We start from the raw sequence: 121,896 nt of genomic DNA, 5'->3' as shown, positions 1-121,896 counted from the left end.
TACTGGATACTCTGACATACACACCACTTTTTAAAACAGCTGTTTTACATTTGGGGGTAGGGCTTTCCAACCTGCACCAGCTTACACTTCATTTTAGATTAAGGTCCTTCTGCAGGCAGCAAAGTTTATATCCCTGCCTCAGGTAGGATATATCTTAAACTAGGCAAAACATGCTTAGAGCGTAATGAAATTGAAGCACTTTCAGTGTCTGTTTTCCCCTTCACAAATTCATTTCCTTATGTGTATCTGACAGCATTCTGTTAGAAGTCCTTACAGGGTGCTTCGACAGTGCCCAAGCATTGTGCATTTTCACTTTTCCAAACATCCCCAAGAGCTTTTAACACTTTATTTAATAAAAGTTAAACATACAAAACTGAAATTAACACACTTCGTAGTCATAAAAATCACTTTCTCCCATTAATAGGAAGAATCTTTTTCTATGCATGGATTCTACACTATCAGTTGCAGAGTTTAGCTTGAGTTGTGACTCAGGTAACTGATGGACATTTCCACCAGTCAGTGCATTATCAATTGCTGACATGACCTGATCTAATTAACAAATTACAAAATGAGCTACATTAACATAATATACAAGGGAAACATGGTCAGGATTAATGAACAAGAAACACACTTGAATTATTTACTGGAGGAAATAGCCAAAGTACTCCTGTTCATTAACTCAGGCCTAGATTTTACAAAAATAATATCTACATTGTATACAGGGCTATACATTAACTTTTTTTTTTTTTTAAACACTTTACGGATTCAGAGGTGGTACCAGTACCGTAAGTGGGAGACAAGTAACAGAGGGAAGCAATCACGTACAAAGGCAAGAACTTTTACAGGTGGTTTCTTGAATAAAACTGAAAGGGCTCATTGAGTGTAGGGCTGAAATTACAATGAACACTAGGGCCACACCAGGATTATAGCAAGGCAGAAACTTCAGACTAGCCTTTACTCATTTCCAACTAACTAAATAGGATCCAGGCATTCTTATCTAATGTGCTTCAGTTCTGTTTAAATGGATGGAAAAAAAAAACCCCCACACAGGCTGCTCAACAAGTTGGGGATTTACTGTACAGTTGTCAAGTCCCACAACCAGCCCATAGAACCCAGCAGTGCATGGTGCAGAAGCACTGAGAACATACTTTTCAGATCATGTTATTTAAATTTTCCCAACACTTAAACTGCACTTTAAAAGTGCAGTTTGACTCTGAAATCTGACTCTAAAAATGTCATCTTCGAGTTCCCTGGTTGTGTCTCAGTGACTTCCAGTTTAAATGTGCTCAGTATACATGTAAGGAGATTCCTCCCCCTAATTTCCAGCCCTGCAAATTCAGTCTGGAATCTCAAAGTGAAGTTGTATTGTTTCTAGCACATGAATCATCACACTAATTGTGTGGGCCACATTCTGCCCTCAGTTACAGCTGTACAGGCTGACTGTCTTCAGTGAGATTGCAAGAGAGTAACTTATTAACAATTCCATTTTATATACAAGCTAGGATGGAATCCAGCTAACTTTCCCAGAGCTGTACTGGCTCTGTAGTGCTAGTGTAGTTTGTCACTAAAGCAAGAAGATAGAACTGTGAATACAGAGGGAATGAGAAGCTTTTAAAGGTGCCATTTTTACACAGTCATTTTTCTGACCTTACCCCTGGCTAAAAGTATGAATGGAAGATTCTGGAGACCAGCATTTCAGCGTAACTGCAAACAGCTCACAAAAACATCTGGCTGCAGAATTTTGCTATAAGATGACTATATAAAAAGTTTAGTAATGATGAAGGGAATCAACTGAATAGCTGTAGATTTCTTTAAGGCTCACATCAGCTGAAGCCAAGTGATGGTGACAAAATGAACTATTCACTACATGCCAACAAATAATTTACTTTTAGAAAAATATAATGATAAAAAGATAAGTGTAAAGCCCTGCAGAGATGAAGTTTAGCCTTTCCCCCCTCTTACTGAGGCATCAAATGCCTGACATTATATTTAGAGGTATCTTGATATTGTGTCATGGGTTTATCTGCAATTCCACATGTTCCAACCCCGACTTTGCCAGTCACGCTCTCAGGGGAAGCAAAAATACTCCTCTTTACCTGAGAAGGAAACACAAACACCATTCCTGATTAGTCAGTTCAATACAGTTTGCTAACTGTGAATAAATGAGCATTGATTAGTCAGGTCTCTAATCCTACAAACAATCCTCAACACTCTGTTTTATAGATCGGGGTCAGCAATCTTTCAGAACTGGTGTGCCGAGTCTTCATTTATTCACTCTGATTTAAGGTTTTGAATGTCAATAATACACATTAATGTTTTTAGAAGGTCTCCTTCTACAAGTCTATAATATATAACTAAACTATTGTGGTATGGAAAGTAAACAAGGTTTTTAAAAGGTTTAAGAAGCTTCATTTAAAATTAAATTAAAATGCAGAGCGCCCCGTACCAGTGGCCAGGACACGGGCAGTGTGAGTGCCACTGAAAATCAGCTCGCATGCCGCCTTCGGCACACATGCCACAGGTTGCCTACCCCTGTTACAGATGGCAAACTGACACAATAATGTACTTACCCAAGGGCACCGGGGTCACTGACAGAGGCAACGTTAGAAATGAAATTCCTGGCACCCAGTCCCATGTTCTAATCATGCCTCTCTGTGAGCACTTATAGCCAAAGTTCAGGAATAAAGGCCACATTACTTATCATAAGACTGTTTTGTGCTAAGTGCTCAAAAGGACTGACGTTTTAGCACTCCGCCAGCAGTTCCACACTGCCCCTGGGTGAGTGGAAGGAAACCAGAGTGGGCAGCAATACAGCAACACTTCAGCCTCCCCACCACCTCCTCTGAAATATGGCTACTCTACAAAACATGTGAAATGGCTTCCAAGTTGGCCACACACCAGACTTTCAGGCTCTCCACTCCAGTGGACCCCAATCCTCACAGTCTATGCTACCACCAACAGTGGACCCAATGCTCCAGCCTGGGCAAGTGCAAATTTGTTTTCAATAGGGAAAACACCTCACCATGCTAAACCAAGGCAAATCAGGAGGATTTATTATGGGCTTGTATTGTATTGTTTTACATTTCTTGTTTTTTCATAATAATGACTAGCAACAACTTCAAATTCCTAAAGTTACAGACATGCGTACCTCACATATAAATAAATCCCAGCACACACCCAGGCATAGGTCTTCTTACAGATCTAGGTTGTGGCAAGAATTCTTTTCCCTGAATAACTTTGACAGAATGTGTATCACTGTATTTCTATACAATGGCTACCATTACTATTAGCTTTGTCAATGGTAGTGAGCTCTCTGAACAGTGGCATGAATGTATATTAGCGAAAACCAAACTACGCACGATTTGAGGAATAGTGCTACCACCTATCACTGGTATTTGTTCTAGGCTTTTCCTTATCTTCTGCACAGTTATAACAGCCACGAAAAGCTATGTATACTGGGTGTATAAGAGAGCCAATCACACACTTGCCAGCATCAAGGTCTCACAACAGTTTCCCCCGTATATGGCATGACGTGGAGCAGTTTGGCTGCACCTCCAAATGCCTTTTAAATTGTTGTTAGTATAAATTAACTAAAAGTTTGCAACCCCAATTCTTGCATAAAAGTGACCAAGTTTCCCAACCTACACAAGCAAAGGCCTAAGACTTACTTTTCATATTTAGGCATGATTACTCAGCCTATCTACAGCATCAAGCTACCTATTTACACTTACTCTGTTTTGCAGCTGGGCTGCCTCAGACCGTGAAGCTGAGCCATTTGCCCCCAAAGCATGGTCTGGGCATGGTATTTTTCCTGTAACTAGTAGGTTGGACTATTCCTCTGCTAACTGTTCACACACTGGTAGCATATACAAACCTGGCCTTTTTTGTTTTTAGAATAGGCTCTGTTGTTGAACTGTTGCCACTTGACTTTCTGGTCCTCTCGCTCCTGTTCAAGTTCTTTGATTCTCTGGGCTTTTTTCAAAGCTTTCTTCTTTTTATATTCTCGTTGCTGCGCAATCATCTCTTTTCTGTAGGAAGGAAGGGTAGCCCATGATTATGTTTGTGCCTCCACTTCCTCTTCATAAAGCGCTCTGAGGCACACTAAGTACCAAGTAAGAAACTAAATGTAACTATTGTAAGCCATTAGATGTATAAAACAGGACTCTCAAACGAGCGACTACCCAACCAAGTCAGGACTATGTAAGCTTATGAAGAATACCGATAAACCTCCCCAAACAAGCTGTACTCCACAGATGCAAGAGCAAAGCTGTGAAGTAAGTTATGTGGAACACATGGGTACCATGGTGTGATAGGATCATCTTAAGCCTAGTTTCATCTGCTGCCTGTACAGAACAGACTCATTCTCTGATTCTAGAAAGAACATTAAGTCATTTCTTCTGCAAGGCAGTCTATCAATTGAGAGTATCATTACAGCATTACACTCCTGTAATATTTATCATATAGAATCAGGAGCAATAAAAATGCCCCAAGCAGGTCATTTCAGATAGAGCAATCCTCAGAGCTGGCACAGATGACAAATTCTCAGTTTCACAAATTCTCAAACGGCCCTTTCAAATATAATCAAATAACATTTCTGAATGTACATGGCTCTTTTCCAACATGGGCCAAATCTCACCATGGTGATCTCCCTGAGAAGAATGCCCTTGATCCAGTACTCCTGCACTGATCAGGTAAAAATCAGCAACTGTGGTGGGGATTAGGCACAGGGAAAGGGGAATCTGCAAATAACTTGATAAAACCCAAATTTGTATTGCCTTTTCTGCAGCAGCTCTCTTTAATGCTGTGGAACCCCTTTTGGCATGGAAGAGGTGTTGCAAGAACAGTAGACTGAGGAGAGGCGGGCAATGTGGCTCTAACAAAGCCATAATGCCAGGAACCAAGGGAAGGGACATGAGTGCTGGGGAGCTAGGACAGAGGCACAAGTCCTTCATACTAATGTGGCTCACAGGGGATCTGTATGGGACAGGAACCACATGCCAGGCTTCTTCCAAAAGGGTAGGGATTAAACGCACACACACCCGCCACTCCCGCCCTCAAGGATCATATTAGTGTCCCCAGTTCGGTAATGGAGAGTCAGTACATCCTAGGAGTTTCTCCTACAACCTACCGTAGGCTGGAGGAAGGACGCAAGAGCTGCTCCAGTACTTGGGTCTCCAAATAGACTGGTTCCCAAGATGTAACCCCTCTACATTTTGGTTTCTTATCAGGAAGCTGTGAATCAGGAACCTCTTGGTGCTAGCTGGCAGAGGGCACAGAGAGTGCCTAGAGTTTTACAGGGATCTCCTGGGTCAGATACATGCACAATAATTCACTATAAGGTGGCATGCAAAGTCTCTACCAAGAGCCAGTAGCCCACTGGCCATCATAAACACTGTGAAACATGTGTATATATAATATTTGAAGTGTTGTGTGTCTGTGCTGAGAATTATGTTCTTAAAGCAGGTAATCAGAAGGTGACCGTGCCCTGGACAGGTTCCTTTCAAGCAGGAGGTAACAGACCTCTCTGTCTGGCCATATGAGTATAAGACATGTCTCACAATGGATGTCTGTTTCAACATTGAGCCAAGTTTATCAAGAGCCTGCAAAATCTTGGAGAGAGGAAATTTACAGGAAGGAATAAACAGCAGGTGTGAATCCTGTTTATGAGTAAAGACAATGGATTCCTGGGGTATTCTGGGGGTGCAGAGGTACAGCCTGGATCCTTCACTGAGAAAGCAAGTTAGCCGCTTATGAACAAAGGGCCAGAGCCAAGCCTGCTGTAAAGTGCTGGAAGGACTTTGGGTGAGCACTGATCTATAAGACAGGAAAGTATCTAGTTAAGCCTAGGTTCTAGAATGCTTGTATGGTACATGTAACCATTTGTTTCCAATACTTTACTTGCTACTTTGTTAAATAAACCGTTACATATATTTATAATCAAAACAAGTAAGTGCTGTGTGTTAAACAGAATAACCTGAGGTGTAGTAAATTGAGGTGTGCTGCTTCTTTGGCAGTAGCAAATCTGTGAATACTGTCAGCATCCACTAGAACAGGGAAAGGACACTCCAGGGAGATGCTCGGGGGCAGGAATATGCCTAGCACTAACCTGAAGCAAGAGAGCGGGACCTGCCGAGGCTAAGAGGGTAGTGTTTGTGCTGCCCATGAACAGTGAAGTCAGGGATCTGACCTATGGCAGGCACAGACCAGGCTTCCTCATGCTAAGGGCAGTGAGTAATGAGGTGCTTCACAACTCTGGGTAATCCCACAAAGAATCAAAGAAGCTTCACTTGTTGAAGCTATTTTTTCATTCCTCCAAATGAAAACTTGTCTATGCAACACTTACAATTTCAAGCAGGAGCTATGAAAAGCTTCTGCTAGATTACAGGCATCTACCACTTCTTTAATCAGTAATTCATAATATATACTCACTATTTCACCACACACACAAGTCTCTATTTTCTCCTGAAACACAAATTGTAAGCATCATCTCCATATTGCATTCCTCTTTACCTAATCATGATTTGGAACCTACATTGTTTAGAACTGGCCTCTTTGCTGGCAATGAAGTAAGTCTACTTTTGTCTCTTACATTAATATCCTTGATAAATATGACAGCAGAATTGGTCTAATAGTGAGATGCTAACAGGTTCTTTTACCAGAGTATGTTTCCTTAAGCAAATTCCATCCATCCATCCACCACACAAACGTAACATGCTTGGTTGGCCTAAGTTCTTTGTTAAAGTACACATCTAAGGTTATATAAGTCACTTACTTGGACATGGGTTTGTTGCCACTGTCCTCTTTTGCCTTTCTTCCCTCTTCCACAGGTTTGAGGTTGAGCAGAGGCGTGACTTCAGCATTGCCATATCCAGCAAATGTGATTGCAGCAGTACCATTCTCCTCATCTATCTCTTCAATCTCAGCTTCGTAACACCTGTAAAGATATCATGGCTGTAAGCATGTGAGTAATGGTTTAATACTCAGCCCTACAACACCTACACTGTTATTCAGCTACTAACATTAAGTTAAGTACTTACTACCAATCTGCTTCATTTTTTGGGACAAAATACAAATTAAGCTGAGAAGTTAATGTTCTTTAAGGACCTAAGTACATCAGTCCTGCACAAGAGCTTAACCTCACTAGCTGATCTAGAAACCAGTGACAATTTTAAGGCCTAACAGCTATTCAGGCTAGAAACAAATGACTTGTGCAACTACAAAGTTAAGAATCTTGCTTTTTTTTCCCTAGTTGATAGGTCATGTAATATCAGATTGTAAAACTATGGTATTCTGGATAACACAGATTACAGCTAATCAGGAATTTTCTGACTGAATGCTTTTTCCATCAGAAAATGCTGATTTGTTGAAACTAAAACTGTTCACAGGAAGGACGGGTTTTGAGTTTCACAAATCTTCTGATTCAAATTTTAAAAAAGAAAAAGTTTCCAAATCGTTTAATCGTCCTGTTTTGTCATTTTCTAGTTCAAAACAACTTTTTATTTTGAACCTCTAGTTAATTTATACTAAAAACTTTTTTAAATGCCATATTAATTCTTTTCGGATCATCTGTTTACAAAGGTTTTGAGACTGACTTTTTGTTTCAATTTGGGACAAGGAAAAAATTTGAAGTCTCAATCTCCCGCCCAGCTCTGCTACAGAGACTAGAGACTACTTACAGATAGAATTCCAATTAACACCTGCCTACTTTGTTTTGATATAGCCACCATCTTGAGAGACACTTGAATTGAGTTAAAAACTAATGCTTTACACTGTATGAAAACTGAGGGGAGCCCCATCTTTTGTGTGGTAGGAAGCATTAATCTCTAGCGAGCACTTCTTGAGACGCTGGCTGCTTAAATCATGTTGCAGCTTTAGTGGAAAGAAACAAGATACTAATCAAAGTGAGTAAGGTCCAATACCACTTGACCTGATAGAACTAGAAACATCTAAGTGGACCAATACAAATGCTTTCAGATCCAACAAACTTTTCATTCTGATCACTGGTTTAGGCCAGACCTTGGGACGCAGTAGTGACCCAAGAATTTAAAAAATGTAACATTTATGATCTTAGGTGAGAAAATATTTCAGCCACCAATGCCTAGCAACAGAAGTGTTTTTATTTTTGAACAGTTTGTTTTCTACATGAAAGTATCAATAATTCTGCATCAATGCCTGTATTTGGTTTTCATTACATTAGCAGCTCCATTGTACAAAGATTTAACTCTTTTCTAAGAGAAGGAAATGGGATGTTTACTCAATCTGAACAGTTTGATTAGAAAAAATTCAGAAATGCTTCTATGTTACAAAATAAAGGATAAACTATCATTTTGAAAATATATGTCTTTGTATTTCAAAGACTACAAGATCAGACTAAATTGAAGCAACCTCAGAAACTCTCAATAACATTAGCCAAGGGAGCCAAAACCAACTATTTTGGTACAGCATCTCCAGAGCATGGTACAGCCAAGTATCAAGCCCCTAAAGACACAGCAATATTGCAATCGCAATAGAACTACAGTCAAATGATGGTGTTCCAAGTTAAATGCACAGACTTAAATCTCTCAATCATTTTTCATGACAGTGAGTAAATGTAAAAATATATAAACAGAATGGCAATTACATACACTGGTACAGGCACGACACTAAATGATTATAATTAGTTTATGGAAGTGTAGGGTTTTTTTAAAGTTGTATATGCTATATTTCTTTTAAGGGTGGTGACAAGAAAAGGTGTTTTCAGAATCACCGAATATCAAATTCACTTTGTCTATAATATTGAACTTCACTAAAAGGAAATACAATGGTTACGTAATTTCTCTTAGCTATTCTTTTTTAGAATTACTCAAATGGGGCAGTTCAAGCTGAATGAAAATCTCTTACCATTGTACTGTATTATTTCATGTAACTGTTAGAGAAGTTTGTTTTCTACACTTACTGTCCATCTTCACTCCATATTGCCATACATTTATCCCCAACCTTCCAGGAGTGACTGGGTAGGGCAGAAGCAGAACTATCAGAACTTGCAAGGGCTTCCGAAGGTTGTGTTGAAAGGAGATCTTTGGTTAATTCTATAACTTCCTGGAAAAGGAAGAGGCAAAAAATACACTTTCAAATACCATTACTGTGCTTTATTTTTTCCCCAAGTTGACAGATCTTTTTCTAGTAATGATTGTATTAAACATATATCTGATGTAAAGCAGACTGCGGACTATTTACCACTAATTACAGTGTATTAGCCTTAGACATCACATATGTAGAAGAAAGCAATGTATGACTGTATGCTATATTGAAATGAGGCCACCTCTCCACCCTTGGTCAACTTTCAAAATGCCCCAATGTTTCCTTTTTTCAGCAATTATTTCTAGCTGAACTGCTTTTGCATAGGCTCAGAGACATAGCCAGCTATTCATGTGGAAACAATCCTTGATGTGACTCTCTTTGCACATGTGTGCTGCACATGATCCTCAGTTTTTGACTGAAGAGCACACTGCAGCAATGAGGAGTGAGCAGCCAGTGTTACATTCACTGCTCACAGGGAAGGCACGGGCTAAACTGATTCAAATAAACTTTAAGATAGATAATTGTGAATGTTTTGCTTTTCCGCCTCAACTGCAGTTTATTTTTCATTATTTTAAAAATGGTTAGCCCAGAAATTACACATTGCTTGGTTTTAGAATACTTGCATATAAAATAAGCGTACTAATGATAAGCACCTCTGAATGAGAGGTGCCATTTATTCAGTTCCTTTGAAAAAGTGGGGATTGGCTGAGCTGAAGTATTCACAGAGATATTATGGACAGAGGAGTGTCTCCTTTTTAAGATCACAGTTTAGGAAAGTATCCCATTTCAGGAAGGCATTTAGGAACATGTTTAATTGCCTTCCTGAATAAAGATGGACTTAATTATGTACTTAAGTGCTTTCCTGAATCAGGGCCTCAAAGTGTGGGGGCAGAACCTCCTCGTTAACCTGACAGAATGACTTGAACAAGAAAAATGGCAGAGGAAAATATATATTTTTTCTATTAAATTGACTTTTAGTGCCTTTAGACACTACAGATTGAAGTCTTACATATTCACAGAGCAGATACAGCACAGTACACAGCAATGCAAGTTTCCACCCCCTGCCCTGCCACTGTGATTGGACCTAGAGGGACCACTTCTATGGGTAAGTGTTTAGTTCAGTCTCAGTGTTACCTATTTTAAAACAAACTAACTTCCCCAATTAGGTAGCCACCATCTTTGACGACTCAGGAGCCAAAGTAGGTAGGCAAATTTCTAGGTTTTCTATAAACTTCATAAACCAGGGGAAGAAAATACTTAGATGATTTAGAGGGTAAGAATTTGAATGCCTATTTTTCACCTTAATGAGAAAGATATTCAGTGTCTACTCCTTTTATTGCAATGTAGCAAATGCCAACTGAATCAGTGCTATACTCTTATTTGCCACCGTGAAGACTCTTGATCACGGCTACTGAAAAAATACGTAGTTCAACAACTACCAGATAAAAGCAAAACACAAGCACTTTCCTACACGAGGAAAGGCAACGCCACAATTTATAAACAAGAAATGGTGTTAGGCCTTACAATATCCCAATATTTTTATCTGATGCAAGTCACAAAATTAAGGGCAAATATTTCAATTAAAGAGATTGAAGACATCCTGCGTTCCCCCTTGCACTACCTCCAAATAACTCTGTCCTCTCCACAGATTCGCCCCACAACACATTATGTCTATGCTGCTGCTCCCACAAATAATACTGCCCAGAGGCAAGGCCAGCAGCAGGATGATTTGGAAGCAATTTTAAACAGTTTTGCCAGAGCAGAAACGGCACATGTTGGCCCAGCACAGGCACAAGCATTCTTTGCAACTACTGGCTGTGGGGTGATTTAAATAAAGAAACTGTACTTGTGATGAGGAACAGACTTTTTCAAAATGGATTTCCACGTTAGCCCATGAAACAATACAAAATATGAAGATTCAATGTTCCTGACTCCAATGTAATGTTCCTTAGTCAAGATCCAAGATGAGAAGTACTTTTGGTAAGTGGTACACCCTAAAGAAGATTTGAAAGGCCCCAAAAGGAACTCTCTATAGTCTTGATAGACTCCCCCATGGCACTTTTCTTAATAAATGGAATCAACAACTATCTGGAGAGTGGGACAGGAAGGCTGCAGGACCCAGCAGGGTTCCTCTCTCAGCTCAGCAGAGATGAAAGAGAACAGCTGAAGCCTGATTCACTAAACCTCATCAATAAGGGCCTATAAAGAGAAGGAAAGCTCAAGGCAGAGAGGAGGCTGCTCTTCATTTCTCCAGAAGTTTGAGGATTCTGTTCCCAGAGACCAACCCCATAAAGTGTTTAGTTTTCTTATATGTTTGTCTGAGTAGCTCGCACACCGGCACAAAGAGCCTGACAACTGGATTGTCTTTTTTTTGTCAATATCTGACCAATCAGACCTCCCTAACAAGGAGGTTTGTTTTTGCTTTAGAAGACCCTCTGGTGATTTTGTGGCAGGGACTGGAACAGAGGATATGGCCACAGTCAACCTTTACTATAATCTTTATTTTGCAGAATATTGCATATAGGCCAACACTGATTTTGATATTTAGAATATTTCATTTGAGGGAGCTCCTTGGAGTACATACCATTAATTACTTTTCCTTCCCCAGGTCTGAGCTCTAACACTGCTCCTTCACTCACAGAGCGGGTGGTAGCAGCAGTAATCTGCAAATCCAGGAAGCATCATGGCTTGTGATATGTGTATCAGCAGGTCAAATAGATTACAGCTGTGCACTGATTACCTGAAGGTAAGCGTTTCAGATATACAGAAACCACTGTAATTTGAGACAGTTGACTTACTCCTGCCTCCTTCATAAGTCGTTTATCTATTAAGATAGCTTATTGTAGAACTAGAGTGAATATGCACACAGATTACTCATCAACAATTCCTTGACTTTACCAGTTGTGTAAAGGGTAGGCTATAAACAAACTTGTGGTAAAATCTTATTTTGCCTACGTATCTTAATACTGAACACAGATAGTGGATAGAAACTTGAACCATATACAGCATGTGTTGAATTGGTTAGAGTTCCAATACATCTGTTTTGTTGTTCTAACATATAGCGTACTATAGTGTTAGTGAGAACACAACCGGAGTATTGCACACAGTGGGGGGCATCACATTACAGTAACAGCTGAGGAACTGGAAGGTGCAGAAAAGCGCCATTAGGGTTTATGCAGAGTTTCAAGGGCTAGAGCAGGGGTCGGCAACCTTTCGGAAGTGGTGTGCCGAGTCTTCATTTATTCACTCTAATTTAAGGTTTTGCGTGACAGTAATACATTTTAACATTTTTAGAAGGTCTCTTTTTATAAGTCTATAATATATAACTAAACTATTATTGTATGTAAAGTAAATAAGGTTTTAAAAATGTTTAAGAAGCTTCATTTAAAATTAAATTAAAATGCGGAGCCCACCAGACCAGTGGCCAGGACCCGGGCAGCGTGAGTGCCACTGAAAATCAGCTCGTGTGCCGCCTTCGGCACCCGTGCCATAGGTTGCCTACCCTTGGGCTAGAGAAACTAGATTTGTAGAAATAAGGGTATGGGAGGAAAAAAGAATTCTATCCCATAAAATTCTTAAAGAAAGTAGCAAGTTGAAAAAACATGAGGGCACCAACTGAAACTAAGAACAGGCATTGAAGGAAGTTGAAAACAAGAAGTTTATTTAAGCAGAAAATAATGTGGTACCCACTACCAAAGCAGGAAGAGAAGCTGCAACTGTCATGTATTCAGATGTCAGACCGCATTTATGGGGACGGGGTCTCTGGACTCTAGATAGACTAGCTCATGAATTACAGTAAAATAACACTATAGAAAGGCTGAATGGCTCATTTTTAAAGCAAGATTTGTGGGGAAGAGTTAGAATGTGCTGTTACTGCCTACTATAGCAAAACTTCTAATTAGGGTAGCCACATGCAGCCAAATAAGCTGTACAATGTGACTTGCTGCCACTTTCCTGTTACATGGTGATGCAACCTGTGGAGACTACAAGTCCCAGCATGCAAAGATCCATCCTTAGGAGAGTGGCCTTTCCCACAAGTCAAGATGGAGCTCTGTATTTTGGAGTGCATTGTTTCCACAGCTTGTAACATCATATCAAAGAGGAGGCTGGTTGCAAGCCACTCTAGTTCATGCAAGTTAGATTTGATCCTTGGTTACATAGGTACCTTGCTAGAAGTCCCTCAGTAAAGTAAAAGACGGGGAGCCCATTATTTACATGAATATATCTTGGTCAAACCTGAGCATGCTGTGTATGGTAATGACAGATGCAATACTGAGATAAAGGATTGTTTCAGATACATAACTGATAATCTTTAGAATAAACAGGAAACAATAATTTAATTGAGACACTAAAAAATATGAAGTTAGATTTATTTTCCATTTTTAAGATGGAATGTACGGGTAGCAAACCTTTTGGAGATGGGAATTCAAACATCCTCCCTATTCTGTGCAGAGCTTTTATTTAAAAATGTTTTCCAAGTTGTCTGTTCACATCAATGATTTCCACACATCAAAGCAGACCTGATATTGGTATTAGAAATATGAGTTTTGCTCTGGATTTTAAAAATATACACATGCTTTTAAGAATGTGGAATATAGTACATTCTCATTATACTACAAAATTTCCTGTGGACTCAAGACCTTTACATTTAAAAGGAAATCTAAAGCTTATTGATAGGAGACATTGATTTAGCTTGTTTTTGAGTTGTATTTTTATTGTTACCATTTTTTCAAGCAGCAGCAGCTACTGAATGCTGCAGTGGGTAGTTTTATCTACTTAAGTTTTGTGAATAATAACTTTGCTGCTATAGTGCTTTCTCTCTCTAGCAATAACAAAGTAGTATTTTGCACCCATATACTAACGTTTAAGAAAACGTTAAATACAGGCATATTTATGTGCCAATTTTGTTGCCTGAAGTGATAAAAAAGGCCTTTGTAATCAAGTTGAAGGTGTTCATACCATTGCCCAAAATGGGTCTAATGAAGACTTTAAGTAGCTTTTATCTATCAACAAAAAATAACTTTGAGCTTAAGTCTAAACATATTCCAGATGGTGGCACATTTGACATTTCATAACAAATCTGGCATTCCTTACATACCCAGAACTTCTATTAAAAAGTCAGCGGGAGGCTAAGGTGTGCCAGGATTTCAGACTTAGCTGTAAAGATATTTCAGCTATCCTTCTAGATGTGAAAACAATGAGGAGTCTGGTGGTACCTTAAAGACTAACAGATTTATTTGGACATAAGGATCTGAAAAAGTGGGTTTTTTACCCATGAAAACTTATGTCCAAATAAATCTGTTAGTCTTTAAGGTGCCACCGGACTCCTCGTTGTTTTTGTGGACACAGACTAACACGGCTATCCCTCTGATATTTGCTTTACAGATGTGATTGAAAGTGTGCATAATGACTAATTTGATGCTGATTTGATTTATTCAACACAAATGTATGTGGAGAGATTCAGTGCTCAGGATAGTCCAAATGCTGTGACAAATGGAAATAGCTACATAGTTTAAATGGCTTTATTTAAAAAATGCAGACTTGAGTGGAGATTAGATTCAATTACAAGGTGATAAAATTTGATGCCTACAATTTACTGGTGTATTATTCTAACACCGCAAAAAGGCCACTGATGAAGATTGGGAAAGGTGGGCTTTGCACAAAGTTTATAAAAGGTACAAAAATGTGTACAGTAAAAAAAACACTATTTGCATATTTTTTCATAGTTCTCTCTCCAATCCTTTGGAAGCTAAAAGGGTTCTTTCCGCAAATTTTGTTCTTCTTTCAGCCTGCATGTGCAATGCAACAGTGTGGTCACTATCAACTTAAGCTAAGACATGAATTTTTTTTCACCTTCTCTTTTTTAAAGGGAGGCATTATTATTTAAGTGTTTCAGCCAATGCCTTGCACATCTCAAATAAGAACGCTTTTTTCTTCTTTATGGTGAGGTACTAACATTTTTTTTTAAAACAAATCAAATAGCAGTGACTTTTTTTTTAAAAGCACATAAAACAACATGACTATTAATAATCTTAAAAAGACAGGCCAAATGTTGGGACTGCCAGCTATAACACTGTCCCTTCACGCAATCTGAGATCTTAAAACAACAAACCTTTAACTTACATTTTGTAAGACCGGACAAGTATTTATTATTTTTGTTGAAGTGCAAATACCCAGCAACAAGCTATGTCTCTGCTTGAGAGAAAGTGATGGCATTTTTGCTGACATTACTTATGACAGAAAGATTTCAGTTTCTAATTCCCTCAATCCTCACCTGTAAGTCTTTTTTTAATTTTAGTAAGTCTTCATTTTCTCCATTCCCAGAAAGAGCAGCCTCAACTTGCTGGAGCTGAGCTTTATAGCTAGCTAGCTGTTTTGCAAGATCTTCTGACATCTGTAAAAAGAAGTAAACCTTAGAACAGAAAGGAGCAAAACTGCTTTGATAAACTCTTTTGTAGTGAAAATAAAATAGAACTTGTAACTGGTTAAAAAGATGTTACAGCTATCATAGATGGACACCTAACACTCTAATTTTTAGTATTACGCTATTTCAGTGGATAACCACTCACCCAATGTCATACGAATTCTGAGGAAAACCAACAACAAAATCCTTGAAATAAGTAATTTACAAGTTGTGTGTATACAATAGTGGACACTATACAAATGAGTAACACTATCTTTAACATATAGCACATAATGATTCATATCTTCAAAATAGAATAGGTCCCAGGCATTATAATTTTGCCCTTCCACTTATAAACAGCATCATCTTCACATTCTGTCAGTCAGTCTCTTTAGATGTGTATACACAACTCTTACATGAGTCAATGAAATCCACGTCAATGTTCTATCATCTTGTTTTAAGCCACTTTATATTAAAAAAACACACACTTCTTTTAAAGTTAATGTAATTTCAGCCTTTCCTTCTAATGTCTTCTGCATAGAGCATCACATGATGGAGACAAAACTAGCCTTTTGTCACAGATGGATTGGTGAAGACTCTTTGGGCCAGGGACAGTCTATTTGTTGTGTGCTTGAACTGACAGGTGACAGAATACGAAGAAAATGGAAAGCTGACATACTAATTCATAAATTCAGATCAGTGCAATTTTAATGGAATGTGCCTTCCTCTACTTTCACAAGTAATATTCCTGCATGATAGTTTGTAGCATGCACCTCCTTCCCAACCCAGGGATTGGGGCTAGGAGCTGAGGGAAGAAGAGGTAAATGGGAACTCTGAGCACAGGCAGTGGAAGGGGGGTGGAGGGGGAAACGTCAACGCTAGACGCTGAAGAAAGGGGAGAAAGATAGGGGAGGGAGGGCTGGTGGGGCACAAGATGGTTGGCTTAGAATCTATGGAAGAAGAACAGGAGTACTTGTAGCACCTTACAGACTAAGGAATTTATTTAAGCATAAGCTTTCGTGGGCTACAGCTCACTTCATCGGATGTATAGAATGGAACATATAGTAAGAAATATATACATACAGAGAACATGAAAAGATGGAAGTAGCCATACCAACTGTAAGAGGCTAATTAATTAAGATAAGCATCAGAGGGGTAGCCGTGTTAGTCTGGATCTGTAAAAGCAGCAAAGAATCCTGTGGCACCTTACAGACTAACAGACGTTTTGGAGCATGAGCTTTCGTGGGTGAATACCCACTTCCTCAGATGCTCATGCTCCAAAACGTCTGTTAGTCTATAAGGTGCCACAGGATTCTTTGCTGCTTTTAATTAAGATAAGGTATTATCAGCAGCAGAAAAAAAAACCTTTTGTAGTGATAATCAAGATGGCCCATTTTATACAGCTGACAAGGTATGAAGATACTTAACATGAGGAAATAGATTCAATGTGTGCAATAACCCAGCCACTCCCAGTCTCTATTCAAACCCAAGTTAAAGGTATCTAGTTTGTATATTAATTCAAGCTCAGCAGTTTCTTGTTGGAGTCTGTTTCTGAAGCTTTTCTGCTGCAAAACTGCCACCTTTAAGTCTGTTACTGAGTGACCAGACAGCCTCTTAATTAGCCTCTTACAGTTGGTATGGCTACTTCCACCTTTTCATGCTCGCTGTATGTCTATATATTTCTTACTATATGTTCCACTCTATGCACCGGGTGAAGTGGGCTGTAGCCCACAAAAGCTTCCGTTCAAATACATTTGTTAGTCTCCAAGGTGCCACAAGGACTCCTGCTCCTTCTGCAGATACAGGCTAACAGGGCTGCTACTCCGAAACCTGCCTATGGAAGGTGAATGGAGCAGACGGGGAAGGGGAGGGGCTAGGGCCTCTGGAGGTGGGCAGAGCAGGCGGGGTGGGTCTAAGGCCCGTGGGGGCGGCCGGGGCCTGTGGAGGTGAGTGAGGCGGGGCTGAGGGAGGAGGATGTGGTGGGCCTCGGCCAGAGGAATCCCGGGCCGGGAGGGGAGGGGTCCCACGACGCAGCCTGCCAGGCGGGGGCTGAAACCGGAGGAGAAGGGATCGGGCAGGGCCGGGGAGCCTCGGAGCAGCCTCCGGTGGGAGGCGGGGCGGTGCCGGGTCCGGGCGCGGCCTCCTCCCGGCTGCGCGGGAAGGGTTAATAGCCGCTTCCTCTCACCTTGGCGGCGGGAAGGGCGGGGGGTCCGCGCCGCGCTCGGTCCCGTCAGGCCTGGGCCGCTTCCTCCTCCTCCCCGCGACGCACGGAGCCAGGAGCCGCGGGCACCAACAATCGCGAGACTTCCGGTGGGGGGGGAGGACGAGTCAGTCACGTGCCCGCCGCTGGTCAAAGGGCACGAGGCCGGGAGGGATCCGCTCTGGGTGGCCACGTGACGGCAGCGAAGAGCGCGCGCGAGAGCTGGTTCATCCGGGTACCTTCGTGGCGGCGGCGGAGGAGGTAGAACGCCAAGCCCCGCCCCTCCTGTGTAGCCTCGTGCGGGGGGATCCCTCAGGCGCGTGGCCCCTCCGCGCTGCTGGGACTGCGGTAGCGACACGACGCCTGCGGGGGTCTGTGCACGCCGGGCGGAGAACATGAACGGGTGCCCCGCCCCTCTGCAAGGCGAGGGGAACTGTTCGCTTCTCTGCTTCCCAGCTGGGGAAACCGAGGCACGGCGAGGGGGCGGCTAAGGGGGCCACTCCTCTCTTGCCACCATCGTGCACGTGCCGGGGCTTTCGGGAACGGCGCGACCTGGCCTGGCCCCTAATCTCCCCCCATTTTAAGGGGTTTTAGGTACCCCCGTTTGGGGAAAAAAAAGTTGCACGAGGCTAGCCTGAAAAACAACTCTGTAAGCTTGTCTCTTTCCCCAGCAGAAGTTGGCCCAATAAAAGATATTACCCAGGCAGCTTTTTTCAAACATTTAAAACTTTCTCCTCAGTTGCCCCTGGGGCTGATGTTTATCATACAAGTTTCATAACATTCAATTCAGCTGTTACTGAGAACGCCAAACCTGCGGAAACTTTGCTAGATATTTTTTCATAGAACTCTTTGCACTCATAGCTCCGACTTGATTTTGTAAATTATGTTGTCAAGTTTGAAGCATGTTGCCAGAGTGAAATGCATAGAGGAATTAGTTATTTAAACTGTAACAGCATTAACTTTCAGAAGGAGAAAGCTAATCATATGTGGCTGCTTTTAAAAACATCCCGGGTATAGTCCTCAGTAATATGTGCCTATATGTTTGCCTGCACACACCCGCACAGACTGTCTAATAGCTGCATAATGTGCATGTGTATACATGTTCAAAACTATATTTCTGGTGCTCTCACAACAAAATATAATTATCCCTGCTACGTATAGGGAAACTGAGGCACAATTGTGCTTATTATTCCTGGGCATCTATATATGTGGCAAGAGTCTCAATAAACAACTAAAGACAATCACTTTATCAACAAGTTTACACTCTGAGCTTCTAACCATGCAATTTGATCTGTGCAGATTGACGTTTACGCTGGCGTAAAGTTCTGTTAAAGACATTGGCTCCATATGGGCAGATTAGGGGAACTTCATTTGTGATAACTTGTACAAGACCACACAACAAATCAGTGTTAGAGCCAGGATTTAAATGTTTCATAAACACTGGCTCCCAACCAACCCTCTGCCCATTTCTCTACCAGGCTACTTCTCTGAATATTGAGTCCCTTGTACTTAACAATTCTTCCCCACTCAGTCCCTAACCAAATGGAAGAAAAAGTCAAAACAGCCCCTCTATGTAGTAAGGTGCCGCAACAACCCCTCAATGTAGTAAGGTGCCACTTATTACTTTGTACAAGTTAGTTCAATCAAAACAACCCCATCCATCATATTACCTTTTTGCCCTGTCTTTAGGATGGGTCGGCATGTTCCTTGTTATCTGTGTGGAATGTGCTAGTATCGGAGTGTTCTGGTACCATCCTGGCATATGTTATATTTCTAGTGTCCAGTACCTTTTAGGTATGTGTGTTTTTGCAACATCAGCACTCTCCTTGCCAGACTCTGAGCTGGGTCTGCCTCTTGCTCACAGCTTAACTTTGCTTTATGTTAACAAAGTCTTGACCATTACCTTAGTTCAGGCCTTAGGCATCATATCAGGCCTCTGATACAAGGGTTTATGTTTCAGGGCCTGATCTAATTACAGTGACCGCACAGGGAATCTTAAAGGATTAACGTCAATTGAAAAGGATTAGCTTCAGCAGAATGTGCCTGCTTAGAGTAAGGCTCAGCTGTTTCTTTGTGGAGGAGTGATTTGAAATTCCAGGTGTCTGATTATTATAAGAGACAGCAGGGGTACCTGGACATGGTGTGCACATAAACTATAGCTCTACTAATTTGTTTCTTCATACTCAGATATATAGTATTAAAAACATGTAACTTCACAATACTTTATCAATCAATAATTATACAGTCTTTCATACCAGTGTGCTATGGTGCCTTTCAGTCATGCAGGAATGCAGGTTGATTTAAAAACATTATATCAGAATCAAGCCACCACTCCCCCTCCACCCCGAACCCTCACACACCCACCCACCAAAATTCAGCATCAAACAGCAATTTAGAACAGGAAGTGTGTGGGGTGGGGGAGATGTGTGTGTCATATTTGTTTTTGTGAATCTAGCCCTTCATTTCCTTTGGTTTTATTTAAAAATGTCCCAAATCGAAACATTTTATTCAACCCAAAATAAAATTTTCTAGCTTTTTCTGATTCACCAAAAATACCAAAAAGTTTTGGTTCAAACTAAACTAATTTTCTTTTCTGTAACTTTATTTTTTGGAACTAAAAAGTCACTTATCCGTGCAGCTCTACTCCTTAATCACTAAGATGACTTTCTGCTGCTTGTTGATTATTTATACAAACACACATACCTCTCAACTGTTCCACATGTCAAGAGGCATTGCTCTCATTTTGGTCCCAAAGTTACATCCATTTCACACAAATGTAGTGTTCCCTCATTTTTATTCTTTAAAATTGTTTCCATAAGAGAGAATCTTAAAGATAGGCTCATGCAAAGTTATTTTTAATTACATTAATGGAATGAAGCCCACGGCATTTTTAGTTTCCTGCTTGAATCATTTTTCTGTCTCTCTCTGCGTCCCCGATTTAGACCTTGGTAGATTCAAATATATGGAAAACACCTAAATGATTCTCACTAAATCAACTGATTGAACTTGCAGGTTGTAAGGGTGCGAAACAGTCTGCCAAACCTGGGCATTTTCTAAAGATCATTCACTTCTTTAGTCTATTTCTGTTGCTGCTGACCTTTTGAGGTCTGTTAGTATAGGCTTTGGCCTCATGGATAGTATTAACCCCTACTCTCATTTAAAATGGGAAGGCTGACCATCAGAAGTTGCAAATTATCACCGGGGACAATGAACAGAGAATTTCTTATCCTCTATCACTATCCACAGGAAAGTACAGAGACAGCAGACGCCTCCCAGTGGAACTCTGCCCACAGAAATATGTTAGTGCCCCCAAAACATAACTCGCGTCAGAGACCTATGCTCACTATACTCTTCTTCCACTGCCAGTAGCAGATTTACACGTAGGCCCAGAAACTTAGTGGAGCCACTTACAAGTTGCCCCAAAATAATAGGGTGATGGGAGAAACTTAACTAGAACAGCTACAGCAGGGGGTTTGCAGGAGACAGGAACAACCACTCTAGTCTGGTGCACAAAAGATGGGCATGTTCCACTGAAAGACAGGCATCTTTGAAGCACTGTAGGTGTTTACTTGTGTTTGGGATTCTGTTGTAGAATATTAAATTCACATCCTTGGTTGGTCTCTACGTGAGGCGGATACACACAGGCTTACCCCACTGAGGACTGTCACCCTGGAACATAACATAAAGTGGTCAAACCAAAGGTCTGTCTAGCACAGTATCCTGTCTTCCGACTGGCCAATGCCAGGTGCCCCAGAGGGAATGAACAGAACAGGTAACCATCAAGTGATCCATCCCCTGTTGCCAATTCCCAGCTTCTGGCAAACAGAGGCTAGGGACATCATTCCTGCCCATCCTGGCTAATAGCCATTGATGGACCTATCTTCCATGAATCTGTCTAGCTCTCTTTTGAGCCCTGATGCACAATCATCTTAGCCTTAAATACTTGTATCTTCAGACATATAGTTTTTTAAATAAATCCTTCAAAAGAACACCCTTGTCTAAAATATACATTTTAATTTTAAATAGTAAAAGAACTTGCTTCCAAAGTCTTCCTGTCCTTTCTGTCCATCCCTTTCTCCCTTCACCCCTCCCGCACCTTGAAGAGAGCCCTTAAAGCAGAGGTCTTATACATGCGGCCTGCGAGGTTATTTTCTGTAACCCGTGAGCTCCTCACGGCCCCCACCCCACCCCAGCATTTACCTAGAGTGGCTCCGGCCCAAGGTGTGCTGGGGGCAGGGCAGGCTGTGCCCCCGTGCCACTCCGGGAAGCGGCTGGAACATGGGAGAGGAGAGGTGCAGGGGTGTGTGTTGCTGTTGCTTCATGCACCGCCCCCAGCAGCTCCCATCGGCCGTGGTTCCCTGTTCCCAGTTAATGGGAGATCCTGGGGGCAGTGCCTGAGGCAACAGCAACACACACCCCTGCGACTCTCCTCCCCCATGTTCCAGCCGCTTCCCAGAGTGGCGCGGGGGCAGAGAGAGCAGGCAGGCAGGGAGCCTGCCCTGACCCTGGTGCGTGCTGTGCTAGAGCCTGCCCCCTGAACCCCTCCTGCAGTCGACCCCCTGCCCTGAGCCCCTTGCCACACCCTGCACCCCTACCCACTGCTGCACCCCTCCTGCACCCCAACCCACTGCCCTGAGCCCCCTTCCGCACCCCGGCCCTCTGCCGTACCCTGCACCCTGACCCCCTGCCCTGAGCCCCCTGCTGTACCCCGCACCCTGACTGCACCCCACCCCCCTTCCTGGAGCTGCTTGCTGCACCCTGCACCTGACTCCCTGCCCTGACCCCCTTCCACACCCCTCACCCCTCCTGCACTCCACACCCCAACTCCCTGCTCTGAGTCCCTTGCTGCACCCCTCATCCTTCCTGCACTCCACACCCCAACTCCCTGCCCTGAGCCCCTGCCACACCCCACACTCCTCCTGCACCCCCTGGGGACAGGGAGGGGGTGGAGTTGGGGTGGGGATTTCAGGGAAGGGGTTGGAATGGAGGCTGGGAAGAGATGGGGCAGGAGTGGAGCCTCCTGGAAGGAGTGGAGTGGGGGCAGGGCTGAAGGCGTCGGGGGGAGGTGTCAGTAATGTGGCCCTCAGGCCAATGTACTAGTCCTCATGTGGCCCTTGTGGTCTTTTGAGTTTGAGACCCCTGGACTAAATCAAGAATTGGCTTTCCTCTTGTGGGTTCCGGGACTAGCTACTCCAAGAAGCAGTCATTTAAGGTGTCAAGAAAATTATCTCTGCATCCCTTCCTGAGGTGATGTGTACCCAGTCAATATGGGGATAATTGAAATTCCCTATATTATTGAGTTCTTTTAGTCGCAGGAAATTGTCTGATAAATGGCAGAAAAGTTGGTGGGAACTGCTAGAAAAAAGATCAAGGAAAATAGAGATTTGATCAATACTAAAAGCTCTTTTCATGAAATTCCTGTATTGTACGTTAGGGGGCAGGGCCGCTGCACAAAACTTCCTTATTTTCCGATGCTGTGAGAGTTTTTCCTGCAAGCTTGTTGTAACACAAAGCAGCCTTTTGTAAGATGTTTGATCTTTGTGTTTACAAATTATTGTGATTTTTTTATATGTCTAAAGGTGATGAGAATAATTTCTTGCAGTTGCCCTAGGAAACAGCTGAAATTCGGCAAATCTTTTAAAAGCTGCTATCTGCTTTGCTTAGGTGCAGGCGAACAAGCAGTTTTCTCTATCCCTCAATGTTAACTATTGAGGCTGGTTAGGAATTGCCGTGAGAGACAAGATAGGTGAGGTAATATCTCTCTCACATATTCTGTGTCCAACATGGCTACAACAACACCCCAAGCTAGGAGTTGCTGTGTCACATGACAGAGGACTGAAATCTCTATGACAGTACATCAGTTTAGTAGTAAATACTGCCCTTGAGGTTACTGTATCTGAATAGGTTTTAGAGTAAGAGCCATGTTAGTCTGTATCCACAAAAAGAACAGGAGTACTTGTGGCACCTTAGAGACTAACAAATTTATATCTGTATCTGAATATCCTTAAGCCCCAATTCTGCAACATATTGCACATGGTAGGACTGCTGTGGCAGCACTGAGCCCCCGTCACTGAAGACAATGAGTCGCTACACAGGCACGGTAGTCTTGTCACCATGCCAGAAGTTGCATGAGTGAGGCCTTTGTCGTCAAAGTGTGATGCAGGGATTTTTGGGCTTTATTGGTAGGACTTGCTCCTTGCTTAGACTGGTCTGGCTCTGTGGCAGCATATCAAGCTTGAAGACTGTTGATAGATTTGGTTGGCTTGGACTGTCAATTAAATCATTTTAAGATCAGGGCTGGCAACCTATGGCATGCATGCCTAAGGCGGCACACGAGCTGATTTTCAGTGGCATTCACAGTGCTCAGGTCCTGGCCACTGGTCCAGGGGGCTCTGCATTTTAATTTAATTTTAAATGAAGTTTCTTAAACATTTTAAAAACCTTATTTATTTTACATACAATAGTTTAGTTATATATTATAGACTTATAGAAAGAGATCTTCTAAAAAAAGTTAAAATGTATGACTGGCACGTGAAACCTTAAATTAGAGTGAATAAATGAAGATTTGGCACACCACTTCTGAAAGGTTGCCGACCCGTGTTTTAGATTATCACAAACTTCACTTTCTGATGTTGCAGGTTTTCTTGAGGCTAGGTTTTCTTTCTTTCCTCCTGCAGGTGGTGCTGTCTCAGACAAAGTCAAACAGTTGTTTCTATCATTTGTTTATTCATATTGTAGGCAGAGCTGGCAGTGCTGCCTACAGTTAAGATTGCCAAGCCGTTATCTTGTTTTCAAGTTGCTTATAACTTGGCCAAATTTTAATGGTTTGGACTGATATTTTCCATGCTGAGTGTCTGCCCCAGGCTGAATGGTTTTGGAAAGCTTCAGCAAAAATGGTTTGGCTATTATCAAGGACAAGGTTAGAGAAAAATGTGTTTTCTCCATGATAAAATAATTCTTACAACTACTTCACCAGGAAGCTGTAATGTCTCCATGTTTTGGAGCAGAGACATAACGTGTGGTATGGAGTTGTCCTGCTGTCAAAGATATATATTTTGCTATTCCTAGGGGGGAGACACCTTAATTTGGCCAAGTTATAAGCCTTTGAATATCTCTATTTACACATGCTCAGTAGAGGTTAGTTAGTTTGGCAGCTAAATTTCCCAAAGATTCCAGCCTGCTCTACACTTATGAAAAATCCACACTCCCGAATCCTGTAGCTATGCTGCGCAAATCCCCCAGTGTAGATGCAGCTAGGTTGATGGAAGGATACTTTCACCTTGCTTGGTGAGCTGGTGTTGCTACAGTGATGGAAAAAAACCCCTTCCATTGCTGCAGTTTGCATCTATACTACAAGTTGCAGCGTCATAGCTATGGTGCCGTAGTTGTGCTGCTGTAGCACCTGTAGTATAGACATGGCCTCCATCTGCAGTGGGCATACTCCAGCCTAGGGATATGGGGGCTGAGCAGGTCTGTCCCAGTAGCCAGGTGCAACTGTGGTGTTGGGCAAGGAAACCAAGAGTGATCAGACTCTGTGCTCTGCAGTCTCCCCCTGCTGGTGCCTAGGCAGTGTGGAGAAGGAGGAACAGCCTGCCTAGAATGACAAAAGCTGGATAAGAAGTCTAGAAATGCAAGAGATTGCATGCAAGTTTTGTGAGTTTCACCATTCCTCTGCTATCAGCAAATATCCGTGAAGCCCTCTTGCGAGTGTGTCTACTCCCTTCTAATGCTGGTCCGCATACAAAATGTCAATTTACGACTGCTATTGGTTACTCTGTTAGCTCAAATAGAAGAGGTCTGTGTGGTGAATCTAAAGGTTCAAACCCTGTGGATGCTAATATGCTCCACACGATGGAAATTGTCTCTTTCAGTTTCAGAAGAATATTAAGGTTGCTAGGTCAAGCACTCAAATTAGGAAATGCTAGAATTAAGGTTGCCTGGACAGCCTTAATTTGGGCCCCTTCTGTAAATGCATATGACAGTCTTTAATCACATAACCACTTCACTTTTTTTCCACAGGACTCCTGCCTTATTCAGTGCAAAGAATGACTGAGGTTTATCTAGTGAAAGGCTGTTGTTGGTGGGTCTCATGCCCCATTTATTGGAGGAGAAGTTGAAAGGTGTGTATTGAATGAGGCAGAGAGAGGACTGTAAGAAGGGTCTCATGGTTAAGGCAGTTGAATACCGTCCCGAGGAATTAGATTCTATCCCTTCCTCTGCCACAGTTGCTGTGTTATGTTAGGTGAGTCACTTCCATCACTGGCTGTGTTCTTGATTTTCTGGGTGCCCAATTTGAGATTATGGCATCTGATTTGCAGATGTGCAGAGTACTTACATCTGCACTTGAAGACAACGGGAGTTGTACTTTAAAAATATGGAGTGCGATATACTACTAAGTACTCCTGAAAAATGGGCCCTAAATGGTGGAAACTTTTTACTTTAATCTGTCTGTGCCCCAATTTCCTGTCTGTAAAATGAGGATAATCCTGCACCAGCTCAGAGAGGACTTATGAAAATAAATGAATGTTTGTGATACTAAAGTGATGAGTGCCATAGAAAAGCCCAGAAGGAAACTATAAAATTCTGTTTTCATTGCAGGGTTTGAATGGTGGACTGCAAATGAGGTATGGCGGGCGGGGGAGTTGTCACACATTGAACAATGAGGATAAAGCAAAATATTGAATAGTTGCTCAATAGTGAGCATCGTCAATACTGTGCACTGAAGGAGGCCTGGGTCCTATGGAAAAAAATAGTATGTGATCATTGTAATTAAAGACTGTAATATAATGCATTGGTGCAAAGGGGCTGAATTAAGGTTGCCCAGGCAACCTTAATTCCAGTATTTCCAAACTCTTGAGTGATGGACTTTGGAACTTTAACGTTCTTTTAATATAGTTTTTTTATATCTAATATAAAATCAAGATTTTTTTGCGTGTCCTGGTGAGTCGTGTTGTCACCAAATCTGTAGATTGAGTGTCTAATGCCAGAGCAATATCCAAAGGCTAATTAAGTTTGGCTTTGTCATGCACAGTTTTCCTTTCATCCTGTATAGAAATTACACAACAGAATTACTTTAATACTGTATGATGAATATTGTGGGTTTTGTTTATTAGTTAACTAATCACAGTTAAATTAGCTTTTAAGAATTGAGTCAATTGTTAACTGCAGAATCTACATATGATAGTAATACTTTCTTTGCAAACATGTATGTAAGAAGCACATGCACAGCCTACATAAATATCCACAACATGAGTGTACCTGTGTCAAACCTTTAGATCCTTTATTTCTGTAAGAAGCTTTGAGGCAGAATTCCTCTGAAATGAGAGAATTCCTACAGTGTGTAAGAAGTGGGGAGATACAGCAACCACACATCCTGTTACATGAATAAACCTGTTAAATCATCTTCCCTGGATCATATTAGTCACCACTCTTTGTGGGGTGAGACTGGCTTCATGTGGTTTAGCATCCTGATGCTGGTAACCAGCATACTATCTCTTATTTCTTTCAGCTGATGGTCTCTTAAGGAAACAGTCTAAAGAAGGAACTCCAGTATTTTTTGTACAAACAATATGGAGTTCTCCTACACTGATACATTCTTAAATGCCTTTGCAGGTGTTTCCAAACGAAGATGTTTTGGTGGCTTTGCAGCTGCTGATGTCAACTGAGATGTTTACATAGAGGGCATTTATAATTTTTTGCCATGTCTCCTTATATTTCAGGTCAGATGGAAGAAAAAAATTACATGCAGCTACAGGAACATGTTGATATGCTTTTTTTCTTTTTTTAACATTGTAAGTGGGAGCTAGAGGTACTGCAATATCCACATTACTAGGATGAGAGAGAAAAAGATGGATAGCTAAGTGGCTACTATGGGTGTCCTGAGTTCTCAAGAAGAATTAAGGCATGTCTACGCAGCCCGTGGCAGGAGCCTCCAACCCTGGGCCAACAGACTTAGGTTTGCTGTACTGATGCTAAAAATAACGTCTTCTTCCTAGACTTGAGAGCCTGATCCACAACATCTACACAATTATTTTTAGTGTGGTAGTGCAAGCGAGAGTCTGTCAACCTGGGCTCCGATGTTTTCTGCCACAGGCTGTGTAGACATACACCATGATGCTTAGTTACATGCTTGCACAAGGTGGAATCAACATTCAGGCTACAGTGTATTGGCTAAGAACTCTGAATGTCTTTCAGAGCATTCAGTGGTGATCTGCTCTTAGTCTCTAAGTGCACGTCTGTGTCCGCATCTGGGAGCGAGTCTCCCAGCCCAGATCCACAGATTTGTGCTGGCAAGGCTTGTGCTCTAGATATAGCTGTGTAGATGTTGTGGCTCAGGCAGGAATTCGGGCTCCGAGGCCTGGGGGAAGTTGAGTGGGCTTGAGTGCCAGAGCTCCAGCCTGAGCCGCAATGTCAAAGCTGCATCTTCACAGCTATTTTTGGAGCACCGGCAGAAGCCCCGCAAGCACCGAGCTGTGGACCTGGGCTTAGAGACTTGCTCCCTGATGCAGTGTAGAGATGCCCTAAGGCATATTGCAGATGATCAACTTCCTCTGCTTTCAGGGATGATTGATAGACTGTACTACTGTGCTCCACCCTGTACTGGAATTCTGAGAACCTTGATGCCACAATCTCAACCCCATCGTTTGCATTATTGTGAGCAGGTCTCAGTTCTTCATTAGATGGGCCTGAGCTGGAAAGTTTGGCTCCAGTTCCAAACTTTTCCCCAAAGTTTTAGAGGTCTGATAGGAGTCAAGTTTTGCTTTGTCCAATTAGATGTAGGATTGGGCACCGATGATGTGGTCAGAATTAGATCCAGACTTCTCAAGTTTGGGTATGGCTGGATGTGAGACCATTTCTACCACTGGTCTCCTCCTGTGCAAGAGGAGAGAGAGGAAGTTGTTGATAACATTGAACCTTTGGCTGCTATGTATAGGCCAGAGATCAACATAAAAAACACCCATTGTTTGAGAATGAAATTGTGGCATTCCACCAATAAATGGTGTAAATAACCGTTAGAATAGCTCATATTAAAGCTAATATGTCATGTTAAGGTCTATCGGTTTGATTTACCAAGAAAAATATAATAGAAATGGCTCTGTTGACAAGGTAGAGCTTACTGGTTTCAGTAGTAAGTTGAGTAAAGCCCCAACCCTGTGTAAGTTACCAGTGAACAGCCTCAGCCTCTCAACTGTTGTTCTTCCTTTCTACCATCACCTACACGTCAGCTACTGCCCCAAACCCCCCTACTAAAAGAAGTTAAAATTCTGTTTGCGATGACCTGTTGAACCGATGTGGTCTTCAAATCTTTTTGGATGAGGCAGAAGGGCATACGGTGTAATACTGATTATTCAGACGCAGGCTGCATCTGTGCAGGCTTCTAGTTTTGTACTAGGCAAGTAACATGCTATACCTATAAAGGACAAGGCTGAGCAGCAGTGTATCTGCCTGGCTACTCTTGCTGTCTGTTGTAGACAGTATAATGTGATCTATTGCTTTTAATTATATAATGTGCCAGATCATGTTGTGAAGGGCACATAATGAATTGCTGGATAAATAATGATGATGGATAAATAATGAGATATGACACAGCTGAAAGTTGGGCCTCCCTGAAGTCAAGGATTTTTCTTTCAGCATCATTCCTTGTATCCCCTTGGGATTTGCACATTGTGTAAATCTCTAGACTGCTAGAAAGGTTTTGTGGGGTGCTCAGGTTGAGGGATTTGTTTAGAGACTGTCATGCAGATGTCTCATGTATTTGAAACTCTGATTCCCGTGAAACTACTCTGAAATGTGGGATGGCCACATACCAGAAGCTGGTGTGTTAACTAACCCACTGCTGCCTCAGGTATTAATTTTGTATATCTAGATATGACTAATAAGGGAGTTGCTTCTTTCAGTGTTAACGAATGACCAATTTGTACTGTTAGGAGGAACAAAGCTAGAGGAGGTCGTGTTACCCAGAAAGCAAGCACAATCCCCAGAGTGAGTCATGAAGCTTATACATTAAGCCACAAGGTGATAACCTGGTAGCATAATTCTAACATAGCTGTTCCAGCTTTATTTCTTCTGCCTTTTGTTAGAGATGGTTCCAGGAAGCCAAGTTTTGTTGTGAGTTTCCAACAGCCATAAAGTTAAGGGGGTGTTTGGAATTAGCATCTGAAGTATGAAAACCTAAGGGAAATGAGGAAAGTGACTGCCTTGTGCAAATCATAAAGGATATCAGGCAGAAGAAGGGATTTTGCATTTTCCCCAGCTCAGATTTCATAGTATCATTTTTTTATTTCTATAGGTGCCCTGTGAATCACAGTGCTGCTTAGGACTGGGTGAGCCACATATTAAAATATCAGCATTCCGGGAGTGGAGGGGGGAGGGCCATGAAGAGAAGGGCATGAAAAAAAATCTGAATTTATGAATAAAATTAGTGATACCTAATGCTGGTGAAAGTCATCTAACAGACCCCCTTCCCCTGCTAAATTGACTTTAATCTATGCTACCACTGTGGCTTTAAAAAGCCATATGGGTGTTATTTTAACCATTTTCTCAGTTTTCAACCTCTCTTTGTCCCTCCCCTGCTGACAATTCCCTTACAAACAGATGGTGTCTCTTCTCAAATCATTAAACATTCTTCAAAATGCTTAACCTGGGTAAAATATAAAACCAGGGATTGGGAATCCAGTTCCAATAAAATATAAATGAGCCTCCAAATCCAGGTGAGATTTAAGCTAAGGTTCAGATTCAAGGCCAAATTAAGGTTTGGGATCCTATTAACAGGCATAAACCTAGTGAGCCATTGTTATGAAATGCTGGCCTCAAATGGCTGAAATCTCATTAGATCGGCTGTTTTTAAATGAGAATTTTTGACATGTTGGAATTAAATCTCTCAGACTTCAGCAGCATCAGAAAAGGGTAGCTCTGAACAGGGAACCAGAACTATATTGAGTGGGTTTAGATCTGAGTATTAATATGTGGCAGCTGTGTCTGGCTGTCTGAATATCTATCTGCTGTATGAACAATGGTGATCTGTAGCTTTTCTTCAGAAGAGATGTATATCTAGTAACACCTTTACAGGTCCCTATTTGCATTAACATGGTAATGAAGCGAGTTCAAAAAGTACTGAAGACAATAAGTGTGCTTAATGAGATTATATGCAAACCTCCTAAAACAACTTGCCTAAGTAATCACTGAAAGTGAGGGGGAAAACCTTTTTATTAATTGCAAAGCAGTATCTCTCTTAACACTGAAATAGCAACAGAGGAGAGATTTAACATAAGCCAATAAAAGGCAGGAAATTAGCTTTTGTTTCAATGCATCTCCCTTCTGCCTCTAACCCTCAATGTAATCAAGTTGAGTTGCCTGTGGAAGAAGGAAGGAAGAAGTGAATTGTATTATATATTGACTCAAGTATGCACCCCACATTGATGTATTGAGCTGAGTAAACGCCTCACATCCGTTTCACAAGAATCAGAACTTTGGTCTTAAGCTCTCTGGTATGCTCTTAGTAAAGAAATATGCACCACATCTGGGCAGTTCAAACGACTGCAAACATCTAGTGAAGATGTGCTGCACCAACATAGAGATCTGGTTTGGACCTTCCACGTCATCTTTGCATAAAGCTCAATCGCTTCCAATTTGGAGTAGTCAGATTCCTTGCTAAGGATTGTAAGTGGGGCCTTTGTGACTCCCATACTTCGCTGCTGTTGCCAGTTAGAGGTAGTTTACATACTTGCAGGGTGTACCCTGGGCAAGGGCTGCCTGGTTCCCTCATGGACTTGCACAATGCTTCCCTTAGTTATTGAATGGTTAAAATGCTTAGATTGACATGCTTTACTTGACTAGTATCAGAGGGGTAGCCATGTTAGTCTGGATCTGTAAGAGCAACAAAGAGTCCTGTGGAACTTTATAGACTAACAGACGTTTTGGAGCATGAGCTTTCATGGGTGAATACCCACTTCATGGGATGCTGAGAAGCATTGGGGCTGGAGTATATAACGGAAAGGAGGGGGAGAACTGCAATTCCCACAATGCACTGCTCCATCCTATGCATGGGAACCAGATGGCTGTATCCTGTTTGGCATCTTGATGGTGAAGCCCCTCCTGGTTGGGCTTGGATGTAGGTGGAGAGTGAAGCAACAAAGGGCAGGGAAGAATCCTCTGAATGAAATTTATGGAGCAAAAGACTACTGTAAATAACTCTTTGGGTTTTCTTGTCAAATAAAAGTGTCTTTACCAGTGCTTCTCAGCCCAGTTCCAGGAAGTACTCCACTTAGGAAGGAACAGTCAGTTGCACACATACAAAATGGGAAATGACTGCCTAGGAAGGAGTACTTTGGAAAGGGATCTTGTGGTCATAGTGGATCACAAGCTAAATATGAGTCAACAGTGTAACACTGTTGCAAAAAAAAAAAAGCAAACATCATTCTGGGATGTATTAGCAGGAGTATTGTAAGCAATACACGAGAAGTAATTCTTCCGCTCTACTACGCACTGATTAGGTCTCAACTGGAGTATTGTGTTCTGTTCTGTGTGCCACATTTCAGGAAAGATGTGAACAAATTGGAGAAAGTCCAGAGAAGAGCAAATGATTAAAGGTCTGGAAAACATGACCTATAAGGGAAGATTGAAAAAATTGGGTTTGTTTAGTCTGGAGAAGAGAAGACTGAGAGGGAACACGATAACAGTTTTCAAGTACATAAAAGGTTGTTACAAGGAGGAGGGAGAAATCTTCTTCTTCTTCTTAACCTCTGAGGATAGGACAAGAAGCAATGGACTTAAATTGCAGCAAGGGCAGTTTAGGTTGGACATTAGGAAAAGCTTCCTAACTGTCAGGGTGGTTAAGCACTGGAATAAATTGCCTAGGGAGATTTTGGAATCCCCATCATTGGGGATTTTTAAGAGCAGATTGGACAAACACCTGTCAGGGATGGTCTAGATAATACTTACTCTTGCCTTGAGTACAGGGGACTGGATTAGATGATCTCTCGAGGTCCCTTCCAGTTCTGTGATTCTGTGAGGTCGAGGTTCTATTCGTGGCTCTGTCAGTGATTTGCTATGTGATATTGAACAAATCACTTAGCTTCTCTGTTTCCCTAGCTATAAAATGCAGATATTTACCTATTTCACAGGGTGGGGGTTAAGGCTTCATTCATGGAAGTTCATAACATGTGAACTTCTCAGCCAGAAAATGTTATTTAATGAAAAAGTATGATTGTTTATCCAATTCTAACTGAAAGATGTGTGGTTTTTCCCATTGCTGCTTAAAACGGTGTGAAACCAGCACCAGGCACACTGTACCCTTTTGTGACATATGTAACATATGCCAAGATACAAGCTGTGATCCCTGTCCTTTTCTGTAACGTGGCCTTCGGATGTTGCCCTTCTTGTACGCCATTGCTGTCTGATCATTGTCTAAAAGCTGCAGGTGAAATGTTTGTCACTGAAATACTATGGTGAGCCATGTGGTGTGGCACTTCTTCTTAGCATATGCACAGCATGCCCCAGGTGGCACATGACCAGGATTTATCCCCAAATGTGGTCTGCAGGGTGGATCATTAGCTTCTCCAGTACAGGCTGGGTACTGATGGGGAGTGTGATGTGAACACTGATCCATGTCCTTCGGTCTGACACTGAAGAAATAACAGACCCAGAAGGCTTTGAAGTACATGACTTCAGATAATTTTAATGACTAAAAAAAATGAGGATGGATCAGGTAAGCCTGTCGGTGCAAATGAAGCTGTGGGATGCATATCCCACAATCATGACTAATTCAGTACACTGTGACTCAGCCAGTGATGCATTATCAAGAATCTCTTAGACCTTCTGGCCTCTTAGTTAACAAAACAATAAATAAAAACATTCTATTTTATATGACTAATTGAATCCTTGAATCTAATTGTATTGCTCCCAAACTACCAAATGACTAAAGCTGTGCAAAACAGCGGGTCTGATCCACAGAGGCTTCTGTGAATGCTTTCTTGGGTTTAAATTCCCATGGGCTTGTGCCTCTTGAGTATTCATCTGAGTTCTGTTCGAATCCAAAGCAAAACTAACACGTTTCACTTGGTTTAATCACAAACCATATGTTCGGCTCAGGTTAGCTAGAAAGGGCAGCAAATCATAGGGATCCTTGATGAATCTGGGTTGAACTTCAAGTTTGTACTAAGACAAATAGGGACATTTTCCATGATTTTGGGCTTGAAGCAAAAGTTTTGCAAAATTCTAGACTTACATCCACATTAGGCTTTGTATTTATTTTTTTTTAAGCATGGGCCTGAGCCATTTGCTTAAGGCCCCTTCTGTGTTTTTTTTTAACTGGATTTTTTTCAACAAAGTATTTAATTTGTTTGTTTTTCAATCGCATCAACTGCAGGACAAAAATGACAGGTTGACAAAGTCTAACCAAAACGTGGGCACGGAAGGGTGGTCAGCGACCAAGGCACTGGATTGGGTCTCTGGAAATCTGGATTCCTCTCGTGGCCTTACCTCTGATTTTTAAGTTTAAAAGATCTGTCTTTTGCTTTTTGAGCTCTCCCTGCCCACCCCTAAAAAGTGTGTGACATTTAGTGTTGTCCAGGCTCCCAAATAAATAGAGCAAGGTGACCCTTGCACCTGCTGCAGGAGCTCTCGCTGGCTGCCTTATGGTGCAGAGCTTCCCCAAACCCAAAAATTCTAATTATGCCCCCCCAACCCTACATCTGCTTATCCCCTAGCCCAGCAATTATTTATGCACCCCCACATCTGTTCTGGCCCCTCAGCCCAACCTGTCTCCTGCAGCTGCAGAGGATCTTCACCTCCTTCCCCCAGGTCTTGGGTGGCTGCAGCAGGGTCCTCCCTCTTCCCAGAGCTGGGGAGGGGGTAGCTTTAAGGATTCATCACATCTCCTCCCTTTCCTGTGCCTAATGTTGCAGGGATGGAGGAGCAGATTGACCCATGGTTCACAGGAAGGATGGAGGGAGGAGGAAGTGGCTGGGCCCTTTCTGCTCCCCTTTCTCCTCTTGTGACAGTGGGGTGTCAGCTGCCTCTTCTTTACCCTCCCCTCTCCAAAACCTCCTCTAAGCTCCTGAGGGGTGGGGGAGAGTTTTTCCTGCCTTCAGCATCCTTGACTGGCTGCTCTTCCCCAAAAGAGAGGACTTTTCCCCTGGGCAGGATTAGAAATTTCAACGGCTGGAACTTCTCATCAGTGTGAGATAGGATTTTGTGCCCTGCTGGAGCCAGTTACTGGGCTTGAAATTGCATGCATCAGCAACTCTGTGCCTCTGTTTGGTACGGAATGGGATAATACTTCCTTCTTCCCACCCTTTGTCTCTCCTGTCTATACAGGTTGTAAAATCTTCAGGGCAGCGATGGTCTTTTACTTTTGTGTTTGTCGAGTGCCTAGCACAATGGGGCTTTGATAGCAGTTGGGGCTCAATGTTCTTCTGATCGTTCCATAACATTCTCTTCTGCCATGATGCCTACAATAAACTTGACAACAGTTACGCACCTGCTGTGCTGAGATTACTGCCTATCATCAGGCTGACCAATATGGTCTCATTGCTTCTTTTGCTTCCTCCCGCCTCTTTGTAACCACCTGTTGTCTTGTAAGTTCCTTGGGGCAGGGACTGTCTTGTCCTGTTTTGTACAGTGTCTAGCATCATGAGGTTCTGGTCCATATGCTATGGTAATATAAATAATAAAACATGCCAGATTTGAAAGTTTCAGCAGACTGAGAAAAATGATCTTCTGGCCAAATTTGAACTCTTGAATTTCAAAATTTGACACTATGGAAATCTTGAGAATTTTGTTTGGAAACAGAATCACTTCTTGAATTCTGAGTTGTTAAACTTGTCAGGTGTTCATTGTCACACCGTCTTTTGCCAGAAGCTGGGAATGGGCAACAGGGGGTGGATCATTTGATTACCTGTTCTGTTCATTCCTTCTGGGGCACCTGGCACTGTCCACTGTCAGAAGACAGGATACTGAGTTAGATGGATCTTTGGTCTGACCCAGTATGGACGTTCTTATGTCTTTGCACATTTGTAATAAAATGCAAACTGATATTACTTTTGAGGCTTTTAGGTTGGCTATAGAGCTAGTCAAAATGTTTTCACTGAAACATTTTTAGGCGGGATTGTTTTTCAATCAAAACAGTGTTTTCAGAGAATGTTCATCTTGCTTGAACATTTGGTTTCTGGTGGAAAACTAGAAATTAGAAAAAAATTGCTTTTTGGGTTTTTTATTGAATCATTTGAGACATTTTTTTGGGGGGGAAACAAAAAAAAATTCAACATTTTCCATGAAAAATTATTAGTATTTTTCAACCACCTGTACTTGATTGTGATCACTTTCCGCAGGTCTACCACCTATTAACACATTTCCTTGGTAGACACAATTCTTAAATTTAAATATATAGAGAGTTTTAATAAATCAAGGGCTGTCAGTTGATATTGTAGCCCATTTTTTATCTTCTGAATCCCTTATATAAAAAGGGATGACATGAATGACTGTTCTCTGCTAGTTTCACCTAGAAGTACCTGTTTCCTTGTTTGTTGACATGAATTAAATGTCCCTTTCACTCACTGTTTTGAGTCCATTCCAAGCACTAGTGTTGCCCATAGGTTGAGTTTTCTCATTGATCACTGCTTCATATACAGCATTTTGTAGGTTCTGTATTTATCTCCCCTGGTTCTTTCCTACAAAAGGGCCTATGGGTGGAAATAGAAATTTTGCACTGGCATGAGACCTGCTCAGGAGTTGAAGTGCATGTTTTACTCTGAGGGGTCTTCAGTGGCGTACATGAAAGAAGTAAATGGGTCTCAGTCTGCATCACAAGAAATCCATCATCATAAGAAACAGTCTCATTGGCAATCTCAGTAGAGAGGCCAAGGAATTGTCATGTAGACTGAATAACTCACGCTATGTGTCACCGTATTCCATATGAACATTGTTGGTGTGTCTCCTTCTAGTGACTGGCCCCAGAAATTAATAACCTGCTACTACAGCAAAACTATTCACATTCTCCTTTCTCTGAAATGGTATAGTCTTGTGCTTTTTGATGTGCTGATGATCCCATTCCTGAACAAATTCCATTGCTGAACATTCTGTCTACATGTCTGTGATCATGGTTTGTGGGATAGTAATGTACTAGAAACCCCAAAATGTAGCTGCAAGTCCGTTTTTAAGGAAGCTAAAGCACCTTGCTGTTATAGCTGACAAACTTTCATTGATTTCCACACACATGAAAGCCAATGAAATATGACTGCTGCTATACAAACATTTCAGACCTCAAAAGGCTCTTGTTGAGATAGATAGGATCCCAGCTAGATGGATTACAGAAGAATGGTGCCATTTCAATACCACTTAATATTGCCCAGAGCCTGAGAGAGAGAGAGAGACAAATCCCCCACAGAACACCAGCTGTTACTTTAATTGCTTGGATTTACAACTCTTCATTTTTCAGGTACACTTCAGTGCCACAAAACTAACCAACAAGACTTGGCACATCATGGAATTCTAATGGGTAGTTAAGGTAGGGGCTATCCACAAATTAACAGCTTTGCTGCCCAGCTGAAAGTGGGGGGAAAATACATGTTTTGCTTGTTTGCTTCTCAGTCCCTGAATATTATTTCATGTGAAAGTGGCATCCACCAAATACTGAGGCAGCATTTTGATTTTACTGAATGTCTGTTTTTCTCTATGGAATAAATTGGAGGTTTTCCCTGCACACTTTCATTTGGAGTCTTAATGCAGTAGCCTGTCACTTTGTAAAGCAGCTGGGAATTTAACGAGTACAAATGAGAAGCTGTGGATAATTAGGCTTCTGGGTGTTTGAGCATTATTATTTTTTTAAATCAATTAGCTAATCAAGAAAGTGCTATTGAGACACATCATTTTTTTTTCTTCAAGCAAAGTTCCAGCTCGGTTGACAGGATAGATCCCGGTAGGAATCCTGTATCTTAATGGACTCCGAAGACAACACCACTGGGCAATGAAGAGAAGAAGATTCTGATGGATGAGGCTGTATAATGAAGCATGATGTTGATCTCTGGTTCATGCTGACCACAAAGCCTAGCTGAAATCATTATTTTGCTCTCTGCCAGCTGCCACATACAATCTTCCTACCTGCTTGGACAACCTTTGAATACAGCAGGAATTTATCTCCAGAGTTAGGGGTGTCAGTCTGGACCCTGGAGATAAGTTAATACACCTTTACCCCGATAGAACGCGACCCAATATAACACGAATTCGGATAAAATGCAGTAAAGCAGCGGGGAGCTCCGGGCCCTTTAAAGCACCATCTGAGCCCTGCTGCTTTACCACATTCTATCCGAATGGTGGACCACAAGCTAAATATGAGTCAACATTGTGATGCTGTTGCAAAAAAAAGCAAACGTGATTCTGGGATTCATTAACAGGTGTGTTGTGAGCAGGACAGGAGAAGTCATTCTTCTACTCTACTCTTCACGGGTTAGGCCTCAACTGGAGTATTGTGTCCAGTTCTGGGCATCGCATTTCAAGAAAGATGTGGAGAAATTGGAGAGAGTCCAGAGAAGAGCAACAAGAATGATTAAAGGTCTTGAGAACATGACCTATGAAGGAAGGCTGAAAGAATGGGGTTTGTTTAGTTTGGAAAAGAGAAGACTGAGAGGGGACATGATAGCAGTTCTTAGGTATCTAAAAGGGTGTCATCAGGAGGAGGGAGAAAACTTGTTCACCTTAGCCTCTAATGATAGAAAAAGAAGCAATGGGCTTAAACTGCAGCAAGGGAGGTTTAGGTTGGACATTAGGAAAAAGTTCCTAACTGTCAGGGTAGTTAAACACTGGAATAAATTGCCTAGAGAGACTGTGGAATCTCCATCTGTGGAGATATTTAAGAGTAGGTTAGATAAATGTCTATTCGAGATGATCTAGGCAGTATTTGGTCCTGCCATGAGGGCAGGGGACTGGACTCTATGACCTCTTGAGGTCCCTTCCAGTCTTAGAATCTATGAATTCATGTGGAGTACCAGGCCTTTTAAATCCCTGCCAGGGCGCTGGCAGCCAGGTTCAGGTGGTGATTTAAAGGGCCAGAGGCTCCAGCCACTGCGGGGAGCCCCGGGCCCTTTAAATCACTGCCGGGGAAGCTGGTCCAGTCCCGATATAACACGGTCTCACCTATAAGGCGGTGAGATTTTTTGGCTCCCGAGGACCACATTATTTCAAGGTAGAAGTGTAGTTCATTCTACGTATGTATCAATAATATCATTTGATAAATACAGCCAAGGATTTACAAGATGACTAGTGATTTTTTTTTGACCAAAACCAAATCCTTTATTCCCACAGCTTTATAATTGTGTTCCAAGTATGTGTCCTCAACACAACACTTAAAAAGAAACATGCCATTAGCAAACTAGATCAGTTCACTGATGGGTATGACTCCTTGATGTTCGGCTTATAGTCACAGTAAAAGACATTTTGAGTGATTTTATGTGCCTTTGTTTTGTGGATAATTAACTGAGATCTCTTAAAGGAACCTGATTTGCAGAATGTGTTGAAAATCCAGCCCTTTTAATGTGTGTCAAGGTGATTACCCCAAAACTGAGCCACTTAAAATCACTAACACTTCTGAATGTCTGTATGATATTTTCAAGTGCCTATGTGGCTTAGGAACATGAACCCCATTGAGGGGGAGGGCTTGTGCTCCCAAGTCGCCTATGTGTTTTTGAGAATCCCAGCCTTGTTCTATATCTCTTGCTGAATACATGGGAAGGTAGATACTAACTGCAACTTTCATGATGACATTGCTTTGGACTATGAGATTGTAACATGCAGTGATGGAAGGCGTATTGGAACCTACTGTTCTCTCACTGTGTGGGCAATTATTCACCTACCACAACTCCTCCATGCATTGAAGAAAAGACTAGACCTCTCCGTGTGAGTCAAGCTGTAATACATATGGTACAAAGCTGAGGTGAGAACTGTAACCCAAGAAGGAGGCTCTGATGTTGACATATGTGACAGTAAAAGAAAATAATTGTTTAAACTTTGCCTTCTTACATTTCACAAATTCATTTATACATTTCATGTATTTAAAATGAGTGAATTTAGTGCTCATGAAAACGTGGCTTGAGGCAGATATAGTAAGTGTGGTATGTTCAAACAATTCCTATTGAGATCTGGTCAATTCCTCTTAATCCTGACTCTCAGGCACTGTGCTATTTTTCTCTCGGACTCTGCCTGAACAAAGTTTACTGGGTCATGCAATGTGTTTGATCTGCCCAAATACAGGATAGCCTATCTAACTTCATTGCAGGGGTGATCTAAATTGGGATTGTAGTCAAGTCTCTAGGGTGACAGGCTATTGCACCAAACCACTGTGCAACCAAACTGATTTCCCCCATTAAGCAATCTCTGCTGATGTGGTTAGGGGTTAGTGCCCACTCCTCAAAAGTACAACGTTCCAAATAGTGCTTTACTTGTCTGAAGCCATCCACCCGAGAATTGTAACTCTTCACAACGCCCCCATTTTAATTGTGGGTGGATGGGCAGGGGCTGGAAGGAATCTTATGTTAGATCTGAACATGCTGGATTAGATCATTTCTGACCTGGTGCCTATATATCCCTCCTGCTCCAAAATGACAGTCATTCCACCGTGGAGGCCATGAAATGCAAAGACAGTGAAGTGCGTTTACTGCCAATGATGGGGGGGGAAGCTAGCGTCTTGCTAGACCAGAAGTTAATGTGTCCTAGGGTGACCACGTTTACCGCTTAATAAAATGAGGCCTTTATGGTTTAGAGACTTTTGTGCACTCTCCTTTTGTGCAGCCCCATAGGCTTGCACTGTGCTTCAAGGGTGATGTCCTCAATACTTGAGGCATTGGTTCCATGGTTTGGAATGCAGCTGTGCCATCTCAAGTGCCAGCTTGGGAACATTCATTATACAACAGTGTCTGATATAAGAACAACATACAAAAATGGACAGTGCTCCTTTGAGTTTTGCCCTGGCTCTGCTGTGCAAGATAGTGTGGGTACACACATCTACCTGTCTGTGGATTTGTCTATCACATTGGCATGTAAGTGTCAAGCTGCATGACAGTTGTGTATGAAACACTATCCAGATGGTGGGTGCTTGTCAGGTTTGGCATTAATCTCTCCTTGGTTTATGTTCTTGGATCATTTGCATCTGTTTGTTTGTTTTATGTGACACATGAGCAGGTGATGGTGAGTGGGAGATGGGAGGTCTCCATGCATTGGAAATGGGAGGCTGTTCCAGGCAAAGGGGTTGGCATGAAGAGAGACACTGAGCCGTGAGTGGATGAAGGGCAGGACAAAGGACAAAAGTGGGCAGAATGTAGAGTAGTGGAAGGAAATAAAAGTTTGAGAGAGATGCAGCAATGGAGCTTTGGAGGAGGAGATGAGACAGTGGCACAAAAGATGGAGGGAAGTACCTCTGGCTACAGCGGGCCAGGAGACTGCAACCCATCCTCTGACGCAAACATTACCTCAGTTATGCCATCATCACCTTTTAACTGGACTGCTGTTCATTACCATACGTGGGGCTATGTTTTGAACGCCAGTTGGAAGCTTCTGCAAGTGCATAATGCTAATAGGCAAGGATGATCTCATAACATCAGTGTTAGGTGCCTTCACCTCCACTTAGGACCAAGATATTCACAGGGTCATATTCCTATGTGGTCTAGGGCCTGTGAAACTGCCTCTCTCTCTGTGTCCCATCTCTGTGCGGAACATCCGAGAACTGGTGGGGAGAGATCTCTAAGCTGTGCCTGTAGCACTTTCTTGTCTTTGTTCTCCCAGATCCTGAGGTGGGAGAAGAATGGTCATGTGGGCAACGCACAGCACTGGGAGTCAGGAGCTCTAAGTCCTACAGTATTCACAGCTCTACCACAACTTTCCTGTGTGACTTTAGACAAGTCTTGTCACCTCTTTTATGCCTTGGTTTCACCAGCTGTACATTGAGCATGACACTGTTGTATTGAAATAGCAATGTTTTCCAACAGTTGTTAGTTACTACCCTAAGTATAGGAGAAAACTGGTGTCTCCGATACCATTCAATGGCAACTTGGCAAATGCTGTCATTTTAATGGCAACAATCATGCCATGTAGAGTTGGTGTGCAGTTTAATTGAGTAAGGTATATAAAGAACTTAGTCCCTTCACTGAAAGTACACAGTGCTGTATTGCTAGTCTGTTACTTGCTTGTTTGTCTTTTAACTAACAATCACCACATCAGAGAAAGGAAAATGCATGGCAGATGAAGGGCTGTAATTTTACTGAGCCATCCCTGCGAGTGACTCGTATTTTTGTATTTGCTTGTTTTCAATTACATTTATTGGACGAGACCAGATGCTATGTTTAGATGCCAAAGAGATAAAAACAGTTACACAAATGCAGCAAAGTCTACACTTGGGTTTATTTAAAACAATTTTTAAACAAAGTGCTCCTGTTAAAGTGCTACTTACATAGTTGGCTTCTTCCCTCTGGCCCTATAACTATCTCCAGCACCTGAGGTGGAAGACCTTAGACTTCTCCATCTCTATAACTTGTTATGCTCAGCGAGTGTCTCCAGTTCAGTATTTCTGTGGTTAAAGTTTACTGCAGAAGGAGCAGGGAGTGGGCTGAGAGCACTGATGAAGAGATGACTAACAAAGTAATCGGCATGTGATTATAGTGTGGGCTGCCAGGCACCGATTAGCCCTTCTTGGACTCTGCTTTTATCTAAGCTCTACATTTTGAATTAATTCTGTGTTAATGATACCTAGGACGTCTAGCCCATCTAGCGCATCGCATTAGAGCAAACTCAACAAAAGGTCCCTGAATTTCAAAAGCCTCTGATTCAACTCAGGTTGCAGCTGCTCAGATGAAATATGGCAGTGGGTGGTTGGTTCCTTTCTGACTCCCTGAACTCCATGCCCGGTGGGAAGGACAATGTGGGAAGTTAAGGTGACACTGCAAAGTCTTGTCACATTCATTATATGCATCATAGAGGGTTGCTCAGAACTCCAGTGGCTGACAGCTCATGTGAAGAGGGGTGGAGAATGGGTTGTGGATAAGTCACCAAAAAAACTTTCCACAAGTAGAGACAATGTCAAAGAATATAGGCCTAGAAAGATTGTTGTTTTTTTCAATTTTTAAAGAACATGGGTTTAAATGAGTTTTTATGGAAGCCCGCTGATGTTTACCTGATGCAAGCTTTCGACATCCTGTGTTAATGCTACTTGTAGATATTTTTATCTGTCTCTGTCCATTTGGTAGTACCAATATATACCCATCATCCTCTTGCGTAGGTACCAGCTTGATGGGTTCCCAGAGCTCAGAAACCAGCTTAGTTGCTCTGCACTAGCAGCAAAGAATCCTGTGGCACCTTATAAACTAACAGGCGTTTTGGAGCATGAGCTTTCGTGGGTGAATACCCACTTCGTCAGATGCACCCACGAAAGCTCATGCTCCAAAACATCTGTTAATCTATAAGGTGCCACAGGACTCTTTGCTGCTTTTACAGATCCAGACTAACATGGCTATCCCTCTGATACTGCACTAGCAGTGAACTGGAAGTACTGGGAACTGACATGTGAGCATCCAATTCTCCTTCAGAACCAGTGTAATGGCCACAGCAGGTCATATTTGGCAATTGGAGCAAAGTTTACACCAGCCAAGTATGTCGCTGAGGACATATATGTCCCATTAAGAGTTGAGCTGAAGGATATATCTATGACTTAAGGGTTTGCCCAGTGCCCAGAGCCATAACATTTAGGGACTGTATATAATGACAGAGCCAGCACCTGGCTTGGTAGTGGTACTGCACAGCAGTACTTGTACCTGAGGCTGGGGAAGAACTTGTGAATTTGGCAAACAGCCTCCGAAGGATTTTGACAGACACAGTGAGGGAGGAAGTACCATAATTCTGCTTGAGCCTAAACCTTCAATAGGTCCTGCTCAATCTAGACTGAATTTTCAGGTGGTCATATTGATTTTAATAGTCCTAGTGGGTTAGAAGGTGGTTAGGGCACTTACAGAACCGCTCCAAGACTATTAAAGGCTTTATATGTGCAACAAAACAATTTGATTTCCCACAACTATCACTCTAAATTGCTACATGGCTTCTTTTCAGCCCTGTTCATGCCCCCCTAGAGCAATGGGATTTTACTGGCAGACATATGCACAGAAAATGAACATAAATTACTTGTGCAAGTTATTAGGGAACCAAGCTTTAGATTTGTTCATGCAAGTATGTGTTCCAGAAGTGCTTATGAGTTCATCCAATCAGAGAACAGAAACAATACTGTCTGAATTGCTTGATCACTCTCAGCAAAGCAACACAGGCTGAATTTTGAACATTGGCAATTAAAACACAGAATAAAAATTAAAAGGATATGAAATTTGAGGAACTCTCAATTTGCCCAGGATACAACAGGTGCAAGAAAAGAGTCTGATGTCACTGAATAAATTATTTGTTGTGAGTTATTTACTTGACTCTTAAAAAAAACAAAAAACAACAACAACTTGATCCTGTTGGGTTAGAGCAGTGCGGTTCCTGGAAGCCCTGTGCTGTTGATTCCCATGCACAGATATTGCGGAGGTGGGCAGCCGTCATTTGCAACAGCTGCAGCTTTCAAATAGTCTTAAAAGAAAGCCCACGCAGGTGCATATTACAATTATCTTACCTGGTAATGGGAGAAACCTGAATAGCTGTAGCAGGAAATGGATGGTCTGTCTTAATAACACAGTGGCAATTAGGGTAATCAGATAACAAGTGTGAAAAATCAGAACCCTTGGGGGTAAGGGGGAAAGAGGTGTAGTTGCATTGCATATATAAGGCAAAGCCCCTAATATTGGGACATCTGGTCACCCTACTGGCAATCGTTAAGCTCACTATAATAATATGGTCCTCTGTGCTGAGCATAGTTTACCTAAATTTATTTCAAATGGATTCTTACTGAATCAATAAAATTTCCCACCAATGTGATAGTTTATCTCAGATTTTAAATGGCTAAAAAATTCATTCCTGGGTAACCCAATCTTGTCAAGTGAATGCTCATTCTATAAGCACTTGTCAGTTGAAATAGTCTCAAAGGCCACGGCTACACTTACAGCTGTACAGCACTGGGAGTTAAAGCTGTCTTCGTACAGCTGTGTAGGGAAAGCGCTGCAGTGTGGCCACACTGACAGCTACCACCACTGCAGTGTGGCCACATTTGCAGCATTTGCAGCGCTCTTGGGAGTGATGCATTATGGGCAGCTATCCCAGCGTTCAAGTGGCTGCAATGTGCTTTTCAAAAGGGGGGGGGTGGGGTGGAGTGTGACAGGGAGCGTGGGGGAGACAGAGAGAGTGGATTTTTGGAGGTGACACTGTGTCAGCTCCCTGCCTCGCAAGTTCTAAGGACTGGAAGATACACAGCACCAACCTTCAATCTTTTAAAAGTTTCCACCCCTTCCCCTACCCCTCTCGTAGGTCTGGTCCACACTACGCTGTTAAACTGATTTTAATAGCGTTAAATCGATTTTACGCTGCACCCGTCCACACTACACTGCTCTTTATATCGATTTAAAGGGCTCTTTAAATCAATTTCTGTACTCCTACAAAACGAGAGGAGTAATGCTAAAATCGATATTACTATATTGATTTAGGGTTAGTGTGGACGCAAATTGACATTATTGGCCTCATTCTTTTACAGTAGCTACCCAGAGTGCACCGCTCCAGCAATCGACATTAGCCTCGGACCACGGACGCACGCCACCAAATTAATGTGCCTAGTGTGGACGCGCACAATCGACTTTATAATATCTGTTTTATAAAATCGGTTTAAGCTAATTCGAATTTATCCTGTAGTGTAGACGTACTCCCATTCACTAAATGCAAATAGCTTTCAGACTAGATAAGCACCTGCTCCAAAACGGACTCCCCCCTCCCCCTGCCGTGTTGCTTCTCTCCTCAAGCAAACACTATCAAGCTGTGAACATTCCAAAGAAATTCCCCTGCCTGCTTCTGTATCAGCAAACGAGCTGTGTTTGTTTTTTAGATAAGCAGCTCCGGGAGCCTGGAGTTCACAACAAAACAGCAGAATGGCTGAACAGGCATTCTGGGATACCTCCGAATGCCTCGGAGGCTAATTACAGTGCTTTTGGTGGCCACGCTTGCAGAGCAGTGCTGCATCACCCGCGCTGCAATCCTTATACCCGAGGCAGAGCAGGAGTACAGCCAGTGCTACAGCCAGGGAGATGCAGGACCGGCGCTAGGGGTTTTAGCGCCCTAGGCACATGGCAATTTTGCCGCCCCGCACGCTGGTCCCACGGCTCCGGTGGAGCTGCCGCAGTCGTGCCTGTGGGAGGTCCACCGGAGCCACGCGAGCAGCTGACCATCCGAAGCCGCCTGCCACCCCCTCTGGCAAAACGCCGCCCACCAAGAATGCTGGCACCCTAGGCGATTGCCTAGGCTGCCTAAATGGAAGCGTCAGCCCTGGGGAGATGCAGCGCTGTATGTGCCTTGCAAGTGTGGACGGTGAGTAAGTTGCAGCGCTGTAAACCCACCACCAGCACTGCAACTCTCCAGTGTAGCCAAGGCCTTAATTATATTCTTCAGCATAGCAAATAGCGGTGTTAAAAGAAACAGATTCATCTTTCCATTTCAAAGCAGAGAAGAGATTAGGTGCTCCATACCTAAATGGTGCGTGGGCAGGCTTGCAGCTGAGCCAAACAAGATATAGATCTTGTCAAACATGCTATTGTCTTTCCAGATCAAGGCAACTTTGTACTTTTAAAAAAGAAAATGAGGGAAGCCACAAAAACACAGGCTTTGAAAGAGCCAGTAATGAGAAGCAAATGACCTACACAATCAGAGACCAGGCATGACTGTTGATAGTGGGAAGGGGCACACTTTTTGAGCTGAGCCTCCCCAGGAGTTACAATTTTTCTTTATGCACCTCTACCCCCTAACCCAGACAAAAAGAGGTGAGTCAGGGTGGAAATGGTACTCCCTCCCCAAGCCCCCTCCCGCCGTGCGGGGCTGTAGCCTGAGCCCCCCTGAATGTTCCTCTGCTTGGTAAGACAACTCTCATCTTTTCATGTACTGTGTATATTTACCTGCCTACTGTTTTTTTCCACTTCATGCTTCTGATGAAGTAGGTTTTAGCCCACGAAAGCTTATGCCCAAATAAATGTGTTAGTCTCTAAGGTACCACAAGTACTCCTTGTTGTTTTTGCTGATACAGACTAACACGGCTGCCATGCTGAAATCTGATTTAAAGGTTCTGGCTGTATGCAGTAGGGTTCAGGGTAGGGCATATAAACTCTGAAAGAAATCTGGAAGGGCACATGACCCCACATGCCCCTCCCACATGTCACCTCTGCCTACAGTCATACTAGGAAGCAAATGGTGAGCTGATGAACAGGCCACTCACAAATCAATGTCATGGGCTTCACACTGAGTTAAAGGTAGCCCGTGTTTTCTCCCTCCTGCCCAACTCTTATGCTTATTTGCCCAAATACAGAACTCCAAAGCAGTGTCCGAGTCAGCTAGATGCTAAATATGCTGACACCTTGCTCTGCTTCACTGTGATAATAAATCATAACCACAATAGGTTTTCCTCCCCTATTCCTTCTCCAGATGCAGGAGAGAGCAACTTTAGGTTTTGGCGCTGGAAGTAGGTATCTCTGGGGATTGCAATGGGCTATCAAGTCTTTCAGTTCTATGGTCCTGTTTTATACTGAAGAAATTTTTATAAATGGTTATAAAATTGGTTTAAGACAGCCAGGCCTGTTCTTGGTTTCAAGACCATCAGCCTCTTCAGCCCATCTTGATCTTGAAGCCAGTGTGCTAAAAACAGGTCAGATCACTAAAGACTGAGTTTGCACTGTAGCTCTAACCATTTTGAAAAACAGTTAAATGTTTTCCCTCTGGCGTAGACAGGCCCAAAGATTTTGGTGTTGTTCAAAGCCATAGTGACTCAAAGAAGTTGCTGTCTGGTAGCTGATCGGCCTACAAGAAACAAAGCATAGCATGCTGTATACAACTCAAGTGGAACCCTGGAGCTGGGCAGGTAAAATGTTGTTACCAGAATTGGAATTTGCCCCTTTCTTTCTTATTCAGGTTCTTACACTACAACTACCACTTTAGTATCCGAGCACCTAATCATTAATAGGAGCTGAAAGGACAGCCTTTGGCATGCCAGCCCAATCACTTACCTATTAGGCTACAGAGTTCGGCAATGTTCTGAAAAGTACAATGGGATCTAGTGTCCCCAGCTGATTGCTACTCTATTTAAACATGGCACCTTCAGCAGAATCCCAACTTAACCCTATGCTACTGTATCCCTTTAGTCCTGATGCTGGAAAGAAAAGATGGCTTTCCTAATTACATTACATGAAATGATCTGCCTCCTCCATTCGCTCCCACCTTTCGATACATTTATTTTAATTACAGTTTTGTTTTTTCTAAAGTAGGTTGAATGGGAAATTTTTAACTCACCTGGCACCTGCATAATATGATTGAAGCTGGAATGAATCTGGAAGGTAGATATTTTTAACTAGCCGCTTCTTTTTTTCATAGCAGAATTTGAGATAATGAGAACAATGGAGAAGCGACACGGCCAAAGCAGAAAACGGGGCTAATGCTTAGGACAAGAAAGACTCCAAATAAAGAAATTTGAAGCTTCACGCTACAGGTTTCAATTTGCCTGGTTTGCAGTAGAGCAGGAACAAAGTAATATTTCTGCAGCTGATAGCATATGACTCACCAGCTAATGGGATCTTAATGCCTAGCAAAAAACGATGTCATTGCCCATCACGAATCTGTAAGATGAACATGCCTTGTCCAGCATCTAACACATTTCTACACGCTCATTCAGCTGATAGCTGAGCTCCTCTCCCCCTCTATGCACACATCAAACATTGCTTCTGATCAGCTCTGATTTATTGTTATGGGCATGTGACATTTGATGGTAAAGTGCTATTATCCTTTTGTGATGAGTAAGAGCTGTTCTTTGCTTATTAATAGTGACTTAAGAGGAAAACTGTTGGTTAATCAACAGGCATTATATGCAAGTATTTTTTTAAAATCCTCTTCATGTAGAATACATCCAAGGTAACATGAGACAAATTGGAGGATTGGGCCAAAGGAAATCTGATGAGGTTCAACAGGGACAAGTGCAGAGTCCTGCAGTTAGGAAGGAAGAATCCCATGCACTGCTACAGGCTGAGGACCAACTGGCTAAGCAGCAGTTCTGCAGAAAAGGACCTGGGGATTACAGTGGATGAGAAGCTGGATATGAGTCAGCAGTGTGCCCTTGTTGCCATGAAGGCCAATGGCGCATTGGGCTGTATTAGTACGAGCATTGCCAGCAGATTGAGGGAAGTGATTATTCCCCTCTATTCGACACTGGTGAGGCCACTTCTGGAGTACTGCGTCCAGTTTTGGTCCCCCCACCACAGAAGGGATGTGGACAAATTGGGGAGAGTCCAGTGGAGGGCAACAAAAATGATTAGGGGGCTGGGGCACATGATTTACGAGGTGAGGCTGCGGGAACTGGGGTTATTTAGTTTGCAGAAGAAAAGAATGAGAGGGGATTTGATAGCAGTCTTCAACTACCTGAAGCGGGGTTCCAAAGGGGATGGAGCTCGGCTGTTCTCAGTGATGGCTGGCAGATGACAGAACAAGGAGTAATGGTCTCAAGTTGCAGTGTGGGAGGTCTAGGTTGGATATTAGGAAACACTATTTCACTAGGTGATGTGATGTTTTTGACTTTTATCATTTTTCTGTGTGAGTTTATTCTAAGGCTAGGCCTACACTTAAAATGCTATAGTTGTCTCATCACTGTAGTTAATCCACCCCCTCGAGATGGAGTAGCTAGGTTGATAGAAGAATTCTTCTGTTGATCTAGTGCAGGCATGGTTGATGCAGATACATATCTCAGGGATTTTTCACACCCCTGAGAGATGTAGCTGTGCTGGTGTTAGTTTTCAGTTAGATCAGGCATTACATGTACTAAAGGAATACTGGGACTCCTAGAAACCATCTTCAAACCAATCACCACACAAAGGACTGATTTCCTGCAAGACACTACCGACTTCCTCCAGAAACTCCACAACATCAATAATGTCCCCCAGAGCACCCTGTCACCTTCCTGTACACCAACATCCCTCACCATGATGGCATCACTACTAGTCATTAACCTGTTCCCAATGCCTCTCAGACATGTTGGACAATCATGTGACATTCTGCAGTTACTCCCCCAGGATGGGGAGACAGTGGTGGAAGGCTGTGGGTATTCCGTAAGAGTGGAGGAAGGGATTAGACTTTGGCACAGTCAGGTAATTTATTTTTTTTTAAGCATTTTTGCAAACCTGCATTTTGCTAGTAGCTGTGTCCTGACAATTCTGCCTCAGGGTTGGATGTCGTGCTGTGTACCAACTTACATAGCTCACTTTTGACTTAGTTTTTTGCAGTTCTTTGTTTTTACTGTACTTTTAACTGTGAGTGGGAGAATGTGGCCAACTGCCCTGAAGTATGAGGGGGCTAGGAGCTATATAAAGCTCAGATCTAGTCTCTCTCTGTCTCTCTCTCTGGCAAGTTTTTCTCCCTTGCCAGTGCATAGACTATAATAAAAGAACTCTATGATTAACAGAGGGAAAAATAATGTAGAACAAGTGGCAATAGGGGTTAAATAACAACAGGTATTGCTTGTAAATTGTGGCTGTGGCATCTCAAGGGTTATTATAGCTGCTGTCTGATTTCCAGCTGTTTTTATTAGTGATGTGTAATCTGGCAACATTATGTTATGTAGCACCTAGGCCAGATTTTCCAGTAAAGCTACCCTGTGGGAAATTCTGAAGTGTAGATGTGCCTGTTACTTAATTTATTTGCTGTTATAATGTTCAATTGAAATGTACAGCAGGGAGCACAGAGGTGGCTGGGAATAAATATTCTGTTTTGTTTTTTTTAAGACAGATACATTTTGAACTGATATAGTGCTGCAGTATGAGACTGCATATGAGAGTAACTAGGACACCATGGAAGTCCAGAGTCACAAGCTGTCTAACACAGATAAGGCTGGAATACTTTGCAGGGCTCCTGTAATGCTAGCATTTGACATTTTGTGGTAAATAATTCTTCAGTATATCCTCTAGAGGATTTGTGCTAATAGGAGAGAAACTCTGCATTAAAAAATACTGCTAATCATCTTCCAGAAAAGCAACATCTTGTCAAGCAGACTACTCAACTAATGAGGATAACATGCAGTAATTATTTAGTCAATCAGCACCTATAATGTTTAAGGATCATGGTACTGTGCCTTTAAAATAGAAAAGTACCAGTGTGTTTCCTTCTCATTGAATATACCAATTAAGTGATGATAAAAGAAGGCTACTGAGCAAATTGGCTTATCTATAATACTGCTGTTTAGTGCTTTGTCTATAAAGTATTTAACAAACTTTATCTAATTCTCCCAACATCCCTGAGAGGTAACCTCCGCATTTCACACAGAGGCTAATAGACAGGTGTTAAGTGACTCGCCCCGGCAAGAGTGTGATTCAGAGGCAGAGCTGGAATTAGAACTGGAAATCATTCCTTCTCCTTTATTCTTATACCAAGCTGCCTCTACCTCTTTGTTTCTGGAAAGTATCTGGAACAACTCTGGGCATGTGAGCCTGGGCTCTTCCTCTCACCATTCCAGCAGAGAACAAGTGAAAGGGGCCAGCAACAAAAAGGCTGGCTCAGAAGGATGGGAGAAGTTAGCACATGCCTTTACTATCACCCAGTCCAAGCTACCCAGGAGAAAGCTACTGTATTGCAGGCACTGAGCCAGTGATGTCAGAAGTGTGTGGGTGGAGGCGATAGAATATCAGGCTGTGACTCTCCTCCCGTTCTGGTCCAAGAGTGAATGGTGAACTGCTAAGTCAGCAGCCTAGTGCCTTTAAGAGCAGATATTCAGTGCTGGGCTGGCGCACACCTTCCATCTGCAGACAGGGACACCCTCTAGTTTTCACGGCACCTTTCAACCACATGGGAATGGGGAGCAGAAAAGGGGAAAATATCAGCTTTTGGTTTAGGGCAGGATATACACACAAAGCCTGGAATCCAAGCAAGGCCTCTCCCCTGTTACCCGAAGCTAGTCACCCAACATGCTGATTATGTGTAATGCACCAGTCATAAAGCAGTGAGTGTATATTAAAAATCAAGGAAGAAATGGAATGGAAGTGCAGGGTGTAGGGGGGGGAAGGCCTTGGAAATGAATAACCATCTCCTACTCAACAAGACAGCTCTCTTATCTGTATTAGTATTTAAAAACAAAAACAAAAACCACCCACCCTAAGAAGTGAACTAAATCTCTCCTTATGTACTAGAAAAATCTGAGAATGTTTGCTTACATTTGACAGAACCCAAAGTATATCTGTATAGGATATGTGAGTAGGTGGTGAAAACTCAGCAGCTGAAGTGATGACTTCTATTTTATTTATTTAATCTGTAACTGTTTTTTTAAACCCAAACAGCAGCCTGCTATGGAAAGCATCTTCCACTCTGGATTCATTAGTTATTATCAGTAGCAACTCTGGCTAATTGCACTTGCACTGTGATTGACAGCCCTTGATTAGACACTGTTGCTTCCCTCTCCTGGGAAAGAAGATCCTTTTCAAGTCAAAGATTAAGTCATTGCTAAATAGGTGATGATTTCATGGTGTGTTATTGAAGCACATAGCTGAACTAAAGATTGCCACGACTTCAATTCCTCCCTCTCCCTCATCCCAAGGGGGGATGGCCCAAATCCTGGATCTGAGCATCTCCTAGCTTTGGGAAGGTTTGGAACAGCACTGAATTAAATTCTCCAGCTCAGGCCCATCTCTGCTAGGAACTGAATACAAACTTCAGTGAGTTTATTCTATGAACTCAGTGTTATCACGGTCATAAGACCTTGACTCGCATACCTGTCCCTGCATCAGATTAAAGATGTGTATGGGTAGGAGCTTCAAGATGTAGGAGTTTAATGATGCGCAGACCTCAAGAGGCTTTGAGACTGGGTTTGGTTCAAATAAGCCTCGAGAAATTGGGCAGACTTTATGAAAAATGGCCATGCACATAGTGGCTTCTCCATATAGTAACTAAAAAGGTCCCTCTGAGTTTTCAAAATTCTGCATGGTATCCAGCCACACTCATCCATCAGATCCCACTCTACCCTTGGATCCACATGTGGGGCTTCCACTGATTTTAATCTGAGGCCCATGCCTGCATTCATTAGCTGTTTAGCTCCCTGACTGTCATAAAAAAGCCTTCACAATGCTTCAAAGTCACTGAGGACCTGTGAGTCTCCTTGCATCTGCAATCACGTGTGTTCACACAGAATTACATTGCTTATGTTATGGAGTACTCACTTATGAAGCAGGTTCTAAGCACTGTCTGCAGTGTTCATGAGTGCCCTCTTAGACTGTTTGCACTGGCATCTTTCATAACTCCCACAGTACACTAGCACCAGTGTGGAACAATAGTGCAGACTTCCCTACCTGGGATGGTTGGTCTGGCTCCCAAGCTGGTTGGACTGTCCCAGCTAGGGCCTGGTCTACACTAGGGTGTGGGGGGGATCAATGTAAGTTATGCAACTTCAGCTATGTGGATAACATAGCTGAAGTCGATGTACTTAGATCTTCTTACCGCGGTATCTTCACTGTGGTAAGTCGTCAGCTGCCGCTCCCCCATCGACTCTGCCTGCGCCTCTCGCTCTGGTGGAGTACCGGAGTCGACAGGAGAGCGCTCGGTCGATTTATCGCATCTAGACTAGATGCGATAAATCGCTGCCCGTTGATCCAGCGAGTAATGTAGACAAGCCCTAAATGTAACACTCAAAATGAAGAAGTCCTTGGAGGAATCCCCGGTGTATTGAACAGCTGCCCTTCTGACCTCAAACTATCACTTCCCTTTTCTTGGGGAAAAACTAGCAATGCCTCAGTAATCAAGCGACGGTCATGTCCCTGCAGTAATAACAGGAAAATCTTCAATTCTTAAGAGAAACTTCCTCAAAATAACTACTTCAAACCACAGCCCACTGTGTGTAATGTTCCGAGTAAATCTCAATAGCACAATGGTGGAAACACCTGTAGGTGGTTTTACTGTAGAACTACCATAAGGGAACTGTGCCAGAATTAGTGCAATGGTAAGGAATTAAGAGTAGTGTCAGTGTATACACAGCAAGCTAGAGATTCCCTTCTTACTATTCCAGGGAAAGCATAGAATTGTAGGACCGGAATGGATCTCAAGAGGTCATCTAGTCCAGTCCTCTGCACTCAAGCAAGACTAAATATTATCTAGACCATCCCTGACAGGTGTTTGTCTAACCCGATCTTAAAAATCTCCACTGCCTCCCTATGCAATTTATTCCAGTGCTTAACCACCCTGACAGTTAGGAAGTTTTTCCTCATGTCCAGCCTAAACCGCCCTTGCTGCAATTTAAGACCATTGCTTCTTGTCCTATCCTCAGAGGTAACGGAGAACAATTTTTCTTCCTCCTCCTTGTAACAACCTTTTATGTACTTGAAACTATTATCATGTCCCGTCTCAATCTTCTTTTCTCCAGACTAAACCAACCCAATTTTTTCATTCTTCCCTCACAGGTAGTTTTCTAGACCTTTAAAAAAATTTGTTATTCTTCTCTGGACTTTCTCTCACTTGTTCACATCTTTCCTGAAATGTGCTGCCCAGAACTGGACACAATACTCCAGTTGAGGCCTAATTAGCATGGAGTAGAATAGAAGAATTACTTCTCGTCTTGCTTACAACACTCTTGCCAATGCAAAAAAGCAAATAGAATTCTGGGATGTAACAGCGTTACACTTTTGTTGACTCATATTTAGCTTGTGATTCACTGTGACCCCCAGATCCGTTCCTGCAGTACTCCTTCCTTTTAATCCTATCCTCCAAAGCACTCGCAACCCCTCCCAGCTTGGTATCATCCTCAAACTTTATAAGTGTACTCTGTAGGCCAATATCTAAATCATTGATGAAGATATTGAACAGAATCGCACCCAGAGCTGATCCCTGTGGGACCCCACTCATTATGCCCTTCCAGCTTGACTGTGAACTAGCGATAACTTCTTTTCTGGGAATGGTTTTCCAACTAGTTATGCACCCACCTTATAGTAGGTCCATCTAGGTTGTATTTCCCTAATTTGCTTATGAGAAAGTCATGCAAGATAATATCAAAACCCTTACTAAATCCTTACTAAAGTCAAGACATCTACTGCTTCCCCCCATCTACAAGGGTTGTTACCCTGTCAAAGAAACTATTAGGTTGGTTTGACACAATTTGTTCTTGACAAATCCATGCTACCTATTACTTATCACCTTATTATCTTTTAGGTGTTTGCAAATGACTCTGACTTCATTACTCAGGAATTGTTACATTTCCCCTACATACGGGAAAGTGATACTTTGAGGTCAGCAGCTACAGTGGCTAGTTTCAGCCGATTGTCCCTAACCCTTCGTCTTTTGGGTATCCATATTTAGCAGAGTCAGCCCAGCTGTTCTATAAAACCAAGTGAGACATCTCTCACTGTCTGGGGAGGAACCAACTGGACTTTTAATTCTTTTTCTTATTTGTTTGAAAGGGAGTTATAGTGCTCACAAAAAGTCCTCTTTAGTTTTGGAGACTGAAGTGCTCTAGCAACTGGACAGGCTCTCATGCAGTGTGAGTAATGTACATTTTCCTCACACTGAGCTTCATCCCTGTTCCATGGGGACCATCTTTAAGGGTGAGAGGTTAGTTAGGTCTCCACCCCCTTCCTCCTTTAGATGGTCTGTCTGCCTGACTCTCCCAGTTCTCTAGTGATCATCTAAATCAGGAGTTGGCAACCTTTCAGAAGTGATGTGCCGAGTCTTCTTTTATTCACTCTAATTTAAGGTGGGAAATGGGAGTGAGTGGAAGGGCAGCGGCGGTGGCGGCTCACACTTCTGGGAGCAGCAGAACCCAAGCATGGTGAAGGGGAAGCTGAGAGGGGGACACGCCTGCCGCTGGCCTGGGGTCCTGGCCAGCAGCCCCACTCAGCCTTTGCCAGCCTGGGGTTCCATTCACTCAGCTGGCCGTACACTGAGCAGGGCTGGCAGCCGGGATCCCGGCTGGCAGCCATGTGCCAGGCAAAATTGGCTCGCGTGCCAAAGGTGGTACAGAGAACGAATGACTGTTTCATCAACCCTAAATGGGGAGCCATAGAATCATAGAATATTAGGGTTGGAAGGGACCTCAGGAGGTCATCTAGTCCAATCCTCTGCTGTGTAGGAGGGAAGTTGACTGCCACTTCCCATGGACAGTTCTGTGGATAAACAGGTTTTCGTTTACTGAGGTGGCACTCAATTTTGCTGCCTTTCACTAGCATAAGACTCACTTCACCTTCCTCATAGGTGTGTGGGAAATACATGTGCTTAAAACAGCATCTGGGAAATCTGCAAAATGCTTTCTGAAGCTATGAACTCTGCTTCCCACACACCTGATGCACCATGTTGCGTTTTGCTATGCAAAAGTATGATTCATCAGCAAGGAACTCTCTAAAGATGTATTCACAAAAATGTGCAACACAGTCAAGAGATTTCTTGGGCAACTCCCACATAGTTCTCGTTTATTTGCAATGATTCATCTGTCTTTACCTGTTGTTGCGGTACCGTCAGATTCCTCCTCCATGACAGGTTCCCTTCCACTTCGTTGATAATGATAATGCTTCTAGATGACTCATGTCACCAGGCACCCAGCTTTTGCAGATACCTAAACAATGTGAACTAGGTGACTTTGTATGAGACCAATATGCCTACAGGCAATATAGGTAAAAATAGTGGTATATGCTTCACCGCTACCTTCTTCGGCTGCCAATCTACATTCAAGATCGTGGTCTGTAGTCAATGATTTTTTTAACAATGCCATGTTAGCCAGGCCCTGATACAATCATTTGGCACTTTCTAATAATTCTTAGATAATTCTATGAGAGAAATAAAACTAGAGATGGGGTCCAAACCAAGACTCTGGGTCTAAGCATCCCAGAATTTTGAGAGTGTTGGAAATCAAAATTCAGATCCCAGTTTGCAAATTGCCCATATCTTTGTAATAAGCAAACACCAAAACCCCAGATCTAACCAACTCTGAACTCTGGTGGTGGTTTACATCTGGGTCCACATTTTGTGACTTGAGCTCATCTTTAAATAAAAAAAAATGAGTGATAGGTGAACTTCAAAATTTTGAGGTTGATTTATTTATTTATAGTGACCTCTATGATGTACATCACATCGTATCTGGATCTGAGCATCCTCACAAGCACCAGTTAAGTCCCACAATACCCCTGTGTGGTCAGTAAGCATTCTTATTCCCATTTTACAGATGTGGTAATTGAGAAATTTAAGTGCCCATGGTCACAGAGGAGCTGGCAGAGCTAGGAATAGAATCTGATTCTCACTCTGCCACCTTAAGTACAAACCATCTTTCCTCTCAAACTGAAATAGAGTTCAGAAAGGCCCATGAAAGTTTGGAAAGTTATCTGAACTGCCTGATTCAGCAAAACCAAGGTGGAAATCTCAACAGAACAGCGGTATTTTGATCCTTTAATTTCCAGTCCTGGCCAAAGTACAGAAGTTCAGAGTTGTGAAAAATATATACATCTATAACCTCAATTTATCAAACTTCTTTAGAAAAAAGTTGTGCATGACTTCTTTACCCAGCCTGCTGGTTTAAACGTCCGTGGGCCAAATGTATCCTTTGTACAAGAGGGTAAAACTCCATGGATTTCAATGGGAGTTGTGCCCAGGTACACTGGAGTTGAATGCAGCCTTCCATGATTAGATGAGAGAATTTTGTTTATAGTCAAATTCCATATCGATAGAACTTGGATTAGACATGGTCAAGCTTTGAGCATCCACAGCTGGTTGCAGCCAGTTCCTTTTGTTTTACAATTGCCCACCAAAGAATGCAATTACAGCAGAAAGATTCTCAGGTTCTCATTTGTTTGTGAAGAGATGAGTGCTGTGCCTTCCTTTGAATATGGCGCTGGTCATTGTTAGAGATAAGGGGTGAAATTCTGGCCCCATTGAAGTCAATGACAGAATTTCCATTGACTTGAATAGGGTCAGGATTTCACCCAGAGTGCCTACATCTGTTGGACCAGACTGCTCTAATCCAGTGTAGCAATTCTTGTGTTCCTACTGGTTTCTCAAGCATACCAGCTGCTGATGTTCAGTGCAATTTTAGATCAATATTGTGGATGGATAGTAAAAGCAAAATTGTGTTAAAACCAGAGATAAGTAATGCCATTGACTTTCAGATGCCTGGGTGAGCTCTGGCCTATGGTATGTTACACAGAATCAAACATACTAAGGGAGATTCAGATCAAGGAGGAGGGAAAGCCAGGTCTTGTGAGAGTGCTACTTTTAAAAAATAATCTCATTAACATTCCGTTAAAATGTCCAGGTGTCACTTGAGGAATCAGTAGCATTTCTCTGGAGAGAATTTTCCAAAAGAAGTACCCTTCCAGGGGGATTGCCAATTTATGAAAGGGATTTTCATAAAATCACATTGTAGTTGAAGTTTGGCATGAGTGCTTTTGTTTGTTCTGTTTGTGTTAGATAACACTACTCTTCTAGGAGGTCGAATCTAGCTTGTCGAAAACTTGAATTCTGGGACAGAAGTGAGCAAATGAACAATAAAGATTTAAATAAATGCCAGTTGCTCATTTTATATCCATATTTCTCACTTAATACATTTTTGTGCCACCTTCTCCTAAATTTATTGTAATCAGAAACAGGACAGGCTAGAATAAACTAAATTGGGAACTCACATGCTTCAGTTGCTCTTGCTTTACATTATTTTGTTTGCATTTGAAAATGGCTTACTTGGGCAAATCAGAAGCCAAATCCAGTGTTTTTCAGTTTCAAGTCAGTGGAAACTTTATTCTCGCTGTTCTTAAAAATGTGATGAAAATGAGATGCAAAGCTTTAGTGGTAGAGGCCTTGGTTTTCCTTTTCCTTCAATGCTCTTTGAAACTAATGTGCTTTTTTTCTTTTCATTTCTTTTTCTCTGTCAAATCTACTTCACAAGAAATCAGGAATACATTTCACATCAAATTCAACAGAACTATAACCACTTTTGAATTCAGAGAAGTCCGTATGCAGCATTATTTCTTCTGGTTCTCTATTGAATATTTTTTACTTCTCACTGGGGGTTGATTCTCTTTCCTATGTATCTGCTTTACCTTGTATAGCACCAGTCCATTGCCCTAGTGTTGAAGCTTCTTTTGGCAAGCAGGGTACTGGCTACAATCTCTTAGGAGTGTAAGAATGGCTGTACTGGGTCAGACTGATGGTCCATCTAACCTAGTATCCTGTCTTGTGACAGTGGCTGGTGTCAGCTGCTTTGGAAGCAATGATCAGAACAAGGCAACTTCAAATGACCCATCCCATGTTGTCCAGTCCCAGATTCTGGCAGTCAGTGGTTTAGGGACACCCAGAGCAAGAGTTGTCCCTGACCATCTTGGCTAATAGCCATTGATGGACCTATCCTTCATGAATTTATCTAATTCTTATTTGAATCCAGTTATATTTTGAACCTCAACATCCCCTGTCAATGAGTTCCACGGATTGATTGTGAATTGTATGAAAATGTACATCCTTATGTTTGTTTTAAACCTGCTTCCTATTAATTTCTTTGGGTGAGTCCTGGTTCTTGTGTTATGTGAAGGAGTAAATAGTTATTTACTTTTTCTACCTGATTCATGATTTTATAGACCTCTATCATGTCCCTTGTTAGTTGTCTCTTTTCTAAGCTGAGCCATCCCAGTCTTTTAATCTCTCCTCATATGGAACCTGTTCCATAGCCCTAATAATTTTTGTTGCCCTTGTCTCTACCTTTTCCAATTCTAATATATCTTTTTTGAGATGGGGCAACCAGAATTGCATGCAGTATTCCATGCATGGGGATACCAGGGATCTATATAGTGGAATTTTGATAATAGGAAAAGGATAGATAATAAAACGGAACATGTTACCTAACATTCCGCTAACATTTTGACTGCTGCTGTTTTGAGAGAACTATCCATGATGACTCCAAGATCTTTCTAGAGTGGTAACTGCTAATTTAGACACATCATTTTGTATATATTTTTGGGATTATGTTTTTCAATGTACATTACTTTGCATTTATCAGTGCTAAATTTCACCTGCCATTTTGATGCCCAGACAACCAGTTTATGGAAATCCTGTTGTAACTCTTTGCAGTAAGTTTTGGACTTAGTTATCTTATGTAATTTTGTATCATCTGCAAATATTGCCACATTACAGTTCACTGCCTTTCCCAGATCACTTATGAATATGCTGAACAGCAAAAGTTTCAGCATAGCTCCTTGGGGAACTCTCTCCATTGTGACAAATTACCATTTATTCCTATTCTGTGTTTCCTATCTTTTAACCTGATTCATTTACTGATTTACTGATTCATGAGAGGACCTTCCCTCTTATCCCATGGCTGCTCAGTTTGCTTAAGAGCCTTCACGGAGGGAGCTTGTCAAAAGCTTTCTGAAAGTCCAACTACATATGCTTGTTGACCCCCTCAGAAATTCTAGTAGATTGATGAGGCATGATTTTCTTTTACAAAAGTCATGCTGACTCTTCCCCAACATATTATGTTCATGTATGTGCAGGGGCAGCTCCAAACACCAGCGCAGCAAGCACGGCCTGCCGGTCGCTGTGAGGGCAGCAGGCAGGTGGTTTCTGGTGGCATGCCTGCAGTAGGTCCACCAGTCATGCAGTTTTGGCGGCAATTTGGCGGTGGGTACGCTGAAGGCGCAGGACCAGCGGACCTCCCGCAGGCGTGATGCTGAAAGCCGCCTGACTGCCATGCTTGGGGCGGCAAAAAACATAGGGCCGCCCCTGCGTATGTGTCTGATAATTGTGTTCTTCACTATAGTTTCAGACAATCTGCCTGGTACTGAAGTTTGGCTTACCAGCCTGTACTTGCCAGGTTTGCCTCTGAAACCTTTTTTAAAAAATCACTGTTTCATTAACTATCTGCCAGTCATCTTGTAGAGAGGCTGATTTAAACTATAGGTTACATACCAGAGTTAGTAGTTCTGTAATTTCATATATGAGTTCCTTCAGAACTCTTTGGGTGAATACCTTCTGGTCCTGGTGATTTATTACTGTTTAATTTAGTGATTTTGTTCTAAAACCTCCTCTATTGACATCTCAATCTGGGACCATTCCTCAAACTTGTCACCTAACAAGAATATCTTAAGTGTGAGTATCTATCCCACATCCTTTGCGGTGAATGCTGTTGCAAAGAATTCATTTAGTTTCCCTGCAATGGCCTTGTTTTCCTTGAGTGCTCTTTAGCACCTTGATTGTCCAGCGGCTCCACTGACCATTTGGCGGATTTCCTGCTTCTGATGTAATTTTTAAAAATTGCTGTTAGTTTTTGTGTCTAGCTAATTGCTTTTCAGATTCTTTATTGGCCTGCCTTATTATGCTTTTACATTTGACTTGCCAGAGTTTTTCCTTCTATTTTGTCAGTCAGTTTGGACTTCCAAATATAAACGGATGCTTTTTTTACCTCTAATGGCCTGCATTAGTTTCCTGTTTAGCCATAATGGCATATTTTTGTCCTCTTTTTTTATAATTATTATGATTATTTTTGTTTGGGGGATACATTCAGTTTGAGCCTCTTATGAAGTATTTAAATAGTCTCCATGCAATTTGTAGGCACTTCGCCCTTTTGACTTGTCCTTTTAATTTCTATTTAACCAGCTTCCTCATTTTTGTGTAGTTCCTCTTTTGAAGTTAAGTGCTACTGTGGCGGGTTTCTTTGGCATTTTTCCTTCCACAAGGATGTTAAATTTAATTTATTTAACATTCAGCAGTTCTCAACTATATTTACCTCTTGGGGAAGATCCTGTGCTCCACTTGGGATTAAATCAAGAAATCTCTCTCCTCTGGTGAGTTCCAAAGCTGCTCCAAGTAGTGGTTTTTTATGGTGTTTAGAAATTTTATCTCTGCTTCCCTTCCTGAGGTGACATACTCGGCAATAAGAGGATAGCTGAAATCCCCAATTGTGTTTTCTATCTTTGTAGTCTCTCTCATATCCTTGAGCATTTCACAATTGCTGTCACCATCCTGGTCAGGTAAGCAGTAATATATTCCTACTGCTATAGTCTTACTGAGTAGAACTGTTAGAGTGTCATGCCTTATCTCAAACTAAAGGAGAATCAATAGGTATTTTGTAAAAGCAGAAAAGAATCCTGTGGCACCTTATAGATTAACAGACGTTTTGGAGCATGAGCTTTCGTGAGTGAATACCCACTTCGTCAGATGCATGTAGTGGAAATTTCCAGGGGCAGGTATATATATGCAAGCAAGCTAGAGATAACGAGGTTAGTTCAATCAGGGAGGATGAGGCCCTATTCTAGCAGTTGAGGTGTGAAAACCAAGAGAGATGGTCTCCTCCCTTGGTTTTCACACTTCAACTGCTAGAACAGGGCCTCATCCTCCCTGATTGAACTAACCTCGTTATCTCTAGCTTGCTTGCATATATATACCTGCCCCTGGAAATTTTCACTACATGCATCTGACGAAGTGGGTGTTCACCCATGAAAGCTCATGCTCCAAAACGTCTGTTAGTCTATAAGGTACCACAGGATTCTCTGCTGCTTTTACAGATCCAGACTAACATGGCTACCCCTCTGATAATAGGTATTTTGTTTGTCTTTTGAAGGAAATGTTTTTTGAGGCTGTGTGTTCTTTTACTTGTGCAAGGAAAGCCTGAAAGATTTGGACTGAAATTGTGTTTTGCCCCATGAGTGTTGTTTATGTTAGGAATAAAGATCCTACCTGCCCCATTTTTCATCTGTTAACCTGTTGTCCCACCCATCAATTTTTAACCTATAAGTATTGGTAACTACTGATATCTTCCTCCATTTAAAAGAAAACACAGTAGGAAAAAGATGGTTTCTGTGAGTGCCAATGGTGCATTTGACACTGTACCATGCACGAAAGTTGAGAGTTCTGCTTCAAAGAGCCACCATAACTGACACTTATAGAGAAAGCAAAGTTATTTTTAATGTCTTTTGTGCTGGGAACTCTAGCAAATACTTCAGTGATTCATGAGGCTTAAAAATGAAATATGATAAATAGTCTCCTTCCTAACTGCTCAGCAAAGAGTCCACGCACCATGTGAAGTCCATACTCAGCCTCTGCATGGGGCTTGGCTTCATTAACCAAGATAACAACAAGGGAATATAAAGATGGAGAGGAGGAAGGAAAGGCAATGTGGTCCAGCAGATAATGCATTGGACTGGGACTTGGGAAGACTTTGAATCCGTTCCTGTCACTACCACAGGCTCATTATGTGACTTTGACTATAGTCGCTTAACCTTTCTGTGCCTCACCTCCCCCAGCTGCACAATGATGACTGTGCCCAAAATTTTCAGAAATAGGTGCAGAGCACCTAAATGGATTAGGAGAGGTGGGATTTAGGAGCAAGTCAACGGGACTTTTGCTTTTAAGCCATTTAGATGTTGTTACATCTAATAAACCTTCTGTTTTACTGGCTGGCTAAAAGTCACGATGAATCACAGGAAGTGGGGGGTTCAGGGCCCTGACTCCCCCACAGTCTGTACAAGCTTGTGAGTGCACTCCTGAGCACATAGCCCCTTCCCCTTTTAAGGACCTGCTTCTCATGGCCTGCGACTAGAGATGACTTGGCTGCATTTGGTTGGTCACACTCCACCTTGGGCAGTGTCCATTGTAGAAGTACAAAAAGAACTGACAGGGATTTGTAGGGGATTTTAATGCATGACAGTTTTTGTTAGCAAGAGTTAGGCTAACTGTAACTCTACTAATGCAAAATTCGTAAAAGCAAGGATTGTGTAAGGCGACTGAAAAAGAACTGTGTAAGAAGTTGTTTTTCGACTTTGTGTAAATAATACAAAACGTAGACTGGAGTCTCTTAAGTTAAAAAAAAACAAGATATCAGGATGACCTATGTATAAACAAAATGCAGCTGTTGCTTATTATTGTCTGTAACAAAAGTATAAATGCTTGCTGTAATTGTTTACCTGTTGAAAGACCTGTCTAGGAAGGGAAGACCCTATATCCTAGTGCACTTTCTCTCTGCTGTAGCTGCTAAACGAAATAAAATATCTAACTCTGCTGCACCCAAACAAAAAGCGAGAACTGAGTTTTTCTCCGACACCATGCATTGAGTGTGTGATCGCTGCCTAATCAGAGTGTCATGGCCTGCAACTAGAGATGACTTGGCCGCGTCTGGCTGATCACACTCCATCTCAGCCAGTGTCCATGCAGTGTCCATGAATTGGGTGTGTGAGTACTGCCTAAGTAGAGTCCCAGACACCTTGTCTACCTGGGAGCTCAGCTGGAAGATCAGAAGTTCAACCAACCCATTCATCCCACAAGCATTCCAGGAGGGAGGGAGAAAGCCAGTTCACAGGTATTCAAAGAGGGAGAGGAGACAAAAGTGGTGGGGGAAAGTCTAACAGACCTTTTGAGCATACAGGTTATACATAGCATAGTCATGCAGAGCATAGAGATCACTGCTTCTATGCTTTGGAAAAATCCCACCTGTAGGCACCTAAATATTGATGTAGGAAATATTACTGGCCACCGTTTTAAAAACGGAAGCCTTTCTCCCACCGTTGGTCAGTCTTGTCCATGTAGAGTGTAAGATGTTTGGGAGAGAGGCCGTCTTTTACTATATCTATACAGTGCCTAGCTCAGTGGAGTCATGATCTCATTTGGGCTACTGTACTGTTAGTAAAAATAAAGATCAGCTGAAATTTTTCTTCCAGTTTGACTGTTCTAACAGTTCCTGCCTCAAGATGGCTCTGCCCATACCCTACAACTTCCACTCCCATCATTGACATCCCAACAGAGTAACCAGATAGGCCTCAATGAGACGGCAAAGTCCATTGAACCCTTTCCCAGCCAGATCAACACCTAACTGGCTGGAGTGTTTCGGGAACACATTGCCAGCTGATTACAGCATCTCTACTTCTATGTCAGTGTATTTTGAATAAATGACTCTTAGTATTGGAGGTTTTTATACATTTTCTGCAGGTGGAAAAATTTACATTGATGCTAACCCTTCCGAATTATTTATTGACATTCATATATGTAAGCAGAGTCAGGATAAGCTCTACCCTGACAACTGGTGGAAAGAATGTCAGAGAGTGTATTTGCATAGGCATGCCTACCCTATCCCAGACTGCTGAGCTGTGGGACTGCATGGTGACAAATGACTCACCCTCAGTTGGGTGGTACTTGCTAGACAAGGGACATGGGTTCCAAAACCCAGTGAATGAAGAGAGGCTGGGGACAGGTATCTGTGCCTGGTGGTGCAGTCTCCTTGTGGAGCCAGAAGCACCAGTTCCACCCCCTCTCTCCACTGTGGAATGTCAGAGTTGATTTTTTTATTCCCTCAAGAATCTAAATACAGGTTACTGAGCTGAACTCACTTTGGGCTAATGGTGTACTAGCACTGGGGCTCCCCTACTAAGAGCTGAGATCACTAATCACTAAAGAGCTGAAATTACTGAGCTGAGAGCACTGAGTACTGTGCTAACTAGTGGGGGAGCCTGAAGATATGCTGTGGAACAGAGCGGCTGGCGGAGTGGAGCAGTCGTGGGGACGGCTGGAGCGGATCACGGGACAGCTGGTGGCAGCGGAGTGGCTGGCAGAGCGGAGTAGCTGTGGGACGGGTGGAGTGGCCCACAGAGCGAGCGGAGCTGAGCAGTTTGCAGAGAGAACTGGAGCAGCTCATGGAGCAGAGCAGCTGGTGGAGCAGAACAGTTTCTGAGGACGGCTGGAGGAGCAGAGTGGAGCAGCTGGTAAAGCGGAGCAGTTCGTGGAGAGGGCGGAAGCAGAACCCATGGAGAGGCAGGGCAGTTGGCCCCGGACCACATAAGGTGCCCCTTTCTACCCAGGCTGGGGGGAGGGACCTCTACAGATAAACTCTCGAACTCTGGGGTGGCATTGACCAGAGACTTTTGGGTTGTTGGACTTTGGGGTGATTGGACTTAAAACCCTAAGGGGAAAAAGGACAGTGCCAAACGTACTTGGAGGTGGGTTTTTGTTTATGGTTTGTGTTATAACCCTGTTTGTGGTGTTTCTCCAGTGGGATGCCGCATTGATTCCTTCCTTTATTAAAGAGATTTTGCTACACTCAGACTCCGTGCTTGCGAGAGGGGAAGTATTGCCTCCTAGAGGCGCCCAGGGGGGTGTGGTATGTGAGTGTCCCAGGTCACTGGGTGGGGGCTCGAGCCGGTTATGCATTGTGTTAGTGAAACGGAACCCCTGGATACTGAACCCGGCCCTTGTTGCTGCCAACTCAGAGGGGCAGAAGGGTTACATTTTTGGGGGCTCGTCCGGGATCCCTGGGTCAGTACCCCTCGCAAGCACCTGTTGAGTGTTCCACTGTATTGGGAAATAATTGTGTTTATATTTTGAGGAAACTACTGTTTGTATAATGGCTAATATGTCGGGTTTGTTGGGCCCCAGTCCTGCAGCCTCTAGCTCAGGGGCGGCAGACTCAGCCTATGATTGGGCAAAAGCACTGGGGCATATATTGGAAAAGATTGTGTTGGCCTATGCTACGTCGAACTCTTGTCGTAAGTTAAGGTTATTTGATGGGGAAGAGGAGTTTGAACTCTGGTCGGAGCATACTACTGAAATGCTGCGGGAGTGGGCCGTACCCGATGTAGAAAAGCGACGATGTCTAATAGAGAGCCTTAGTGGCCCAGCATTAGATGTAATTCGCACCCTGAAGCTCACTGACCCTGAGGTCAGTGTGAAGGACTGCCTAGAGGCCCTTGATAATACCTTTGGGAGCGTAGAGGGCCCTGAGGACAGTTACTGTAAATTCATTAATTCCCGACAGCAAAGGGGTGAGAAAATTTCAGCCTATGTACAGAGGCTGGAGAGACTACTTCAGAGAGCTGTTATGAGGGGAGCAGTGACTGCTGAGCAGATGGATCAGACCAGACTGGATCAAGTTGTAAGAGGGACTCAGTATCGGAACCCAATCCTACTTCATCTCCGACTAAGAGAACGGCAGGAACATCCCCCAAGTTACTCCCAGCTGATAAAGGAGGTCAGGGAAGAAGAAGAAAGGCAGGCAGCCAGCGAGTGTTGGGAAGCCCAAACATTGGAACCAGCCAGAACGACACCACCGCCAATGGCCAGTGTACTGATGGTGAGCACCACAGAGGAACTTGCCCAACAAATGCAGGTCCTGACAGAACGGATAGCTGAGCTGCAAAGCATCATTGACCGAGCTAAGATTTCCAGGAATAAGGAGCCTCAGACTGTGATGATAGAGAAGTCAGTATCTAGAGTCACCGTCCCACCTCGCCGAATGGGGAAAGTACACTTCTTTTGCTACCAGTGTGGTCAGGATGGGCACAGTGCTGCTAACTGCCATAAGGAAGAGAACCCCTCCTTAGTGTATGAAAAGCTGAGGATCAGTTGGGAGAGATCCAGTAGCTGTCAGAAGGTCCGGGGACGGAGACCACCTAGGCCTAGAGGATTTGAAGATTCCCCCAGAAGAGACCATCCAGCTGGGATCCCTGCAGGACTGATAGGGCCTCGAGCAGAGGTCATGGTGAGGATTGAAGGGGCGGAGTGTAAAGCCGTGCTTGACACTGGATCTCAAGTGACTATTATATTTCAGTCATTCTACCAACAGATGCTTAGGCACCTGCCCATACAGCCACTGACTGGCATTGGTCTGTGTGGCCTCAGCATGGATGAATACCTCTATCAAGGGTATGTCATAGTGTACCTGGAATTCCCAGAGGAGGTTGCTGGGGTAAAGCAAGAGGTGGACACCGCTGCCTTAACATGCCCTGACCCGAAAGGGACCTCTGATGTGTCTGTGCTGATAGGGACCAACTCCAGCCTCTTCAAGATGCTCGCGGATTACTGCAGACAACGGGCTGGGGACCAGTACCTGAGTACCCTGATGATCCATACGCTTTGTGCTGAAGCCTATAGGAAGATTGAAAGCGCTAAAAAGGAGACATCTGAGCTACCGATTGGGGCACTGAAGTACATGGGTATGACCCCCTTAGTAGTGCCTGCAAGGACGGAGCAAGAAGTACTTGTCATGAGTACTAGGCTGAAAGGCAGTAAAGGGGCATTAGCAATGATAGAGCAGCCGGCTGAAGGAGAGCTCCCGGAAGGAGTGCTGGTCCCCAGTGGAGTCATAACCCTACCTGCTGAAGCCCAGGAAAAGGTGACTATACTGATTACTAATGAAACAAGTAGAGGTGTTGTTGTGAGGCAAGGACAAAAGATAGAAGACCTCTTTGAGCCTGAATCAATTGTAAAACCCCAGTGTGAGACTCAAGTGCCAACAATAGACCCAGCAAAGTTTGACTTTGGAGATTCACCATTGTCCGAGGAGTGGAAAGATCGCCTAAGAAGGAAACTTTGTGAAAGATCCAAGGTGTTCTCATTGCATGAGTGGGATGTGGGATGCGCAAAAGGAGTAGAGCACAACATCAGACTACATGACTCTCGACCTTTCAGAGAGAGATCTAGGAGGCTTGCTCTCTCTGAGATGGAAGATGTGCGACAACATCTTCAAGAGCTGGCTGCAAATGGCATCGTTACAGAGTCCCGCAGCTCATACGCATCGCCCATTGTGGTGGTCCGTAAAAAGAATGGGAAAATCCGGATGTGTATTGACTACCGCACCCTAAACCGCCGTACTGTGGTTGACCAGTACACAATGCCTCGAGTTCAAGATGCCTTAGACTGTTTGCTGGGAAGCCAGTGGTTCTCTGTGTTGGATCTTCGGAGTGGATACTACCAGATCCCTCTGGGTGAAGAAGATAAGGAGAAGACAGCCTTCATCTGCCCATTAGGGTTTTATCAGTTCGAACGCATGCCCCAAGGGATTTCTGGAGCACCTGCCACATTTCAACGTCTTATGGAGAAAGTTGTGGGAGACATGAATTTACTGCAACTGTTAGTTTATTTGGATGACCTGATTGTGTTTGGAAGAACTTTGGAGGAGCATGAAGAAAGACTTCTTAAAGTGCTTGATAGGCTGGAGGATTATGGTTTGAAGCTTTCAATTGACAAATGCCAGTTCTGCAGGACCTCGGTGAAGTATGTGGGGCACATCGTGTCCCAAGAGGGTGTGAGTACTGATCCTGATAAAATAGAAGCACTCACTACATGGCCACGTCCAAGCAACTACAGAGAACTCAAGACCTTCCTTGGGTTTAGTGGTTATTACCGCAGATTTGTGAAAAACTATGCTTCAATTGTAAAACCCCTCAATGATCTTACCAGGGGATATCAACCCAGCAAGGACAAATCTAAGACCAAGAATAAAAGGCCTTCCGTGCAGAGACTCTATGGCCCCTTCGAACCCTTTGGGCCACGGTGGGATGAGAGATGTGAAAGGGCTTTTCGAGAAATCATTACTTGCCTAACTCATGCCCCAGTCCTAGTATTTGCTGACCCAAGCAAGCCATTTATCCTGCATACTGATGCCAGTTTGGAGGGTCTGGGGGCAGTACTGTACCAGGAGGTGGAAGGCAAGCGTAAACCTGTAGCCTTTGCCAGCCGAGGACTGTCTGATAGTGAAACCCGCTATCCCACCCACAAGCTGGAGTTCTTGGCCTTGAAATGGGCCATCACTGAGAAATTTCGAGACTACTTGTATGGGGCTCAGTTCCAGGTGTGGACAGACAACAACCCACTGACTTATGTGTTAACAAGTGCTAAACTGGATGCTACAGGGCAAAGATGGGTGGCCGCTTTGGCTAGCTATGACTTCAGCATTCAATACCGGTCAGGGAGAAGCAATGTAGATGCAGATGCATTGTCCAGGCGTCCACAGGCACCACGACTTGCTGTGATACCCACGGATGGAGTGAGAGCTATTTGCAATGTAAGTCGCCGAGAGCCAGGGGCCCATGAGAGCCTTCATGGATGTGTTGCTGAAACTTTGGGCCTACCCTCTGAATGCGTGCCTTCTGCTTCAGTAAACTATATTGCTTTGGACCAATCTCCCTTGCCCATGCTCAATACGGCTGACTGGCAAGAGGCCCAACTGCAAGATACTGACATTCGTGATACACTACTTGCCAAAAGAGAGGGGCAAGGCCCAGCTGAAGTTGTCCCATCTACCCCAGAGGGCAAACTACTATTGAGAGAATGGACCAAACTAAAACTGATTCAGGGAGTGCTACACCGCACGACCACAGACCCTCTACAAAAGCAACGGAATCAACTAGTGCTGCCAAAAGATTACAGAGCCCTGGCCATGAGGGCCCTGCATGATGACTTTGGACATTTAGGGATGGAGAGGACCCTGGAACTTATCCGCAGTAGATTCTATTGGCCACGGATGGCTGAAGATGTTCGCAGGAAATGTGAGACCTGCGCGCGATGTGTTCAAAGGAAAACTCTGCCCACGAGGGCTGCATATCTGAAGAACATCACCAGCAACAAACCTCTGGAGCTGGTTTGCATTGATTTCTTGTCTTTAGAAGTGGACAAGAGGAATATTGGGAACATCCTAGTAGTGACCAACCATTACACGCGATATGCGCAGGCATATCCCACACGTGATCAGAGGGCCACCACTGTCGCTCGAGTACTGTGGGAAAAATATTTCTCAGTTTATGGATTCCCAGCCCGGATACACTCGGATCAGGGACGAGATTTTGAGAGTCACCTTCTGAAGGAGGTGCTGAGGATAGCAGGTATTAAAAAGTCGAGGACAACGCCTTACCACCCACAAGGTGACCCTCAGCCAGAGAGGTTCAACCAAATCCTATTGGATATGTTAGGGACTTTGCGGCCAGAGCAGAAGGCAACCTGGAGCCAACATGTTGCATTTCTGGTGCACGCCTACAATGCCACAAAGAACGATGCTACAGGGGTCACCCCATATCTCTTGATGTTTGGGCGAGAACCAAGACTACCCATAGATTTGTGCTTTGGTGTATCAGAGGATGGCAATAGCTATGAAACCCATCAGCAATATGTATCCCGACTACGAGAAAAGCTACGGGATGCTTATCACTTAGCTATGTCTGCAGCTCGGAAGAACGCAGACCGCAACAAACAGCGATATAATGCTAGGGTGCGTCTGCAAGAGCTCCAGCCAGGGGACAGAGTCCTACTGCGAAATTTGGGTATTGCTGGCAAACACAAGATAGCTGACAGATGGAAGGCAATACCTTACTTAGTGATGGAAAAACTAGGAGACCTGCCGGTCTACAAGATCAAATCTGAAGAGGGTCCAGGGCAGACCAAAACCGTGCATAGAAACCTTTTGCTCCCTGTGGGAGAATTGGTAGGCAGCCCTTATGAGATGGGCCACAACAGGGCAACTGGGCAGAACGAAGGTGCTGTACCAAAGCCGCCTTCCAATGTGGACAGCCGGCATCCTGCAGCTAACTTACCGCTACTCAGCACATATGACAGTGAGTCTGAGGAGGAAGACACAACCATGGTGTATCCTGGGATGAAGACAAGATTTCAGTCTCGATTCGCTGAATCAGAAGAGAGCACATCCTCTTCCACCCTAAACCCTATGGCAGAAGTATTTAGGCCCATTCCTGACATCCCTGAGTCACTGGTGGGACCCCCGTGTAATGACTTACACAGGCTATTGGACAGTGGTGACATACAGATGGAGGATGTCCAGAGCACCTGCGATCCTCCACTGTTAGAACTAGAAATGCAGGAGCCTATGCCAGTATCTGAGGGGAACTCACAGGAAACCTCCCCATCCGGCACTCAAGAGGATGTCCCCCCTACCATAGCAACAGAGATTCTCAATAGGCAAGACAGGGTAATAAGACCAGTGAAACGGTTAACTTACGATGCACCTGGGGTGATTATTGAGGAGCCTATACATTTAGCACACAGGTTTGTGAAAGCTAAAGTGGGCTATCTAATGCCTTTTGGAGGGGACCAATAAGTTGGTATAGTAGGGAATGTGATTTGTCGGGACGACAAATTCTTGGCTGGGGGGAGGATGTAAGCAGAGTCAGGATAAGCTCTGACATCTGGTGGAAAGAATGTCAGAGAGTGTATTTGCATAGGCACGCCTACCCTATCCCAGACTGCTGAGCTGTGGGACTGCTTGGTGACAAATGACTCACCCTCAGTTGGGTGGTACTTGCTAGACAAGGGACATGGGTTCCAAAACCCAGTGAATGGAGAGAGGCTGGGGACAGGTATCTGTGCCTGGTGGTGCAGTCTCCTCCTTGTGGAGCCAGAAGCACCAGTTCCACCCCCTCCTCTCTCCACTGTGGAATGTCAGAGTTGATTTTTTATTCCGTCAAGAATCTAAATACAGGTTACTGAGCTGAATTCACTTTGGGCTAATGGTGTACTAGCACTGGGGCTCCCCTACTAAGAGCTGAGATCACTAATCACTAAAGAGCTGAAATTACTGAGCTGAGAGCACTGAGTACTGTGCTAACTAGTGGGGGAGCCTGAAGATATGCTGTGGAACAAAGCGGCTGGCGGAGTGGAGCAGTCGTGGGGACGGCTGGAGCGGATCACGAGACAGCTGGTGGCAGCGGAGTGGCTGGCAGAGCGGAGTAGCTGTGGGACGGGTGGAGTGGCCCACAGAGCGAGCGGAGCTGAGCAGTTTGCAGAGAGAACTGGAGCAGCTCATGGAGCAGAGCAGCTGGTGGAGCGGAGCAGTTTCTGAGCACGGCTGGAGGAGCAGAGTGGAGCAGCTGGTAAAGCGGAGCAGTTCGTGGAGAGGGCGGAAGCAGAACCCATGGAGAGGCAGGGCAGTTGGCCCCGGACCACGTAAGGTGCCCCTTTCTACCCAGGCTGGGGGGAGGGACCTCTACAGATAAACTCTCGAACTCTGGGGTGGCATTGACCAGAGACTTTTGGGTGATTGGACTTAAAACCCTAAGGGGAAAAAGGACAGTGCCAGACGTACTTGGAGGTGGGTTTTTGTTTATGGTTTGTGTTATAACCCTGTTTGTGGTGTTTCTCCAATGGGATGCCGCATTGATTCCTTCCTTTATTAAAAAGATTTTGCTACACTCAGACTCCGTGCTTGCGAGAGGGGAAGTATTGCCTCCTAGAGGCGCCCAGGGGGGTGTGGTATGTGAGTGTCCCAGGTCACTGGGTGGGGGCTCGAGCCGGTTATGCATTGTGTTACTGAAACGGAACCCCTGGATACTGAACCTGGCCCTTGTTGCTGCCAACTCAGAGGGGCAAAAGGGTTACATATATAAAAGAAATCCTTTAAAATCCAGGCCTAGTTACATTTCGTGATAAACTATAGAAATGTGCTGAGCTCAATATGAGATTCAATTTGGAAAAATGTTAAATGTTCATGAATCAGGAATAATCATTGTGCAAATATAATGTACGAGAAACATGAGGCAGTAATACTCCCAGAAAAGGGTCTGGAGATGATGAATTGAATGACTCAACACTATGACACTGTGTTGCAAAGACAGCCACTGTTAACGGGAGACTCATATGTAAAACAAGGTAATTATTTCATTGTACTATGCTGTGGTTAGACATCAGCTGTATACTTACAATTAGTTATAAGTACCAGATTTTTAAAAGCATACACGAAATAGAGAATGTTCAGAGAACTAGGCATGTGTTGTACATTGCTGGAAACTATTAAGCCTCTGTCTTGTGCGTGTTTCTCCTTGAAGTATGTAAGAACTCTGCTAGCCTGCAGAAATGACAGCCATTTTGTACTAAGAAGTGCAACAGCTAGTTACATAGGAGATATGTAATCCCAGTGTGCTCATAAAACTTCTTACTTCTGTTTTTCTTCTAAAAGAGTTTCTAGTAGGGTGTGTGTATGTGTGTTCAGTCTAAGAAAATAATGGCAGGGGAGAACAAACCTCTATATAAATACTTAGAGATGTTAGAGAGAGTCCTGTGATCAATGATTCTTACTAGTTTGCAAAACCAGAGCAAACAGTAATATCCTAAAGTTTCAAAAACCATTAGAGACTGTGGATCCCTGGGGGAGGACGGGTGGGAGGAGGGGAAGTGGGGCAACCTGTAGAACTGGTCAGGAATTTTCCATCAGCATGACTTTTTGCTGGAAAATGCAGTTTCTCATGGACCATTGAAATTTTCTATGGGGAAGCTCCCAATTGTACTGAATTTTTATTTTTTTCCATCAGGAAAATTGAAATGAAATATTTCATTTTGGGTTGGGTCAGGGCCGGCTCCAGGCATCAGCATTCCAAGCTGGTGCTTGGGGCGGCAATCTGCAAGGGGCGGTAGTCCCTGTGTTTTCGCCACCCCAAGCAGCACGCCGAATTGCTGCTGCGGGTGGTGGGGGCAGTCCCTGTGCCCTTAGGGCGGCAGGCACGTTTCCATAGCGGCAATTCGGGCAGCTTCCATGTATTGCTGTCTGCGGCGGCTTCAGCTAAACATAGAAGCTGCTGCAGAATTGTTGCGGCTGCGGAAACGAGCCTGCCGCCCTAAGGGCACAGGGATTGCCCCCGTCCGGCTGCAATTCAGCGTGCTGCTTGGGACGGTGAAAACTGTAGAGCCAGCCTTGGGTTGGGTTGGTCTGAACTGGAACATTTTTAATTTTAACTGAGCAGAAAGTCCTTGTTTTGAATCAGTTTAATAAAACACTAAATTGTATTTCCTGTCTGAGTGCATTGCCTTATGGGAATTGTAGTTTGGCCCCCATTATCTCCTATGGGCTGAGCTCCCTGGAGGACTCGCATTATGGATTTCCTTCTGACCAAACTCTGCAAGGTGCACTGTGGGAGTTGCAGGACTTTGGCCACATCATGAGAGAGATTTACGTTGGCTGTGGAGCCTGGCCCACAAGGGAACATGGGAGCGTAGGCTTCCAAGCGACAACTGGAAAATTGGAAAATACAGTTTAGTGTCGAACTGACTTGAAAAGAGACATTTCGGATCAGCTCAACAAACCAAAATGAAACATTTTGATTTAGTGAGGCTGGAAATGTTTCATTTTGATTGCAAACATTGAAATGAAATGTTTTGACATTTCCAAACAGTTTTTTTATTTTAGTTCAGTGAAAAATTGTAAAATTTCAGCTTCCCAAATTGGGATGAAAACAAATGTTGGCTTTTCCCTTGGGATGGATAGTCTGCATTTTGCTCTGTTCTGCCAAACTGTTTCCTTACAGGGGCCTGATATTACAGCACCCTCCCTCTGAAAACCAAGCCCCTTTGAGATACCTTACGTTGGGCACCCCATAGTGCTTTTTGAAAACTTAGGCCTGTGGTCATGCGCTGCAGAAGGGAAAACTTAGCCTTAATATTTATTTACTTTTAAAAAGCTCTCATGGGGAAAATTCAGTGCTGGTAAACTGTGACTTTCCCTTATACCTGTGGAAGAATTTGACTCTATAGTTGTAAGAACAGGGAAGCAGGTGAAGAAGATGCTAAAGGAGGTTGTAGAGTCGTCATTGCTGGAAATATTCAAGGCTAAGACTTGGGGAAAAGATCAAATAATCCTGCCCTTATGCAAAGGGCAGCGGGTAGATAAATGGTATTTTCCCAACAACAAAGGGTCTGTAATCTGAACTAGTATATCCTGTCCCCCCTTCACCCTTGCCAGTGAGAAGCAACACATCTAACAAGATATAATTTGGTCAACAGTAATAACGTACTTCTAAGGAATTTGGGGGGAAAATCTGTTATCAACACTGCTTTTTCTTTATCTGTGGCAAACAGGAGTACAGTGTCCGTTAGTCATCATGTAACTTCTGAGAAGCTTTCTGATCCTCATCATCTTTCCTGTTTTTAACTGTGTATCAAAATAGCCACACGAAGAGAGACAGTCATACAAAAGCCTTATTGTAATCACTCTAATTTATTACTGTAAACAGATTATCTGAACTTTGCCAGTTAATCTCAAGAAAGCATGCTCTGAAAATGCAGATACACAGGATGGAGGGGCATGGACTTCCATGAGGTGGGGGAAGATATGGCAAAGGGGTTTCTACTATTGCTTGGCTTCATACTCTTGATAGAAATCTAGGAGAATAAATTAGAAGACAAAAGTGCAGTTTGTCATAAGGCTGGATATGGCAAAAGTATCACTTGGGGGGAGTGGATGAATCAGGAGATGGGTTAATGGGCAACCTCCAGATCATCAGTTCAAGTCCAGCCCAGCTCAGTGCCGGTCAAATGTTATTTATTACTTGTATTACTGGAGTACCTTTGGAGCCCTCCAGCTAAGATCTGGGCTCATTGTGTTAAGCACAGCACACACACAGTAAGGCATCTCTGCCCCAGAGAGCTTACAATCGAAATAGACAAGATAGAAAAAAGAGGTTGAGAGATATAAAGCAACTTGTCCTAAGTCACACAACAGGTAAGTGAGAGGGGCAGGACTAGAACTCAAGTCTCTGAGTACGAGACTAGTGTCCTATTCTCTGCCACATGATACTTCCCTGTCCTTTGGTAGCTGTTCAGTGATCTCTGTACATTTATTTTGATCTCATTCCAATTTCCAGTGGGTGGGCATCTGCATGATTAATTGGCACCCTCCTCTGTCTCAGGTGTGGGCCAGGGAGAGTGAATTATGCTCTCCCCTAAACATGATAGTCACAATTCCAGGGCCAGCTGCACCTTTGACCCCTCCTGTTCTCTGACTTACCATCCGCTGATGTTAGTCCTCTTGCCTTCCCCGGTTCTGAGGTGGAATCCTGTAATTTTCACACTCGGAGATCATGTGCCCAGGCACCCTGTGTTCCAACTAGGATTGCTCAGCTGGGTTTGGCTACCTGTGGTTCTTCCCTTCAGGAGCTGTGGACCCTTCCCCATGACATCAGCTCTCTGCTTTGTGTTTAAATGAGGGGGACACCTGAAGCGATTGTCCTCTTTACTGTCTGTATGCAACTGCCCCGTGCTTGAATTAACCCATTGTAAACACATAGCAAACGACACAATAACAATCAAACAGATGAAACAGAGAATAGTCAAAATACTACAAGTAGCCTCATCTCCTTCATTGTGATGGTGCCTCTGGTTCAGGACTGAGGCATATTGACAGGTCAGCCTGGGGAGACTTGTTTTATCACTGCCCTTATTGTATCTAGTTTGTGACTAAAGAGAAGGCTTCTGTGTCCATGACTATCATTTTAGTACCTTTTCATTAGGGCTATGATGTCCCTTTCATTACCTTTGGTTACATTAGATAGGACTAAAAGAGATATAGGCGATCCTTCATGCTTCAGAGTGACAAGCCAACCCGGGGCTGCCAAGAGGATTCAGGGGGCCTGGGACAGGGCTGGGTCTTCAGCAGCAATTCAGCTGCTGGTCCCTCTCAGAGGGAAGGACCCGCCGCCAAAGAATGAAGCAGTGGCAGTAGAGCAGCCTAAGTGCCACGGATCGTGGCTCCCCCGGCCCCCCCCCGCTGCTAGCGGAGCTTGTACTCACCGGGTGGCACTCCGAGGCTTCAGCAGCACTTCGGCGGCTGGTCTTCACTCCCTCCGAGTCTTCTGCTGCATTGAAGGGCCCGCCGCCGAAGGCCCGTAGTGAGAGAAGGGCCAGCCGCTGAAGTGCCGCCAAAAATCCTGAGCGGCTCGCGGGGCCTGGGGCCTGGGGCAAATTGCCCCACTTGTCTATCCTCCCACCCCCCCGGGCGGCCCTGAGCCAACCACTAATTTGCCCCTAAAGGTAAATTGTTCCTAATTGTTGCAAGTTATTCTGTAGTCGGCCAATATGGTGTTTCTTGCACCTTCCTCTGAAGACTGTGATGCTGTCCACTGTCAGAGATAGGATACTGGCCTATGTATTCCCAGACTTTTTAAAAAAAAAAATTGAGATCACTGCCTGTCTTGTGTTGAAAGAAAAGAACATACAATCCAAAGCAGCTTCACTAATGAAAATACATCAATATAAAATCCACACAATATTGTAAAGATCAAAATGAGGCCTCTCCATATGGCATGTTGATGCTGACAGCCAAAAACACAACATGCCATTTTAAAAGCTTGACTAGGTGAACTTTAAAAAATGCACAAAAATAACTGACGACAGCTTTGTTCTCCACAAATTCCTTTTTATTCTCGTTCAGAAAAAACTGTGCTCCTGCAGTTTTTTCACCTCCTCCTCCCCTTCTGCTTCCTTCCTCAGTTCTGCTTGCTCCCACTCACATGAATAACCCCCATGCCCATCTCTAAATTCCCGGGTAAAAGGCAGGAACAGGATGTATTACAGAAGAAAGAAAAAGCTGCAGCAAGCTGTAATGCAGTGTTTCCTGTCCTGGGCTCCTTTGTGCTGAAGTCTGGGCCCCAGCTATGTTCAGGAAGGGGCAAATGGCAACAGTGATGCGGGGGGAAAGCTGCAGAACCACATAGAACCTCTCCCACCACGAATGCTTTGCAAATATACTGCTATTTCTGGAGGTCAAACAGAAGGTGCTTCCTTGAAAGCCACTCACTGTCCCTCCCCTGCTCTTGTGTGGCCTTAAATGTAGCTGTTTGCAGGAACCATTCATAGGTACAGGACTGCAGGCTCAAGAAGCTGCCCACCAGACCAGGCTTCTCACTCTTGCTACTGTCATCTCCTCCTCCACCACCACATCAAAACACAATAAAAAGTTTGCACAAAGCTCTGTGAGGCAAAACCACTTGAGGTTCTCACGCCCACGACCAGATGGGAAGGAGATGCTACTGAATCGCTATGTCATCGTCCTTAAGCCTACTAGAGCTTATAACATGGTAAAGAAAGTTGAAGCCAATTCCTATGGGTAACCTCTTCTCTTTCCTTTAAACAAACCCTTCTCAAAGCTAAGTGAACCGAGGAGGCCAGCTGACCTCTCGGTCCCACGAGTGTGCCACTCTTGTTCCCATGGTAGGCTAGTGGACATGAAGGGTACAGAGAGAGGGTATCCAAGTATAGCACCCTCTTGGAGCATTCCTGGTCCCCAAGAGTGGAAGAGCCCTCTTCATTGACTCTGTGGCTCACTGGGTGTTCTGAGTTCTCTGTGTACTTTCCCTTTGACAAGGGTTGCATCTACTCCTACTGTTGCTGGAAGTAGATTCCTTGCAGTAAAATTCCCTTCACCTAAATCTTGTTTGTCCAGGCTCAGTTCACACGTATGAGCAATCCCAAGCTATCCCCAGCATGTCAGTCAGACCTCTTGCCATGCTTTCAAAGGCTGTTAATATCTCAGGTTCTTCTCTGAAGCTTCCATACTAGCATGGGGTTACAGAAGCCTAGTGTGAGATGTGAGTATGCAGCCACAACCTTAATCTTGCTACGGCTAAGAGGGGTGACTAAGCTCTATGCGTCTGACAAAGTGGGTATTCACTCACAAAAGCTTATGTACCAAAACGTGTGTTAGTCTATAAGGTGCCACAGGACTCTTTGCCACTAAGCTCTGTGTCGCACTCATCAATGCCAAATGACACAGTGGGTCAGCAATTTCTATCCAGCCAGAGGTCTGCCTGCAAAGATCTTTCACTATACCCTAGACTCATCTTGTAGAAAACCTGTAGATTTAACAAACTGTAGGGCTCCAGGATTTTGCTTGTTTTCTTCCAGAAGATACTTAGATTCTCTAGTGCTATTTGTGGTACAAGATCAGAGAGAGAACCAAAAGCTAATGTTGGTGATTTCATCTGAATAAGAAGTTATGCCTTGATCCCAAGTACATGAGATAGTTGTTAGGAAGCAGGATGCTCTGATAGCAGCAGCGTTACTGGTAGATGTACAAATCAGACTGTAATAGAACCACTGGTAATAGCAATATGAGGCCATAAAGACATTGCAGGAATAATAATAGGAACAACACTTTATGCTACCACCTATTGCTATTCCTGCGATGTCTCTATGGCCTCATATTGCTGTTGCCAGTGGTTTGATTAGTCTCTCTTATGCATCTACAAATACTACTTCTATTGTAGCATCCTACTTTCCAACTACCCACTTCACATGCAACAAGTGCTGCATATTATCCACTGATCTCTTTAGGTTAAAGGCACTTGAATCAGGATGTATTATTGTTCCTTCAGATAAAACCTCAGAGTTGTGCCTGTTTTCAGGTAGAAACCAAACAAACACAGATGTTCACACAATGTTCACCTGAAATCATAAAGCCACCAGGGATTCCAACCTAATCATGTGGATATTTTCAAACACCTCTACGTTGATGGTGTCCAATTCCTAGAGAGCCAAAATGTGTTTTCCAGCTCAGCACATCCTTTGACAGGAATGGTATAGGATAAAACGGTGGGATTTTAAAAGTCAGATAGAGAGAAATTCATTCTGTACTATGTCCCTCGGTTCTCTCTGAGGGCTTGTCTACATTACCGGCTGGATTGACCGGCAGCAATCCAACGGGGGTCAATTTATCACATCTAGACTAGATGCGATAAATTGACTGCTGAGCGCTCTCCCATCGACTTGGGTACTCTACCAGAGTGAGAGGAGCAGGCGGACAGGGGAGCGTCAGCTGTCGACTTACCACAGTGAAGACACTGTGGTAAGTACATCTAAGTACATTGACTTCAGCTATGTTATTCACATAGCTGAAGTTGCGTAACTTAGATTGATTTCTCTCCCCTCGCCCCCCGCAGTGTATGCCAGGCCTGAGGAATTGGTAAAGGATACAGAGCTCTTTAGGAAGTACTCTGATTCCAGGACTAGTTAATATGGTAGAGGACAATGCATAGAAAAAAGTATGGGGGGCAAAATCTGTTGACACTGTCACAGATAAGGCAATTTCCTGCAATATTTTTGAGATATCTTACTATTATTAAGTGTATGTATTATTGTGGGCCAGGATTTTATGTAATTCCATAGGAGAGGGTGACCAGGGCCCACCAGGAGCTAAGAACAATGAGAGATGACTAGGCAAATTCCCTCAGGCTGTAGCACCTCCAGAGAGGTACCACAACTTGGAGAGGCTCATATATACTGCTTCAGCTGGATTCTCCAGGGACCAGCAGACAAAGAAATGACTTTTGGATAAATAACCTGAGTTTAAACTGATTCAGGGCCTACCTCCAGCAGATGGACACAACCTTCTCCCACCAGTGTAGCTTCTGCCATTTACAGAGGTGGGGTTTTTTATGCTGATGGGAAAGCTCTCTCCCATCGACATAGCACGTCTTCTTCAGATACGCTGCAGGACTGTATATATAGACATACCCTGAGTTGAAGCAGCACCACCTGTGTAGTATGGATGCAGTCAAATGGGTATGAAGTTTCTTATATCAGTATACCTTATTCCTGTAATATAAGCACCTTTATAGCGGTGTAACTGCAGCCACAGAAGGGGGTTGTACTGCTTTATATCAGTTTTTAGGCAGGTATAGCTATATTGGTACCAAAACTATGTTGAGGACAGCTGAGAATGATAGTGAGAGAGAGTAATTGTTAAATGTGAAAATGTGGTAATTATAGAACCATGAGATTCCCACGCAAAAGAATGTGGATCCTATTCAGCATCAGCGTCCCCTGCGGTTCCGATGGGTGTGGTGTTAGACGTCAGAAAGCAGGTGCCTACCCTACATAAGGGCAAAGGGAAAATCTTTCCATGTCCTCAGCCTCTTTCTCAAACCACATCCCCCAACCTGGGTGGGGAAACCCAGTGCAACACCACAAAGGGTAATGTAACAATTACTGGACAGACATTGCCAATGGATTCCACACTGATTCAATACTGAGAAGGATGGGCAAACAATACAAACAGCAGATGGCACCCAGGCTATTAGTGTCAAAAAGAATAATTGATATGTGAAGGAGGATGAGGAACCAGTGGTAGAAAAGTGGATTAGAACACGATTGTATTGGGTGAAAAACTGAGATGTAAAATGCAATTCAGGAAACCATGAGAGTGCATGGAGGTCTTTTCTTGATCAAGCTAAAATTCAAGAAGGAGAGAGTTCTTGTTCAAACCTCTTGAGTTGATCAGAAAGTGTAAGTTAGATACTAGATGGAAGGGAAGATTGATAGATCCTTGTAGTATTGCTTTGGCATTCGTAACTGGGGCCAAATCCTGTTCTTATTAAAGTCAATGGGATTTTTGCTACTGATTTAAGTGGGAGATGGGTTAGGTGGTCATACCCGAGTCTGTATGTCTAATTTTATGAAAATCTTATACTAGGCAAGACATAAGAATGTGTATGTTCTAGGTGGGGTTTTATTTCCTTCATTTATTAATTGATTAAATAAAAAATGAATATATGTTAAAAGGAGCTGTTGCGTTTCTTACCTGTGATATTTGCAGTGTTGTGTAGGTGCTGGAAACTTGGCTGTGATGTACAGCTTTCAGTAGCTTTCAGCATCATTTGATGGTGCTGTCAATCACTTCAGTTTCACAAAATTTAGCCTTAGTTAATAGTTTGTGAATGTTGTATTAGTTATAGAACACTTGTGTGTGGTTGTGATAGCCAGGAATTATTTACCTTTTTTCTCTGTGTTAAAACTTCCTTAGGTCTTAATGGTTTAGAAAGCATTTCATGGCAGTTTAAAGTTGAAAGAAACAAAGCAGTAAGTCAATGAGAGGACTAGAAAGACAACTGGAGGGGATTTCACAGTAGTAGCTGCGTTAGCCTGTATCCGCAAAAAGAACAGGAGTACTTGTGGCATCTTAGAGGCAAACACATTTAATTGAGCATAAGCTTTCGTGGGCTAAAACCCACTTAATCGGATGCATAGTATGGAACCTATAGTAAGAAGATACACATACACATACAGAGAACATGAAAAGGTGGGAGTTGCCCTACCAACTCTAAGAGGCTAATTAATTAAGAGAAAATTTTTTGTAGTGATAATCAAGATAGCCCATTTCAGACAGTTTGACAACAAGGTGTGAGGATACTCAACATGGGGAAATAGATTCAATGTGTGTAATGGCTCAGCCATTCCCAGTCTCTAGTCTAGCCTAAATTGATGGTATCTAGTTTGCATATTAATTCAAGTTCAGCAGTTTCTCGTTGGAGTCTGTTTTTGAAGCTTTTCTGTTGCAAAATTGCCACCTTTAAGTCTGTTACTGAGTGACCAGAGAGGTTGAAGTGTTCTTCTACTGGTTTTTGAATGTTGTGATTCCTGATGTCAGATTTGTGTCCATTTATTCTTTTGCATAGAGACTTACTTACTTACTTACATAGGGAATTACTTAAAAGCAGATGTAAATTACTTAAAAGCTAATTTACATCACCAACGGAGAGTCCCTTCATTTGCATCAGAGGGTATAAAGCATCCAGGGTTTGGGGCTCAGAGAGAAGTGAAGAATTTTGTAACTATATAATCTTAGATGCAGGCGAACTAAAAGGGTGAGAGCTGGAGCCAAAAAACCACATCCAAACTTTCGTGCAGTTTTGGAAAGCTCAGATTCAGACTTGAACTCTGCAGCTCCAGCCCATCACTCACAGCAATAAGTAGAGGGTGCAGGGATATGTAAGGTGAGAAGTATTGAAAGCAAGGGGCAGGACCAAATGTATCTATGGGATGGGATGAGAAAAATCTTGGACCTATCTGATTCTGATACCCTGTTGCAGGGGAGAGTCGTGCATGCTAGCAGTTTCTTTTCCAATCGGAGCACTGCTAGCAAAACCAGTGGGAGGAGAAGTGAGGGCTTGTTTCTATAGGTCAGAGACAGCCTGAGTCATCAGTGAGGACTCCCCACTGAATTGTGGGCAGATATTTATATAGTAAATCCACTTCCCTGGAAGGTACTGGGGGTGGGAACCGTGGCCCCTGCCCAATCCTGCCCCCCAGCTCTGTTAATCAGATCATGCCAGAAACTGTCCCGAGTAGATGATTAGTGAAAGACTCAGTTTACTGGATTCTCCAATTACTGCACTGTATCATTCAAATGATTTGCTTTTAAAGCCTTCTCCAGTTTCTGAAAATCATGTGTTTAAGAAAAGAAAAGAAAAGAAAAGAAAAGAAATCAGATCAAGTGGCAGGATTTCCAACCCGATGTTATTTGATTAACTATTTCTCAAGCAGCTCTTCAACTGTGTTTTCTTTGCTTCATGCCATATTAGACTATGTCAGTGATGACACAAAAATGTAATGCTGTATGAAAGGATGTAACATACGTTGACAAGATAGGCATTCTAACGGCATTATTGCATACCCATTACCATTGGTTTCCTTAGGCAGAGAGGGAGTATCCAGTCCACAGTGGTTTATTGACGTCCTTTTGGATGGTATTAGTAAAGATACACCGCTGCTTAGTGGCTTCTAGCTAGAGTCCAATCCTGCACCCTGTTGCTTGGCTATGAAATTGCCAAATTGCAGAAGAACCCAAGGATGCAAAGTGGTAGTGTTGGAATTTCTGGAGCTTGCCTTAAGGGATCTGCACTCTTGCTGCATGCCACAGAGCCCAACTTCATGAGGGCTCACCCAGCATCCCTGTCTAGTAGGGTCTGTGAGGGGCAGGCTGTGGAGCAGCTTGGGCAGAGTTTATTGGATCCATTGTAATTGCCCCCATGGGGCAGAGAAGTGGGAGGAATGGTTCCTGTACAACAGAGCCTTCATTCATTAAAGGTATGTCTAACACTGCTGTTGGAGGTGTGACTGCTGCATGTGTAGCTAGCATTGATCTAGCTAGCACAGCTAAAAATAGCAGTGAAGACAAGATGGTGTGGACACACCCTAAGCATAGCTGTTCAGATTTGGTGCATGGGGGGTAGATTTGGGCCACTGAGTTTCAGGCAAGCTAACATCTACCAACTATTTAGAAAGTGTGGCTACTGCAAGCAAACAGTTATAGGGAAGCCCAAATAAAGCAAAGTATCCTGGTGTATTTCTGTGGTTATGTTCTGAACGATCGATTTTAATATCTCATGGTGATGCTTTCATCTCTTCCATTCTTGGCTTTTGTAGAGCTTGTTTAATTTTCAGTCCCCTTCTAGTTCCCAGGGTTCTCTACTGCAGAAGCCACCATCATGGTTGTCATTAACTGGTGCCTTGCTGGCAGTACCAGTAGAGAGGCTAAGAATGGAATGAGTCAAGGGAACGGAAATAGCTTGTTGCCATTAGAAATGTTCTCTCCAGATCAGATTTGTAAGCACATTAGCAAGGGAAGCTGGCAGTGCATGCTGTTCCTTTCTTGTGGCTTTGGGCAAGGAAATCTCTTCCCATTGATTTGTCAAGGATTTAGGCAAGTAATTCCTGTTACATTTGATGACTGCTGTGTACCCAAATCCTTTGTGAATCAGTGTGCAAATAGAGAGTGGTATGTAACGTGCAGTCTTCCACTATGGCTTTTCTGTGTATCTACCACTCGTGATCATTAAGGGGAGTAGAGAAATGCATCTTCTTGCATGTCTGTGGATTTCCTGTAGAACTCTCTCACCTTGCAGGGTGCTGAGTTCTTACACTTTGCTTAGGCAAGTGTGTATGTACAAAAAAAATACCTAAAAACATAACATCAAAAAGATGAATAACATTGCAGCTGGTGATTGTAAAGTAGGAAGGTTTGTGAACATTAGTATGAGCAAAAGTAATACAAAATGACTTAAGAAGATTAAAAACTTGAGCAGAAAATAACAAAATGAGATTCAGCTTGAAAAAGTCTCTGAAACTGTGGGAGAAATAATCCAAACACTAAGTGTGTGTGTGTGTGTGTATGGAATCTGGAAAGTAGTGATTTTTAAAAGAAATCTAGAGGTGATACTGGAGAGCAAATTAGACATGAGATTGCAACAGAATATGACAGAAAAAACAATGCAAACTTTCTGTATAAAAAATGACATCCCATCACAAAGTAGACCCACTTCAAATAACTCTGGGGTGAACTCCGTGCAATAATGTTTTCAATTCTGGACACTGATTCATAGATTCCAGGGCCAGGAGGGACCATTGTGATCATCTAGTTAACCCTGTATAACACGGGTCACAGAACTTCCCCAAATAATTCCTAGAGCAGATCTTGTAGAAAAACATCCAGTCTTGATTTAAAAATGGTCAGTGATGGAGAAAACACCACAACCCTTGGTAAGTTGCTCCAATGGTTAATTACTTTCTCTGTTAAAAATGTGTGCCTTATTTCCGGTCTGAATTTGTGTAGATTCAACTTCCAGCCATTAAATCAGGTTATACATTTTTATGGTAGACTGAAGAGCCCATTATTAAATATTTATTTTCCATATAGGTACTTAGAGACTGTAATCAAGTCACCCCTTAACCGTCTCTTTGTTAAGCTAAATAGATCGATGAGCTCCTTGAGTCAATCATTATAAGGCAGAAGTGGCTAAACTCACTGGCCCTCTGAGTTACATATAACAACCTTCAGAAGTTCAAGAGCCAGATCACATCTGCCGGGAGCCAGGGTTCCAGGCTTCAGCCCCACTCCTGCTGAAGCCCCAACCCCTGGCAGGTGTACCCGGCAGGACTGAAGCCCCGAGACTTTCCACCCCATTGGACAGAAGCTCCTACCACACCAATCCACTGCAAAGCAGAGGTCCCTCTCCCCTCCCCAGTCTGATAGGCAGAGAAGCGTGGGGCAGAGGGGGTTTGCAACCTGCAGTTTAATGGTAAAACAGCCACATGTGGCTCGCGAGCCACAGTTTAGCCACCCCTGCTATAAGGCATGTTTTCTAATCCTTTAATCATTCTTGTGGCTCTTCTTTGAACCCTTTGCAATTTATCAGCATTGTTCTTGAATAATGGGTGCCAGAACTGGACACAGTATTCCAGCAGCTGTTGCACCAGTGCCAAATATAGAGGAAAAATAACCTCTCTACTCCCACTCAAGATTCCCCTGTTTATGCATCCAAGGATCATTTAGCCCTTTTGTATTAGCATTGCATTGGGAGCTCATGTTCTAAAAGATAATGATAAATTGGAAGTGGGGTGCTGGAAACCTAAGTCTAGTAATAGCTATTAGCCAGGATGGGTAAGGAATGGTGTCCCTAGCCTCTGTTTGCCAGAGGGTGGAGATGGATGGCAGGAGAGAGAAGCTTGGGGACCTGTGGACCCTCCACCTGTCCAGGGTGGGGGATCCTGAGAGCAGCCCCCAGCCCACGTCACCACCCCCGTCCCAGGGCAAGAGTAGGTGCTGTGGTTGGGCGGCTCTTACCATGGCCTGGCAGTGGCTCCGAGGTAGATAGAGGACCCAGGCTTCCCGGCCCGGCTCCAGTGAACGGGTTGGCTGGGGCGGGGCCTTGAGGGGGAGAAGAGGTGGGCAGGGACAGGGCCACAAAAGGGCCTGGGACCCCTGGCTCCCCACTTTTGGGATGGCTCAGCCCCACCGATTGGAAGGTGCTCTAAAGTCTAAAGAACAATAAAGGTTTTGTCTTGATTGGGAAGTGGTTAAGTTTAGGTCAGGCTTGGCTAAGCTCAACCTAAATTCAGCCCATTTCCCTAGTCATGACATAGCCAAAGTTACTGGGAGAATAGAGAGACTCACTCACGGGCAAAGATTAAAGGTTTATCTATGCACAAAACTCTTACCGGTTTAATGAGAGGTGGGGCTTTTAAATGGATTTAAGTTAAATCTGTATGTGGACAAACAAATCACTTTATACCTGATTGATATTCATTTATCTTAAACTGATTCCTTACTGGTTTATGCTAAATTGATGTAAGCCAGTTGTAAACCAATGTAAGTGTGTTCACACAGGGATTTGCAATGGTTTAACTAAATCAATTTTTAATACACTAGCTAGAAGAACTGGTAGTAGAGACCAGGCCTAATATAAGTATGAATATAAGGAATTAATTCTTCATTGGCAGGATGATGGACTAGATGGCCTAATCTGTAGGTTTTTTTCCCACCTCTATCATCAGTGATTGATTCATTCACTTTATGGGCCCATTTCTATGAAATAGGTTCCAATTTTGTACCTGCAATCAACTGCGGTTGCAACAAATGCTATCTGGAGACCTTAGCCACCCAGTGCTGTCTGCAGAATAGGTAGATAACTAAGAGCCATTGTTTGTCACTGCAGTTACTTGTGCATGCAAGGGATTGCAGGTGCAATTACAGAGGAGACTCTGAGGCCCTTTAAAAATGTGACCTGTCGAGTGTGAGCATTTATATTGCTCATTCTTATGGTGCACCTGAAACAAACTTAAATTGAAAATCTAAAATTAGCTCACTGGGTCAATTAAGCTGATTGGTCCATCATAGATTGATTAAAATGCACTCTCCAGGAAGAGAGAGGAAATTGCATCGCATTGAACAACAGAAAGAAATGTCCCTGAGGTTTCTCGAATAGACACAATCAAGAAGGCAGGCTCAATAAAAGGTAATGAATAAAGAGCCCTTCCCACAATTGCCATTCACCTTGCCCCTTGCTGGGGAGATTGTGGTGACCACATCCCCGTCCAATTGTTCAGCAGAGGCTTCTCGAAAGGGCAGCTACAGCCCTAGTCACCTTGTGATGCCTTTGATTCCAGCTGAGTGGGTTTTTTAGCTTTGAAATTCCCACACAGGTGAGTGTGCGTAGTCGTCAAAAACCAAACGGAGTGGGAAAAGAGCCTCTTTTTGTCAGTCTCTCTCTCTCATTTACTCTCACACACACAATTTAAACTCTTCTCCTTAGAACACTAAGAAAATCTTTTTCTCTCTTTTTTTCAAAGTCATGCTCCTGCTTTTTGCTCACTCTATATTTGGCAAGTTGTTTTCTATTTCTATCCGTTTCTGAATGCATGCCCCCACCCCCATTGGTAGAATGGACTCCTATTTTTCCCCTTCTAACAATGCAGCCATATGGTTCTATTATTCAGCGCTCCCTAAACATGTCATACTGTGAGCCTGAAAAAATTAATAATTAGGTGCCACTGTGGTGTATGGGCTCATGTGATGAAAGGCTTTTGCTGGAAATTGTGGGATGAAAGTGCCATGAATAATTTGCCTCTCCCCATCCCAAAAAAGTGGTATCGCAGCACTGAACAAAAGTCTTCCCCAACAGGCATTTGTGCTTGCTTTGAGAAAGAAATGCACAGCATGGTTAGTGTTTCGAGAGGTGGTTAGGGAAAAATCTCCCTGGAAAAATAAAGTCTATATTTAGACCCTGCACATGTAGAATAGACCTTAATTCTATGTTGCTAACCAATGATTTACACTCTGTAATCCAAAAACCCTTCTGTGCCCTGTGGGGAATATAACATATGTCCAGCAAATTGGTAACCATATGCTTCCATGGACACACAATCCCTCAGACTTTCTTCCATTCTATTCCAATTAATGACTCCTTGTTAAAGTTGCTTGGCCTCAGAATGCACTTTGTATTCACATATTCCACACCTGAAGGCTGTGTCAGGACAGAAACAGACTCATGTGGTACTGAATAGCTGAAGAGAAGTTGGGTATTTTCAGATTCTTTTATCATTAGAAACTCTAAGTCTTGATGTCTTTTTTTTGCCTGGAGGTTTCCTTGGAGGGCATATGATATAGAGGAGTGGCTTTTTCAGCCCTTGAAGGAAAGAGGCAGGGGTGTTTTCCATAGAGAGCTTTTCTCCCAAATGTGAATTGGGCATTTGATTTAAATAGATGTTAGCAAAACCAGAAGTGCTGCGTGTTGTTGGTTTTTTTTTTGAACACTTTAGGTAAAAATTCCTTCTCATTGATTGGGCTTCAGTCTCTTATAATGTCATAACTTCTTGGTTCTCAGCAGAAATTGGGAATATGTGATATTTCCAATGAAATAAACAGACTTTCTTTTAAGCATTTTATGAATCTAAATAGGCTTCTCTTATACATCATAAAGTAGTAATAAAAAGGGCACACATGTTTTTCCCCCCCTCTTCACAGATGCTATGGCGATGAGTGTGTTATGAATCTATTTAGAAAAGAATAGAATATCATAAAGGGAAGTGCCTTATTATGACAAAGCCCTTGCTAGAGGATAAGTTATTCTTCCTAAGAGGGACCAATTGATTTAGCCTGCAGTTACCCTCCTCCAGTAGGAAAGGTTATCCCAGATAAGCAAGACCAGGGTAATGTTAGACAAATTACCTTGATTAGTGAGCTCTGAACTCTTGTCAGTATCAATGCTCGCTGAGTGAAGCAGACACAGGCATTTTTCCAAGAATTTATCCTCAAAGGGCACATGTAGCACAATCTATTTTGATTATGTTCTATAGACCTCAGCCTGGAGGAGATGTTGGCCTTTTCCCTGGCTGACAGCCAGGTGTCTTTGATGCTTCATAGATTAGCTTGTCCCAAGAGATGACTATGTGGAGACTCATTTTTAACTTGAATTAGTTGGTGTTGTTTCATGAGTACAACCCTCTAAGGTAGCCATTTTGCACTGTAACTTACCAAGGTAAGTGGTACCAGCAGAGTGTGCCTGTAAGTGGGTTGCACAAGTGTGAATTTTGCTAAGCTGTTTTGGACAGAGAGAGCGTGTACAGCTCCTAGCACATTGAGGTCCTGGTCCGGAAATTTTATTCTGTACAGATTTTATTCTCTGTATATGATTTGAGTCCCCTGATCACTTTTGTGTCAGATGCAACAACAGTGAGCACCTTAAAAATAAGATGTATACAAGGATATGTGCTATCTTCTTCTAACAAGGATCTCTTCCCCAGTTATAGCACTGAATTTCTGGGGGACTCTGTGGCTACAGTAAGTCCATTTATTTTTAGTGATAATAGCAACTCACTGGGCATCTTATCTAGAGGTTGAGTCAAGTGGCCATGTAAAGGCTGTGGTAGAGGTACTGTGAGGCCTCCATGAACCATTTGATCTAAAAGACAGGAAGCCCCTTTTCTGCCAAAGGGTGTCTATTGTAAAGAGAGTCTTCATCATTAGAATTGGTTTGTACCTCAGTGAGTTATGCTGGCTGCTGTGTGAACAAAACTGGAACAAAAAGAAGTGAGCATGAGCAGCATGAGTCAGCCTCCCAGATAAAACGGTATAGGATCCTTGGGCTATATGTGCCAGCATTGCAAGTGTAACTGACAGGTGTCTCAGTGGACACTGCCCTATAGTTAAAGCCTGGAATCTAGCTTTACTTCAACCAGTTCTAATGTGTGTAGAAATGTTTCCCAATTAAAATTATGCAAAGATTTTATACCCCCTCTTGGCTTTCCCTGGTGGATTTCCTTTCTCTTCCAATTAGTTAATAAGCATTTCTTCAAACACCAGTTTTTAAAAAGGAAACATGCACCTTAAGTATCTGCAGATACATATTTGAAAACCACCTGCAGTGAGTAATTGGTTTTGGATGTGAACCTTCCAGGGACCATAGCTCAGGGATGGGAAATGCAGGTGTCTTGGTCTCACTTCCTGTCTGTGCACTTCTTGCACTTCTGACATAAAAGAACAAAGACAAAACTTACCTTTAAACTCCAGCAGGCTGCTGGAAGGTGCTCCAGAGATATAGCTCCCTCTGTGAGGTTTTTGGAGGATTTAAGCATCTACATCACCATGATACCTCAATGGATGTAGGCTAGTATATTCAGCTAGCTAAAGGACAGGCCTGAGAGTCAAAAGACCAGGATTCTACCCTGCCTCTGCCCAGAACTTCCTGTGTAACTTTGGCCAAGTCACTTCACATGAGTCTTCTGTACAATGATAGCCCTTCCCTATTGCACAGCAGTGTTCAGGTCTGATTTATTAAGAGATGGAGCTGAGCTGCAAGGTTCAGGTCTGACCTGAGCTTGCCCAGAGTTTGGACATGAGGTGCTTTTTTAGGTGCTTTTGAGATCCTTGGATGGAAGGTGCTGTACATGTGTAGGGGGAATCAGTGTTGATGTGGAGCTGGAAAAGCATTTCTGCTCCTCTACACCACTGTGCCCCCACCCCTTGCAGCATGGTGGTGGGAACCAGCACGGGGGCAGGATTAGAAGGCCAAGCTGGTGGGGGGATCCTGCACTTTAGGACTACACAGGGTATCCAGTTAAAATATATTTATATCTCCAGGCAAGACCATTCCATCCTTTTAGTTCAGCTCCAATTAGAGCTGGAGGAACAATGTAAATAAAATGTTCTACAGAAATTCCTGGGATTTAGCATTAGTAACTTTTAACAAAAAGATGATTTTCAGTATAAAAAAACCTATCAAAAATAACCCCAGGAAGAGTTCTGTTGTGTTCATCCATTGTATATTACTACGTGTCTTCGCTTTTCATCTGCTAGCTGTAAAGAGGCACCAAACAAAAGATTCTTTGTCATGAAAATCACCCACCAACCTCTGCCAACTCTGTCAGACAAACAATGAGATGTAGAGCCAGATGTGCCACCCACCGAAAGTGTGTGTACGAGGGGTAGGAGTAACGGAAGGAAAGATAAATCTGCTCTCAATAAGACCCTCTTCCTGCTGCAAAAACAACCTTGCCAGAGAACTGGATTACAACAGGGTTCCATTTTATAATGCAGGTTGGATCATCAGCCTTAAGTTTTTGGCTGTCCTTTGTTTTAACCTGATTATAAGGGCTTTCTTTCCAGCAACATGGAAATTGTTTGTCCCTGACCTGGTTGCAACATATGTAACTGAGTCCTTGCCTGTCAGAGTAGTAGCGTAGATGAGGCGTAAGAGCTAATTCAGAATGAATTGGGGAACATGAGCGCGAACAAAATAATATCAGAGATGTTCACAGTGGGACTGAACTTTGCAACAAGTTTTGAATCCAGAATCGAAGCGGTGGGAGGCTCAGGGGCATATCCAGAGGCAATCTCTGTTTGGTTAAAGCAATCTGGGAGCACTTTCCTTCCTAATGTCACCCTGTAGCTCTGGGGCTTGATAAGCCCTCATTGACACTGCATACTACCGAGCACAAAACATTTGAAGAGGAGACTCCCATATGTTGGTGAGCAACTTCTATCAAGTAAGTGGGAAGCTGAAAGGTGGCTAGCTACAGGGATTCAGTTGGGAGCAGGAGTGCAAGTAGCCAGTATGCAGTACCGGCAAGAGACTTTTAGTGGGTATGGGGTACTGGAAAGACTTGGGGCTAGCCCTGCCCCCCTTTGGGGCTGCTCTCTGCTCCTTAAAGGAGAAGAACTGGGCTAGGGAGGGCATTCGTTCCTTAAATGCAGCAAAGAGTCCTGTGGCACCTTATAGACTAACAGATGTATTGGAGCATGAGCTTTTGTGGGTGAATACCCACTTCGTCAGATGCATTTAAAGCCATTCCTTAAATGGCTTTAACAGAACAATACATATGCTAACAAACTTAATCAAAGGCTTTGTTTAAGATTGTTAGCATATGTATTGTGCTGTTAGGTTGGTCAGGAGTCCTCAAGAGGGCAGGGATGGGGAGGATGGAAGGTGTTTAAACAGTGTTTTTTATTCTGTTTCTCCTCATTGATCTGAAATATCCATGACATCCATACTGCATCACATCAAGTCCAAATCATCAGAGGAATGCCTCTGCTTGCTCTGACCAGAGGATGTTTGGAGTCTGATGTCAGACCAGTTCTGCAGCCTTATAGAAATCAGGTGTTGTCCCCAGTGTACCTAGAATTCTTCTTTGCAGCCAAACTACTTACATGCATTTTGTTAACTGGAACTGGAGCAGCAAAACAAAGAAAACAAATGCCTCGTCTTCCAGTTTTGTGGGTGAGAGAACTATAAGTGAAGATTATAATGCAGGACACTGACAGCCTTAAACCAGCTGCCTCAGGAATCTGCCAAGAACTTTGCTGAAAATATGTTCCTCATCTTAGCAACGGAGCTAAGACTTATCACACATCTGCTCACCTTTATTTGAATGAAGCGCTTTCTGATCTAACAGCTGGGGCACTGTCAGTTTCATCCAGAACAATTTACAAACTTGGAACCTAATCCTATAAACCCTTAATAATTTGATCAATCCCATTGAAGACAATGGGACTATTTGCATGACTATGGACCACTTTTGTGGCCTGGTAAGAGTTTCAGGAGTCCGTTCCTATAAAGGAAGTTGAATCCCCGATTGAAATGCAATATTTGAGTACGATACCATAAAGCAGTTTAGGATACTAAAAGACAAATTTTAAGTAAGTCATACATATGTTGAAGTGGCTCCTCAGCCAACTCTCATATTCCATTTAAACAGACTGAATACTACATACGTGGGCGGAAGTGAGTAGTTAAGCACGTTGATGTTTATATATATACAGAGGGCGATGTCGGAGGGGATGGGGAGAGCGTGGGGGCCCTGGGCTGGTGGTGGGGTGGAGTGGAGTTACATGGAGGGTCACGGTGGGAGGTCATGTGCCCCTCCTTCCCTTGTATCCCTCCCATGAGTGCAGTGCCAGCAAGAAATGATTTTTACTTGCACCACTGGTTGGGAGGTGAGTGTTCTGAGTGGGATCCGCTTCAGAAGGCAGGTGGTCACTTGGGTTAGGTCTTGGATGGCCATGTCTGCTCCAAAATGTGTTCCGGTTAGGTCTGAAGCTGGGGCTGTTTTAGATGAACTGAGCCATTTTCCAGTCAGGCAGGTGTGGTGGGTTGCCTCCCTTAGGATGCCACCTGATGTGCTGAGATACCACTGAGCCTTCCTGTTATGCCAACCTGGGCACCCTTTTTACCTGTCTTGCTGAGCCAGGCTATTAAGCTTCCTCCAGCACACACACCGGCAGGGCCACACCAAACTGAAGAACGAAACAGACACTGAGATCAGTTCTGGGAAGGCTCAGCTTAAGGGATTTGCCCCAGAACTCAGGTATCCACCTCCCTTGGGCTGCAGACCCAAAGATATATTATAAAATCTGCCTCCTCCCTCAAAGTGGAGGAAGGTATGCACAGCTTCTTCCTTTCCCCTCCCCCACCCATTACAAATTGTACACACAGGGTTATGTTATAAATAAGAACTAAGTTTATTAACTATAAAAGGTGACTTTTAAGTGAATAAGAGATAACAGATGTGACAAGGTTCCTCCTCTACCTTGGTGGGTCCTGCACTTATTGGCAGATTTGCTCACCTCCGTGATCTTTCCCTCTGGTGGAACCCACAGTCTGGGTCAACTCCTCCTGTGTCTGATTAGGAGTTGAGAGGTTTGGGGGAAACCCAGGCCCACCCTCTACTCCAGGTTCCAGCCCAGGCCCTGTGGATCACAGCTGCCTATAGTGCCTCCTGTAACAGCTGCATGACAGCTACAACTGCCTGGACTACTTCCCCATGGCCTCCTCCAAACACTTTCTTTATCCTCACCACAGGCCCTTCCTCCTGGTGTCTGATAATGCTTGTACTCCTCAATCCTCCAGCCACACTCCTGCTCCTTGCACCCAGCTCCTCACACCCTAAACTCACTGAGTGACTGGGAGATTTTTAACTAGTTCCAGCCAGCCCTTGATTGGCTTCAGATGGCCCAATCAATGTAGCTATCTCCACTGCCTTCTAGAAAGATCTCAATTGGCCCCAGGTGTCTTGATTAACCTGGAGCAACTGCCATTTGGTTACCATGGTACTAGGATTTGGTTAGCCTGGGGCTAACATACCTGTACCTTACTACTTTACTGTAGCCATCTGGTCTTGCCCCATCACACAGAACAAAGCAGATTACTGAGCAAATAAACCAAAGTATGCAAGCTAAGCTCAATATACTTAAGAAACAGGTTACAAAATGTAATTTCTTACCTTCAATGTTATTTTAGGCAGGCTGCAAAGTTTCTGTGGTTCAGAGTTCCAGTTATATTTCTGTTCAGACTGGAATCCTGTCTCAGTTTGGACTCCATCCCCCCACCGCCTTCCATTCAGATGGCTTTAGCAGTCTTTCTTCCTTGGCAGATGGGCCATAGGGAAGAAAAGTCCTGTTTGCCTTCCTCCCCACCTTTAAATAAGTTTTACATAAGGTGGGAATCCTTTGTTTCCCAAACTTGACCCTCCCCTTCCCTTTCAGTGGAAAGTTACAAGAAGTCCTAGATAATATTTAGTATCAGGTGACAAGACCAGCTGACCTAATAGTGTCACAGTGATGTCCCCAGAGGCCTCCCGGGGGGGGAAAGAGATTAGTATCTTCATGGTTTTGTTGTTCTTTCCTCATGACCCATCAAATGTGCTTGCCTGTCATCTGGTGGGTGTCTTCCCAATACACACCCAGTTGTAATTGTTACATAGTCCATATTCTTAACTTTAGATACAGAAATGATACATGCATACAAATTGGATAATCACATTCAGTAAAAAATTAAGTGTAGAGCAGGCTAAATATTTACAAATTAAGCCACACAACGCCCTGTGAGGTGGCTGGTTATCTGACTAAGCCTATCTACACATTTTTTTTCTTTTTGTACCAGTATACTGATGTCGGTTAGGGGTGTGGTTTTTTTAACTGATGGTGTGGATGCTTGCAGTGTAGTTTATTCTCCTTCTCATATGAGAATAAGCATACAGAGGTACAGGTATAGCTATGTCCATACTGGGAGGTTATACCACTTTGTCCTGGTCTGGTTAAAGTGGTACAACTTCTGTGCATAGACAAGGGCTAAGGCATTTTATAGGATGCTTATCAACCTAGTGTCACAGTTGTTATATTATCATCACCATTCACAGTGGGGAAAACTAAACCACAGTGACTTGCCTGAGGGCTGTGGCATGGCCAGGAGTTAGAACCACCTCTCTAAGGGCTGGTCCACACTACGGGGGGAAATCGATCTTAGACACGCAACTTCAGCTACGTGAATAACGTAGCTGAAGTCAAATATCTAAGATCGGATTACTCACCTGTCCTCACTGCACGAGATCGATGTTCGCGGCTCTCCCTGTCGATTCCGCAACTCCGTTGGGGTTGATGGAGTTCCGGAATCGATATAAGCGCGCTCGGGGATCGATATATCACGTCTAGATGAGACACGATATATTGATCCCCGAGCAATCGATTTTAACCCGCCGATACGGCGGGTAGTCTGGACGTAGCCTCAGTGGAAGTTCATCTTTCCTCCCCTGTTGGTAGATACAAGGTCAGTGCTTAATTTGTGCCGGGGCTTGGCAGCTCACAGCCCTGGCACTTCTGGGCTTGGCAGTTCATCGCCCCAGCACCTCTGGGCTTGCTGTGTCAGTTCTGAAAGTAAAAAAATTGCTTGAGCCCTGGCACCTCTTTCATTATAAATTAAGCACTGTGAAAGGCACATTCAAATCCTGTCTAATTTTCTGAAAACACGGTCTAAAGCAATTACATGAGGGAGAACTGGCTATTGGCCAGCAATATTACATAAGGGCTGTACAACTATTGACAGAATCATCAGACCAGCTCACTCTCAAGCCCGTTACAAACCACAGACTTGTGCTTCTTCCCTCTGCTGTAATTTCCCCTCTCTCTGAAACGAAATTTCTCCATTTTCCATGATGACTCTGCGGACTGAGCACAGTAATTGGTGGATGGTGATGATACAGCAATAATGTACCGTTGCTGAAAGAAGCAAGGAACATGCTCCTCCTGTTCCACTGTAGCACAAAGAGCTGCAAGCGAGCCTTTCCAAACCGAATCATGCTTTAGCCATTGTAGCTACGTACCCGCCCAAACCTGTCTGAGACGAGCGAGATGCCAGAATTAGAAATTCAGTGCAGAAAGCAGCATGCATTTAAGGCCACTGTGATATTACAATATGGAAAATGCTGCTGCCAAGCCAACTATCTCTCTGCAAAATAAAGAATGTATCTGAACATCAGCCCTTCTGCCTATCCAGGCATAGCTTCATTCATCTATCTTTTTTAAAATTCCAGCTAACTATTCCCAGCTCTCTTGCTGTAAGATTGGTTACTTGCCAATAGCTACCTTTGTAGTACCTGCATGTCCAAAATGTATTTCACTGATATGTGCACCAGTGTTCAAGCACTTGCAGCTTTTTCACTCATGTTGCTACCATAGGACGATGAATGGTGTAGCATTTGAGACCTTTAATAGTGAGACTAATTAGGGACTGTCAAAGATTTTCTGGCTGTTATGTTGAAGACTGTGGCCACTCAAAACTTCATGGCAACTCAGACCTCCTGCTCCAAGAGCACAGGATTTTATCACTTGAGCCACCAGAAAATCTCCTTTAGGTGTTCACGGTATCAAGGTTATAATTGATCAGTTTGGATTCTCTGCACTAGTGGGCAACGGTGCACTTTGCATTAGCCTGTTTATTATATTATAATACATTTTCTTGCTGTTACAGTCAACTTGAAACATGTTCTTAAATTCATAGATTTTTAAGGCAAAAAGGGACCATTTGTTCATTTCCGACCTCCTGTATAATGCAGGCCATAGAATTTCACCCAGTTGCCTCTGCATTGTGCCCAATAACTTCTGTTTAGCTTAAGCACACTTTCCTTAAAGACCAGGCTTCAAGAGGTGGAGAATACACCATTTCCCTTGGTATTTGTTCCAATGACTAATCACCCTCACTGTTTAAAAATTTGTTGTTTCATTATTATCTTTAATCATGAGGGGATAACCCTTCAAATAGAATAAATTAGACTGAGGATAGAGGTAACACAGAAAGCCTTTCCTATTATATATAGACCTGCATTTTAAATCTCACCTTAATTATTCTCCATTCAGCCACTTTGCCCTCTCAATTGAAGAAGTCTGAGGACCTGAATCAGCAAAAGTCCATGTAACAAATGCACAGGCAAAAAAAAGTCCCATTTGGAAAAGTTCACGCCATCGTCAAACTTATGAGCCTGAAGAATTGGACCTGCTGGTCAACTGTCCCTTGTAAGAGTGGGTCACAGCTAGATGTGGACCTGAACCAAAATGCCAGATCCAAACACCCTTTGACTTTTGGGAAAGCATCAACCCAGATCCCAAATTTTTGACTTGGGTCAATCACCAGTTTAAAAAAAAAATTCTGATAACCTATCAAAAATCTGAAGTATTCAATTGATGGTGACCCAAAGTGGACAATCTAAAGCTATTGCTTCCTGTCAGTCCAGTGATTTTTTTTTCTGGATAGACACAATGTGTACAATGGGTGAGACTTTAATTTTTAAGGTGTTTCTTGGCGGTGAGAGAAGTTTAGCAGTGGCAAAATCTTGCCTGCATGCCATAGTTAAGAAATCATTTCTTTGGTGGCAGGCCAGGATTGGAATTCATTACCATCTGATGGCTTAATCATGCCCTGTGGTATGTGGAATAAGATAATGTCCTCCTCAGCTCAGTTCCTGGGGGACAAGTGTCAACATGACAATAAACAGCCATCACTCTTAGCACTCTAACCCTTGTTGGCAGTTGCAGCTGGGAGATTGAATGAACCATAGCTGACCCATGCTTCTTGCTAGTGGTTGTCCCTCAGTCAGGTTTGAGCTATGTTGGTAGCACAGCAATGAGTCATGGTTGCTTGGGCCCCTTCCATGACCTGTACTGTAGGTAGAGGATGTCAGCATTATGCCTTCACAGCTGGGCACTGTCCATATGTAATTCCCTTTTTTTTGCCTTTTTTGCTCCTCTGTTTTCAGAGGATAGAGGAGGTAAGCAGGCTTTCTTCTCAGCTGCCCCTTCTTAAGAAGGACTGCAACTTGAGGCACCCTTAGGGTGACCAGATAGCAAGTGTGAAAAATCGGGATGGGGGTAGGGGGTAATAGGCATCTATGTAAGAAAAAGCCCCAACTATCTGGACTGTCCCTATAAAATCGGGACATCTGGTCGCCCTAGGCCACCTGCAGTTTGGTTTTTCATTAGCGGAGCACTCACAGCTCCCGGGGACGTCACTGGGAGCTCAGCAGATCTGAAAATCATCAGGCCCAAGGTGTCCAAAGCTGGGTGTCCAAAAACCGGTACCTCCCAAATCAGGTCACTTTTGAAAGCTTTGACCTTGGTGTCAGCTCAGCTTTACTGTAGTCAGAGCCATCCCTTGGATAGGACAAATCGGGGCGACCGCTCTGGGCCTCACACTTTGGGGTGCCCCGCAGGCCCGTGGAATTGGCCGGCACGGTTGCTCCTGGAAGAGACGAATCTGTCACTTCTGCCCCAGGCACCGCAGCCCCCTAGGGATGTCCCTGACTGTAGTGCTTGTATAGAAGTCACTGAGGGCTTGGCTACACTCAAAACTCCAAAGCGCTGCCGTGGGAGCGCTTTGAAGTGCGAGTGTGGTCGTGGAGCCAGCGCTGGGCGAGAGCTCTCCCAGCATTGCAGGTACTCCACCTTCCCGTGGGGATTAGCTTACAGCGCTGGGAGCCATGCTCACACTGGCGCTTTACAGCACAGTAACTTGCTGCGCTCAGGGGTGTTTTTTCACACCCCTGAGTGAGAAAGTTGCAGCGCTGTAAAGCGCCAGTGTAGTCAAGACCTAACAGTAACACTAAGGCCTGGTCTACACTGGAGGGGGAATCAATCTAAGTTATGCAACTTCAGCTACGTCAATAATGTAGCTGAAGTCGACGTACTGAGACCTACTCACTGCTGTGTCTTCACTACGGTGAGTCGACTGCTGCTGCTCCCCCGTCGACTCTGCCAACACCTCTTGCTGAGCTGGAGTACAGGAGTCGATGGGAGAGCGCTCGGGCACTGATCGCTGCCCGTCGATCCTGCCGGTAGTGAAGACATACCCTAAGAATGCAGACAACATTGTTTATGCTAAATAACTCAGTCTCTCACCACTTCCTCCACTAAACTTTGTGTAGCCTTCATTCAGGGTCACTGTCCCATGTGAGGGACATGGCTGGCTGAAATGTATTGGTTTGATTTTTTTTTTTCCCCCGGTGTATATTTTGTGCTATAAAGAGAAATTTGCTCAGTCAAGTCCTTCACAAGAAAGTAAACCACCCTGCCTTAGACTTTTAGTTGCATCCCCATGCCTGGTATGTCTTAGGCAACCAGTACTGTTTATACTATGTGCAGAGATGGCACAGTGCCCATTTTTAGTTTCTTCTGTTTTTACTTTGTGTAATGACCCATCCACTCCCAGTCTTTATTCAAGCCTAATTTAATGGTGTCCAGTTTGTGAATTAATTCCAATTCTGCAGTTTCTGGTTGGAGTGTGTTTTTGAAGTTTTTTTGTTGGAGTATTGCAGCTTTGAGGTCTGTAACTGAGTGACCAGGGAGGTTGCAATACTCCAACAATTTAAATTTTTCCCCTACTGTTACTCACATCTTCTTGTCAGCTGTTGGAAATGGACCATCCTGATTATCACTGCAAAAGTTTTTCTTCTCCTGCTGATGATAACCCACCTTAATTGATTACTCTTGTTATAGTTGGTATGGCAACACCCATTTTTTCATGTACTCTCTGTGTCTGTGTGTGTGTGTGTGTGTATAATAATCTTCCTACTGTATTTTCCACTGCATGCATCCAATGAAGTGGGTTTTATCCCATGAAAGCTTAGGCTCAAATAAATGTGTTAGTCTCTAAGGTGCCACAAGGAATCCTCGTTCTTTTTATTAATTTCAAGGTCATCCTAGTACCAAGCCCACAGATAGATTGGCCTGTTTGGAGTGATCTGAGATGTCTGGATTCCATTGCAACCTGCTTCATATTTTCTGACTGTGGAGTATAACAAAGGGAAGGGGCGGTTTCCAATTCTGATGAACAGACCTGAACATAACCGTGGTGTCACTTCTCAGGAATGTTCCTTTTGGCTTTGATCTTCACAGGGTTTTTATATACACAAACACACACTTTTCAATGCTAGTTTCAAAAGAAACTCAAAAACTTGACGTGAAAGCCAATTCAAACCACTGGGTTTCACATATTTTTGTAGCATAAAGAAACTGCACCCATCACTAAGTCTGACACCCAAATCATTATTGTATGCAATATAGTTGTAGCTGTGTCAGTCCCAGGATACCTTTCCCAGACCTGAAGAAGAGCTCTGTGTGGCTTTGAAAGCTTGTCTCTCTCACCCACAGAAGTTGGTACAATAAAAGATATTACCTCACCCATCAAAACCATTAGACAGCCCAGCTTGGCTCAAGATGTCCCTACCCTTTAACAAAGCTCTCAGCACACTAGGGTTCTGTTTTGAGTCTGTAGCAAAGACAGGTGAGTTTCCTGTAGGTTGGGACAGGCATTGCTAGTTTTGTGCTGCTTTAGTGGAGAGTTTTTCTGAGCTTGATTTTCTATTTCAGGTGTGCTGAGGTGCATTGCCTTGGAAATTAGCTAGATGGTGCTGGAGTATACATGTGTTCAGGGCCGGCTCTGGCTTTTTTGCCGCCCCAAGCAAAAAAAACAACAAACCTGCAGGCTGGAGCCAGGGTGCAAACTTTCAGCTAGCAGGATTCCCTGTGCTGCAGATGTGCCCCAGGCAGCGGAGTGCGCATCCCGGCTAGCAGGGGGATGGGGAGGGAGCGGGAGGGAGAGAGAGAAGGGGGGCGGCCAGGGCTTCCTTCAGCCAGGGCGCTCACCACTAGGCTCCTCCCACCGCACCACCTACCGGGAGGGCTCCGCGTAGGGTGACCAGATAGCACGTATGAAAAATTGGGACAGGGGGTTGGGGGGTAATAGGAGCCTATATAAGAAAAAAACCCCAAAATCAGGACTGTCCCTATAAAATCGGGACATCTGGTCACCCTAGATCTGTGCCGCTCCAGTCAGCAGGGAGGGAAGGACGCAGGCTACTGGGCTTGCTGCAGACCTGGCACCGGCTGGGGCAGACGTAGTGCGCAGCTGGCTCCCAGCAGGGTGCTCCCCTCCTCTGCGCTGCCGCCCCCTACAGGGCGGACAGAGCAGTGAACAAAAAAAAAGGGAAAAAAAGGGCGGCCATGCTGCCCTAGGATTGGACGGAATGCCGCCCCTTAGAATCTGCCACCCCAAGCACGAGCTAGCTTGGCAGGTGCCTGGAGCCGGCCCTGCTTGTGTTGGTATATAAATGTGACTGGACAGAGGGAAGGGACATGGTTTCAGGCTGATCTAGAAAAAAGCTGCATTGCTGTAGTGTAGACACTTGCTGCAGAAACTAAAGGAATTTTCCATCACCATAGTAAATCCACCTCTCCAAGAGGCAGTAGTTAGGTCGACAGAAGAATTCTTCCATTCCCTAGAGGTGTCTGCACCAGCTTAATTACACTGCACAGGCTGTGAATTTTTTCACAGCCCTGAATGATCTAATTAAGCTAACCTCACTCTGTAGTGTAGATCAGCCCTCAATTATTTTCTGTATTGGACCAAGCTCCAGCTGCTGAGATGAGGGAATGAGCTCAACCACAATATTGCTTACACAAGCTACTGTCTCCGCTATTGAGAAGGGATCCATTCCGGTCTCTTTAGAGGAAAACTCCAGTGACTCTCAAATTTCAACATAAGGAACTGACTTTGCTTTTATTGTTACTTCTGTATTAGGCAGCAACAAAAACAGATTGAACTTACTCTACTGAGGCTGCTGTCTTCCCTGAATGGAGAGAAAGTGCGGTTTAGGGTATTTATTATTAAATTGTCATTGGTGTGTGAGGTGTTTTTATGAGTAAGGTCCCTGCCCCACAATGCTTACACACTCCATTTAACTGATGGGAAGAGTTCTGCTGTTTTGAATGCCGTCTTTAGGAAAGTTTCCATAAATGTATAGATAACAGCCCGACCGCTGTCCGTGCTCTGCCCTAACAGCTGAGATACAATGGGGCTCCCATGCTAACAGTAGGATGTTCCCAGATGAAGGCCCTAGACTTTTGAATTCACTTCCTCCTCTGACCTGGGGTGAGGGCTGGAATGGGTCTGTTTGAGACCTGCTATTAGGCCCTTCTCTTGATTCAGCCCATCTCTGCTGAAAAGGTCTTGGTTGGGAGCTGGGTCCTGTACTTATGCAATGTTCTCAAGTCCTGAGTGGGGAGACAGCGCTGAGAACAGATTCTGAATCGTGGCTTTTGGCATCATCTTGGGGACCTATTGCTGTTGAGAAAACAACTCCTTCAGAAAGTCCATGGAGTGAACTGTGGAGGCGGTAGCAATCTATTAATATTGTAATGAACTGGCTATTGTGTATATGCACCACTGCCTTCTGCTAGATACAGTCAGAACTGCTTAGCTGTGTGTCAGAGGCCCTGTGTGGCTAATAGCTAGTGGAAATTCTCCGTTAGCCCAAGGGGGCGTTCTAGGAGATGGAGGTAGTGTGTTCTTTCCTTGCTGTCAGTGAGGTTCTGAATGGCCCACTTGAAGCACACCATGTTGTTACAAGATACTTGGAACTGAGGAGACAGTAGAAAAAAGAAATGCCCATGTCCTAGATGTCTATTTTTTTTATTGAAGTAACTTTGAAAATGCTTTTCAGTAGCTGTGTATGGTCACTTTCATGGTGGAGGGTTGTAAGTATTTGAAGGTTGTGCTAACCAAAGGAGAGAAGGGGTAACAGGAAACAGAGCAAAAGAAAATTCATTGTGAACATGGACAAAAACTTCTTGTGATGAGAGCTAGACAGTTGAAAGGTATCGCAAGGGAAGTGATTGAAACCCTGTTTCTTGAGTCATTGAAGACTGAATTTCGCAGAGCACTGAGGTATACACAATAGCAGGAAACAATCCTGTACTGGCCAAAGGACATGGACTACAGGACTTAAATCCTCAGCGTCATTAATTTCTATGGCCCATATCTTCCCCTCTGGGGGAAAATCGTGTGGAAAATTCTACTGCTTAGTAGTCCTGTTTGGTTCCCCACATCTTCCACTGGTCTGGGCAGGATTGCAAAACAAAACCAGCCTTCAAAGCTTGTGTTGGGCTCCTATGTGACAAAAGTTTTGCTGACATAAGTGGTAGCGTAGACATGGCTTTAGTCACCTTGCCCACCATTCTGCTTTTTCCAAAGCTCCATGGCAATATGGCCTTTTTGCAACCCTCTGCCCTATGATTATACACTGACTCTGGTAGAAAGGTCACCCAGCCTGTGTGTTGGCTTCTCTTTGTCTGTTGGCCTGGGATTGCACCTAAACTTGGTGCCTACAATGAACTAGGTAGGCTTTTTTCTTAGGCCTTGTCAACATGGCGAAAGGTACTGGTACAATTTAACCGCTATAGTTATACTGCTATAACTCCTGTGTGGACACTCTGTTCTAGAATATGAGTGTCAACATGGGGAGTTATACCCGTATAACTATAAAGCTATCATGATACTGGTAATTTTTTCCATGTAGACACATGCTTAGACACTAGTGTTTGTTTTAAGGTGAATAATCATCGTCAGCTGTAAACTATTATTTTCCCTGCTGTGCCACAGACAAGCCAGTGTGGGTAGGTCCCAAGCTAGTGTGATCTCAGCATACCATCCTTTCACAATCACTTCAATGATTTAAACATCTGCAATGGTTTGCTGACTCTGAGGCATGGCTGGGGTTTTTTTAGCCTGAATTTGATGACAATCACTGTCATAAACAGATAGCTAAGGGTTAATGTTCTTTTACCTGTAAAGGGGTAACACCAGTAACCTGAAACACGTGACCAGAAGACCAATCAGGAAACAAGACTTTTTCAAATCTGGGTGGAGGGAAGTTTGTGTGTGAGTTCTTTGTTCTTTGTCTTGTGTCTGACCCTCTCGGCTCTGAGAGTGATCTTTCTGTCTCCTGGCTTTCTAATCTTCTGTTTCCAAGTTGTAAGTACAAAGATAGGAAGACCAATTTAACACATTCCAGCAACTACGCCCATGTAAATACAAAAGAAAACAATATAAACCTATGGTCTTCCTATCTTTGTACTTACAACTTGGAAACAGAAGATTAGAAAGCCAGGAGACAGAAAGATCACTCTCAGAGCCGAAAGGGTCAGACACAAGACAAAGAACAAAGAACTCACACACAAACTTCCCTCCACCCAGATTTGAAAAAGTCTTGTTTCCTGATTGGTCCTCTGGTCAGGTGTTTCAGGTTACTGGTGTTACCCCTTTACAGGTAAAAGAACATTAACCCTTAGCTATGAAGTCTGAAATTTCTCCCTTCTGAGAAGCAACATGGAAGCTTGTCATGCACGTTGAGCCTCAGCTGCTGGCCTTTAAAACGTGCAGCCCAGCAGCAGCACTTAAACATTTCATATTGTCAGTATTTCTTGCAGATGGCAACAGTTTGTTTCATGTATGGGGAGGAAATTTCCTAGTAGGCTGTCTGTATGTGCAGGCTTCACTGAGATACCTTCAGCAGGACTCTATCATTGTGTTAGAGTTCCAGTTTCCTCTGGATATTGACGTGGCAGTTGTTTTTTTAACGTGTGTAAAGACATTATTCTCAGACATGTCTGTTTGGCAGGGCAAATAAGAGGCACGAGGCACTGTGAAATTCTCCATGTGAGGGGAAAAATTAATGTTGCTCTTCTCAAGGGTTGCTCTTCTCAGCATCCATTGCCTAGGAGAGGATTAGTAAAGAAAACAGCTGTGATTAAATAGATTACTATTATTTGTATTAAATAGTGCTCAGGAGCCCAGCTGTGGTCAGCTGTGTACCTATGTAGCTTACCATGGTAAGAGACAACCCCTGTCCCACAGAGCTTGCAGTCAAAGTAGACAAGACCAACGGATGGACTGGTATTTCCATTTTAAAGAAAGTTTATGTGATTTGTCCAAGGTCATATGGAAGTCTGTGACAGAGCTGGATTTTGAATCTAGATCTCCTGAGCCTTCATCTAATACCTTGACTGCCAAACCAATCTTCCTCTCTGTAGAAAGTACTAGCCAAACAGAATACAGTAACTCAAGGTCCTGGCAATATGTAAGAAATCTTTACTAAAGAGACAGGCCACAGGTACAACATTTAGTTCCAGATTTGAATCTTCACTCCTAGTTCGCAGGTATTCATATCCCAAGCATTTGGTACATTGGCAGCTGCAAAATTCAGACCCAAATCCAGGTTCACATTCAAAACCCCCTCAAAGTTCGAGACTTAGATCTGTGGCTTTGGTTTGATTCCCGCTCTGTGCTCTCGACTACAAAACAAAAGGCAAGGATAGTTGGGGAACCCCAGCTCAGCCATAGTAATAATAATAAACAATAGCTATTTCTTCCCTGGTGCAGGTTTTGCAGGATTTCCTGATTACCTTGACATTATTCCTACGGAAGCCACGCTCCATCCACCCACTAAGTACAGGAAATATGCTGAGTGTGTAATCCTGTCCTTCACCTTGTGTGCCTCCAATAGGATGGGTTCTAAAAGGAAACGGAATAGCAGCTGAAAGGTTCACTAGAGAGAGAAATTAACCCTGTAATTTTTCATTTCCTTCCTGTTGTTTTTGGAAGGTGGAGTTGGAGAGACTAAGCTTGTACAATGTGGAAGAGACAAAAGTAGCTTCCAAACCTAGAAGTCTCTTCTGAGTATTAAACCACTGGGGTTGGCATAGCCATGAATGATACCACAGTACAGTTTCCTACAGTAGCATGTAGTCTTCAAGTGTGTGGTACCTGACAAATATATGGAAATGTGGTATGGTTTATTAGTATTATACCTTTTGTATTACAGAATCACATGGAGACCCCAGTTAGTTGGAGCATCTGTTTGCTGGGCACTACACAAACCCAGAGGTAGAGACAGTCCATGTAGCTAAATAGAGTGACCAGATGTCCCGATTTTATAGGGCCAGTCCTGATATTTGGGGCTTTTTCCTATATAGGTGCCTGTTACCACCCACCCTGTCCCAATTTTTGACACTTGCTATCTGGACAGCCTATTGCTAAGAGGGTCCAGTCTAAAGTACAAGATGCAACATGCCAGTATAACAAGTGAATGAAGGGAGAGTGTGGATGAAAGAAACAGGGATAGGAACACACAGTTGCAGGCTTGAATTGTCCTTTTTTTAAAATTTTTTTTTAAAGATATGAATAAGCAGTAAGTAGAGATCAGAGATCACCTACTGGCTTCTGGCCTAGCCTAGGCTGTTTCCCTTATGCAGTATGGTCGGAGCGCGTCTCTCAAGAAGAAATTTAGAGGAGCACGGTGGCATTATAGTTTGAATGATGGTTTGGGAGCTTTGCCATTGGTTTCACTGGGAGCAGGATCAGACACTACATCAGGGATGGTGTTCTATGCAGGAGGTGTTGCTTGGGAGAAACTGCAAAAGTGCTTTTGGGAGAAGCGAATGATCTGGTGATGGCAATTGGTGTACTTGGTGGCAGGAGAGGAACATGTAAGATACATGAGCCAGTAAGTAATGACGGGTTATCTTGTGAAGGACCACAGAGGTGCCGACGAGAAGCTTGACCTTGATACAGGGCTGTAGGGGGAGCTAATGGAGAGACGCAAAGGGGAAGTGGTGACACAGAGAAGGAAGTTGATCTTAGCAACAATTGTTTGAATGGACATGAGTGTTAAATGCTCTTCTAGTTTGTGTTTATAGGACAGTAAGGATTAATTAGAAATCCCTTTAATAATGGTTTAATTAGTACATGTGACTCATTCGATTCTCAATTGCATAAGTGAGGAAATAATTGTTTACTAAGGATGTCCTGACTGGAAGCTCCATAACTAAAGGACAGGAAGAAACATTGAGAAGGGCAAGGTTCAGAGCTGTACTAAGACTTCAGCCCTGGAATGCCCTGCTCAGAACTGCAGATAGAAATGTTCTTCATCTAACATTTCCTTACCTGAGTGCTAGGAATGCCTGTTAAAAATGTTCAGTAAAAGATGAAATGTCGATCGGTGATTACATCCCACTGCAGTACATTGACACCAGTAATCTATGTGTAGTTACATGAGACAGCAGGAAAATGAAAAAATCAAACAAGTTTATACTAGAATGCAATATATTGCACATTCAGTGTCCACATTATGCAGTATATCATTTCCGTAGTAGGTATATGAAAGAATAGGCTGTGGTTTTGTATTTGTGGTGTATTTAGCTATGTAACATCTTCTGTGTACTGAACCTTTAAATCTCTAAAGATTGAGAAATCCATTTTGTGTTTAGTTCAATGAAAACTGTCTGAGGAGACATACATACTACAGGAGATTTTCCTTTTGCTCCTAATTATCAGTGTTTCTCAGCCTAAAATAAAGGTCATTCTCACTGAAAGGATCTGTTTGGGTTTGCAAAAATCCAGCAATTCTTAGTACATTTTTTCACTATTCAATATTGTAAACTTTTAAAGTTACTGTAGCATATGTTTGTAATGTAGTGCAACTTCAACACATCCAACATTATGGAAATAAAACGCATTGCAAAATATACTTTGCAGATCTGGCCAGAGGATTGTTTTACTCCTGGTGACTGTCTCATGCATTTTTGTAATAAAATGCAGTGTCATTCCAAAAGTAACTCAAGATATAAAAATAACTTTCTGTCCCTGTGACTATTTGTTCAGTTGTAAAGTTAGTGGCAGACGTGGTGTTTTCTCAAGTTCAGCTTTGTAAATAATGTGTCATTTTTATTCAGCTCTGTTATGTTTTTGTTTTAGTTCTGGGAGGTGCTTTTGCCATTGTTGCAAAAGCAAAAACAACCACAATTCAACGACAGCCTTACTTGGCCTAAATGTAACTTGGTACCTACTAAATTAACCACTGTAAACAAGGGTCCCTTCACCACATTTACCACTTGATCTTGGGTGTTTTCGTTCAAACTAAAGTTCTTTTGCACAGCATATGTTAAAGACTGTTTTAGTCATGCCTACGTACTGGTGTATGTTTACAATACACTCACCTTTTTAAAACATTTTATGTTAGTATAACAATCTAAACAGATCTCTTTTTGCTCTTTATTTTCACCCCCCTACACCAGAAACCCACTGACCACTATACTTACCTACATGCCTCTAGCTTCCATCCAGGACACACCACACGATCCATTGTCTAAAGCCAGGCTCTAAGATACAACCGCATTTGCTCCAATCCCTCAGACAGAGACAAACACCTACAAGATCTCTATCAAGCATTCTTAAAACTATAATACCCACCTGCTGAAGTGAAAAAACAGATTGACAGAGCCAGAAGAGTACCCAGAGGTCACCTACTACAGGACAGGCCCAACAAAGAAAATAACAGAACGCCACTAGCCATAACCTTCAGCCCCCAACTAAAACCTCTCCAGCGCATCATCAAAGATCTACAACCTATCCTGAAGGACGATCCCTCACTCTCACAGATCTGGGGAGACAGACCTGTCCTCGCTTACAGACAGCACCCCCAACCTGAAGCAAATACTCACCATCAACCGCACACCATACAACATAAACACTAACCCAGGAACCTATCCTTGCAACGAAGCCCGATGCCAACTCTGACCACAAATCTATTCAAATGACACCATCACAGGACCTAATCACATCAGCCATGCCATTGGGTCTTGTTCATCTGCACATCTACCAACGTGATATATACCATCATGTGCCAGCAATGCCCCTCTGCCATATACATTGGCCAAACCGGACAATCTCTATGCAAAAGAATAAATGGACACAGATTTGACATCAGGAATCATAACATTGAAAAACCAGTGGAAGAACAGTTCAACCTCTCTAACCACTCAGTGACAGATTTGAAGGTGGCAATTTTGCGACAAAAAAACTTCAAAAACAGACTCCAAAGAGAGACTGCTGAACTTGAATTAATATGCAAATTAGGTACAATTAACTTAGGTTTAAACAGAGACTGGGAATGGTTGGGTTATTACACTAATTGAATTTATTTCCCCATGTTAAGTTCTCTTCACACCTTCTATGGGTCATCTCTATCACTTCAAAGGTTTTTTTTTCTCCTGCTGATGATAGCTCATCTCAATTGATTGACCTCTTACAGGTGGCATGCCTACTTCCACCCTTTCATGTTCTCTGTATGTATAAACATCTTCTTTCTGTGTGTTCCATTCAATGCATCTGAAGAAGTGGGCTGTAGCCCACGAAAGCTTATGCTCAAATAAATTTGTTAGTCTCTAAGGTGCAACAAGTACTTCTGTTCTTTTTATTTAAAGGGACACTTGCCCTTTATTTAACGGGACACTGCCTAATATTTTGGGTTCTAGTCTTAGGTTTTCTGTTCAAAAACAGTTGAACAAAATCCAATACTAAAAATATTTTTGTAAGCTTTTAAAATATGACTGAACACATTTTTGTTTGAAATTAAGCATTCCCCTGAAATATGTGCAACCCAGACATCAGAGCCTTTTCCTATGAAAATGGGAAAATGAATCTGATTAATCTATTTTCACTGTCCAAGTTGAAGGAAAATACAAAATGTCAACAAATTACATATCTGGGGAGGAGCTTTTATTTTAAAAATTTGGTCTAATAATAGTTAATCATTTTTCTTGTTTTGGGCAATTTTGTAATCTGGAAATAGTTTTCATGAAACTTTCACATTGGAAACTATGCACATTGTATGTGTTTGCAGTGCAAACTGATTTTGTTTTGGAAAGAAATGTAAAATTTAGAAACATGGTTTCTTTTTGACCCATTGAAAAAGAAACTGTTTTGGAAATTTTGCAACCAAATAAAAAAAAAACTATTTTTTCTAAGCATTTTGAATTTTTCCTGTTTTGCACACCTCTGTTGGTAACACAGGTAAGAAAATTGGGGAGGGAGGAGCATGGGGAGAAGAGGCCTGTGTACATATTATTTTTAACTCGATAGTAACCCTCTAATCCATGAGCCCTGAGTATTCTGGGAAATATGCAAGCTAAGCATTTAAGTATAATTCAGCTCATGGGCTTCTGTTTGTTTCAGAATTTGTTACTAAGAAGGAGTTTTCAGCCAAAAAGCTGGATTTCAAGGACAACTATTTCTGTTTGAAATGTAGTGAGGTTTTTTTGTTTTTGTTTTTTGCATTTGTGATCACTTGATTTCTCTCTCTCTTTTTTTTTTTTTCCCCATTGAAGAACTTGCAGGACTGGGAGAACAGGCTCCGTTCTGTCAGTTCCTTTTTCTGACTCAACAGAATGTGCCGGCCACAAATGTGTGCTGAGCAAGCATGACCCAGATTCTTTTTCTCGTTCTCCTTCTCCAGTGAAACAGGAAAAGACAAATTTAGTAGAATCTCTAAGAGAAGATTTGTGAGGAAGTGACGCTGCATGTCACACAATGACAACTTGATGGAACCATTTAAATTAAGGGTACATCTACAGTACGAAATTAATTCGAACTTATTTTATTCGAATTTTCAGAAGCGATTTTATATTTTGGGTGTTGCATGTCCCCACTAAAGCCTGTGAATTCAGCGGAGTGTATCCACAGTACCAAGGCTAGCATCGAATGTTGGAGCAGTGCACTGTGGGAAGCTATCCCACAGTTCCCGCAGTCTCTGCTGCCCATTGGAATTGTGGGTTAATCTCCCAGTGCATGAGGGGACAAATACATTCTTGCGGGTGTTTCTGGATGTGTGCTGTCACTCGCTCCTCCCTCTGTGAAAGCTACAGCAGACGCCATACTACCAGCAGACAGTGCAGCACGGTGCACCGCCTGTCTCCTGGTACTATTTAGTAGAATCTCTAAAAGAAGATTTGTGAGGAAGTGACGCTGCATGTCAAGTATAATTCAGCTCATGGTCTTCTGTTTGTTTCAGAATTTGTTACTAAGAAGGGGTTTTCAGCCAAAGTCAGTTCCTTTTTCTGACTCAACAGAATGTGCCGGCCGCAAATGTGTGCTGAGCGAGCATGACCCAGATTCTTTTTCTCGTTCTCCTTCTCCAGTGAAACAGGAAAAGACAAATTTAGTAGAATCTCTAAGAGAAGATTTGTGAGGAAGTGACGCTGCATGTCACACAATGACAACTTGATGGAACCATTTAAATTAAGGGTACATCTACAGTACGAAATTAATTCGAACTTATTTTATTCGAATTTTCAGAAGTGATTTTATATTTTGGGTGTTGTGTGTCCCCACTAAAGCCTGTGAATTCAGCGGAGTGCATCCACAGTACCAACGCTAGCATCGAATGTCGGAGCAGTGCACTGTGGGAAGCTATCCCACAGTTCCCGCAGTCTCTGCTGCCCATTGGAATTGTGGGTTAATCTCCCAGTGCATGAGGGGACAAATACATTCTTGCGGGTGTTTCTGGATGTGTGCTGTCACTCGCTCCTCCCTCTGTGAAAGCTACAGCAGACGCCATACTACCAGCAGACAGTGCAGCACGGTGCACCGCCTGTCTCCTTGTACTATGAATCCACCTTGCATGTCCTCTCATCTTTCTATTTACTCTTTCATTTAAGCATTTCCCTCCTTTTTTCGGCTACCGTGAACTGAGCCGCACAGCTTCCACCGCTTTTTCCATGTTGTCAGTCCTGGGCTCCCGCGAAAGCTACAGAAGGCAACAATTCCCTGTCCTTTTTTGGCCATTGTGAACAGAGCTGCACAGCTTCCAGTGCAAACTCTGCTCACATTTCTGCCGCAAACTCTGCTGTCCTGCTCTTGCAGCTCTAACGAGCTTCCCGACTCCGTGAAAGCTACAGAAAGCAATCATTTACCGCCTTTTATCGGCCATCTTGAACCAAACGGCTTGTTTTGCTCCCTTTTTCCAGGCTTACCTGTGCAGGTGCCATAGCGTAGTCAGCATAGAGCCTGCTCAGATCTCCGCTGCAGTTTCGACCATTGTAAATACCTCACGCATTATCCAGCAGTATGTGCAGTACCTGCAAAACCGGGCGAGGAAGCGACAACACAAATTACTGTACTGATGAGGAAATGGACACAGACATTCCTAGAAGCATGGCATGTGGTGATTGGGAAATCATGGTGGCATTGGGCCAGGTTCATGCCGTGGAATGTCAATTCTGGGCCCGGGAAACAAGCACAGACCAGTGGGACCGCATAGTGTTGCAGGTCTGGGATGATTCCCAGTGGCTGCAAAACTTTCATATGCGTTGGGCCACTTTCATGGAACTTTGTGACTTGCTATCCCCCTCCCCCCACCACATGGCTCCAATCAGGCTCTCACTCACCAGAAGTACCTTCTCCAGGATCATGGTCTGGGAGCCCGCCTTGGGAGTGGGGGGAGGCTATTGGCTCCAGCATTAAGCATAGTTCCTGGCTAGGGGGGAAAACAGATTCCCCACTTGCTGCCTGTGCACTGTCGTCGTCGTCGTCCTCTTCCTCCTCTCTCTGTGCAACTTCCCACTTGCAGGAGTCCATGGACAGTGGTGGGGAAGTGGTGGCGTCACCCCCCATAATTGCATGGAGCTCAAGATAGAAGCAGAATGTATGGGGCTGTGACCCAGAGTGCCCATTTGCCTCCCTGGCTTTTTGGTATGCTTGCCTGAGCAACTTGATTTTTGTACAACACTGCTCCGTGTCCCTGGAGTAGCCTCTTTCCATCATGGCCCTGGAGACTTTAGCATATGTATTTGCGTTCCTTTTTTTGGAATGTAGTTCTGCCATAACAGACTCGTCTCCCCAACATGCAATGAGATCCAATACCTCCCGTTTGGACCATGCTGGAGCTCATCTGCGAATCTGGGACTGCGTGATCTCTTGTGATGGTGGACTCTGCATGGTCGCCTGTGATGGTGGATTGTGCTGACAGTCACCTGTGCTGATGGTGACCAAACAGAAAATGAAATTCAAAAGTTCCTGGGGCTTTTCCTGCGCACTTGGCTAGTGCATCGGAGTTGAGAGTGTTGCCCAGAGTGGTCACAAGGGAGCATTCTGGGATAGCTCCTGGAGGCCAATAACATCTAATTGCGTCCACAATACCTTTAACCTGGGATTGCGATCTTAATTTAAGCGCTACTCCACTTGCCGAGGTGGAGTACAGAAATCGGATTAAAGAGCCCTTTAAATCGAAAAAGCCGGTTTGGTCATATGGATGGAATCATTTTATTTTTTTTTCTGAATTAACTCGGCTAATTCTGAAATAACAGACTAGTGTAGACCAGACATAAGGGTGATTCTCAAATTGACCTTGGTGGGCTATTTGAGGCTACTGGACAGGTACAGACATAGGTTTAAATGCAGAATCTACTCTAGAAGGATCTGAAGGTGGTTGTTTTTCCATGGAGAATGTGGTGAGCAAAAGAAATAGGTTTCCAATTGATAGGTTGTAACATTTTAAAGCAAAAATGGAATGGCTGTGTGTCGAGTTTGGCAAATTGAAGGGCTTACTAGCAGAGCCAAGTGATCTATGAAACTAGTCTGAGATGAACTGAAGCTGAGGTTTTCTGACTCTATGACTAGAGAGTGGTTCAAATCAAAACACCAGACACCAACTCCTCACCCCAGAATTTTCGTGGTGAGCTTTTTAGAGTTCCTTATAGTGGGCTGAATTTGAAACCCCAGAGCTGAGCACACACATTAGTCAGGATGTTCAGATCTAGATCTGGACTTCATCTCTTGAGGCTATCTTGGCTATAGCTATGGCTATGGCTTCCCCACGAGCTGCAACATGGGATTTAGGGTTTTGATGGAAAACCTGTAGTTTGTGCTGAGTTTCCTTTAGATTTTCTGGAAACTCAGCAAGGGGAGAGAGCGAAGTGAAAATCAATTTACATGATAATGAATCATTGTGACCTTCTTGTAAAGTTACAGTTTCTCTCAGACACACCATTCTTTAATCACCCTGAGGCTTGGGAGAGGGGATCAGGAGGGAACTTTCTGAAAGTCTTGCTTTCTCCCATGGTGTTTAGTTCAGCCACTTTCTAATGCCCCCAACTATGCCAGTGGGCCCTCAACGCTGCTGCAGCGTGTCTGTGGGACTTTCTATAGACCAAAACTTTTCTTAACCCCTTCCCACAAACTTCCAGAAGTTTTGCTAAACCCAAAACAAGATTGGATCCTCCCATTCCATCCTACTCACAGCTACGAAGAGAACTCCGAAAGATTGCAATGACAAGCCTTGACCTCGTGTGTGATTTAGTTAATTTACCACCCAGTGCTCCCAGAACAAACATTGACTGTATGCAGGAAGGCTCTGTCTTCTTCCCCCTCATTGAAGAGAGGTCTCCAAAGTTAAATTGTCTGGTTTTATTTACTGTTTCTAATGGTGCTGCATATGTGCATCCTGCCTCACCAAACAGTCTATGTAAAGGCCTGATTCTGCAAAGGGATCTGGTCATGCTGGTGTGGAGTCCTGTTGACCCGACAGTGGTGCTCCAGTGGAGAGGAAGGATGGTCCAGTGGTTAGGGCACTAGCTTAGGACTTGGGAGAGATAAGTTCAATATCCTGCTCCACCACAGACTTCCTGAGTGACTTGGGGCAGGTCACTTACTTCTCTATGCCTCAGTTCCCCAGTAAAAAAGGGGTAATAGCACTGCAGTACCTCTCAGCGGTGGAGTTAGGATAAGTGCATTAGATTGTAGGTGTTCAGATAGTTATATGGCTCCTGTCACCATAGTACCTAAGATGTCTCAATAAATGGATCTCTTTCTGTGATCAGGCCTTGGTTAGCACAAAGGATGACAGGCACAACATTGTGACTAGGGCATGTCCTGACAGGCTGCCTTGAACCCTCGGCGATTACTGGGGCTGCGAAGGGAGTTGAGTTTCCGTAGCCCATTCGGTCCTGGGTTCCTTTGCTGAGGTATGGATCCTTTGTTTGCATTGGTATTAAACCGCAGCTGTGCTCTGATATAGGCACACCAGCTCACTGAGCTCGGACCTCAGACTGTCAATTCACTCTACATAGGCTACCAAACAGCTGTTGGGTAATAAGTGCTGGGTTAGTACCAACCTGATCTGGATTAGAATTGGCAATTTGGAGATGGAAAGCTCTAGATCCCATTACTTAGACCCTGAGCTCTCCAGTCCCCCATCTGTCACAGCTTATTAGGGTGGCAATAAATGTGAACTCACCCACTGTACAACTGCCTTGTCTCATTCTCCACTCTGGGTTCACATCCTTCAAATACTTGCAGACAGTTATGTTCCCTTGCCTAGAGTTATCTGGCCAAGCTGCACATATTTCTAATCTTTCCACACTAGTCTGTTTCTGCCTTCTCTTCCTGCTCCTCTATTGTTTTTTGGTGCCCATCCCTCCAGCTTTCTTTCTGGTATTAGGGTGCCCAGAATTGCAATGCAGTATTCTAGGTGCAGTCTCACTAGGGCTGCAGGGAATATTTTTCCACATTCCCTCTCTGTTATTACTCATTACATGCGTTGCTGAGAGCTTAATTTACTGCCCTCCTTTCCCTTTAGGCTGTAAACAAACAAATCATCTTCCTATTCTCTGGAGCCAGTCTGGAGCATTCACTGCACGGTGCTGGGGTGGCAGGCAGATAATTTTTCACCATGCTCCAGCCAGTCTCCTTTTTCACGGCTTTTAGAAAGGCTTTATTTAGTTTGACAATGATGGTAATGGTAGCTAGCAGCAGATTCTCATATACTGTGCAGGGTATCTGGAGTGAATCAGACCTCTTAAATCAGCCTCCTCCTGGCAGCCTGGCTACCTAAATTGGTCCTGAAGCAGGAAGCAAGAAATAATTGTATTTGTACTAACATGTCACATTTTATTGGCTGCCCTAAAGACCATCTAATCCCTCAAAGCTGAGGATGAATGGGGGCATGGGAGGCCTTTGATAAAGTGATGAGTAGTTTATTATTATTTATTTATTCCCTATTTTAAAGGGATGCTCTGAAAACAAAAATCATATGTAGTTTCTTTTGTCATGCTACTACTGGCATCCGAGACTTACTAAAATAGAAATGATTTTTAAAATCGAGCATATGGTACCTTTCATCACCGAAAGCTGTTTCATCGTGTTTTGCATTTCACTCACAGTCAACAGTGAAACTTTCTTTTTCTAGTGAGCTTCACTTTCTGGTTCTCATGCTCTTTAGATTTCCACAGTTGCTGGGGAATGTTTAAATAGGTTTAGTTACAAAAACAGCTATGTTTTCAGCCTCAACTATTCAACAGTGTCGCTTTAACCTATGTAATGGCCGGTGAGGTTGGAGAAGTGCCTGGGTTTTTTCTCCCCCCCGTTGGATGAAATCTCAGGCACACCCTACACTTTTGTTGGAGCAGCCTTTTCAGCATGGTTTCCTGGCTCATTTATCTTCCTCACCAGGCTGCCAGGCCATGCACTCACACGCGGGGCTTGTTTAGTTTAGGATATTTTGTACAACTGGTCAAATATTTTCTCACAGCTGTTTGTTGGTGAAAGATTGCTTTTCAGTTAAATGGAAATTGTGTTGAGAAAATTCCATGTTTGTTTACAATTTCTTGGGGTTTTTGTGTGTGTGGAGTTTTTTGGTTAAAAACATAAGAACGGCCATACTGGGTAAGATCAAAGGTCCATCTAGCCCAGCATCCTGTCTTCCAACAGTGGCCAATGCCAGGTGCCCCAGAGGGAATAAACAGAACAGGCAATCATCAAGTGATCCATTCCCTGTCACTCATTCCCAGCTTCTGGCAAACAGAGGCTAGGGTCACTATCCCTGCCCATCCTGGCTACTAGCCACTGATGGACCTATCCTCCATGAATGTGTCTAGTTCTTTTTTGAATCCTGTTATAGTCTTGACCTTCATGACATCCTCTGGCAAAGAGTTCCACAGATTGACTATAAAACCTGAATATTTGAGGGGAGAAGGGGGCGGCCTCAGTATTGAAATTTCAAAGAAAAATATTTCAGTTTTCACAGGAGTTTTTCAGTGTGAGGGAGAGAGGATCATTCCCTCAACCTGTTATTTTACCAAAGTCATAACTACATTGAAGCAAATGTAGACTCATTGCGTCAGCAAAACAGGGATTGCACTGGTGCAATTGATCAGGGTAATCACATTAGCACAAGCCACATTTTACACCAGTGCAGTGTATTGATGCTGAGGGTGGGGTTACCCTACTGCGAACAAACCTCTATATGGAGAGAGCCTCAGTCTCACTTTTGTACTTGTGACCTCCCCTCCCCCCTGGGGTGCCTCAGTCTCACTTTTGTACTTGTGACCTCCCCTCCCCCCTGGGGTGCAACCTGCTCTCTTACTTTTGTACTTGTGACCTCCCCCCTGGGGTGCAACCTGGAACTAGGGTACTGCTGAGCCCTCTGTCTCACCAGTCTGGGCTTCCTTTCACACTGTGCTGCTGTGGCAAACTGCAGACCACTTCTGGTCCTGCACTCACACAAACCTTTACCCAGTCAGGGACACACCCAGCTGCAGTTACATGAATGCTTCTCCTCAGTCACTCATGAACTAGCAATAGAGAGATTTTAGCCTACTCACCCCCTAGCTCCACAGCCTAGGACCCCAGAGCTGTACCATCTCTCCCTGGTCAAAAGCCTGACCAGTATAAGTCCACCCCTCCCTCAATGTGGAGAGAACAGTTTACCAGTTATTGTTCCTGAGCAGATTCCCCAAGGACTTCTAGGAAAACACACTAGGTAAAAATGTACAACAAATATATTAACTACAGAAAGATAGATTTTAAGAGATTATACATAATAGTGTAGAGATCAAAGTAGATTTAAAAACAAAAACACAATCTACATTCTCTAAACTGGTTAGGATATGAATCAAGCAGTGTCTCGCCCTGTTAGATAGTATAAACAGTCCACCAAGCTTCCATACACAGGCAGGCTTTCCTCTTTCCTGCCTGGGACTCCCCTTCAGTTCAGTCTTTGTTCCTTACGTGTTTTCAGGTGCTGTGTTATAGGGGGAGTGAGGCCAAGTGATGATGTCACTTCCTCCTTTTATATCTTCTTCCAGCTTTTGCCGTAACATGAGTCAAACAGTCTCCATTAGTTCCGTGCTATCTCTAAGAGGTTTCCATTGTACACAGTTCCTGGGTTAATCCCTGTGAGTGTTTGTATTCTCCTCAATGAGCCATCAACATTGGCCTTTTTATTGTTATACCTGAAAGGCTGCTTGTGGGTGTTCCCAACCTCACAACATGTTTCAGTGGTGCACACATAGCAAAACTTCATACACAACGATAGCACATACAACTTACTGGATATTAATACTCAACAGATTGACGTTTAAAATACCTCACAAGGCATACTTTGTACAAAACATATTATAATTCTATCATAATCATATAACTATGGTGAATGTGGAGTGCAAAATGTCACAGTACTCACCTATCATCCATCAAAATTAGACAGATCTCCTGTCACAGAATTATAGGATCTGATTCTCCATTCCTTGTACCTTTTATTGCATTTTGCACCAACGCGAATTGGGTGCAACACACAACCATTCTGATCTGGTAGCAATTAGCATTCAGCCCACACAGGGGTAAATGCCTACCCAAGATGCGAGACAATGGAGAGCCAGACCCACAGAATCAAAGAGAAAATACCCTATTCGCTTCATCTAGTCTATCTCCCAGGTGGCAGAGGACTGGTCTCTGTTGTATGTTTCCTGCTGTTTTGCCAAATCTAGTTTTAAATGTGGCAAAAGATGGGGCTTCCGTTCCATCCCTTCCTTACTGAAGGAATGCATAGAGCTCACTGTTGGGAAGGTTTTTCTGATATTTAGCTTAAATCTTCATCCCAGTACTCCTAACTATACCCTCTTTTATTATGATAGATCGATCCTCTTCCTGTTAGACACAACCACCCTTCCTGTAGGATTGCACACTTGCCATGACCCTGCTCAGAGTCACTGTGCTAAGATACACACATCAAACTTTTTTCGTCTTTCCTCCTACGTCAATCACTTCAGCCCTCTGGCTGTTTTTGTCACTCCTCTCTGAATTCCTTTGGCCTAATTCTCCACTGCAATGTGTCTCGTGGTAATCTACAGCTCTGCAGAGTGGGCCCACGATGCTAGCAAATTAGATTTTTCCACTCACACCCTGGTAGCACTTATACCTGTGCAAAGTTAGTATAAAACTGCTATAAAAGGTGCAAGGCAATGGACAAACAGGCCTCGTGAGTCTGTCACTTGATTCATGGCATGGATGCTTGAGGGGAGTGTGTTATTTATGAAGTTGGCAGGTTGTGCAGCCAAGTGAGGATAAAAATTAACCAAAGTATATTATGACTTATTGACCTTCTATAGTCTGGCAGTTTTGGTGCACTCTTTAAAAGTGAGTTGAAGAGTGGGGGAGGAAAATTGGAGGTCATGCCTTTCTCATGTCTGCTGGCCTTAAAAGGGGTAGTGTGTGTTTCTGTTTGTTTGTTTTTTTAAAAGGGTTTTGGTTAGCTCTTCAGCTGGTGGACATTAATACAACTCCACGGACTTCAGTGCAGTGGTGTATATTACAACCACTATGCTGAGGATCTGGCCTTTCATTCCTACCTACTTTTAACCTAGCACTCTTTCATCATGGAACCGAACAGTTAGGATGTTTGAATCTTTCATCTATTTGTCAGGTGTTTAACGCCTGACAGATGTTAACAAAAACAAATGGAGATGCTAGAAATTTAAATGTAAAATTCACTTCCTTGATCCAGGGACCCCTTGATGCCAACTGGCAGAGGGCCCAGGGGTGCATAGGATTTTATAGATATCCCCAGGGTTGGCTATGTGAATAATAGGGTAGCAGGTGAGGTCTCTGAGAACCAGTTACCAAATGGTTGTCATAATCATTGAAAGATGTATGGAGGGATAATATTTAAGCAGTTATGTATCTATTAAAATTATGTTTGTACGGTCTTGGAGTTAAAGCAGATCACCAAGAGGTGCCCTACCTCAGAAATGTCCCTTTCAAGTAGGAGGTAACTGACATCTGTCTCTCTGTCTGACCTTTTTGTGTATTGGACATCTCACAATGTCTGTCTATTTGTACACTGAGCGTGGTATGAATTGAGAGATTGCAAAATCTCCAAGACAGGTAACCTACAGGAAGAAACCCCAGAGCAAGGGGTGTTCTGTTTATGGATAAAGACAAAGGATTGTTCTGGTGTATCTTGCAATGAAAAAGAACACATTGGATCCTTCATCTAGGAGGCAACCTGTCCACATACACCTCTTATGAAAGAAGGGTCATAGCCTGTTCTTTTCTTCTAGAGCCTAACACTGGTGGTGGTTTGCTCCCATGTTGAATGTGATGCTGTAATATACAGAAAAGAAATATACAAGAAGCAACGCTGACCTGGATTAAACCAATGATTTAATGAGCCTTAAATAAAAAAAAAATTGGCTCAGGGAAATCATGTGGTGCAATTTGCTATCATTCGATTAAAATCATCCTTTCCTGTTGTGCACCGAGCCAAGTTTCTGAATTCAGGTCTTTACTGGGATGGGTGAGTCATGCACCTGATACGAAAATACACCTATTTTTAGGCAGATATAGCAGTTCTATGGTTGCCAAAGTAAGCAAATGTTTTATTTCTAGTCTTTATGGCTAGTAGCATGGGAAGGTTGCTGGGAAGTTGAGCACCTAGGGCCTGATCCAAAGTCCACTGAAGTCAATGAAAAGAGATCCCTTGATTTACAGTGGGCTTTGGCTGAGGCTGTTAGCTAGGGAGGGGGCTGTGAGGTCAGGGAAGGCTTGTGCTGTGGTTAGGGTACTAGCCTGGAATTAGAGAGATCCCGGTTCAATTCCCATATTTGCCACAAACTTTCCTTGAGGCTTTGTGTCTCAGTTCCCCCTCACTACAATGGGAATAATAGTAGTTCCCATATGAGTTTTGAGGTACTATGGTAATGAGGGCTCTGCAAGGCCCTAAGATAGATAGGTGCTGAGTGCTCTTGATTTCCAATGGAAGTTGAGGTGTTGAGTGCCTGTGAGATTGGACCCAGCTGGCTAGCCTTTGAAGGGATGGA

The 121,896-nt window shown here is 43.4% G+C and overlaps 1 protein-coding gene and 2 long non-coding RNA genes across 6 annotated transcripts; 1 reads left to right on the top strand and 2 right to left on the bottom strand.

The window, feature by feature from the left end:
• Positions 1 to 331: 331 nt before the first annotated feature.
• On the bottom strand, positions 332 to 17,758 carry SMNDC1 (survival motor neuron domain containing 1). Of its 3 annotated transcripts, none has more exons than XM_050958219.1 (6): positions 17,649 to 17,758; positions 15,335 to 15,454; positions 8,936 to 9,078; positions 6,773 to 6,934; positions 3,875 to 4,028; positions 332 to 2,096 (listed from the first exon to the last, which is right to left on the bottom strand). In XM_050958219.1, the coding sequence occupies exons 2-6, from the start codon at positions 15,452 to 15,454 to the stop codon at positions 1,959 to 1,961; spliced, it is 717 nt and encodes a 238-aa protein (XP_050814176.1). In that variant the 5' UTR covers positions 17,649 to 17,758; the 3' UTR covers positions 332 to 1,958. The 3 variants fall into 3 exon arrangements, with proteins under 3 accessions (XP_050814176.1, XP_050814178.1, XP_050814177.1); XM_050958221.1 differs by lacking the exon at positions 17,649 to 17,758 and adding an exon at positions 11,645 to 11,800 and having other exon boundaries at positions 15,335 to 15,426; XM_050958220.1 differs by lacking the exon at positions 17,649 to 17,758 and adding an exon at positions 11,645 to 11,723 and having other exon boundaries at positions 15,335 to 15,423.
• Positions 17,759 to 17,826: 68 nt separating this feature from the next.
• Positions 17,827 to 40,663, top strand: LOC127053476 (uncharacterized). The gene is made up of 3 exons (XR_007775043.1): positions 17,827 to 17,924; positions 37,099 to 37,167; positions 37,545 to 40,663. It is a non-coding gene; the product is annotated as an uncharacterized LOC127053476 (long non-coding RNA).
• On the bottom strand, positions 20,066 to 42,256 carry LOC127053477 (uncharacterized). 2 transcript variants are annotated; one of them, XR_007775044.1, is made up of 3 exons: positions 42,097 to 42,256; positions 26,922 to 26,977; positions 20,066 to 21,332 (listed from the first exon to the last, which is right to left on the bottom strand). It is a non-coding gene; the product is annotated as an uncharacterized LOC127053477 (long non-coding RNA). The 2 variants fall into 2 exon arrangements; XR_007775045.1 differs by lacking the exon at positions 20,066 to 21,332 and adding an exon at positions 26,084 to 26,707.
• Positions 42,257 to 121,896: the final 79,640 nt, after the last annotated feature.

Source organism: Gopherus flavomarginatus, chromosome 6, assembly GCF_025201925.1.
Source record: "Gopherus flavomarginatus isolate rGopFla2 chromosome 6, rGopFla2.mat.asm, whole genome shotgun sequence".
Lineage (NCBI taxonomy): Eukaryota > Metazoa > Chordata > Testudines > Testudinidae > Gopherus > Gopherus flavomarginatus.
The sequence above is the reverse complement of the archived record's forward strand: the minus strand, read 5'-3'. Positions and strand labels throughout refer to the sequence as shown.

Coding starts and splice junctions, on each gene's coding strand:
- SMNDC1 (XM_050958219.1), bottom strand. CDS start 15,454: ATGTCAGAAGATCTTGCAAAACAGCTAGCTAGCTATAAAGCTCAGCTC. Junction 4,029..6,772: donor GGCAACAAACCCATGTCCAA/GTAAGTGACTTA, acceptor TCCTTCCTACAG/AAAAGAGATGATTGCGCAGC. Junction 2,097..3,874: donor CTAAAAACAAAAAAGGCCAG/GTTTGTATATGC, acceptor TTTCCTTCTCAG/GTAAAGAGGAGTATTTTTGC.